General features: G+C 36.3%; 21 protein-coding genes and 1 long non-coding RNA gene across 32 annotated transcripts; 10 read left to right on the top strand and 12 right to left on the bottom strand.

The window, feature by feature from the left end:
• Positions 1-8,929: 8,929 nt before the first annotated feature.
• Positions 8,930-9,445, top strand: LOC6650085. The gene is made up of 2 exons (XM_002073170.2): positions 8,930-9,207; positions 9,282-9,445. Exons 1-2 carry the CDS (start codon positions 8,930-8,932, stop codon positions 9,364-9,366), a joined length of 363 nt encoding a protein of 120 aa, XP_002073206.1. The 3' UTR covers positions 9,367-9,445.
• A 982-nt stretch (positions 9,446-10,427) lies between these two features.
• LOC26528816 (nocturnin) lies at positions 10,428-22,748 on the top strand. 6 transcript variants are annotated; one of them, XM_047010612.1, is made up of 7 exons: positions 10,550-10,629; positions 20,640-20,744; positions 20,952-21,193; positions 21,255-21,326; positions 21,470-21,591; positions 21,678-22,310; positions 22,382-22,748. In XM_047010612.1, the coding sequence occupies exons 1-7, from the start codon at positions 10,565-10,567 to the stop codon at positions 22,547-22,549; spliced, it is 1,407 nt and encodes a 468-aa protein (XP_046866568.1). In that variant the 5' UTR covers positions 10,550-10,564; the 3' UTR covers positions 22,550-22,748. The 6 variants fall into 6 exon arrangements, with proteins under 6 accessions (XP_015032433.1, XP_046866568.1, XP_015032434.1 ...); XM_015176948.2 differs by lacking the exon at positions 10,550-10,629 and adding an exon at positions 18,869-18,963; XM_015176947.3 differs by lacking the exon at positions 20,640-20,744 and having other exon boundaries at positions 10,428-10,629.
• Positions 22,749-23,081: 333 nt separating this feature from the next.
• On the bottom strand, positions 23,082-23,848 carry LOC6650086 (succinate dehydrogenase cytochrome b560 subunit, mitochondrial). Its single transcript, XM_002073171.4, has 2 exons — positions 23,768-23,848; positions 23,082-23,699 (listed from the first exon to the last, which is right to left on the bottom strand). Coding segments are annotated over exons 1-2 (513 nt in total). The 5' UTR covers positions 23,770-23,848; the 3' UTR covers positions 23,082-23,188.
• A 493-nt stretch (positions 23,849-24,341) lies between these two features.
• LOC6650087 (translationally-controlled tumor protein homolog) lies at positions 24,342-25,538 on the top strand. The gene has a single exon (XM_002073172.4). The coding sequence runs from the start codon at positions 24,492-24,494 to the stop codon at positions 25,008-25,010; it is 519 nt and encodes a 172-aa protein (XP_002073208.1). The 5' UTR covers positions 24,342-24,491; the 3' UTR covers positions 25,011-25,538.
• Positions 25,539-27,482: 1,944 nt separating this feature from the next.
• On the bottom strand, positions 27,483-30,554 carry LOC6650088 (zinc transporter 7). The gene is made up of 4 exons (XM_002073173.4): positions 30,124-30,554; positions 29,789-30,045; positions 29,022-29,453; positions 27,483-28,861 (listed from the first exon to the last, which is right to left on the bottom strand). The coding sequence occupies exons 2-4, from the start codon at positions 29,967-29,969 to the stop codon at positions 28,365-28,367; spliced, it is 1,110 nt and encodes a 369-aa protein (XP_002073209.1). The 5' UTR covers positions 29,970-30,045; positions 30,124-30,554; the 3' UTR covers positions 27,483-28,364.
• A 652-nt stretch (positions 30,555-31,206) lies between these two features.
• On the bottom strand, positions 31,207-32,128 carry LOC6650089 (40S ribosomal protein S25). Its single transcript, XM_002073174.4, has 3 exons — positions 32,058-32,128; positions 31,497-31,773; positions 31,207-31,402 (listed from the first exon to the last, which is right to left on the bottom strand). Exons 1-3 carry the CDS (start codon positions 32,058-32,060, stop codon positions 31,329-31,331), a joined length of 354 nt encoding a protein of 117 aa, XP_002073210.1. The 5' UTR covers positions 32,061-32,128; the 3' UTR covers positions 31,207-31,328.
• Positions 32,129-32,295: 167 nt separating this feature from the next.
• Positions 32,296-34,064, top strand: LOC6650090 (transcription factor Ouib). Its single transcript, XM_023180343.2, has 4 exons — positions 32,296-32,429; positions 32,496-33,316; positions 33,378-33,449; positions 33,863-34,064. Exons 1-4 carry the CDS (start codon positions 32,307-32,309, stop codon positions 33,984-33,986), a joined length of 1,140 nt encoding a protein of 379 aa, XP_023036111.1. The 5' UTR covers positions 32,296-32,306; the 3' UTR covers positions 33,987-34,064.
• On the bottom strand, positions 33,972-34,895 carry LOC111519424. The gene is made up of 3 exons (XR_002724362.2): positions 34,489-34,895; positions 34,162-34,423; positions 33,972-34,102 (listed from the first exon to the last, which is right to left on the bottom strand). It is a non-coding gene; the product is annotated as an uncharacterized LOC111519424 (long non-coding RNA).
• Positions 34,896-35,107: 212 nt separating this feature from the next.
• Positions 35,108-37,453, top strand: LOC6650436 (zinc finger protein 271). Its single transcript, XM_002073176.3, has 5 exons — positions 35,108-35,416; positions 35,482-35,939; positions 36,005-36,747; positions 36,812-37,147; positions 37,207-37,453. Exons 1-5 carry the CDS (start codon positions 35,158-35,160, stop codon positions 37,436-37,438), a joined length of 2,028 nt encoding a protein of 675 aa, XP_002073212.3. The 5' UTR covers positions 35,108-35,157; the 3' UTR covers positions 37,439-37,453.
• A 165-nt stretch (positions 37,454-37,618) lies between these two features.
• LOC6650437 (zinc finger protein 32) lies at positions 37,619-39,095 on the bottom strand. Its single transcript, XM_023180678.2, has 4 exons — positions 38,891-39,095; positions 38,082-38,824; positions 37,889-38,011; positions 37,619-37,825 (listed from the first exon to the last, which is right to left on the bottom strand). The coding sequence occupies exons 1-4, from the start codon at positions 39,005-39,007 to the stop codon at positions 37,717-37,719; spliced, it is 1,092 nt and encodes a 363-aa protein (XP_023036446.2). The 5' UTR covers positions 39,008-39,095; the 3' UTR covers positions 37,619-37,716.
• A 79-nt stretch (positions 39,096-39,174) lies between these two features.
• On the top strand, positions 39,175-40,054 carry LOC6650438 (single-stranded DNA-binding protein, mitochondrial). The gene is made up of 4 exons (XM_002073178.4): positions 39,175-39,274; positions 39,335-39,425; positions 39,482-39,590; positions 39,650-40,054. Exons 1-4 carry the CDS (start codon positions 39,254-39,256, stop codon positions 39,870-39,872), a joined length of 444 nt encoding a protein of 147 aa, XP_002073214.2. The 5' UTR covers positions 39,175-39,253; the 3' UTR covers positions 39,873-40,054.
• LOC6650439 lies at positions 39,955-40,964 on the bottom strand. Its single transcript, XM_023180317.2, has 3 exons — positions 40,672-40,964; positions 40,309-40,611; positions 39,955-40,249 (listed from the first exon to the last, which is right to left on the bottom strand). The coding sequence occupies exons 1-3, from the start codon at positions 40,828-40,830 to the stop codon at positions 40,040-40,042; spliced, it is 672 nt and encodes a 223-aa protein (XP_023036085.1). The 5' UTR covers positions 40,831-40,964; the 3' UTR covers positions 39,955-40,039.
• Positions 40,965-41,431: 467 nt separating this feature from the next.
• Positions 41,432-46,992, top strand: LOC6650440 (organic cation transporter protein). The gene is made up of 3 exons (XM_002073180.4): positions 41,432-41,607; positions 45,280-45,908; positions 45,977-46,992. Exons 1-3 carry the CDS (start codon positions 41,565-41,567, stop codon positions 46,964-46,966), a joined length of 1,662 nt encoding a protein of 553 aa, XP_002073216.1. The 5' UTR covers positions 41,432-41,564; the 3' UTR covers positions 46,967-46,992.
• A 1,118-nt stretch (positions 46,993-48,110) lies between these two features.
• Positions 48,111-59,767, bottom strand: LOC6650441 (protein sarah). The gene is made up of 2 exons (XM_002073181.4): positions 59,695-59,767; positions 48,111-49,069 (listed from the first exon to the last, which is right to left on the bottom strand). Exon 2 carries the CDS (start codon positions 49,051-49,053, stop codon positions 48,208-48,210), a length of 846 nt encoding a protein of 281 aa, XP_002073217.1. The 5' UTR covers positions 49,054-49,069; positions 59,695-59,767; the 3' UTR covers positions 48,111-48,207.
• Positions 59,768-60,177: 410 nt separating this feature from the next.
• LOC6650442 (histone deacetylase complex subunit SAP18) lies at positions 60,178-60,922 on the top strand. Its single transcript, XM_002073182.4, has 2 exons — positions 60,178-60,374; positions 60,438-60,922. The coding sequence occupies exons 1-2, from the start codon at positions 60,309-60,311 to the stop codon at positions 60,822-60,824; spliced, it is 453 nt and encodes a 150-aa protein (XP_002073218.1). The 5' UTR covers positions 60,178-60,308; the 3' UTR covers positions 60,825-60,922.
• Positions 60,923-60,960: 38 nt separating this feature from the next.
• LOC6650443 (probable fibrosin-1) lies at positions 60,961-66,353 on the bottom strand. Its single transcript, XM_002073183.4, has 3 exons — positions 66,297-66,353; positions 61,250-62,112; positions 60,961-61,180 (listed from the first exon to the last, which is right to left on the bottom strand). Exons 1-3 carry the CDS (start codon positions 66,315-66,317, stop codon positions 60,961-60,963), a joined length of 1,104 nt encoding a protein of 367 aa, XP_002073219.3. The 5' UTR covers positions 66,318-66,353.
• A 998-nt stretch (positions 66,354-67,351) lies between these two features.
• On the bottom strand, positions 67,352-76,875 carry LOC6650444 (organic cation transporter protein). Its single transcript, XM_002073184.4, has 6 exons — positions 76,389-76,875; positions 69,917-70,316; positions 69,264-69,531; positions 67,894-68,447; positions 67,684-67,829; positions 67,352-67,621 (listed from the first exon to the last, which is right to left on the bottom strand). The coding sequence occupies exons 1-6, from the start codon at positions 76,743-76,745 to the stop codon at positions 67,526-67,528; spliced, it is 1,821 nt and encodes a 606-aa protein (XP_002073220.2). The 5' UTR covers positions 76,746-76,875; the 3' UTR covers positions 67,352-67,525.
• A 386-nt stretch (positions 76,876-77,261) lies between these two features.
• On the bottom strand, positions 77,262-96,984 carry LOC6651422 (organic cation transporter protein). Of its 3 annotated transcripts, XM_002073185.4 has the most exons (8): positions 92,311-92,455; positions 91,128-91,548; positions 82,378-82,808; positions 82,018-82,273; positions 81,190-81,457; positions 80,611-80,902; positions 79,263-79,589; positions 77,262-79,187 (listed from the first exon to the last, which is right to left on the bottom strand). In XM_002073185.4, the coding sequence occupies exons 3-8, from the start codon at positions 82,792-82,794 to the stop codon at positions 78,999-79,001; spliced, it is 1,749 nt and encodes a 582-aa protein (XP_002073221.1). In that variant the 5' UTR covers positions 82,795-82,808; positions 91,128-91,548; positions 92,311-92,455; the 3' UTR covers positions 77,262-78,998. The 3 variants fall into 3 exon arrangements, with proteins under 3 accessions (XP_002073221.1, XP_023035777.1, XP_023035778.1); XM_023180009.2 differs by lacking the exons at positions 91,128-91,548; positions 92,311-92,455 and adding an exon at positions 96,196-96,984; XM_023180010.2 differs by lacking the exons at positions 91,128-91,548; positions 92,311-92,455 and adding an exon at positions 85,705-85,903.
• A 5,109-nt stretch (positions 96,985-102,093) lies between these two features.
• On the top strand, positions 102,094-103,704 carry LOC6651423 (protein twist). Of its 2 annotated transcripts, none has more exons than XM_023180116.2 (5): positions 102,094-102,187; positions 102,513-102,691; positions 102,757-103,048; positions 103,161-103,372; positions 103,437-103,704. In XM_023180116.2, the coding sequence occupies exons 1-5, from the start codon at positions 102,141-102,143 to the stop codon at positions 103,562-103,564; spliced, it is 858 nt and encodes a 285-aa protein (XP_023035884.1). In that variant the 5' UTR covers positions 102,094-102,140; the 3' UTR covers positions 103,565-103,704. The 2 variants fall into 2 exon arrangements, with proteins under 2 accessions (XP_023035884.1, XP_023035886.1); XM_023180118.2 differs by having other exon boundaries at positions 102,757-103,033; positions 103,437-103,703.
• LOC6651424 (growth hormone-regulated TBC protein 1) lies at positions 103,503-106,870 on the bottom strand. Of its 2 annotated transcripts, XR_006954149.1 has the most exons (5): positions 106,477-106,870; positions 106,044-106,350; positions 105,109-105,743; positions 104,580-105,037; positions 103,503-103,560 (listed from the first exon to the last, which is right to left on the bottom strand). XR_006954149.1 is itself a non-coding variant. In XM_002073187.4 (4 exons), exons 2-4 carry the CDS (start codon positions 106,070-106,072, stop codon positions 104,700-104,702), a joined length of 1,002 nt encoding a protein of 333 aa, XP_002073223.1. In that variant the 5' UTR covers positions 106,073-106,350; positions 106,477-106,870; the 3' UTR covers positions 103,827-104,699. The 2 variants fall into 2 exon arrangements, 1 of the variants encoding a protein (XP_002073223.1); XM_002073187.4 differs by lacking the exon at positions 103,503-103,560 and having other exon boundaries at positions 103,827-105,037.
• A 114-nt stretch (positions 106,871-106,984) lies between these two features.
• Positions 106,985-108,158, top strand: LOC6651425 (MICOS complex subunit MIC27). 2 transcript variants are annotated; one of them, XR_002724356.2, is made up of 3 exons: positions 106,985-107,253; positions 107,314-107,934; positions 108,018-108,158. XR_002724356.2 is itself a non-coding variant. In XM_002073188.4 (2 exons), the coding sequence occupies exons 1-2, from the start codon at positions 107,105-107,107 to the stop codon at positions 107,849-107,851; spliced, it is 687 nt and encodes a 228-aa protein (XP_002073224.1). In that variant the 5' UTR covers positions 106,985-107,104; the 3' UTR covers positions 107,852-108,158. The 2 variants fall into 2 exon arrangements, 1 of the variants encoding a protein (XP_002073224.1); XM_002073188.4 differs by having other exon boundaries at positions 107,314-108,158.
• Positions 108,159-108,764: 606 nt separating this feature from the next.
• Positions 108,765-121,676, bottom strand: LOC6651426 (serine proteinase stubble). The gene is made up of 10 exons (XM_023180397.2): positions 121,573-121,676; positions 114,418-114,474; positions 112,936-113,649; positions 112,290-112,459; positions 111,881-112,203; positions 110,569-110,959; positions 110,098-110,287; positions 109,725-110,022; positions 109,499-109,648; positions 108,765-109,301 (listed from the first exon to the last, which is right to left on the bottom strand). Exons 2-10 carry the CDS (start codon positions 114,450-114,452, stop codon positions 109,167-109,169), a joined length of 2,406 nt encoding a protein of 801 aa, XP_023036165.1. The 5' UTR covers positions 114,453-114,474; positions 121,573-121,676; the 3' UTR covers positions 108,765-109,166.
• Between the last annotated feature and the right edge of the window lie 17,332 nt (positions 121,677-139,008).

Genomic DNA, 139,008 nt, shown 5'->3' on the forward strand with positions numbered 1-139,008 from the left:
CTTTTTTTGCAACTTGTAACTTGTTTGGTCTAGGCATTTTACAGACTTTGGCAAATTAATTTTTGAAACTCAAAGAAAAAACATGTGTAAAGTAAAAGAAAATCTTTATCATTTTTGAATAAGGTAGCTCTTTCAAATATAAAAACAAATTTTGCATATGTTATGTGTTAAAACCCAGAGAAATATGTTAAATTTCTCTCACTCTTGTTATTTTTCGAAATTCAGGCAAAAGAGTTGACATTTCAATCTCGACGAGGGTTGCCCAAACAGTTTATAAAATTATCTAAAAAACAGTTAAAAGATTTATTTGCCGAGCGGGTTATATATTATGTATACCCTCGTAATTGTTTTTATTCAGTATCTATCTATTTGCTACTTTAAGAATTACAGATATTTTTTAAAGAATTTTTAACGTATGTCAATAACATTTCAATTGGATTATTTTATGAAAACTTTTCGTTTAACCCTGGACCATCTCGTTTTCTCGGCACCGAATAACACAAATTGGTTATGTTGACACAAATTGGTTATGTTCTCCGTGTATGTGTGTGGTTCGGTGTGTTTTTGTTTCTTTTCCTAACGTACAAATTTTCAGGATACCTAGACAGGACACATGGCATGTCGGGTTTGTCATCGGTCGTTTCTTGTGTTGGGTTATTTTAGCTTTTTTTCGTGTGTGTGTGTGTGTGGTATGTGTGTGTATGTATGGGTTTTTTCTGTTTGTTGTTTTATTTGCTCAACTCTGAAAATTTTATGCTGCCTGAGCAGCATGTCTGTTTGAGAGTCTATGTATGTATATGTTTTTTGCTGAGGGAAAGGAGATAGGGGATTGTTGTATGGTAGACCAAACCAAATAAAAGACGAAAAAAAAGAAAAGAAAATCGTAAAAAATCATAAAGTATAATGCTAAAAAATTTATGCAAAAATTCCTCTAGCAAGCTGGCTAGATCTATCTAGCTAACTCCTGGCCAAGTTCCATAAAACGTAAAATATAAAATTACATATAATAAAAAATCAAGTCATAAAGTTGTTGTTGTTGTTGTTGTTGTTATTCCATTTGTGGTGATGCTGCTGCTGTTTGGGGTCAAATTGTATCCTGAGTTTTTTTGTTAGCAGGATTTGTATTTAAGGGTTTGCTCTTGCTGTTGTTGTTGCTCTTGGTCATGAGGGATTTTGTTGCAATTTCATGCGTCAGAAAGTAAGTAGAACAAATTGCATTTAATAAAGTTGATTATGAAGTTACCTTTGGGACAGATTTTGGTTTAGACTTGACATTCAATGCTGCTATGCAGGCAAGTTTTGTAAAACTTGCAAATGATAATAAATACTTTGCTTTAAGAACTGTGCTCGAATTATTTCATTTTAATTTGCAATGCTAAAAAAAATACAACTTGAATATAAAGTCAGCTGATTTTTTATTTATTGAATAAATAAAAATTTATTAAATGTTTATGCCAAGTCGCTTGCATTTATATTTCTAAATTTTTCTGTAACAGGTTCCGTCGATCTTGATTTTTTCGTTTGATAGATTAAAAAAAAGTTTAATACTCTAGTTTGAAATTTTTCAGTTTCCATTCAGAAGCTGAACTCGATCAAAAATTTGCACTAGTGAAACTAAGTTCATACATTTGAAATTATTATTGCCTTTGTTGGAGGCCGGCAGTGGCTTAACTTTATGCTGAAATAGCTAATAACCGCTGGCTATATGCACCCCACACTACCTTTCCGCAACCACTTTGCAAAGACCAGATCAGACGCACCTCTAACCGCACTTCCTGTTCACCCACACCATTCCCTTTTCCCCCGCTAGACTACATAGCTTTGAAAAACAATTTCAGCTGGAACAGCATCTGCCCTCCTACCCCAACGCATATAAACGACCATTTCACCCCCTCTGGCTATGGCTGGTGGCCAAGAAGCAAACCCACCAAACCAACCAACAAACAGTTCCACCTGCTGGCCACAAAATAACAATAACAACAGCAGCAGCAGCAACAACAAAGTGAACATATAAATAACATTGTTGCTACTACTAAGAGCAAATTGTTAGTGGAGAAATAAGGTGAGATGGGGTATGGTTAGGAAAGGTAAAGTAAGGTGAGGAGAGGACAGTAGCAACAGAAAATGAAAATTGTTTATGCTCAAAAGTAGCAACAGCAACAGCAGCGCAGCACAACAACAAGAAAAACAAACCACAAAAAAAGCATAAGAAGAAGAAGACATTAACTTATTAAATTATTGTTTCGACCATAATTTCAACGACACTAAAATTAAAAAACCATTACCGAAGCCAAAGAAAAAAAAAAACAACAACAGACAAAGAACCATTATTTGCTAAAAAGGCCAAATGGAGCGAGGCAAGGCTAGGCACCTCACCATAGAGAGGGGGCAGTTTTGTGGATGGAGTTCTGCGAGGTATCGGCCCCACGGCAATGGCAGGAAAATATATTTCCGCTTAATTTATTAACGATTTTTGTTAGCTATAAAGTTGCCATACATGTGCGTGTATGTGTGTGTGGGGGGGTAGAGGTTTATGGATGTGAGTGTGAGCAGAGATTCTAGGGCGTAGACTGAATACCATTTCAAGGGTTCTTTAGGTGAATTCTAGTTAAATGATATTCAGATATTACGTAATATATCATTGAGAAAATCGTAAAAAAACTCTAGGTTTAGCAATAATATAATATCCAACAGTCGCCCATATTGATACCTCTACACCTCTCTCTAACTACGCTCCTGGTTAAATGTGTGTGCACGGCCGCCCACTAAGTGATTTTTATCTAAGGCGCAGGAGGCGATGAACATTTTCGTTGTAAGTGTATTTTTTTACGATTTGCACATAATTATAATTGAAATTGCGACGCGCCGACTTTGTCTACTTCTTCTTCAACATTCTCTTCTTCTATTTGAAGTGCCAATAAATAATAGAATCAAGTCATAAACTGATAAATGATGTGCCAGCAAAAGGAGAAGGAGATGTAAGATGAGCAGAATGCGTTGGAGGATGAGGCAAAAGAGAAGAAAGGAAGGCGGCACAATTTTTTTCCTAGCTTTTTGTAATAAACAAAGTTAATCATTTAGGATAATTGAAATTTTTACGAGATACTCTAGAAGTTATGTTTGTCTCTGTTAAAAAGCAAGGTAGAACCAGTCCAAGGACCTCATTAGGCGGGCTAATTTTATGTATTTATTGATGCAAACAGATGATTGGATGGAATTATGTTTAACACAATAGAAGATGGGTAACAAAAAAAAAAAAAAAAGAATACAATAAGAAGATGACATAAACAAGAAAAAGGGGAGCAATGGCAACAGACGGTTGATAAATAAATTGTACACGTGGCACGTGTCACAAGACCCCTCCCACACACACACACACACATACACAAACGCACACCCATTTTGCCCCTCTCTCCAACTAAAATGCGTGACAAAGCAATTGAAATGGTACAATGTGTGTGTGTGTGTGTGTGTGTGTATGTGAAGATCAGGGGTTAAGATCCAAAACAATTTTGGTTATTCCTTTGTTGTTGACTGCAAGCTTAAAAGTGAATATCGATTTTCTTAAAAATTTACAAATGTATAAAAACCACCTGAGTAATTCCTAAGGCTTTCCATCAGGTTAATCAGCTATTGCATACTTCTCGGCGCAAAAAAAACTTGCTTCACAACTTTTCTTTTCTTTAGAATTATATTAAGTTCAAAGATGATGACCCACTTTTATCAAATGTATATGTATATTATGATTTTAAATTACAATTGATTATGGATACAATCAAAAGAATACAGTCCAAAATGTACATATGTAGAGCATTGAAAAGTTGATCAATGTTTTTTTAAATTTACTGACTTAAATACATTAAAATTAAATATTAAATTTAAGAGCATCATAAACGCAAAACAATGAACACATCCGCAAAGTGTCACAAACAGAAAAAAAAAGGAAAAACCTACCGGGAAACTCAACGAGACGTCAGTGATAAAATGAGGATAGGGAAAAATGTTTGGTACCTCTTAAAAACGCGATAAACAATTCCAATAAGGGGGATTTTAAACCAACTGACAATATGTTAAACAGAGGACGACCAAATAGAAAAAAAAATGCAGTTTACCATGTGCAAGTGTAAGTGATGAGTGGAGATGGGGGAGGTGATAGGTGTATGTACCTACTTTTGGTGCACATTGTCGTTGTCGTCGAGATGAAAGTCTCGTAATGCCAGCACTCGCACTTGTCAGCCTAAAAGATGACACTGATGGCAATGTGTTATTCTTGCCATGATATCCTTCTCAGTGGAATGGGTGACGTGGAGGCCAGGAGTTGAAGGAGAAGCCTTTGGATGTGGAGGTGGAGATTGGTTTAAACACATACATATGTATTGTATATACCTACTACATACATATTGATGTCGATCAAACCAATATATGTCTCTATATGTGCGTGTGTGTGTGAGTGTTGAACGCAATTGAGGTCATGTCCATGCGGCATTCATTGTCGACGCAGGCAATGGCATTAACTCGGCATTTGTTTCATGCTGCTACTGCTGCTGCTGTGAGGCAAGTTGGCGGCAGGCGTCGGCATTGGACAGATAGCGCATTTTCAACTGAGAGTTGCGACATATTGAAAATCATTGCACACACACAGACACACAAGCGAGAGGCAGACTCCCTTCTCCTTTTATCCACCCCAAACACAGAAAAAAAAGGAACCAAGAAAAATGTATTGAAAGACAAACGGCATTGGCATCAATTTTTATTTGCCCATGTGTATGTGCGTGTGTATGCTCGTGTGTGTGTATTGTATGTGTACATACATGTGTATGCATGTGTGTGTAGGCAGGCATGAAAAAAATTTTATTACATTGAAAATTTGCATAAAATATTTAAGCCAAATGGTCGGTCGATTGTATGGGTTGTTGTCAGGGATATGGAAATGTGCCCCACAATGCTTTTGTTGTGCAGTGTTGTATGTGTGCTTATGTGTGTGAGTGTGTGTGCCTGTAGAAGTTCAAATTCTTGACAGACCAAAACCTAAGGCTAAGTTACAAATGACAGTTTTTTTCTCCTCACGTGATATAAAAGCTTTAAAATACAATTGAAAAAGATTTCGAATTTCATTAAACGAAATATTTAAGCATTTATATGACATCAATAAAGAAAATATAATTTCAATAGGTTATAGAAGGCTTATAGCGTTTTCTTCTTCCACCTGCCAATGATTGCACTCTGCTAACTGTTTTATCTGGACTATAGAAAATGAATTTCATCAAATTTAAACTGCTTTGACGAATTATTAAGCAAATTGACCAAGTTCGGCAGAACATTTTAAAGCAAAATATCATTGCTCCGACTTTGAAATACTCTAAAAAATGTATAATAACAGTAACTGATAAAACCATAATTAACCTCAATTCATTTGCTTTTACCTTTGGTATCAATGAATCATAACTTTTTAATGAGTAAGCCAAAATAATGATTCATTCATATTATGCCCAAATCGTTCTTGTTATGGCAATTGAACAACTCTCTCATTTGCATTTTAATAAGCAATCATTTTGATGCCGATTAACAGTATATACATATGTATGTATGTAAGTACAAATGTATATTTCTTTTTCATATCACATTACATTTACAGGATATAAATATGCAAAGAATGCTTTTAGTTGGCTTTATCATTTCTCTATGGTAAAAATATTTAGCTTCTAGCAATTCAAATTTATTGATACAATACTGATGAAAAGGGTCAAAGGGTTAACCGGTCTAAATGTATATATGTGTGTGTGTGTATGTGTGTGTGTGTGTGTGTGTGTGTGCGTTGATAGTGACCAAAACAATTTTAAGAAATTTATATAAATCAAATAGAATTCATCTGTAAGCAGCTAAGAAATGCATTATAAATTCCATTCATATATAGGAAAATCTATGAAAAATAAAATTCAATAACAATTTTTTGTAAATACATACATACATACATACATATATACATTTGTGTTTTTGTACACTTTGATAGTCAATTAAAATTCTATAAAAGTAAATAGTAGGTATATTTATTCACATACTAATGGTTCACATCACACAGAGATTGACTTTCAATTTGAATCTGAATTTAATTAAATTCAGTGCAAATATTAATTTTTTTTTTGTTCTCTATTGGTTCTTGGTTTTTGCTAGACTTTTACATGAAACTTACCATTTTGTGTGCGTTTTATTTGCATACCATAATTTAATAATTTGAAAGGATTTTTTTCCATTTAAAGCCCGCTTTATTAGCCAATTATTTAATATATTATTTCCATTTGAATAGAACACAAAAAAAACAGACTTTAGATGAGTTACAATTTAAAACTATGTTTCTCAGAGCACTATCACACCTTGCATGACAAGAGATTTGGCAACAATAAAAAGCATTTTATGTGTATCATGGGTTGATGGTTTCACATGTGGTCATTTAATATCAATATACGAGTACAGTCTAAAACACTTTCTCTAAAATGCTAGTGCCCTTAAAAACTTCTCCTACTGCAGAAATACATGTATTTACAGCCAAAGCTTAAAAAAAATAAAAGAATTCAAGGATTCTTTGCACGTTCACATCTTTAACGCCATATGTTGACTTTTTGCAACATTTCTGTGCCTGGTGCGAAGCAGCAGCAACAAATATAGAGAAAGACGGGGAGAGAATGCGAGTTTTTGGCAAAGAAAAAAAAAAACTCTCTTATAGCCTTTATCTTATACTCTATGCTCTATTTTATGCCTGCCCGCCCCCTTGTCCTTGTTTGTTATTCCATGCCTCCCTTGCTAGTTTTCTTCTTACCCCCCATTCTTACTCCTCTTGCTATTACCAATAGATTGTACACCACACACTTTGCCATTTTATAACATAAACTTTCATTTATTTTCGCTCGTCTTTTTCATTCGTCCTATTTATACACTAATAATAGATACATTCACTTTTTGTTTGCTTTTGTGAAGAAAAATAAAACTCTACTTAGTTAACCACGAGCATCAAAATAAGTTATAAGTTATGAAGTTCTTCTCCTACTTTTTTCCATAAGGAAAGCTATAATCTTTAATTCTTCTGTACCAGTTCTACATCTCCAACGAGAATTCAACTTTTTTTGATGAAAAGTTCAGCCGATAAATGTGTAGAGCATAGATATTTCGTTGTTCAAAACTCATTTTTGACAATTTATTTTTTTTTGCTCCCATTGTTGTTAGTGCTTGTAATGCGCTCATGTGTATAGGGTTTTTGCAAGGGTGTGAGAGGGTGTGTGAGTGTGGACACATATGTTATAGCCTGATGTCTTGACATCTGTCTACCAAAAACGAGGACTCAGGCCTAACAGTTTCCAAAAACTTGAAAATCGTCCAAAAATGTAGATTTGCATGCACATCAGCATTGGGCATACATTTATCTCGCCGACTACTGACTCTGTAGATGGAAGGGGGGAAGGTTGGAGGTTTAGTTGATTTCATACCTTGCTGCACAAAGGGTACATGACTTTTGACCACATCATTGTTAAATTACTTCTTAAATTTCTAAACCATCGAATCCTTCTATAGTTTTCATCTAGCAAAGAAAACCACAGTGCGTATGCGTAATATATCAAAGACAGACCGAATAAGGGTATATATTTTTCGGTGCTACAGAGATTGCAGAGGCCCTTTTTTTCTTTTTTTTTGTGGTTGCCAACAGTTGTTGCCTTAATGTGGTTGCCACAGAGGCAGGCTTAAATAATGTGCAAGTTGGTATTTAGAGACTAAAAATATTTGGGAAATACTTTTTCTCAGATTCAGATGGAAAAAAAACAACATAATATTGATGGAAATCCCTTTAAGATCTAAAAACTGAAAATCTTTGCAATATTAAACACAAAGAAATCTAATTTAATTTAATTTCATGTTATTTGTAGTTGGTTTTCTGATTTATTTTAAAGTTTTTGTACATTTTCTTGGTGAAAGTTTTTGTAAAGCTGTTGGATTATATCTTTTGCCTTCACAGGCAATTCAGTGCTTATCTCTGACATGCACTTGTTGGGATAAAAAGATTTCCAGCCTGTTTCTATTTTGTCATGCAATTCTCAATTGGACAATGACAAGAGCTGCAGCTAATTGCAACCACCGGCAGCATCAGACCCACATACATGCATGGTACGAGTTTTATTTTTGTACGAAGACAAAATCAAAATCCATGACCAACAATATGGCAATAAACGAATTTTCGTTATAACAATGACCAGCTGCCTGCCTCTATCCCTTGGCCACATGGAAACTGCGTGCAACCACATGCAAAATTGTCTTCTTTTTTTTTGTTTTGGGGGGCACAGGAGAGGGTGATTTGGTAATGGTCAGTCGATTGTCCCTAGGTGGCTGTGTTGTTTTTATTGTTGCTGTTGGTTGGCGAGGAACAGTATTGGGCAAATGCTGGCTATTTGTATTTTTGTTACAGGACATGTTGTCATTGGGCATATCCTTTACTATACCATCCACCCCCCAAAACATTTTGGAGATTTTATTGAAAATATCCTATGGCAGAAATTCATAACTGCAGCACATTGTGTATTTCAGTTTTGCAGACCCCAGCACCGGCCGACACTAGGACCCTGAGTTTCTAGCCAGAGGCTAGATGGCCGACACAGGCGAGATTAGTTCGCTTTTCAGGAAAATTGAATTTCTTTGCCTATTTTTGTGTGTTTTTTGGTTCTTGGATTTCACAATGCAAGTCAATTGTAATATCATTGTACAGTTCATTTAGTAAATTGCCTTTTTAGTATTTTCAAGGGTATGAGAAGCGAATTCTCATTTCCGGCATTAGAAATGAGAAAAACGTAGAGTATTTGAACAGGTTTCAATTGCCACCTTAAAATCTTATCAATTTCTATTGGAGATAGCTAATAGTAAGCTCTTCTAAACGCCAGTCTTTATCAACATGTCGTCGTGGTTGGTGTCCACTACAGAGCTGCGAGACTGCTGCAATGATATACCAAGATCAAATGGAACATCAACATCGTTTCGCGATCGTCATAGTCGTAATAAGTTATTTTTTCTAGTTTGGCAAAGATTCGCAGAGAAATGTCATCAATTTGGCAATTTTATTAAACGAGAAACTAATAAACCTTTACCCAAAGAGCTGAGGCGATCATTGCGTATGAATAAATCGTCAAGACGGAAAGGCTATCGGCATTGTGAAACCGATATAGATAAACGGTAAGTGTTATTTAAAAGATAAGCCCAAGGTATTGTTATTATTATTATTATTGGCTATGATTTTTGCCTTACAGCATTATGGAAGAGCGTTTGAATCAACCTGTGAATATAGCCATTCGTGTGGGACCTGCCTTCGATTATACACCTTCAAATTATTAGTTTTCTTTGTTATATTTATCATATATATTTGTATACATTTAGTTAAGCTTTTTGCATTAAAAGTTCAGTTTATTTTGAATTGGTTTCGACCCAATGTGTGCTAAACTTTACAAAACTTTCACAAAACAGCTGACATTACAGCTTTTAAATAACAACAAAAAGTTTTAAACTGAAAGCTTTTGTTCTTAAACTCTCTTTATTAACTAGCAATGGAGAGCTTTTTATTCTCTTAAAACGCCCACACAATAAACAAATTGGAAAGGTTTATTGCCTTACGTTCACAACATATAGAAATGTCGTGGAATGCGGTACCAATGTTTTAGGGTACATCCAATTTGGAAATCATTCTGCTCTTATCACGTAAGCTTAAAGAAAAGTAAGGGTACTTGTGCCCCTTTTTAAAAGCAACATCCTTATTTTATTTTACAAGTCTTAACTTTTGATGGCTGAATATTAAAATTTAACAATATTCATTCTTATAATATTGAATTGGTTTACTAACCATTACTATGTTACCACATAATGTAAGAATTGTTCATATAATGAAGATAATAGACTAAATATGGAAAAATGTTAAATAGATAATAACTTTCACTTCAAACTTGGTGAAACATTCTACAAAAAAGGTATACATATAAAGTTCTTCAAGAATACTCTACTTTAACTTAAAAATTATTAAACTTTTCAAAGTTTGTGATACTTGTAAGGGGATTCCAAAATCTTCATAGCCGTAGCAAATTTAGCCCATTGACTGCATAGCTTTTCCTTTCTACACCGAACAACTCTCTCTCTCTCTTTCTCTTTTTTTTCTATCCTCCATGCCTCTCTCTATCCCCCAAATGCAATATTAGGCGCTCTCTTTCGATGCTCTTGAAATTTCTCTTTCAGTAAGTGGCGCCATATACACAGTGTTTGGACTTTTTTTCGTCGTTTTTAGTGTGAAAAACGTGTTCAATGCGGAAATGACATTGATAGTGAAATTTTGGTTGATTAAAGTGAAATAGTCGAAACAATAATTAATAAAAACAAAAATAAATAAATTTTCAGTGATTTTCCAATGTTTTTTCAATGATAATAATATAGATGAACTTTGCATTTAATGAACTATCACCTCAAGTGTTGTGTGTATTCTTTTGGGAAAACAAAAAGAAATTAATATAATTAAATTGTACAAAACACAAAAAATAAAATAAGAAGAATGAAATTAATTTCAACACTTGTGTATTTTGTGGTTGCATTTTACAAGTTCTTTAAGAAATTCTTGTAAGTTTCATTACCTAATATATGTAGAAAGACCTTTGTTTATTGTTTCTTTGTGTTTGGTTCTGTGTTGTTTTGGGTGTGTCCTTCACACTCCTTTGAGAATTTATTGACAAAACAACAAGAGCAACAAAAAAGCAACCTTTGCATGTCATAATTTACCTTCTATATTTGTATACATACATATGTATGTATATATATATTGTTTTTTTTTTTTGCTGCTCATTTCTCGTTATGCATTTATTCAGTTTCATTTCGTTATGTTTATTTGGTTTTCTTTATTCGTCTAGTTTATTCCACAAATACGAATTTACTTTTCTTTGCTCCAATCGGCCTTTTTCACTCTATCCCCCTCTATGGTTGCTCTCTCTTTAATTCTGGGTGTGTGTATGTGTGTTTATGTGTGTGTTGAGTATGTGTGCTTGCAGTCTTCTCAGTGTCATCGCACGTTTTTGTTTGGGTTTAAGGCGGCTTGGAAATTGGCTTGTAGGTCCCTACATGACATTCACTTCCCCTACACTCATGTAATTTACTCAAGTGGACAGACGTCCCTCTAATACCCTGTATTTACATATATTTTTATATTTAGGAGTATAGGTAAACGATAAAAAATCCTTCAGTAGAAATTATTGTTTCAGAGCAATAAGATTTTCATATTCTTGGTTTGACTCAAGTCACTTTAATAGGAAAGAGAAAATTGGAAATATCCTCTTACCTATGATATTTAAATATGTATAATATTCACATATTACTTTAGTTGTGGTTGTTGACTAATTTATTACTTACATCTTTTAAAATGTAAAACCATTCTTTAGAAATTAACTTTCTTATGTTAATTCTAAATAAAAGGTATCTGACAGTCGACAATCTGATGAACTGAAAACGAACCTTGACAACAGAAATGTCTTTTTAATTACTATAAGACTTCTTTGTGTAATGTTGTCGAGCACATTCCATGTACTACATATACATACATACAAACAAACAAACACACAGCTGTTAAGAGTGTTGTGTGCATAATTTGACACACACAAAAGATCTGTTGTGATAACAAAGGGGCTTATTATTGCCGGGGAATTGGGTAGTAACCCGGCATTTAATCATAATTAAATTAAGTTTCTTTTTACATACTAGGCCCATCACGTTGATTGAATGTATTACTATAAAGAACAGATGGACAAAAGTCTGCACGTTAGCTCTAATTTGTCAGAGTATGTATGAATTATACAGACTATTTGTATGTATATGTATGTATGTACATACATGCCTTTTATTTTAGTCAATAAAATGTTTCGTTATTTAAGATCCTGAAATAATCTCTTTCTATCCCTTTTTATATAAATTTTGGCTTACTTTTAAACAAACATCTAACATTCTACTATTTACTATTACCAGAAGCTGCTAGAGTAAATATCAAATATTTATACATATATACACACATATTGCTTCAGAAAAATCATCTCATGGGTGATACCCACTTCCTAACCTACCCCAAAATGTTGTTATTTAGACCCGTGCCCTATTTTAACCAGTCACAGCTAGAATTCCTAAATGAATTGGTTTTGGTATCACCTAATCATCATGTTTACTTAGGTGTTTACTAGAAAAAGCAATTACCATAGCATTTAGCATTCATTTGGCAAGGTACAAATATACCTACTATATATTGCTCAAGCACTGTCAGTGCAAATTCCAAATACGTATGTATATGTATATATAAACTTACTACTAACACCAAGTGAAGATTCTGATTTGCGGCACGCTTTTTGGCTGACTGATAAGCGACTAACGAAACCGATAAATATAAAGATTGAACTTTAGACACGATCATATAACAAGGTCATACAAAAAACAAAAAAATAATTATATACATATATGCATAAAGCTAATCTTATCTAAATTAACTAGACCACTGGCTGAGCAATTCAATAAAATGGAACTATTCCTAGTTATATACAAATTTAATCTAACTTAAATCCCCCTACAACCGTCACCCTTGAGACATGGAAGCGTGGACACATGGTTTTGACTAGAATTTACTGCGCAAATGCAACCAGCTCAAACTAATTTATACCAAATTGATCTAGGATCGGGGGAATGTACATATACGTCACCTTTTTAATTTTATATGATTTTTTTTGCATTCTCTCTTTCTTATCAGAGCATCATAAATAATAGGCTGCTTGCCATTTTTATGATCGTCTCGACAAACAACTTTCAGCCAAGGTGAATAAGTGGCTGTCAAACACCCCCAGCATTAGTAGCCACACTTTCTTGATAAGATATACACTCCATGAGTATTCACATGGCAGCAGACATTAGTCCAGACTCAGACCAAGTAATGTCAATGCCATTGTTATCGCATAAATTTACAAATTGTAGATGAAACGTTTAGTTATTGGTATGGTATAACAATTGGCGTGACCTACTCGTAAGAATGATTCATTGACCTTGTTTTGCAATATGAAAGCGTTTTTTGCAAGGAAACAATTCTTCAACTCTGGTCTAACTATCTTTTAGGTAGCATTTTAATGCTGTGAGTAAAAAACTTGCTATAACATGCTTTTATTCCTTTCTTTCTATAAACGATAATAATAAAGGGTTTTGTAGCCTGAAACACGTATAGTATTTCCATTAAATAGATTATAGAAGGTCTTTAAATTTATGTAAATTATTATTAGGTGTCCGCAAAGTATATCCATCTAATTAAGCGGCGAAGGTTCAATCACTACGACCTTCAAGACTATAAATTTCGCATATTAAAAAAGGGAAGTTACTAATCAGAAACTAATGAAGTTAGTTCAAAAACTGAAAATAATATCAGCATAACATAAGCATTACATTAGGGTCTTTACAGAAAAGAGCGAACAGAAGATGAGAGGCATTGAACTCATTACAAATAGAAACTATACCACGAGAATTTACAAAGAGGGAGAGAAAGACGGAGAGAGATTGTGTGAGAAAAAGAGCGGTAAACGATTGTACAATATTTCAGTATTGTCTAGAGAATTCATCACAGTATCCTTATCAGCAAAATGATTGCAAAAGACGTAGGGAGAGAGAGAGAGAGAGGAGAGACCTCTCTTTGATAATAAGCCCTCACCATTGTATAAATGCCGCAAAGCACCAATCATCGAGTTTAGTTCTTTGCGGTTTGGCGGATCATTTAAATCGCTGAAAGCTCAATAATTTTCTGGTTTTTTGTTCTCTATTTACGTTTCGATCCTTTGAGCCTTTTCAAGCTCCGCGAATAATGTGCTGTGGCATTTCGGTGCAGGCTTAGAAATGGTGAGTTTGTGTTATACAAAAACTCTATGACTCATTATGCAAATGCATCATCTATACCCTGCAATCCTGCTTAACCACTTGCAAAATGGCGAAATCTGCTTATATATGGCATAATAGATTCTTTTTGTCGTAAAGTAGGCAGATGAAATTGGCTTCGGCCAGACTAAATCCAGTTATTTCCAAGATTGCCCAAGCGGCGATTATGTGTGTGAACATACATATGTATTTGTGTGTGTCCCAATGGGTTGTATAACGAAATCAGAGTCTGGTAATCGTGTCGGGAAAACAAAAGCACTTAATATACACAAATATATAAAAATACATATACCCTGTATAAAAAATGTCAGATGAAAGCGCTGAAAATTTGTATGCTTAGATATTTCAGGGCCAATCTGATTGCCAATAAAAGAAATCAACACTTTTAAGAAATACAGTTTTTGAAATATTTTTAGTTTTAAAAATCGAACTAAACATTAAAAATCAGTGCAAATCTTTATATCATATCTAATGGAATGCAACTATAAAGTATTTTTCCTACCTCTCAACCGATCTTAAAGGATTAGTACACTAGTATTAGTTTTTCTGATTGAATTAAAAGACGTCTACACAAAAACCACCCGAAAAATTATCACGACAATTGTCTGAAAGATCCCACAATCCGCAAAGCACAATAGCAACATAATGTTCAATAAGAAGGCATTTTATTAAAAATTAAACTAATGCAGTTAAAATATTAACATGAAGTTGTTACAATTAATTTTTAAGCTTTTTAAAGCCTTGCTCTTCCTAGCTACTTCTGTCATAGGTCATCTGAAAGTCTATCAATTAGATTTGCAATTCTTGTCTTAAAATTTCTGATAACACTATCAGCTCGACAAAGACGCGTTGCCATCTAGCAATTGGTTCAATTTTTTTATTTATACATATATATTATTTCGTTACTATTAAATTAATCTAGAGTCAGCAGACAGGTGTCCAGATGGCAACTGAGTATACAAGTAAGGCGAACGCCCTCCCCCGGATCAAAACCAAATGAGTTGAGTTGTCATAAACATTGAGCGAGAACAGAAAAGTTTGCCAAGTTCATGAAACATTTTCAACATGTTGACAATATGCCATACCTACATATATACACACATATATTTATAATATATATGTATGCATAGGCCTTATAAATAAAACTCAATGACGGACACTGCTCTTGTTTATTTTGTCAGACTTTCCGCAGTGCATAGCCAAAAAAAAAGAGACAGAGCAAAAAAAAATTGTTCGATTTCTATTAGCACTAGCTGCTTAAACAACTAAAAAGGCAGCGTAATTAAAAGAAGAAGGAAATACAATTTTTGACAAAGAAAAAAAAACAATTAGTACCAGCTCGAGGTATGTAGAAGGTGTTGTTTTATTTTGTTGGTTGCCAAGTTCATAAAAATTTGTAAATTTAGCAAAGTTTTTGTTTTTCTATGCAATTTAAGTGCCTACTTTTCGGCTGTTGTGAAAAATTCGAAGGAACAAAAACAAATTTTACAGATTCCGGAAACTATAATGCAATTTATTTATTTTTTTGTTTTATCAAATGGAATAACATTTTTCTACAATTAATTTGTACTTGACTATATGCTAATCGTGATAGAGCAAAAAATTTCAATAATTTATTAGGTTTAAATTTGCTTTGGAGGTGAGAGAAACGCTAGTAAAAGCATATGATAAATGAAACTACGAATTGTCAGTTTAAGTGACGTCTGTCCAAATGAATGGGCCTCAATATACACACATAATATAATTAAAATTTGTGATTTGGCATAAAGTAGGGTATTTGTAGGTATATAGTCTATAGTAATTTATTGGAATTGATATTTAAATTGAATTTGACTAACCTTACCTCCTTTATTTTTTCTATTGGAATTTGTTCCATCTCTTTCCCTCAAGTTATTCAGTTGTGTTTGTCTCTCATTCACTTGTTTATCCTTTCCGACATTTACATACATAAGTCGACTGCGGCGACGGAGCCAAAGTGGATGGAATTATAATATAGTTTCAAAGAATCATTAGTGATTTAAATTAAAATCGTTAAAAAAATCATTAAACATTTTGTGTATTGATATATGTTATAAGTTAATACAAAAATTATAATGCTGGACATGTTTGGCTAGAAGTCGGCTCAGCTTAAGCCTATTTTGGATTAGCTTAAATCTGCTGTAACTAGAAAAACCTTAAAAAAAAAATTTCTTTCCAATTTGTATTGAAATTCTCAGTTTCTAAATATGAAGTTTATAGACATTATAAAATTAAAGTCGAAGAAATTAATCATCAGGTCATGCTAAAACATTTATGAGATCAATTAGTACAAGTTTTCACCTTGAAGTTTTATTATCTTTATTGACGAGAGAAAAAAAACAAACTAATAACAACAACAAAAGAAAGTCAAGAAATAAGATACAATAAATATTTTATAAACAAAATTAAATTTGACATTTTGGAAAGTAAAATAAAGTAACTGCAAAAAAAAAATATAAAAAATGAAAACAAAAACTTAACTTGTTTGCCTTAACTAGAGTAACGCACAGACAGACTGACTGACTGGCTGATAGACAGACTGGACAGACCTATGACTCGACAGTAGCAACAACAGCAGCAGCCGTAGCAACAACAATTATTAATGAGTGGGAGAGGGAGAGACAAAGATAGAGAGAGGCAGAGGTGTACTATATATACATACTTCACTCCACTTCCACTTGATTGCCTCGATCATGGCTAGAGCCAACAACAACAACAACAACAACTACAACAAACGAACAAAAAATGGATATAAATAAGGAAAAGCAACGCACGCGCGTATTAATTGTAATTGGAGGTTCTAAACGGACAGCGGGTCGATCGTCGTACGCAACAAAAAATAAAGTGAAAAATCAAAATTTAAAAAGAATAATCAATTCTTTTCGATGGATAAATTGGGGCATCGCCGCCAGCCTGCCTTGGGCAAGGCAATGCCAGTTACAGCTCTGCTATTGCATCACAATGCGGGCCGATCACAACCAGGACGTGATGAGGATGAGCCACCGCCGCAATATTTTCAAATCGATGAACAAACATCAGAGCCACCATCTCCACAAGAAGATCCTCTCGATCTAAATTTGATGGGCAATCGCTCTCGCGAAATAATACCCTGTTTAAATTGCCAGCAAATGGCTAGAGGAGATAGTCAATTAATCCACTCGAATGCCCTAATCAATGAGATGTGCACACTATTATGCACTGATAAATGTCATCAAAATATCTTGACTCTTGGTGGCATGCCACAAAAAGAGGATTTCCTTAAGCAATATGAAATTGCGGAAGCTTTAGCCAAAACCTCGGCAATGACCTCCACGGCACAGATGAAACAGCGTCTGGCCGCACGTAAACTGGAAATGCCCAAGGAAATGGTTGATGCTGATTGTGAACCGGCCCAAAGAGAGGAGAGTAGGATAGAGGAGGGTGTGACCACCAGAGACATGATGCCGCCGCTTCAACCACTTATCGATTATGAGCCGCCCCGAGATCTGCTGTTATATCTTGTAAGGTGAGCACTAAGACATCGCATCGTCACAGGGAAGGGTGGGTAGCGAAAGGGGAGAGGCAAGTGTGACAAAAACTTGTTGCTGTTGCTGCTGTTGTTGTTGTTGTTGCTGTCGTGACGCTTATAAATCAAGTTCATGGCTGGCAGCGTGTCAAGTGTTCTTTAGCCAACAATTTTCAAAAATAACTAACCTTGCACAATTTGCACAAAAAAAATTCAATAAAACAACAGAGACAGCAACAATTATCGTACAAATATCGACCTATCGAGTTATTGCTACGATTTTTGGGTTAAAACTCAAACTCAATAAGAATGATTTACTATAAAAATTCTCGTAATGGATTGTTTTTGTTAGGGATTGATGCAATGCGTTGGCTGATCAAAGGACCGAACAAACAACGGCAGAAATTGGGCTAAGGACTAAGATTTGTAAAGGACCTTAGAAATTAATAAATAAATTTCTCTGCTTATTCGAATTTTAGGATCAGTCAGGATCGTCTTACGTTAAGTAAGCGAAGGAAGTCTAATAATTTATTCTTGATAGAAATTTTAAAATAATAACTTAAAATGAAAGTCTAAGAAAATATGTTATTTAAAAATGAAGATAGATTTTAATTCTGCTCCAAGAAGCTATTTCTTAATTTAGAACATTCATATGTATTTGTATTATTAAATCTTTTAAAGATTTTCCTCCATCCTCTAAACATGTTTTAAATGGTTTTTGTTCTATTTAGAATGGTTCATTCAATTCGACAAATTCGAAATCAAAAACTTATTGAGAACTAATTTCAGACAGTCGAGGTTCAAAAATATTGGCTGCCATCCAATGCTGATTATTATATATTTGAATTTAAAACATTTCTTTAGTTCTTTAGTAAGAAAAATCAGCTAAGCGTAATCCTTTTAGGACTTTGATGGATTTTAAATTAAATAACGTCATTACATTTTTTTTTTGAAACGTAAAGTAATGAAATCAGTTGTGAAGTAAATTTGACATGATTGTAAAGAAACATTTCTTGTCAAATGAGTACTCTATCAGTTGAAAAAGTCACGTTCTACTGATAAGAAATGAAATCTGTAACATGTGTAAAAGATTTGCAAATTAATTCGCATTTTGCAAGTGGTTGCAACATTGATTTGCCCTGAAACATTCAAACCTCAAAACCCATCAAAAATGAAACTAATATAATTTTTGCTTCTATATTTTTGTAGGAAATACAGCTAGAACCACGTCTCTTTGAGATAGCCATATTGAGCCGAAATATGAAACATTTTAAGCTATCCTAGTGATAAGAAATTGTGAACAGTTTTTGAAAACTTAATACGTGATAGCTAAATCTAAAACTAAAAGAAATCACTAATAATATTTAAGTAAGATATATAGAAAGAAAAAAGAAACGAAATATAATAGAAATGGAGTTTCTTATGAAAACTTCGCGTCTGATAGTCACATCGAAGACTTTTGCAAGGCGTGTGGCTGTGCCCATACCCAGGTAAGATTATACGATTATATATATCTACCATATATAGCGATATCGGGTGTGTGTACGTGTGTGGGTACATATGTATGGGCAAAAGAAGTTCTGAGACTCATTACGCATGTAACTGCGTCGTTTGAGATACAATTGATTTTGTATCTTTTGCATAATTATGGGACGAATGGGATTTGCATTTTGTTGTTCTGTTTAGGCATACATCAGTCTGGGACATTAGGCAAAGATATACATGTACATACATACATGCATAGAGAGATGAGTGAGAGAGAAAGGATTTTGAGCAGAACGAAAGCGAAATTGGAATCGTAAACGAAACAAAAGCTATAGACAAAAACCACAACAATAACAACAACAATCACAAAAAAACGCATAAATATTTAACAATGCTGTCAGCAGTAGCAACGTTCTTTTGTTTGGTACACACGCACGTGAGTTTGAGTAAGAACGTACTTATTGATCTTGTTCTGTATCTTACAGATACATCTCTCAGTGCTTAAGCTGAAATACTCGTTTCTTCATATATATACACACACACACACACACACTGTCTCTCTCTCTCTCTCCCTCTCTTTATACATATATATCTATCTCACTGTTTCTCCCTGGCTGATGATCTCTCTAATAAAACGCCGCATTTCAGTTGGCATTCAGTTTCGCCAAAGTCGCTTGCAAGCGCACATTCACACCCACCACACAAAATTTTCGGCAGTCGTTAAGACAAATAAGAAACAAAATCCCCCAAAAATAATAATAATAATACTGAAAAGAACATTCAATCCTTTCCCTTTCAATCATGGAGCAAACTTTGCCTATGAAACGTGCCAATAAGGCTCCCTGTAAGAACGATCGTAAGGCCTACCTGCAAAAGGTGATGTTGACCAGGTGAGTTTGTGTTGTGATTGTGATTGTGACTGTGATTGATCGCGTACACCACAATCTCCCTACCCCTCTCCCTTTAACTGGTTTCTCGCACGACAAAAAAAAACCCGCCCAACAGCTGTGAAGCTATTGACCGTGCTGATTGAGATTTTGTTTCAATTTTTTTTGGCTTTAACTTTGTGGCGTAGGCGGCAGATGCTCTCGTTTGAGTTTTGAGATACGTGAAAGCCATAGATACAATTAGCCAAGTTCTCTGGGTCCTCTCTCGCTGTCTTTCTCTCTCATTTATCTCTGTTAATCTAAACTCTCCAATTTTTGCCTTAGTTCCTGCTTATCAATTTTGACTTTTTGTTAATTAAAATTGTGCATAAAACTTGCTAAATATAAACACCGCCAAAAATATATCTTTTGTTTAATTATGATTGTTATAAAAGTTTATCAGCAATTTGTTCTAAACACTTTTAAAAAAGTTCTACGTAAACTTAAAAAATCATAGAAAATATTTACAATTTACCTTTCTATGATATAGTTAGCCCATCTAAACAATTAGATGGGTTCGTTCCTGCTGAGAATAAATTTGATTGATTTATATTTGAAATACTTTACTTAGCATTTGATTTCAGTCTCAGTTAATCATTTATTTTACGTTTTTTTTTTACAATTTTCTGTATATATTTAATTTAAAAATTTTTTTTTTTTGCTTTTATTATGGAACATTCAACTTAAAATGTTAACAAAATCATAAAAAAATTAAAATCAAACCAAAAAAAACAAAATTGCTTTGTTCATTACAGCAAAGTGAGAATGGCCAAATTCAATGCAAGTCAACGTCATAGTCATAGTCTATTCATTTTTAGTATAATACTAAGAAAAATTCTATATAGAAAACCCGAGGCTTTGTGAGTATTTATAAATCAGATATACATATATGTATATAGTTTGTTTGCTGTTGTTGTTATTATGATTCTTATTCTGATTGTTGTTTAATGGAATGGAGGTTATCATTGCTTTTAGAAACATTTCTTGGCACGTTTTTGATATTGTTAAATCGCTTGTAGAATTTATTTCACTTACTAAATGTTTTAAATGCTCTCTATTATATTTAGAATGGGCTCATTCAATTCGGCACCCAAAATCAATAATGTTGACTCTCAGGATGATGGTTTGGAACTGCCCAAAGGATTAAGTACTCCAGCTTTGTTACAGCATGTCCAACAACTGCGAGGCGGTGGCCTGGAGCAGCCATCGCTATTGAATCGGTATTTTGTTAAGTCCACGGTTCCAGATGATGATGATGAAGATGTCACCGATGGATTGCGTTGCCTAAAATTGAATTCAGTTTCACGTGGTGGGTTAAATTGATTAAGCATTTTTCTATTATTTTCTAATTGCGTTTTTCCCCAATTCAGTTTGCAGTGCTCCAGTTGAAGGTGATGGTACTCAGACTATACGTCTATTACAATGGAATATCTTATCGCAAAGTAAGTACGATATTTTGATATCTAAACAGTGACTACTTTCAAATATTGATACCATTTTAATTAAACGAAATCACATACGTATCGGTATTAGTTTTTGAAAGATGTGTATTTCTATCTAATTTTATTTGGTTTTTCTTTTCTAGCTCTTGGCCAGCATAATGATGGCTTTGTACGTTGTCCCGAGGAAGCCTTAACCTGGCAACATCGTAAATATCTGATTGTTCAGGAGATATTGCAAAATCAGCCGGATGTTATTTGTCTGCAAGTATTTATTACGAACCAATCAATCTTATAATCATAAACTGCAGTCGCGCTTTAACATCAAATTTGTTATACATTTTTTTTTTTTAGGAAGTGGATCATTTCAAGTTTTTGCAAACTGTATTGGGCAGTCAAAATTATGCTGGCATTTTCTTTCCCAAACCGGATTCACCATGTTTGTATATAGAGCAAAATAATGGACCAGATGGATGCGCTATATTCTACAAACGCGATAAATTTCAATTGATGGGCTATGATACTCGCATTCTGGAGGTATGGCGAGTCCAAAGCAATCAAGTGGCTATTGCCACTAGACTTCGAATAAAATCATCGGGCCAAGAGTTCTGTGTGTGTACTACCCATTTGAAGGCTCGTCATGGTGCCCTTTTGGCCAAATTGCGCAACGAACAGGGACGAGATTTGATACGTTTCGTAAAGCAATTCGCTGGCGAGAGTCCTTTGCTTCTATGTGGTGATTTCAATGCTGAACCCATTGAACCCATTTATGCCACAATTCTCAATTGCGATCTAATGAAATTGGGCAGTGCCTATGCTGATATGAAAATGGATCGTGAGAAAATCCTAGAACCCTGTGATGATGCCAATGAATGGGTTTCGCAATCGATAAAACGTGAGCCTCCCTATACCACATGGAAAATACGGGAAGAGGGTGAAGTCTGTCATACTATTGACTACGTCTTCTATACACCAGAACAGCTAAAGGTTAGTATTAAAACAATACTTTGTATTATTTTAAATTTTTTATATTTTAAACTAAATGTTTTTCCCAACAGATCAAAAACTGTTTGGCCTTTCCCGATGGCGAAGAGATCGGTAAAAATCGTACGCCCAGCTATCAATATCCATCGGATCACTTCTCTTTGGTCTGTGATTTTGAACTGATCAATGATAATGTAGATGGTGCGGGTACAGAAGCTAAAACCCACGACATCATACAATAGAATCCAAAAAACAAAAAGAAAATCGCATAATAACAAATGAAAATCAAACGCATCCTTAATTTTACCATTCTACAGTTTCAGTTTACATTTTTATATATATACATATAAATTGTGATATTAGTTGTTAGATACATTTTAGCCTCATCGTAACAGAAATAATCCAAAATGCACAATAATAAAACAAAGGAAAATAAGAAAAGGGTGAAAAAGGGTTTTAATTTAAAAACTTGTACACTTTTGATCTACAACATTCTGTCAAATATATTGGAATCACTGTGCATTAAATACTTGCATACTTTCAGGCTATCGAATGGCTGTTAAATTTGAATTCTCTGTTAGCAGTCTGCTTAAGTACATTATATACAAATCGATCTATATACAAATTTGCTGGGTATCTATGTGCGTTATTCTAATTGTTCTGCCTAATATCATTATCTAGAGCCGCAAAATAAAGATATTTCAACACGCAAATTCGGCAAATTGCAGTGCTTTGACATCATCCCACTGTTTGTTTGTTACGTAACACAAGAACTAGCAATAATAAATATATTTTGCCTTTGTATTAAACATTTTTCACAAAAGGTTCACATTTCGCACTAGAATTTAATTAAATTTACTGACAGCCAGTAGTATGTAGGTTTAAAGCAGAGCCAAGATGCCACTGAGCACAAAAGAGGCAGCGAGCATTGCATAACCGGTTGAATAGACCTCCTTAATTTTGAGGAAACGGCCAGTATCCCAGAGCAAATGGCGAATGCCGTTGGCTGTGTGAAAGCCTGCCGGATAGGCAATGATGAACTTGATGGCCGTCAACTGGGCGTCACTCAATTGCAGTCCCTCCACAATGGTTACATAGTGGCTAATATCGTGGGAAGATATCAAAGCACCCAGGCCTAAGGCCCAAACACCAACGCCCAAAGCCATGCCTGTACCGCGATGGGTAATCGATAGAATTGATGTCAACTGTGGCTGATAGATGGTCAAATGGGGCGACACTTTGCGTCCCAGGCGTTCGTTTTTCTCGAAGTAGCTCTCATCCTTGACCGTGGACTCAACGGGAACAACTTTTAGAGATACTTGGCGATTGGCAGCGGCCAGAAGGCCCTGACGCAACGCCGCCGAGCGGGTAATTGTGTTGGTGAGTGCAAACCTTCGTCATAGAAACGTCGTATAATTAGTATATATGATTGTGGGTTAAAAAAAACAAAGTTTAGTTACATTTTTCCCGTTTTTCTCGATGGGCCCCTAAAACTTATATGCAACGCGGCAGAGCTGCTAACTCGCTATTATACATTATAAAAATACCGCAAATAGAAATTTAACTAAAACGTATTGGCAGTTCTTTCCACCTTTCATTCTAAGCCGCGGAAAAGAACAAACAATACTGCTTTATTGGCTAGCACTTAGTATACATATTTATTTATTCAAATTGCACATTTTTATTTCCGTTTAAAACTATTATTAATTAATCAAAACCATTTAAAATATCGCTACGTATGACTTGTCGTAAACGTTAAATGTTAAATGTTTTAGAATATTGAGGAAACATTAAAAAAGGAATCAAACAGTATAAAAAAATTGATATGCCAAAATGTATTCAGTTTTTCAAAATAGAATTGTATTATTTGTCTTTATTATGTTGATTTTTACAAAATAAAATTGTATTATTGTGCACAACAAAATTTATTAAATTTAGTGGCAACTCTATTACGGTAGCCGAAAATACAGGGACTCTGGATTTTTCGACAATTTCACCGCTGGTAACACTAATACAGGGAAGAGGAAAAAACGGCCATATTTTTTTCTTCTTTTTGCTGTTCGAGCGCGTGGCAGTTGTCCCCCGTTGTGTTCCCCCGGTTCGGTGTAGTTATAATTGCAATTTTTTTGCAAGTAATTTTGCAGCCCAGCATCTTAACGTTGAGGAAGTACATATATCAACACTATGAAGGTCTACAAGGATATTATTACTGGTGACGAGATGTTCTCCGACACCTACAAAATGAAGCTGGTCGATGAGGTTATCTACGAGGTGTACGGTAAATTGATTTCCCGCACCCAGGACGATATCCAGCTTGCTGGCTCAAATCCATCAGCCGAGGAGGCCTCAGAGGGCACCGACACCACTACTGAGAGCGGTGTTGATGTTGTCCTTAACAATCGTCTGCAAGAATGCTTTGCTTTTGGCGATAAGAAATCCTACACTCTCTACCTCAAGGATTACATGAAGAAGGTTCTGGCCAAATTGGAAGAGAATGCACCCGACCAGGTTGATGTATTCAAGACCAACATGAACAAAGCCATGAAGGACATTTTGGGCCGTTTTAAGGAGCTGCAATTCTTCACCGGCGAGTCGATGGACTGCGATGGTATGGTGGCTCTTGTGGAATACCGTGAGATCGATGGACAGAGTGTACCAGTTTTGATGTTCTTCAAGCATGGACTCGAGGAGGAGAAGCTTTAAACGATTCCCAACCAAGAGATGCCAGCAACAGGAGAGACATACTCACATCAAGCATACCTTCTCTATCTACATATATATAAAAAAAACACTACATTAAAAGAACAGACATTTAGTTACAATTGTTTATGCCACAGATGATTTATGTTTGACCAAAATTTCTTACGATTTTATTCTTTTCAAATATGATGTAAAATGTTAATTGTAAAAATGGGGAGAAAACACCGATAACAAGACGACAAATATGTAAGTGCAGGCAAAATTTTGTAATTGTAACCAGTCGGCGAACCGTGGGACAGACAGACAGACAAATACAGTAGATAAAATATAATTATAACTAAATTATCGTAACTATTGTAATTGTGAAACAGCAGCATATTAACATAATTCATATTTTGATAGCAAAAACTCAAAAAAAAACTGCAGATTTATTGTGTATATCTTTTCGTTTATGTTTCAATTTTTCCCTACATTTATCCCAACACAATGAGAGAAACGAATTAAAAAGTCTTGCAAAGAATTAAACGAAAATCAACATGCGATTTAACTGTAAAAAAAAACTATGTGCCTGCCTGTACTTTTTTTTCTCTTGATCCTTCTTTGTTACAGTCCCAAGGGAGAGGCTTTCCACAGTCTGAGCCTGAGTCATGGCGGCTTCTTTTTTCGGCAAGGGCAACTTAAATGCTATTGACCTTAGACGGTGGCTACTTCGGGCGGCATTCATGGTAGCAGCTGCTGAGTCATGCGCACCACGGCTGTGTCTGTTGCTTTGTTGTGCTATTTTTATGTGAAATGCTGCTGCAGTAGCCCCACCCACCCCGTCGTTTGATTTGTCCTACTTTTCCACGTTGCATTGCAACGTGAAACATAACCTCAATTTTTCTATCTGCGAAAAATGTTTTATTATTCACAAATATTCTACATCACATACATACACAACTGTAAATTTGTATACGACTGGGTGTGCGTGTGTATCTGTATGTGTGTGTTTGTACGCACGTTTCGTTGTCTGTGTTACCTGTTGACTATCGCGCGAGTGTGTTAGGTACAGTGCACATTGCCTATAGTGGGAAACACGAAACAAAATTGTTTTTTTTTTTCAAAAATAATGAAAAGATTTCAGCTTACCGAATATCAGACATTAGAAAGATAAAATTTTATATACATACATACATACATACATATAATTCATTTACAAAATGCAAATAGTATTTTAAAATTCAAAACAGTTGCAATGAATATGGATATAAAGAAACAAAGCCTTCTCAATATTAGTAAATGGAAAGAAAAGATTAATATTTAAAAACAAAACCAAGAGATTTTAGCAAAAAATATTAAAGAAGCTAACTTCGGCTGTGCCGAAGTTTATATACCCTTGCACTCCGTGGCCATAATATTTTTACATGTTGCAAACTCTTTTTCTGTATCATCAATGCACAGACAAAACCTTCCAAATATCATATCCATTTCTTTTTCTGCTTCTGCCCCATGCTGCATGCTGCGATTGGCACGCATACACATACAGTTTTGCGTCTGTGTGTGTAAGCGTGTGCTCAGCTGCTCAGTGGATTTCAAGCAATGACGTAGTAGAGCCGATTTATATTGACTGTAACTTGTGTTATATTTATCGGATCTGATTGAAATTTCGCGATCTGATGTTTTATATCCAAAACTATCATATTAGTTAATTTCATAGAGATACTCCAGTTTCTTCATCTATGTTTCTTCTAAAACTATATGATATAGTGGTCCGATCCTGACAATTTTCATACTTTATCTGCTCCGGGCTATAAGTAGCTCAAATATCTCGATAGCTCTTAAGATATCGACTCGGCTGCTGATGCTGATCAAGAATATACATATGTATATATCTTATAGGGTCGGAAACGTCTTCTTCTGTGCGTTACAAACATCTGACCAATTTTATAATTTCTGCGAGGGTATAAAAATGATTACTTTGCTTTATAACTGAAAACCAAATTAAATACTTTTAAGCAACCTAGTGAAACAAATGCAATCGAATTTAGTATGCATATATGTATGTATTTCTAACTTCATTCGGGCAGTCTGTGAATAAAAGAATATATGAAAAGGGTTTAAACGAAAACTTCGAATAAGAAGCATTAGTATTTCTGTGTGAAAATTTTTCCGAAAGTGATGCCAATTCCATTATATCAGTATTATTTCTTTATGATTGTTTTAGAAAACAATTGCTTAATTTTTGATTTATGAAAATAAACTTCTACATTTTAAAACAAGTTTGAAGAAAAGGAGTTGAGTTTAGTAGATTAATTAATATTCAAAAGCCTTTTAAATTCACAAAATGATTGGTAGAAATGGGTTTTATTCGGGTGACTAAGTTCTTCAAAGTATAGAGTTGTTGTTGTAGGCAATAAATTGAAGAGGCTTGTAAATTTTACCATTAACTTTTTGTACTTTTCTTATAAATAACAAGTAACGTAAAAGGCCACCAAGAAATGTTTCAGAATCAAGAAATGATAGGCATTTATTTGATTTATTCAAAATGTTCTATTGATTCTATTTCAGTACTTTCGGCTTGGCGTAAAAAAAACTATCTAAATTCTTCAAATGAGGAGATCTAAATACACAACCACAAATTGTATATACTGTGCTTAGTATTTGAAAATGATCCCCAATTAAATAAAAATTCGTCTTTAACGTACATGTATATAAAAAAATCGGTATTAACAAATTATATTTTCGTTCATAAGTTTTTGATGCTTGGTTTTGATGACTGTGATACACATAGACGGCAATATGTTTTATATATGTATGTTTGCTATATTATTTCGTGATTTTTTGTTTTTTTTCAATTTCAATTTTGTCAGTCAAGTATAAATAATTATTGTTTCTTTCTAGCTTTTTTTCTTTTTCTTCTTTTGTTCTGAATTTAAATAATGTATTATAATTTATATGTATATATATTTTTGCACAATTGTTTCGTTTTCTTCTTAGTAATACAATTAGACTAAAGCCCTATATATATATACTAGATCAAAGATCAGCAGCAACTGCTAATCCTTAACACATACACAACTTTTTTCATGGTTTGTTTGTTTTGTTTTGTTTTTGTTATTGGAATGAACTATACTTTACACTTTATAACAATAAGTAGAAAAAAATAAGTTAACAAAAAATTTGTTGCTTTCTATTTTGTTTTTGATTTACCAAATGAAAAAGTAAATTAACTCCACTAATTTTTTTGTTACCATTTACACATTTTTTCTCAACTAAAATTTAGGTAAAACAAAAACTTTTACTTATCATCAGTAGCAGCATTATCATCATCATCACCATGACGCTTAGATAATGGTTTTATGTATGTCTATTTTCTTATCAGACATAGTCGAGCTGTATATAGATCTGCTTGATTCCGATAGACTCGAATATCATGCGCGTATGCGTAACCACGTATTTGGGATCGACATTTTTAGACACCTCCAATTTGATGGCACCCACATAGGCATCGGAGCAGAGTGTCCAAAAGTGTGGCTCTTGCACGGCATAGACACCGGCAAGTCCGGTGACCTTTTGATAACACTGCGGTAAGGCTCGATCCAATGATGACGGCTGCCGTTGCATTAATATCAATATGGACTCCTTGATTAAACTCAAAACACTCAAGGCAATTAGCAATGCTATGAAAATGGAGCAAATCGGATCGGCTATCATCCAGCCAAACATTTGCATAAGCACTGCCGATATAATGACGCCCACAGATCCAAGAGTATCGGCAAGAATGTGCAGGAAGACGCCACGCATAATTTGTGAATTGCTGCCGGATATATCACCGCCATGGGAGTGACCATGCGAATCATGGGAATGTCCATGTCCTTAAAAAAGGAAAAGAGAACTCGATTAATAAGAGCAATTTGAACAAAATTCTGCCACATTTTTTTTCGTTTGTATCAATTAGTCACAATAAAAACCTTAAGTATAGTCCAATCGATAACTTAATATTGAACTCAAGTTTAAGTTCTTTTAAATTCTTACCATTATCTAGATTAATCGATTGATGATGATTGCTATTCAGTTCATTGTGATTATGGGAATGACCGTGTGCACTGCCACCACCATGTGAATGGCCGTGTCCTCCGCCACCGCCGCCATGTGAGTGTCCATGGCCACCGTGATTGAAGGCATAAATGCCCACTAGATTGACCAAAAGACCCAATACCGAAACGACAAACAATCTCTCATGCTTCACTTCTGGTGGTTCTATCAGACGCTCCACGCCCTCGGATAGAATGAAGAATGCTATAAATAGCAGGAATAAACTATTCACAAATCCGGCTAAAACTTCCGCACGGACATAGCCATAGGAGAATTTATCATTTGCTTTCCATTTTGTTATCACTGAAGCAGCCAAACCGGCTAGAAGACCAGTGCAATCAAAGAACATGTGAAATGAGTCCGAAATCAGACCTAATTGATAAAAGTAAAAAAAAAAGCACAAGAGGTTATTGTAAAAGTACGAAGATAAGATTAATTAGGGATTAATTAGTTACCGCTATGCAACAAGTTTTAAGATTCTTAGTGTGATTAGAGACAAAATAAAAGAAAATACGAAGACACAAGTTCTATATACATATTTAGGCAATAGATAGGATTAATGATATCTCCTTTATGCCTAAGTGTATCAGAAAAATGTACTTACAAAAAGTACAATTTTATTCTTTTAGATCTTTGAGAAAATTTCTTGGAATTAAACTCACTCGAAAAGCAAAAACTTGTTGCACGGTGTAAAGATATATTCTTACCCAAACTATTTGTCAAAATGCCATAGAAGAGCTCCACAAAGGCAAAACTTAAATTGAGCAAAAGAAAGAGAAACAAATTGCGCGAATTTCGATCAGAGAATATCAAACGTTTCCAGCTGTTGAATTTCTCTTGAATGCGATAGCTCAAATTGCTTCTATCCTTGTGTGTTAGAGGAATCATGATGAAGATGCTCGCCCGACTGATGGCGTTGTCTGCGGGTGCTGCTTCTGCCGGTACTACTGCTGATGATAATAATCTACACAAATTTTAAGCACGAGATTGGACATTAGTGGAATTTTGGTTCTTATCACAGAAGTGTATTTTGTTTGCATACGTGGTATTATCGTTGGAGTTAACTGTGTTGCTGCTGTCGCTGTTACTCCCCTCCTCCCACCTGATTAAGCGGCGTCGGCGGTAATTTCAGTTCTTCTTCTTGTTCCAAATTGGTGAACTACCTCAGAATGGAGAGCTCCAAAACACGCTTCCTGCTAGCAGGTGTTTGCACAGTTGGCCCGGTGTTTTGTTTTCGTCGTCGTCGTCTGATTTTACTCCAGTATACTAGACAATTTTAATTCAATTCATTTTTACAAAAATCCGCTTAACCCGAAACCCTTCTTCTCTTCACCTAAAACCAATCTGCTGTGTTGTCATCACAAATAGCATAACCAAGTAAACATTTTCAATGCATGATACAATCGTTGCCCAGAGAACATAAATTTTTATATGATTTCAAATTACTTTTAAATAAATTGTAGATACGTACAATTAACTGAAATTACAATGAATTTACAACAAAAAGATTTGAAATGCTTTATAGGGCCTATTATGTTGCGCGTAGTAATCCTTATTATTTACATTCAAAAATTCTTCGGACATTTAAGGCCGTTAATACAGTGACTTCAAAAAAAACATTACAGTTTTTATTAAATATTTACTTGGTGAAAAACAATTATTATTTTTGTTTCAAAAAGGTGTGTGTCTGCATACTGATTAATTTAAACTAAACTTGCTTGAATTAATTCCATTTAAAAAAAAAATACCCCAAATTGCTGTTTGAAAGCATTCCTTCGAAGCATCCTGTATGATATAGACGTATTCATATCATAGTTAATTATTTGATTAATAAAGTAACTACGGTATAGAGCTTTAAGCTTGAATTCAGCCAAAGTTGGTAATGTAGTAAACTGAAATTATTTTTTAATGGGTTTCTAGGACAGTTAGATAACGTGACCATTTATAAACAGAGTTTGGTAAAACAGCAAGAAACTGTCTGCTTACTTTGGACATATAAGCGGAAAGACATTTGAATAAAGGAATTAATAAACCGCAATATGTGCGAATTCTACTGTGTGCTATCAATTGTAAACGCATTTGACAACACAAACAACAATAATATAGTTATTAGAGGCACATGATCTCCCTTACATCAAATACGAAAGCAAGTTTTATTAACATTTTACACACATCAGGAGTCCATACAATCAATATTCAATTGTAAAATGAATGCGAGACACATTTTGCTGTTGAGTAAAACACTGTTTACGCTTCATCACCCTTTGTGGCACGTGTGTAGATGACCTGGGAATGATGTTGCACGACCTGCTTGATCAGACCTAGACGACGTCAACGATGAGGAGGAGAAAGAGAAAAAGCCAAGTTAGTCTTAGAGTTTCCAAAAATTGTTCAAGTACAATAACAAACAATTACCCTTCTCACGCAGCTCGATAAGAGCACGCTTGGCCAAAGATCCACGGATCTTCAAACGCTCAGAGACAACCGAGGGGGTGATCAGCTTGTAGGCAGGAACTTCCTTGTACAATTTCTCATAGGTGGCCTTATCGAACAAAACCTGATTGTTCAGCTTATCACGGACCTTTCCCTTGGACCACTTCTTCTTCTTGGCCTTGCCGCCGCCGGAGCCCTCCTTCTTCTTTTGTGTCTTTTGCGGCTGCTTAGCCGACGACTTTGCGTCCTTCTTAGGCGGCTATAGAAATGAAAGCGAAATAGGAATTCAATTAGAAACTGCTGTCATTAATTTATTATTGTTAATTTATTCGACTACAGCTGTCGGCTGTTGCCTGCTTTCGAGGTTAGGTCGAGTTCTGCTGTTTTGACAGCAAGTTTTCCAATTGTCCAAGTCTCATTTCGCGGGAATTTCATATCCTTGACATTGGCCAATTGTTCGTTTAACATTTCCACTCATTTTCAGTCAACTTTCATGGTAATTTTGAACTATTTTCACAAAAAATCACTAGCAATACAACTCACCATCGTGAAAAGTCAATGCAGAAAGATGGAGGACGGAAATTGCCAGAGTTACCAGACTTGGAACAGGGTTGCATTGACGAATAGTCGGGGAGTGTTTTTTGTACATGGCGCTGCTGTGCATTGACGAACATGTGGCAAACGGTTAACAGGGCTGTTAACCGCGAAATGTTACACTACTTCTCATCTCTAGTTCTTAATAAAAACAAGTTAAAGAAAGAACATAATTTAATTATTTAAACAATAAGTTACATGAAAATGGAGCAATATTGCCGCACATGCGGCACAACTCTTATAAGCGAAAAGTCTTTAAATATATTCTCTCCAAATAGTCGTCAGCTACTGCAGTTTGTAAGAACAATCACAAATTGTTGGGTAGGAACTGGAAATGTTTTGATTTATTTGTTTATAAAAAAAAACTTAATTCTAATTGATATTTAGGTGGAAAACGTTGCGTGTTTTCCTAGCCATATTTGCCTAAACTGCCAGGAATTGTTAAAAAAGCTGCAATCCTTTCGCCGACGCTGTGCAAAAATTGAAAAATATTTGTCAAAGCACAAGTTAAATTTAAAACATGATAAAACGAAAGCAGAAGCACCCACCTCCGATGATCCTTTGGGTATTGATGAGCTTAAACAGGAGTCTAGCATCAAGGAGGAACCTTCCGCCCATCTAAATGCAGTGCTGGAGAATCAACAACTCGCGGTTGACTTAGTTCTGAAGGAACCGGAGGATCTATTGAATGCTCCGGTTGATTTGGAAATCGATATAACAACTGAACAATATCTAGACGATGAATACATAGACTATGTCGACGATGAGGAATACCTAAGTCCCAATGATGAGAGCGTTAAAGAAATTATCGAAGAAATTGTTGAGCACGAACCGGCCACTTCCAGGCCAAAGAGTAAAGCGAAGACCACAAGCAATAAGCAAACCATGCGTCTGGGACGCAAACTCATCCATGTGAAAGTAATTGATGATAAGGAGCAACCCAAACGGATTATGGATCGGGATGGTCAAACGGCCAAACCCTGCATATGTGAGCATTGTGGACGACAGTTTCGGGATAGCAGTAATCTGAATGTCCATCTGCTGCGTCACTCGGGTACCAAACCATATGAGTGCGAGCAATGCCATGAGAAATGTTATACATTGCATTTGCTGCGAAGGCATCAATTGAAACACACCGAAGGTCCATATCCCTGCACATTTTGCGGCTTGGAATACAGCACAAATAGTTCTCGTGTGAGGCATGAACGGTTGGTAACCAGAGACAACGATATTTGCCTTAAAATTACTCTTCATTTTCTTTTTTCTTAGCGAGGCTTGTAAAAAAGGACGGGCTCCTCAATCCAAATGGAAAATAATTAAAAACGGCGAGAGAACTTTTCAGTAAGTTAAATGTAGGCCAGCAATGAAATTGTGAACATAACTTGGTAGTAATATTTTATTTGTGATAACTTCTATTTTCGATCTAATTAGGGAAAATATGCAATCTACACACATCCATCTCGGTTTCAAGCAATTTTCAAAACTTACATTAACCTTGTTGATCATGGTCTTAAATCATTCATTGTAAAAGTCTTTCTATAGCCCAGAACTTCTTTCTAAATGTCTAGCTCAAATTTAGTGTATTGTGATAGTGTGTTTAGGAAACATATAAGAAAGAAGAGCAAATATTTGAATACATTTAAGTTCTTGTGTATGATCTGTTTGTGAACAACTGGTAGATTCTTGTTGTTGTTTTTGAGATGCCAGCTAACGAATAATAATTAATATAAATTATTTTCCCTGTTTGTTTTTAGCTGCGAAGTCTGTGATTTGTGGTTTCTGCGAGCTGGCAATTATACGCAACACATTAATTCATCTAGTCATTTGGTAAATGAGCGGCGAAAGCAAAGAAAGTCATTTAAAAATAGTGATAAATAAATTGTTTAATCCTTTTTTTATATTAATCTTTGTTTGTCTTATTATGTATGTGAATTCGACTCTTTGTATGTGTATATAAATTATTTTTGTATCTGTAGCTTTGGCATAAATCGCACCTGAAAATAATGATAAATTGGTAAATGAAAATTTATTTAAATAGTTTTGTAGTATGTACTTGAACGGCCTATCGTCTGTGTTTATGAGTGGATGCTTCTTGATTTCGTTGAGCATAAAGAAACCTTTCAGACATACAGCTCATTCCAATGATGGTCTTTGGTGGTGTTTCCTTAGTTTGGCCTGATGATCAAATGTTTCCTGGCACAATTGGCATTTATAGGGTCGCTCACCGGTGTGTGTATTCAAGTGGAATCATAGTGAACTGCTGGTTGTATAACTTTCATCGGACAATGGAGCAGCTCCTCCTGGAGCAGATCGTCCTGTATATAGTAAGGAGAGATTTAAAAGATGATCAATGTCTATCTTAATATTTGATATAATTTACCTTTCATGACTTGACATTGATAAGGATCACAAATGAATTTGGAAGGAATCGCGTGTATTTTCTCCTCATAACGACTCCTTGTCTTTTGCTGGCTTGTCACGTTCATTTTTTAGGATTTTTAAGGTAGTCTGGTAATATCATCTGTAACTTGTTCATTAAGGAATCCAGTTAAAATATTCTCGTCCTGCTCAAGGATTTTAGTATCCAACTCGGCCTCTTCAATTATTAAAACTTCGTTTTTGCCTCTCATCTGGCTATTCAGTTGAACTTCCGTCATAGTATAATTCCCTCAAAATTGTTTTTATTCAAATAATAATAATTAATTATTACTCAGAAAAAGATTATAATCACGCAGCTGTTTTGTTTTTTGTTTTGCTCGCAATTCGCAAAATGTTTGGTTGCTAGTGTTGAAAAAGTTACAAATAGAGAATGTCATAGAATTTAAAAGAATAATTAAATTTAAAAATTTTCCAATTTTAATTAATTTAAAATAAACTTTTTTTAAGCGTGAAGTTGACAGCATAACAAGGCTAAGAGGACAATATTTGTGGAATATAGTATCTTCTATGCCCACTGTTAATTTTAGTTTAGACCTGCCAACCCTGCCAAAGACTATTTAAGCAAGTTGCCAGCCCACTTGCAATGTAGTTTGTTTATTGTTCACCCAAAATGAGGTGCTGCGTTTTTAATTGCAGCAACGTTTTACCCAGTAGAAATAAGTCCAAAAATGGTCAAACTCATTCCCCTGATGGCCAAGAGACGCCCAGTCGACCCTTGAGTTTCTTCAACTTTCCGAAGTGTCCAGATGCGGTGAAACAATGGGTGACATTTTGCCGCAACAAAAATGTACTAAAACTAAAGAATCCGATAGTTTGTAGTGAGCATTTCAGAGATGAGGATATACAAGGAAGCCTGCAGTTCGAAATGGGTAAGTACTAATAGGTTTGAATTGCCTCCATTTGCTGATTTCTATACGAAACATTTACTTTTTAGGTTTGTGTAAGAGGCGGACTTTAAAACCGGGAGCTGTGCCGTGTATCAACAAACACGATGAAAGCGAATCGGAAAAGGCACGCAAAGAGCGCTCCCAACGGCGAGAGAATAAGAAATTGGTAGATGAGCTTATTGCCGAGGCGGAGGCAATGGCCAAAGCGCCAGTGGACATTGTGCCAACACCGAGTTATGTCCGTAATACCACCGGCCTGGCCTCAGCTCCAGATTTTGTTAGTTCAAATAATAACGAGAAAGTAGTGACTGCACCACAGATAAAAATTGAATCTGATCCCCTGACTACCGATGATGTAAGGGATGATGTAGAGATTAAAGACAAACCATTGATACCCTGTAGAACCTGTGGAAAACAGTTTGTCGCCGATAATGAATTCAAGGATCTGAAAGTAAAGGATAATCAGGTTCTCTTATTTCACATAGAAGCTATCACAGGTGTTTGGGTTAGTTCTTTAATGCTTTTAATGATTTTAGTTTTTTTTACATCGTTATATTTATTATTTTCTAGATCAATTGCCCTGAGAGTCTACCCCATCATATGTGTGGAAAGTGTGTTGATAATTTACGTAGAGCTGTCGAGTTCCGTGAAAATTGTATACGAACAGAAGTGAAATTAAATCAAGTTGCCGAGGAAGTCGATGAAGCCTCTGGAATTGAATGTGCCTACGAAAATGTAGTGTATGCAGAAACTGATGATCATCTTGATGATTTGCCCTATGAAGAGGTTATTGTTGAGGAAACACAACCAACTTTAATGTCAAATGATGACCCTAAAAGCATAGCACTGGGTAATCAGATTTTTGAGAATCTCTTAAATGAATACTCTGGCGATCCGGAATTAGTTAAAGAAGTTGAAAGCACAAGACGTAAATCGCCCTTAACAAAATCGACAACGATCAAATCTAATGTGAAAACCAAATCGAAAGACAATAAGCAAACGAAACCCTTGGGACCCAAGCGTACTAAAGAAGAACGAAATCGTATACGTCGTGAGCAGATAAGGGCCAAGCCACCAAGTTTCGTTTGTGATCAATGTGGTTTAATTTTCAAATTGGCTTGTAATCTGCAAATGCATATGTTAAGACATAGTCGTACCATGAACTACAGTTGTCCGGAGTGTCCGAGGAAGTTCTACGATTCCTACACCCGAAACATACATGTGCGTGTTAGGCATAATGATGAGAAACCCTATTCCTGTAAATACTGCAGTGAATCTTTTAAAGCTTCCTATCAAAGACAGCATCATGAAAAGTAGGTATCCATAAAGATTAGTCTTTTAGTTCCCAATTGTTTATATTTGTATTCCCTTTTGAAGGCAAGTCCATAATGCTGCTCCGCGTATAATTATTCATCGCCTTAATGTGAAACCCAAAGCTCAGCCAGCCAAGGCAGAACGTCACTATTGTACACTCTGCGATAAAAGCTATACTCATAAATATGCCCTCGCCTGGCATATGAATATCCATACGGGAGCCAGACCCTATAAATGCAAGCACTGTGAGAAAGCATTTTCCGAACCAGCCAAGGCCAAACGACACGAAATGACCCACGACAAGAGACCACTGCAATGTGATGTTTGTCTCAAGGGTTTCTTTGTTCGTCAAAAACTCAAGGATCATCAACTGACACACACTGGCGAACGGCCTTACAAGTAAGCGCGATTGGTATCAGTTTTAGGTTTGGTTACATTAATAATTCTTTTATTTCTAGATGTGATTTATGCGATGTTCGCTTCAGATATAAGCATAATGCAAATACCCATAGAATAAGTAAAATGCACAAAGAGAATTTAAACAAATTAGAAAATGGTGACAAACCACAATTGGAAGAACAAGAGCAACAGGCAGAGGCGGTTCTTATTGATCCAAGTATCAATCTGGTCAGGGTCTGTGACATTTCGGAAGCCGAACAACTTATTTTTGTTGAATCAAATGAGAATTAAAAATTAAATTAAAAAAAAATCTTAAAAACTTTTAATTTTTGACACTCTTCCATAGTCTTGGGCTCCAAACTTTTTAGGTAAAGTTTTCACAGAATTTGAATCTCAAAACCGACAAACTATAAAATTATCTTTTATCTAGACACATCTTTTCTATTGATGTATGTGGAGCTAATACATTCGTTATGATGTTGTAATTTCTTTCCTTTATTACATACATTAATCGATAGCCCATAAAAATATAGAAAACATATATAAAACTTAAGATATATTTTATTGTTTTAACTTAATCTTTTTTTTTGCGCCTCATAGTTTTTTATATGTTGCTTACTACGATAATGATTTACCAATGTTCTTTTCTGATTAAAAGAAGTCTGACAAACCTCACATCTGCAAAAAAAGAAAATAAACAATTAGTAAATTGAATGAAATACTTAAAATTAAGAAACTTACTGATGTGGTTTTTCACCCGAATGTATAGAACCATGTTTAGCAAATGAGGTTTTATCTTTAAAACTTTTGTCGCATATTTGACATTTATATGGACGCGGAAATACATACTTAATATGAATAACCCTGAGTAGAGAGAAAGAAAGAGTAGTATAAGATATATTTTGTATTTGTAATTTCTTAAATTTGGTATTACCTTTCATGTTTAAGCCGCTTCAAACTATTATCAAATCGCTGGCCACAGAATTTGCATTCATAGGGCAATTCTCCTTTGTGTTTGATACGTATATGTAAATTCAGGAGATGGGCAGTAAATTCTTTTCGTCCACATTCTGGACACTCGTATTTCTTGGCATCATGTCGTTTCATATGGACAACAAGATTACCTTTTTCCCAAAAGGATTTACCACATTGGTCACAGAAAAACGGCTCTGTTGGTTTTTTGCGTTTTGGTGGAGGTTTTCGTTCACTTGATGGTATACGCCTTCGTGGGCGGAATCCGGGCACTTGTAAGGAATTGGAGGATATTGAAGTAGCAGGTGATGCCTGACTTCTCACCTCTTCTTCGTGCACTTCTTCGTCGTATATCAAGGCATAGTCTTCTGCAGTCATGTGTGGTTCATCGTCATCATCTTCTCCACTAACTTCGTGAATTGATTGGGCAGCGGGAGAACAGATTAGAAATTCATCCTCCTTCTCATCCACTTCATATATCAAGTCATTGTAATCTTCAATTTGCGTCTCTTTTGTATCTTGCTCATCCTCTATGCCTATTGAAGGTTCCCTTTCCAGTTTATTATGCTCCATGGCATCTTTTGTGTACTGCTCTAGCAAATGGTTGTGCATCTGGATGCAACGTTCCCGAAATTCAATAGCATTATTTACATCCAATAGGCAATTTACACAGATATTTTCTGGCATATCTGCTTGACTAGTTATCTAGAATCATATTGTTTATTAATTGCATTTAAGTAATTTAAAATGTTTATTATTTGTAGTCCTTACCAAAATGCCCGTTAGAATCTTAATATTTCGGATAATTTCCATGCCATCTTCATCAAACAAATGCTTGGAATTTAAAGCATGCACTTGTTGGCCACAGGTTCGGCAAAGCATTGCCATTTTTGCGAATTTGTACAATTTGTTTAAATCTTAAGCAAATTTGCCCTTTATTATTGTTTGTTTGGCGTCAGCTGCTGTAGCCAGGGCTGGGTTAACTTCAAATATTGCAGTTACAGAACTGCCAACTTTTATAAAAATTATCGATTCAAATTTCGATAACAGTAAGGACTTATTCTTCAGCAGCCCTGGCTTAGGTAACTTTATGTTCTTTAAGTTTTCTTCAATATTTTTGTAAAATTAACAACAATGCAACAACAAAAACGACTTGTGAGTAACATTTTAACCTTCCCTTTCAATAAAGATTGTAATAGCAATTCTATTTAACAGCTGCCACTTATGTTAAATGCGTTGCGCCAATTGCCGGCACGAGGAGCCGCCACAGCAACAACAACTGCAGCTCCCGCCAAAATTGAAAAAAGTTTGTAATTACGAAATAATATGGTGAAATTGTTTTAATATTTATCTGTTCAACAGCTGTGAATAATGTAACCATATTGGGTCGAGTGGGAGCAGATCCCCAATTGCGAGGATCCCAAGAGCATCCGGTGGTTACCTTCTCTGTGGCCACCCACACCAACTACAAGTAAGTATTCAATTGAAAGTATTAGTTGTTTGATGTCAATTAATATACACACATTGTAGATACGAAAACGGCGACTGGGCCCAGCGTACAGATTGGCATCGTGTGGTAGTTTTCAAGCCCAATTTGCGGGACACAGTTCTTGAGTATCTGAAGAAGGGACAACGCACAATGGTCCAAGGCAAAATTTCCTATGGCGAGATTACAGATCAGCAGGGAAATCAAAAGACCAGTACCAGCATTATAGCCGATGATGTGCTCTTCTTCCGTGATGCCAACAACTAGGATTAGGATACAAAGATTAATTACAGACAACCAAAACATAACCCTTAAATATTTTCATAAGTATAAAGTTACATCAAGCAAGTTACAAGTATGAAACATGCATTTACATTTGTTTGTATAATAATTTCTCATTACAATATTTTTGTTACATCGAAAAGTATACGAAATTATTTCTTAAATAATTGAAACTTATTTTTATCGGCCATGATCTCTTGGCCAGTTTGGCAAGTGAGCTTTGTGCTTAGACTGCTGATATCCATATCCTTAGAAATTTGATCAAAATTTAACTTTAAGACTTCCGTTTGAGATTCCAATTCACTAATCTGTCGCTCCAACAACTCCAAAGATTTGTTATGGTAATCAATTATATCGCCGATCTACAAGAAAATTTAACCAAATTAGACAAAAATAGTTTAACTAATTAATATTATCTTGCCATTTTTTCAGGTGCCACTTTTCCAATCAATTCTTGATTATAATCTTCAATCTCATCCTTAAGACAAGCGCATTGAGCGTATGATCGATCGGCCGATAAAAGTAATTTCAAGAGATGTTTATAAGTGCTACGTTGTAGGGGTATCCATTTACCATCTAGGGATTCGCAACCTGTTAGCGATCTTTCCAGACGTGCCACAGTTCTTTCTGCTTCAATTAATCCATTCTCATTGTCACTTAATTCGATTTCCATTTTAACTACGCACTTTCTGAGTAAATCCAAGAACTCATCAATGGAAATAAGCTAAAGAAAATATACATATATTCCATTTAGGTAATTACTCTAGATTTTAGTTCGTCTTACATTTTTAACATTTTCCAAAATGTTACTTTCCTGTTCCCTTAGGAATACCATTTTATCATTAAAGTCCTTTGTCGCCTCTTCAATGTCGCGTAACAAATGATTTGCCATTAGATCTAAATATAAAAAGGACATGGGATCCTTGGTTGCCGGTTCACACATTTTGCTCTTGTGCAACTTGGATTAATTTTGAAATTCAATTTTTTTTCGTCTTATTGCAATCGAAAATGAAATGAATTTTGTTTTGTAAAATTTCAAGTAATATTATAATTTGAAATACTTCAAATATGACATTAATATAGGGGCCTAGCATCTGATAACTCAAAGGTGTAGGCAATTTTGAATGACAAAAAACACAGGATTCGAAACTGAAAACTTGTAAAATAACCAAGGTTTTAAGCTCTCATTTAAAATGGTTTTCCCTTTCTCAGGAGGAAAATTTTAAAGGTTTAATCAAGGGACTGTATTACTAGTTTTTCCAATCATATGTGGATTTTATTGATAGGTATTGCAATTTATTGGCGTAGGTACCAAATGGCTAACTCTCGTTACGATCCACTCATGAAAAGCTCTCAGCACACACATATGTATTATCAGCTTGAAGCGATTGTAGCGTGACGTTATGCTATCTCTGGAGTGTGGAGCATATGGGCATGTGAGTGTGAGTATTTTGTTGGGGTTTCTGCCTCAGTCAGCACAAGCACAGCTCCACAGCTTCGACTGAATTCGAATCGCATTCGTTCAGTTTGTAGTTGGCATTTTGCGAGTTCAAATGTTGCTGGCGGTGATCGCATTGTGAACACGCCAATTTTTGGCTATCAACAAAAAAAGTAAAGAAGGAGTGTGAGACACTGAATTAAGAACTTTCATTCATAAGAATCAAGCAATCAAGCGATATGGCTGTGGATTATGTTCTAGAGGATCTTATGGGAAAGTTGGGTAAGATTTAAACTAAACTAAGGACAAAACAGTTGCCAAGTTGCAGCTGATAAGCTGCTGCTGCTGTTGTGTTGCGGTTATCAAATAATGTCTTATCTGTATAGGATGGATAAGGTTAACATTTAGTGTACATGGTATATATATTTGGCGGCTTATTCAAATAATTTATTTGAACTCTAAGCTATCTGACTAGCTGCTACTGCAGAGTTAAGACATGGAAATGTATGTATGTGTGTGTGTGTGTGTGTTTTTTTTTTTAAATTTTAACGTTTATATTTTTCATTTAATCAAGCAAGCTTCGAGTGAGTGTCTATCAAGTTTTGCCGACAATTTCGCATAAGAGCCAGTTTTAATTACAGCGTTTTTTTACGCTCCTCCCCAACCCCTTTCCGCATTTCCCATAGAAATTGTTCTAATTTAATAATCTCAAGGTTTTTCCCTAGGCCTTAGGTATATGGCTATATCTTTTCAATTTAACATGGGTACTCGTTGTACTTGTCTACTGACACGATTATCGTCAACAATCACATGGCTTGTCATAAAAATAAAAGGTGTTTGTAGAAGTCATTTACATGATGCCACAATTAAATAAGATCAACCTGTATGAGAGATTTGTATGTGAAATTTATGAGCATAATGGCAAACCACATTTGTTTGAGCTGTAAATAGATCTAGATTCTAGAATATATATGGGTATATAGCACAGCTAGAACTTTATTACAATTGTAAAAAACAAAAAAAATGAAACCCCTTAAGTTATCACTTATCACTAGGCCATTTGATAGCTGTTATAAATGACTATAAAAAAAGCATTTGATTTTCTCTTTGAATTGGATTTCTACCATTCAATTAATTTCATTAATAAACTTGTTTTTTGTTTTTTTTTGTGTGGATTCGCAAACCTGTATCGTATGCGAGTGTAATGAACGCATTAGTAAGTCTCTGTATTTAATATTATTTACATATATGTATGTATAATGTACATATGTGAGAATTGCAAACAAAAAATTAATACCTAAATGTATCTCAAAACTGGTTTTCACTTGGCTTTGGCGAAGGCTTTGATACTTTAATTACCCACTTTTTGGAGGCGTGAGTGTGTCTGCTCTTATTTATTTTTGTTATTTTTGCTTTGCTCAAGAAGGTCTTTTTTGTTTTTAAAGAACGACTTTGAAAGTTCTTCCACATGGCAATGCAAAGCTTTAAATGACCTTTAAAATGAATTCTATTTTGCCGATAAGCAGAAATCTCATTGTTTTGTTTGTTTCATTTGTTTAAAAGAAAAAAAAACCGACTTGTTTTTGCTCTCTGATAATCACAGTTCAATTTACTGACCTATCCCAACCTGAATCAATTGTAGATTTTTGTTAAATAATACAACTTTTTGTATAGAATTGTTTTTGTTTTCATACACAACCGGAAATTATATATTGATCAGATGATACTAAATATTTACTACTTGGGGAACTTCATCGTTACATTTTTTAAAACAATAAAATTATATTGAAATTTTCTTGTGAATTGTTTTTTAATTTCATGATTGTTAATTATCCGATTCCTTGCTTATATTTCCCATAAAATTTTTTGGATATGTTTTTTTTAAACTTCAGATTCAAACTCGACACCAAAAAAAAGGAATATACCAAACTTCATAAGATCGAATTATATTTAGAGTATATTGGGCTCACCTATAAAGGCTACGATTCGTTTAGATGTATCTAAAACCTTTAATAAAAATGTATGGCCCCTTTTGACCGTATGTAGTTTGCTTCTAAGCCTCTTTATTTAGCCATCCCTTTAAATTATTAATGCATGTTTAAGGAATTTGTTCAATTGGAAGTTATATAAATCGGTTTTGATTTAGACCTAATCCTTTTTAAAAAGATCTGGTATACAGAACAAGGTGGTAAGGGTGAGCATTTTGGCAATTTGACTAGTTAGTTAGGTAAAATGTCGCTATTAGGTGAGAAAATTGTCATAGTTTCCCCTCCCTAAGATCCGCCACTAATTTGACTTTGTATGCACAACACTTAAAGGCCATGGCACAGCTGGATAAATATCCATTGACCCCTTTGTCAATCAGTCGATGAATGAACTATAGCTTATCAGCATCAAGTTATCCTCGATTCCTTATGGATTACATAAATCTATATACCCGCGGAGTAAAGACTCTTATCAGCATAGGGTATAAAAAAGCACGTTTTTGTCAAAATAAAAAACAACAATATTTAGTTTAATTCAAGGGCCACACTTGGTAACAAACAATGTACATATATACAATGTTGTTATTTGTTTGTATAGTTTGAATAATAATTTATGTATGCGTCACTATCATGATATTGTTTTTTTTTTTTGTGTTATGATTATGATTTGCCCATTAGTTTATTATCAGACGATTGTTTAACGCCTTTTTTTAATCAAAATGATATGCTGCGAGGCGTTAGATTTTAATTGAATTTAATTAAAGATTGCAGACAAATTGGATTTAATTAAGACATCATCACCAAATGTGACATAATTTTGCACTATTTTTGAAAACAAATTCCCAGACCATCGTGTAATGTAATGTCTGATGATAATTTGTCTGTAAAATTGAATGGCTTCTAAGGTCGCCGTCTCGTTTATTTACCATCAATATTTCATACTTATATAGTAGATCCGCACAAATCAATTGGAATTGCCGATTGAACGTTGGACTTGGTTCGATTTGCTTTGGCTACGTTTTATTTTTTCGATCATGTGTCAAATATCTAGGCTATATGTCTATAGAAAATTTACACAGTCCCTGACCGGACTGACTGACTGATCATATCGTATCGTACCGTAATGGAAATGCTTTTGCTTTTTGCCTTTTTGTCATAATCAATTCACTGCAGTCTCTATCCTTCTCTATCTCTTTCTCTCTAAAAAATGTATGTACATATGTGTGTACAAATATTTTAGCGACACATTTATATATGCCATTCAATTGAAATCGAATTGAATAAATTCCACTTGATTTAATTGCATAGAATACGGCGACATCGAAATTGAGTGACGACAATGCCTGAAAACTGACCACAATGTGAAATGCCTTCTATATACATACAAACATACTTATATGTATATGTATATACATATGTGTGATAACCCAATAAAGTCGAAATGTATACCTATTGCGGTAGACTTAAAGGCTTATGGATTATGCCATCGATAGAAGGTTATTAGTTCTAGTTGTGGAAAGTGAAATACGAGCACCTAATCTCATCTATACAAATAGGTAGTGGGCGGCTTTTGTTAGAGATTGCATAATAAACCGCAAAGTTAACGAAACACTTTAACTTTTAGTAAAGTTTCTTCCAGATAGATAGATCAGTTATTCACTTACTCACATGTTCTTGCCCCTCACTTGTTCATCCATTCACTTGTTTACTCACTCGTTTGTTTATTGCTTTTTATACCCCCAATAAAAGGAAAATCTTTAACTATATCAAACAAAATGACCTTTTAGTACAGTTTAGTACCAATCTAACTCAATTTTCAAAGCTCCTGTCTACAAACTCTTTAGAACTTATTCTAGTCGGATATTGTTATCCCAAAGGATCAAATAAGATTAAGTCATTCAGTAATACAATGTACCTCAAATCAAATTATAATTTATTTAATCACAATTTGTTTCCTTGATCATTTTAGGGGAATTTGGTAAATACCAATTCCTTCAATTCTTCCTGCAAGTATTATCCGCCTTGACTGCTGGTCTGCATATGCTCTCACTGGTCACAGTTGCCGCTGTGCCCGAGCATCGTTGTTTCATTGAGGGCATCGATAATGGCACCTTCTCCCAGGTGCCATGGAATACCAGTGATATACTCGCCGCCATACCGTTAAAGGATAATGGCGAATTGGATTCCTGCCATATGTACGATCCCTTGGATAATCGAACAATAGTGACATGCACTCAATATGTCTATGATAATACATACTACAAGGATTCGAGGACAATCGATTGGAATTTTGTTTGTGATCGCCGTTGGCTGGGTGCCATAGTCCAGACTGTCTACATGTTGGGCGTATTCACCGGTGCAGTGACTCTGGGCGGTTTGGCTGATAAAGTTGGTCGCAAAACTGTATTCTGTTGGTCGGCATTGCTGCAGTTAATTATCGGTGTGGGCGTGGCCTTTATACCCGAATACTTTAGTTTCATGGCAGCTCGCTTTGTGCTGGGTATTGTGGGTTCAGCAGGAGCTTATATATGTGGATTTGTGTTAACCATGGAACTGGTAGGGCCCACCAAACGTACAGTCTGCGGCATAACATTCCAGGTGAGGAAGAAGAATGTCCAAACTTACGAATTTTACCTTTAACTCACCCATTTCTTTGTTCATTTCAGGCTGTTTTTGCTGGAGGCATTATGCTAGTGGCTGGTTGGGGAGCTCTTATCCATAATAGGCAATTGCTGCAGGTTGTCTATGGTCTACATGGATGCCTCTTCTTGGGCCACTGGTGGTGGCTGGATGAATCACCGCGTTGGCTCTGGATGCAAGGACGTGCTGCCGAGGCCGTGGACATTGTGGCCAAGGGTTTGCGTATCAATGGTTCGGGAATTCCAATCGATAAGGATTACTTTGTGCAGAAGGCCAAACAACAATCGGCAATGGAAGAGAAATCTAGTGCCGGTCTTAAGGATCTCTTCCGTACTCCCAATCTGAGAATGAAAACTCTGAATGTTTGCCTCTGTTGGTTCGCCAATTCCATTGTCTACTATGGACTCTCGCTGAGCGCTGGCAAGCTCTATGGCAATCCGTATCTTATACTCTTCATTATGGGCCTGGTGGAGTTCCCCAGTTATCTGACTATTGTCTTTATACTCGATCGCTTGGGACGACGTTCCATCACCTCCACTCTGATGCTGGGTGGTGGCCTGTGCTGCATTATTGCCGCTTTCATTGCCCAAGGTAGCACCACATCGACATCGGTGGTGATGTTAGGCAAACTATTGATAGCCGGTTCATTTGCTGTCATCTACAATTATTCCGCCGAACTCTTCCCCACTGTGGTACGCAACTCGGCCATGGGCTTGGGCTCCATGTGTGCCCGTTTATCGGGAGCTCTGACCCCATTGATTACTTTACTGGACTCGTTTGATCCCAAAATACCCGCTGTTCTTTTTGGAGTTGTGGCTATTGGTTCTGGCTTCTGGGTTATGTTTTTGCCGGAGACAATGAATCAACCGATGCCCGAATCAATTGAGGATGGTGAAAACTTTGGCAAAGGTGATACTTGGTTCAGTCAGTGTGCTGGTCGTAAACCACGACAGAATAGTATTTTCGATGATCCTGAGCAAACGGTGCCACTAAAAAAAATTGAAAGTGGCAAGTGAAAAGAGAAAGAGAGTGAAAGAGACAGAATATGCCAAAACTAAATTTGTGTTTTTGTTTTCCTTGTTGTTTTTTGATTATATGTTGTTCAACATTCTCATAAGCCAGACACTATATAGCCTTAATACCTGATTCATTTTAGTATCATAAGTTTTAATTTCTCACTTAAGATCAAGAAATAAAGCAACGAGGCTGCCGTTCTCGCTGTTGGAATAACAAAAAATAAAAAGAAATTTGAAAAAAAGAAAAGTTGCTCTATCTTGCTGCATTTAATTTTCATCTCAAATGTCCAAGTTGTGGGAAAACTGAAAAGTTTTTATTCCCTTCCCAGAGCCAATTAAATCAATTTAAGGGAGTTTCTCCGTTTGGTTTTTGGTTTTGGTACAGTTGAGAACATTCATTTCGAAATTGAATATATTTGGTTTTCCGGTTTTTTCATTCCATTTTCTTTTTTAACTACAATGTATGAATATATAGATGTATACATATATAATTATAAGTATGTCAATATCTTATACTGATATTTCACTTTGCTGACTTACAAATTACATTAACATTTACATATAGATATAGGATTTACATAGATTATGCTTTCGTTTTCATGTCGTTTTTTCGATATCGTGCATTTTTAACTTTTTATAGCCAAGGTACACTGAGAGAGATATTTTAGTTTAGTTTTCATTTTGTAATCCATTTGGTTTGTTTGTGTTTGTGTGTTTTTTGTTGTTGTATGCGATTGGTTGTTTTCTACTTTGTTGTAGCCTCGAGTATCTTTAATTGTAAGTAACATTTATACATCGAGAGAAAATATAACAATATTGGTTTCATTTGACGGTTTTTTCCTTTCATTTCAATTTCCTTTCTTTTGTTTCCGATCTGGTTTTTCGAATTCGAACGCAAATACATTTAGAGTTGATTAGCAAATATATGTATGTAGATTTGTATTTTGTATTTTAAGTGCTCGTTGGCTACAACAGAATTGAATTTGAGGGGGGCGGGGCGGAAAACGTTTTAAACATATTTAATACAAAACAATATGTATGTATTGTGTAAACTAATCACAATTGAATTTAAAATTATTTACAAAAAATACTCCAAAATCATACATACATATATGTATGAATATATACATATATGTATGTGTATATATGTATAATAATGTATGTATGTTGGTATATGCCTAGCTAGAGGCATATTATTAAAAACTTGCAATACAACAAAATAAAGAGTTTTGGTTGCTCGCTTATACGCGCTCCGGACATTTCGTCTGCACAATGGGCAATCCTGTGCCACCAGTGCCGCCTTCGGGCACCATTGCCGTGTGCACTATTATTGCCGGCTGATCCTCGCTCTGTGGATGTAATTCATGGGATTCACCTGGAGTTAGGCTGGCCAATGCGGCTAGCAGATCATGATTGACCAAGGGTTCAGCCTCCTCGCGTGGCTCCCATCCCGCTGGCGGCGAGGCGGGCGGCGAGATAAGGAACTGTTTAACAGGAGCCGGCGGCTGTAGATTCTTGTTGTTGACCGGAGTCACCGGCTGCGCGAAATAGCAAGTGATAACGGTCTTCTTATTAAACTCATACTGATGTAGTTTTATGCGTGCATTGGCTGCTGCAATGGCATTGTCATAATTGACCCGCAGTCGGCGAAAACTGCGCAACCATTGGAAGGTGGCCGAGTCGCTGAATGTGCGGAAAAGCTCTTCCATGTCATGCTTCAGTTCCGGATTGGTAAACACCTCCGAGTGTATATTAGTGACAATTATCGATGTGGGCAAATCGTCAAATGAGTCCGGATCTACTTCAGGCTCTGTATCGCTGTCGACAGCGCTTTCGGGTGGCAGAGTTGGATGCTGGCTGGGTAGGCCATCTGCAGCATTAATATAGATATCCTGATCCGGTGAGAGTTTGTCTATACTATTGCCGCCAGCGCTGCTGCCGCCGCCGCTGCTGTTTTGTGTGGATTTCATTTTGTTTTTGTTGTGACTGCTGCGTTGCGTCGATTCTTCAGATCCATTTGCTACTGCCTCATCTGCTGCTGCACTACTCTTGGCGGCATTATTATTGGACTTGGCCGCGTCGGACATGGTTAACAAAATGGATCTGTAAAACAAGAGATTTTAATTACTATTCGTTGTCAAAAACTTAATAGCTGTTAACAGTTATTGGTCTAGTTCGCGGTTAGGCTGTTCCTTCCCGACAAAGAAGGAGAACGAGAGGTGAGAGAAATTATTCACTTCTTAAAGATATAGATTTTCTATTTCCTTGTGTTCAAAGTGTATAATAGTAAAAACAGTTTCGATCGTGATTGTGTTGTAATCGGCTCTCGATTTCCTATATTGACATATAGTTCTGCTTAAGCTTTAATTTGTCGGCAAGAAAGAGAGAGGGAAAGCAAAGAATGCAATATTTTTTGTTTTTGTTTAATTTTAGTGAAAGTGTTTTTAAGAGAAAAGTAAAATGGCACAGAAACTGTACAACAGGATATACATACATACATAATTATCTATAATACAGAAAGGTAAGTAAGATGAAACTAAAAAAGTTTTAAGAACTTACTAGCCTAAGTAACAAAGCAACTTAAATTGTCAATACTGTTCAACAGCTTAGCTTAGCATTTTGGTGGGGGAAATTTGGCAATTTTGGAGAAAAATCATTATATTTTGGGAGAAATTTCACTCATTTTCCCTCTCCCGAGGATCCGCCATTGGTTTTATTATAACAATATTTCTTGCAACATATTTCATATTGACAACTCTAAGTTAAGGTTGAAAGCGATTTTAAGCTATTAATATATTTGACGAAATTAGGTTCACACATTTATTAAAATCAAAGCCCACATATTTTGAAATTTCCATAAAATGTGTAGCATACTTTTTTGGGTCTCATCAAGTGAATGAACCTTGGTTTTTGGCGGCAGCTCCTTATAATAAACATTTCATTTATTAATTTGTAAATTTTGTAGCGGCATCTTAAAATATATGGCGTGCCACAAATTTTCGTTTGGGCACAAAGTTCCCAAAGCTCTACCGCCCATTTAGGCCCCCCCTTTCTGGCCATTTACTTTGGTATTTACGTAACACACGTTTTGTAAAAAGAAAATGAAACATTTCAAGCGCCATGCTATGACAATAAAAAATTGCCTCCATTCAATACTTTTTAGCAATTACGAGACCAAAAACTACAGACGTGTCTGAGTATATAGTAAGGAGTAGCTAGAAGGACATGTAGATACGTAGTTGGGGGGTAAGGAAGTGTATTTAAGTATCGACACGTGAACCTAATCAATAGGACCTGTCGTGGCCGCCTGTCACCGCTGCCTAAGAACGTTGCCCACGTTGGCGGTGACGCGCACTGTTGATTCACAATAATTCCACCGATTTTTTATTCGGTTTTATTTTGTTTTGTTTTTATTGTTATGCTTATACAGAAATAGAGGGCGCAGGTTCAGGTGGGTTACTGAGGGGCCCTAGAGGGGGGACTTCTTGTTGATTAATAGCATTGGCAAAATTTTGTGAATGAAAGAAAAAGGCAATTCTGTTGGCGTCAGGACTATGACGTCCACGTTCTACGACAACTGTCGGTCCACCTGTGTGTGTGTGTGACCAATATACAAGAGAAAACTTTTTATTATGATTATTATCATTTGGGCATAGTTATTTTCCCTCACATTTGTAGGCTATAAAAATATTTACTATTTATAGATGATTCAGCTGAACTATTTTAGGCCAACACATTAGCATTATTATGCAAATATTTCAAAATATCAAATTGTATTAAATTGAAAGCTCAGTAAAGGATAAAAATTTAAAATTTTCGCAGACAATGCTTTAAAAAATAAAAACTATAATCAATTATAAATTTCTCTTAAACAAAATGTAGAAAAAAGTTAACTTTGGTAGACATTTAAACATAGTTTCTTTCAATTTAATTAAGCTAAAATGCCATTTGCATACAAGAAAATGATTCGAGTTTAAAGAACATTTTAGAGCCATCCACAACCATTAAGGGGTAAGTAAATAATATCGACTACTAACCCAACCAACCGAAAAAACCACTGTTGAAAGCTAGCCAAGCCATGATGTGGTGTGTGGTTTCAGTCTTAAAGTTTACCATTCGCCCATGGCCAGCTCACCCATCCAACACCAACAACTAACCATTTAACAAAAGGAAAAAAAAAGAAATAGAAAAATAAAACAATAGCTTAAAATCCAACAAACGCCCCAGACTACCGACGAGTTGATCTATTTCTGGATGATTGATTTCCTTGAAAATACACACAATTGTTACTCTACTCGTGCGGAAGTGTAGCAATGGGCGGCATGTTGTGTGTGTACTTTGTTTGCTGAATGGGTTGTGGATTCGTCGTAGTCGTTCCAGCACCGAGAGTACGCACAAAATGGAGGGAAATAACAGAAGGAGAAGGAGAGAGAGGAAAAAAAAACTGCAACTAAGCATAAACGACCTGCTGGCATGCAAATTGGCCTCCCCCCACACCCTACCCCCTTTGGCACCATGTGACGTCATTATTATTGGCACGCAAAGGCGACGACGACGACGACGACGGCAAGGACTAGAAAAAGAGGCCAAAAGGGAAGTCGTCTCAGTGCTTTTTTTTTTTAAATAAAGTGGTTGAATATTACACTCCGTCATGATGATGAATTGCGCTTTGCCTGTTGTTATGCAGCGACCTTCATTCATTCATAATTGCTGTCATCATTAGATCAAGTGGTCGTTACCACACCACCCGCCCAACCACCCAACCACCCAACAACCATCGTATTAGGTAAATCTCATTGTGAAAGAGAAATTCTTGAAGAAAATCTGAATTTATTTAAATTTTAATCAAAAATTCTCTCATCGTTCAATTAATTTTGCAATATCTTCTCTTTGCGCTGTTTTATTGTGGTGCACTTTGACCTTGTACTCCTCCCACTCACTCATACACTCACACACACATATATACAATGTAGCAAACGAACATGCATTGGCCATATTTTCCATTTCAATGCAAATGCGTGGAAAAGACTAATTTGATTTTCTGCTGAAATTCCAAACTGTTTGCAGTCGTTTCCCCATTGAGTTTATTTTGTTATATGGATCACGTGAGTTACATACACATACATATACATAAAAAAATACACTTTTAATACACTTTGAATTTTAATTAAAATTTACTGTTTACTATTTTACAACAAGGCACATAACTGCGCTTTTTCAGCTGCTACTCAGATTCTATATACATATATATTGAGGTTGCTGTTGCTGTTCTATGTATTGTTTTTGACAGTTGCATTTGAGCTTTAGAGCAGTTATTACACAGACACACATGCACACACACACACACACACACGTCCACACATACAAAGAGAAACAGAGATGTTCAACATGTTGCTGTAACCGGAATCTTGTGTGCGTGGGGTGGTATTTGTGGTGGCAGGCAGTAAACCTGCGCCTGCACCTGATTCTGGCAAAAGGTCATCGGAAAAGCCTTTCACATGAGGTTTGTGCGATATTGTTCATGCGCACATACCCTCAAAACCAAGATTAAAGGGCTGAGAAATAACAATAGCATCTTTAAAAAGTAAAAGAAACAATGCTGTGCAGAGACCAAGGTCATGAATATTGCGATGAAGTTGAAAAAGACACACAAGACTTCCTTGTGTATTACTTCAATTAAAAAATCGAGATTATTTCTTTCAGTTAGCCATATACTTATTTCATTTGAGACTTTTACTTCTACACATTAGCCTGTGACTAGTACTCCAAGATTCAAGAATCCTCTATCTTGAATTCTTTTAATTGAAGTTGGAGAACTTTTGTTGCGTTGCTCAGAAAAAGCCTTGTTAATGGCTTGAAAGCCATTTAATTTAAGACACAAGACTTTTACCTTAAGAGTTCCTGTCGGATCTTTAAATATGATAAATTTTTGCGAAAATAAAAGCATTAACCTTTTATTAATTTCAATAGTTTTGTCTATTCATAAAAAAGGACATCACTTGTATACAAAAACCCATTTATAATGGCACTTTTTATTATTATTATTATTTTAAATATTATTACATGAAGAAGGTTAAGAAATTTTATTATTTTGCCCTAGCTAGCTGCCAGGGCTTTAGGCTAAACTTTTTATTATTATTTTTTATATGCACTTTATTTGCTCATAAAGTTTGACTTGCCGTGTGAATATAATTTAATATACAAAACCATTTGAGGTATTTTTTCTTGTACGTAAAAGGATATGTTTGTTTACTATTAAAATCAAGTTAAATATATGCAAATACAATATACATATACATATATATTTTCTCGTCAAGCTATTTTAACTCAGTTTTTTGTTACGTTCAATTTCACTAGCACAAAATATTAAAAATATATAACGATTTCTAAATTGTTCTTTGTTGACTTTATATCCTTCTTCAGCAATTTGTAAGTTGACCTTCTAGAGTAATATCTTTATTAAAACAAATATGTTCGGTTCTTATGATATTTTTCTCACAGTGTGGATAAAGTGCAATTGAAGTGATTCACTTCACTGCATAATTACAACAAAACAATAATAGAGCTTTTGTTGTGGATGATTGTTGAGATTGATTTAACGAATTTTCTGGAAAATCTCTAAGTCACAAACGGTATGGGACATATGGGAAATAAGATTGCAAAGCGGAGACATATACACACACCCACACACATTTGGGCTTGGTACATCCCACGCATACAACGGTAGCTAAAATAACAACAACTCGTTTAAGGTTTTTCCCCTTTCTATGTAGGTGTTGTTTTTTCTCAATATTTTTGCCACAACCACCTAAAAGTATACTATGCTTTTTATAAGGTTCTATAATTGAGCATCAGACTGATGTTTTTCCATGCTCTCTCTCGCTCTTACCCACTGGGACTGGCTCTGTCGTCTGCTACTGCCGTTGCCTGTTGTGGTTGGGTAATTGTTGCAAAAACCAAAGGTGAAACAACCACATACGCGTTTGCCATAACCTTGGTGTGTGGGCGGTGCGGGCGAGGCACGCAACAAATGTCACTGATTGGCATGCCAGCCATTCAGTCACCCAGCCAGCCAGCCAGCCAGCCAGCTCGCCATCCGCCATGGGAATGATTAAACATTGAAATCAGTTTGTAGCTACTAAATATCTAATATGTTTCATGCTACAAAATTTGCCAACCTAAGCTTACATGTATTTCACTATGCGTTTTCTCTGGTCTCATTAAACGTAATCCCTCTAGTCGCTCCTTTAAGCAGTTTCCCGCATTGTTCATTATCGTTGGTGGCGGTGCAAATACCGCCGACCGCAGGGGTACATACACAACACCCCCAAAAAGTCAGCTCTACACCCACAGACACACACCCACAGCACTCTATACACACATGTATTTAGTTACGCATATTATTCATGTTTATAATATCCTTTAAAAAAAGGAGAATATAAATTTTTAGCAGCTTTCCATCTTTTTTATTTCTACTATTTAGAAAGCTAAAATTAATTTAATTTGGATCATTAAATAAGTCAGAAATAGGCCAAATTAAATGCATTTGGAACAGGTTTCGAAAATCTTTTTATGGTTTTAGTAATATTTGACGTTATCCTAAAAAAATGTATAATCAATTTGGTCCTGAATATATGCCATTGGTTTTATTTGAAGACTTTTTATACCATACACCCATAGGGTGAAATGGTATATTAAAGTCGCCAAAATGTATGTAACAGGCAGAAGGAAGCATCTCCGACCCCACAAAGTATATATATTCTTGATCAGGATCAACAACCAAGTCGATCTAGCCATGTCCGTCTGTCCGTCCGTCTGTCCGTCCGTCCGTCTGTCCGTATGAACACCTAGATCTCGGAAGAAGAAGTCGTCTCGCCGACTTAGGTATACCATACACCAGTAAACAAATATTTCAACTTTGTTAAACAAATGCATTTTCATATGCTTCTCACAAGCATATCTTAGTATCTCGCTCACTCAATCATATCAGCACCCTAGCGCCCCCACCAGCCAACGGCCAACTCCGGCCTTATGGATAAACGTTTATATGCATAACTCGACTGTTTTTTGTCCGATTTTGATCAAATTTGGTATTTTGCTAGATATTAGTATTAAATTTAAGTTTGCCAAATTTGATTGCATAAGGTAAAAACATACGGGAGATAATCAAGTTTTTCAAATTACGGGGGCGGAAAAGGGCGTGGCAAAATTTGTATACATACAAAATGTGTGCATTTACTAAGCGAATATACATACCAAATATGGTGTCTCTAGCTGGAATAGTTTTTGAGATAAACGCTTTTTTTAAATTGCGGGGGCGGAAAGGGGCGTGGCAAAAATTTGAAATAAACTTGATCACTCTACATACTACACGAGTCTACATACCAAATTTGGTGGCTCTAGCTCTTACAGTCTTCATTGTTACTTTACTCAGTCAGGAATAAAAAAAAACCGTTTGGCAAGGGTATACACTCTTCGAACCTTTTGTTTTTGTTTTTAATTATTTGACCTTTTGCGCATTAGTTAGTTTTAGCTTTGCACAGCATCCGCTGGACGAAAATCAACTCTCTATGCTATGTGTGTGCGTATGTAGATGTGTGTGTTTGTGCTTTGTGTGTGCGATTATAATGACAGCTTTAGTAATTACCCGACACTTTCAGGCATGAACTACTAATTAAATCATCATCACGGTGATAAGCAGCAGCAGCAGCAGAAACGGATATACATATGTACATATTTATGTATATCCAATATTTTATTATTTATTCACTAAATAATTATTATGAGAAATTAGAAAATTTTTGCGCTAATTGCGGTAAAGAATATTTGTATATATAATTTATGGTTATTTATTCTTCTAAAGCAGACCCGAAAATTCTCTTTTATACTCTCTCTCTTTCTCTCGATTGTATGTCCTCCCACTACTTTTCCAAATTTGATTGTTATCATATGGAACGACCTTCCCGCAGACAAGCCCCTTTGTTGTACAACTGTCAACCGCAAAATGTGTGTGTGTTGGTGTATGACGCAAAAATAGTTTTTTTTTTGCCACTTTCTTCCTCTATGGAAAGCGTTTTATAAGTATAAACATCGTAAAGACATGTGTTACACCCAAAAATCAAACATAATTCCAAGTCATCGGCTATAATATACCCAGTATATTATAGATTAAAAAACGGAATAATGGACTAAGATTGTTTGCTTAACTTTCCTTTGTTTAGGGTCTTTCAAGTGTCTATATAGCAAAATATTTCAGAATCTAAAGAACGAATACATGTACATATATTAAGTTGTCTAGCGCTTTCAACCAATCTTACAATTAAGAATCAATATACGGAGGATACTTATACTTATATACTTATATAGTGGTTACATACATAAAACTAAAAATAACAATTAATAACAAATAAAAATGGCAAGGAAAAGGCAATCAACTTAAAGCCTATGACAGAACTCTTATAAAGAAAAAGAATATTAAATCGAAAGGAAGCAGTTACTTAGGAAATTATCTAAAAGCTTGCATCTTTAAAGATAACTAAATGTCAAATATTACGTAAAAGTAAGAAAATCTTAAGGGAAATTAAAATATTATGTATTCTAAATACTTTTTAGTCAAGAATGGATACAATTTCCTCTCTATATATTAAGAATTACTTTTATTTTAAACAAAAATTGAGTCCCTCTTGGGCGGACACTTCATGAATCGCTCGCTCAAGAGAATTTTGAGCTGAATAAACTAAGGGCCAGTTTTGGGCAATATGCCACTCTGATGAGTGATGTTAAATCTGATGTTAAATCTCCTTCTAATATACTCTGTCTTAAGCCATGATTTATAGGGTATAATGAGCGTTTATGAATGGGTATAATGAGAACTGGACTAAGTTGAACTAGTTAAAACTTGCTTACTATCGTAAATCATTATAAACGAAGAGCGAACAACGAACGGTTTGGCTTATCACTGACAGCTCGTACTGACGCACCAATAGATAGATATAGAGCATATATACATTCGTACATACTTTTACAATTGTTATTATCGTTAATTGGGGGACGTTTATTGTTGCTGTGCTGTATTCTGTGTTCTGTGGTTGCTGCCTATGCTAAGTGTTAAATGAGTTAGGGGCATTTTGCAGTGACGTCAGTAAGCATTGCAACTATCTTTCAAGTCTAACCAATTGACGAAGGAAGTGGCGTGGCAGCAGAACTGAATCTTTGTACTCAATTCGTCAATTGGCGCAGAAAAAAAAATGAAACAAAAAAACGTAAGCAAAGTAAATAAAAATAGCATAAATGGACACACAAGAACAACAAATATCGCAGAAAGATGAGTTGCTTTTATTTTCAAAATCGTTTTGCCTTCTTTTTGTTGTATGTATTTTGCGTCAGCGACGCGTCGTAAAGTCAGCAAACGTTGCGTATACATAATTTTTTGATTCTACATATGCATATAATATATATATATATATTTCCATTTGATGATATCTTGTGGCTGTGTTGCTGGAAATCAACAATGATGTGAAGAAATTATCAGGGTTTTTTCCCCTAAATCGATCAAAAACCAGAAAGGAAAGATTTGTAATAGAGATTTTTATGATGATGTGGAAACGTAGATGTAGATTCGTCTCGCTTATTATTATTTACAAATATTTATAATATTTCAACTAACTATTAAAGTTCTAAAACATTCACACAATGGCCAGACAGAGGTCGCCATGCAACCAAGGTCCCAAGGTCGAGATTTACAGTCAGGTCATTGTGTTCTCGCCGTTCGCCTACGCTTTTTGTTCTACTGTTAGCTAGTTGAGAGAGAGAGGTCCACAAAAGAAGCAAAACAGAAGAAAAATGAAAAAACGAGCGACAAGACGAATAAAGAGACCCAAAGAAACCTTTTTTTTTACAAAGGGCACCATTTTTATTTGCATTTTGAAAAATTTATTGACGGAGCTATTTTCTATTCCAACCATCTTGTTGTCAAGCTTTGGCTGGTCTATATTCTTTATCTTTGGGGAATTTGTTTTGGATGGCAAAATAGCCTCAAATATTGGGACATTGGCATTGAGAAGGGCTTTAAGCAATTAAAATTAAGCAACAACAAACAAAATAACAATCTCATAACAATTGTATACACACTTTGCAATATATTTTCCTTGTCTGTGTCCCTGTGTGTATGTGTGTGTTTGTTTTCAAGGATATGTGGCGCGTTTTAAATTCAGCAAGTACAAACAAATGCATATAACAACAATAACAATAAAAGAAACTGCCATGAATCTATATGTAAGTATGTTTGTACGTACACAACTGATGTATCTGAACATGTGTGTCTGTGTCTGTGTGTGTGTGGTAGGTGTTGGGGTTACAGCCTGTCAGTCACGGTCATGGCTGAGGACTTCCTTGCACTTCGTTGAGCAGCAGCAAACAATGGATGCGGGTGGTGACCAGGCTGGGCCAGCAGATGGCCAAGCCAAAAGCAAAGGCAAAAAATTCAATAATAACAAAAACACCACCAACAACAACAACAACGACAACAAATATTCGCACCCACGCAGAACACACACACGCAGGCACTCCCATACAATAACAGAAATTATTAAAAAAAAAAAAGTGCCCTCCAAAAAGGAACTGTAAAAGTAACGAAGCCTTAATATTCTTTAAATTCAATCAATTATTACAGACACTTTGCAACTTTGCATTTGTATGTATTTACATAGAAATTTACATTTCTCTACAAATTCGAAGCAGGGACAAATAAATTTATGCTTTAAAAATTAATAAAAATTTGAGCCTCTGAGGCTCTCAAAGTTATTTGAGTTGTTCTTTTTCCATATGAACAACTCATGCAGTGGGGAATTCTTGGAAAATGAATTAGCATTATCAAAAACCAGATTTTACCTTTACAATTGTTAAACAAAAGAAGAAAGATAGATAAAAAAACTAAAACAATCAGTTTAAACATTTTGAATTGTCCTTGCCAAAAAAGCCGATTCTTGCGATTTTTGGCATGTTTTGTATTTGATATTGAGGTTTTTGACTAAAAAAGTTTTGTTTTCCTTCTGGTTAAGGTATGTCTGTTTATCCTAGCAAGGCTCATTGTAATTGCAAAAGGAATTCGATAGAATTTCAACTTCATACTGTACCCAACAGTTTTACATTACATCTGTTTCACTTTTCCTGGTACTACACAAAAACCTCCTGATGACAATGGCTCACTTGCTCCTGTTCGTCTAGGAACTGTCAAGGATATATACATATGTATATGTATGTATGTATCTATATGAGCACATATCGGTGGGAACAATAATAAAACTGTGGACAATAGCGGCGTCGGTAAAGGCATTCGTGAGTGGGAGGGGAAAAAGGGGAAATATAGCGGCGCGCGTGTGTGTGTGTTTGCAAAATCGGAAGCTGTGAAAGAGCATATGTGTGTGTGTGTGTGTGTGTGTGTGCGTGCGAGCGGGCGTAAGGAGAGAAAATAACAAGTAACCTTGCAGAACATTTCTCTCTCTCCCTTCCTCCCACGCTTTTGGTCGTTCTGTCGGCAGTTCAAAGTTTATAAACAAAACGTAATTAAAATGCAACAATTTGCTCATAAACAAGAGCCACAAAAGTTGAAATTAAAGAGCTCATCTGGTGCAGCAAAAATTACATAAGGCCAGGTCAACATTTATTTGTTATTATTGTCTACCATTTGGCAAAAGTATTTGAGAGTGCCAATAAACCAATTTACTTACCGTTTTAGAGGCTATTTAAAAGTTAATTCAATTTGTTTGCTTATGGGAAAAATGTCTGCTTCTTCTTCTGCTTTGTTTTTGTGTTGTGCCGCAATCGTTGTTGTTGTTATTGTTGCTAATTAGTAATTTGTTGTCATTGTTAATTTTTCACATCATCACACTGTTTACAATCGTTACTTTGGAAAATATTAACTTTTTTCATTCGAATCAAAATTACTGACAAATCCGAGCGCAGCTAGAACCATCTAGTTGAAAAACAAAAACAATACTCGAAAAAAAACTGCTTATTTCGATAAACGTACAAAAACAACAACTATGGGAGGCTATAAATAAATCGCAGCTAACTCGAAATGAGCCTCGTAACTCAAACTGAGTCTGTTAACTCGAAATAAGCCTCGTAACACAAACTGAATCTGTTAGCTCAAAATGAGTAGGTTAACTCAAATCGCACCTGTAAACTCCATATGAGCGTTGTAACTCATGTTTGGTTTGCCATCACTAATTTTGAGGAGAAAAAAAAAAACAAACATTAAAAGCCGCATAAATCTTAAATTGGAATAAAAGTGTATTATAAGTATAGAAATAATTTAATTGAAAGTAATTCCGACAACAACATGGCCAATGTAGAGTCAATGATTGTAGAGGACAAGACGCAGCTGAAGCAAATCGACCGTGAAAAGGTTTATACCAACTGCATCCCCTCACAATTGCTTTTTAGTTAATTTAAATGTTTTCCTTTTTAGACATGTCCCCTGTTGTTACGTGTATTTTGTTCTACGGGACGCCATCATTCCGTCTCGGAGTATATGTACGGTAATGTTCCAACCAATGAACTACAGATCTATACCTGGCAGGATGCCACATTACATGAGCTAACATCGCTAGTCCGGGATGTAAATCCGGATACACGAAAGAAGGGAACCTATTTCGATTTTGCCGTTGTCTATCCCAACTATAGGAATAATCACTTTCAAATGCGTGAAATCGGTGTAACCTGCACTGGCCAGAAAGGCATCGACGATAATAAGACTCTGGCCCAAGCTAAGTTTACCATTGGAGATTTTCTGGACATCTCCATAACGCCACCGAATCGTCTACCTCCTCCTGCCCGCCGACAACGTCCGTACTAGTACATTGACAAAAAGTTTTTTAATTTCTCCACTCAGATACAAATACAAAATAATAAAGTACGGATTATAGATAGACTTAAGAGTTACTACTACTGGAATGGTAGTCTGTGTTGATGTATGATGATCTAGATGTAGTTTAGTTTTTGTAGATTGGTCGCTTGGACTTCTTTTTTCCCAACTGCGTCATATCAATCTCCAGACCATTGGGCAAAACGGCACGATTCTCTTCATAGTTGATAAAGCCATTCTCCTGCAACTCCTCATCTGTATCACGGGCATTTGGATCACATTTGATGCCCGTCTCATAATTATATTCACGTTTATTGCCATCTGGATCAACGTAACCGTATGTGCCCCTAAAGAAAAAAAAGTAGAACATGCATAAGGATCTCGTTGTTATTTTCCTTAGAACGTGTGAGACTTACTTGGTTATGCAATCGGTGCCAATAAGTTCCTCCTTGAAAGATCCATCATCATTCTCATAGCCCCAGGTGATGCTGCCATCTTCGTTTTCTTCGCGCCACTTGCGCAGCGTCTGGGCCACAGGTCGTTGGCGTCGCTGCTGCTGATCTGTGCGCTCCTCCTGCAATTGGTTTTGATCGATAATTGGGCGCGGCTGAACTGGCTTGGGGCGTGGTCGAGCCACTGGCAATGGGGCTGGTGCTTCGGGGCGGATAGCGGCTGACGGACGTGTCCGAATGACGGAAATCCGATGTGGTTGCACTGGTGCAGATGGCGGCGGTGGTGGTGGAGGAGCTGTTGGTGTTGGACGCTCTAGACCAAATCGTTGTGTGTTCTCGAAGCGACCAATGCCAAAATCATTGAAACCATTTGGACGCTGAACGGCAGGACGATCATTAAAACGAGGAGGAGCTGGCAAAATGGCCGTTGGCTGACTATCCTCATGTTGCTGCAGCAACTGATGGACTGGTGTGGCTTGCTCAAGACTAGGCGATTGTCCACCCAAGAAGGCAGCGGCCGCCTGCTGGAATTGTGTTTGCTGCGCCTGGGCCAGTTGCTGTTCCCGCAAAAGATTCGGCAAATACGGCTCCGGCTGCTCATCCTCCTCTGCCTCGGTCACAGGTCGTGGCTCTTCGATGGCAATGCGTGGTGTAACAGCGGGTATCACTGTGTTTAGATGCTGCTGTTGCCGCAGCGCTGGTCCTGGCCGACGCACTCGCAATACTTGCTGGCGATGTGGCACTGGAGAGGACAAAGCTCCAGGTATATTCAAACGCTGTGGATAGTTTTGGGCTTGGGTCAAAGCCAGCAAAGCGCTGCATATCAGCTGCAAGCGTAATTAATGGCAAACATTTATTTAAAGCCACTGCTTCCACCTAACCAATCGAGGACCATAAATGGCCATACACGTGCTCAATTTGCCACAGTTTCGCAATAAATTAATTAGTGAATCGATTTTTATGGAAAATACCTCTATTTTAGGCTAACGACTTCTTAGAATTCCATTGATGGAGAAATATTGTGTAAGTCAACAAGAAGGTAAACCCAATTCGTCACTCAAATCATTTTTCAATTTAGTTGAAAAGGACAAAATATAAAAAGAAGGTTTAAGAACCTGTTTGAAAAACACTTAACAAATGAGACTTTATACTACAAACGAACCAAAACGCCATTCTTTAGGAATAATATCAAACTTTCTAGAATTGTTCACTTAAATTTATTTTAATAAAGGCTTTTAAAATAAATGAATATTGTAAAATGACCTCCAAATTAGTTATCGTCATTCTTTTAGTTCAAAAAGAATCAATAAAAATGTTTATACGATTAATAATCAAAACACTTTCCTTCATTGATTCTAAAGCAATTTCTTCTACTTTCACTTCTAAGTAAATTTGTTTGCTTAATTCATTTTTAAATCGTTAGTCAATGAATTCTCTTAGACACATTGACGACTTTTAAATTAAACAGATTTATATCTTAAATCTTGCCGTTTTATTCAATTTTAAATTGATCAACTTAATTAGTGAACTAGACCAATCTTTTGTTGATTGTTTCTGAATTAGGAGAATAGTTTACATTTTGGAATTAAACATGTTATTAAATTGGCCTCAAGAAATATGTATTTATATATCTCATAGCTAAATCTGAGCAGATTCCAATCATTTTAGATTCACACCAGATCGATTAGATCCATTATAAGATTGATCATTCAAATTTGAAATCAATTGAGACTTTAGTGCAAAAGTAAACATTCATATTGATGTAATTTAAATGAGTATCATATTGCACTTCTTAAGCTTTTCTCGGGTATTAAATAAAACTGGTTTCAATTTATTTGCCGCTTATGTATTACAACAACAATTTGTAATTGTAACGGTGCGGTGGCGGCAGCAACTGCAGCAACAACAACAACAACAATTGCAATAGCAATAAATGTGGCACATAACACAGCAGAAAAAGCAAAACCAAACGCAAAAGAAAATGAAAAAGCAAAAGCAGAAATCGCAGAAATTGTTCACCCGCCTTTTGCTTTTGGCCGCGATCGATCATAATAGCAAAAATCCAAAACCGAAAAAGCCAAGCCAAGTCAACCCAATAGCAACAAAACAAGAGAAATACTTGACTCTTGCGTAATTTGCATGGCTCAGCGACGGTAGAAAAGCGGCCCAAAACAAAAAAAAAAAAAAGCGTTATACCCCAGTCGTTGCGGCATATGGGTAAGACTCATTTTTCTTTGGCATGTGGGGGAAAAAAAATATGTGTTAAGTTTCCGGTTCAATAAAAGAAGTCAGTGTCTAGGACAAGTGACCACCGAACACCAAAAGTTGATAGAGTTATGCCTTACTTAGATTTGCAATTACATTCAATTAGTACTTCATTTATCTATCAAATCAACTATAAAACAGTTGTAATTAAAGCATAGCGATTCTATGGTTTCTATTTCGAAAAATTTTTGAAGTAGTAGTTAAAGTTTTTCAATTAGATAAATTTCTTTAGTAGTAATGGCCTTTTGTCGATTCGATTCTATTGATTTCAACCATAATTATTTGGGATTCGTAACTAAAGGAAGAAGCTACTTTAGATAGAGAGATATGCATATATGCACGAAAAAAATCCTTTAAATAGAAGACAAATGTTTGAAACTTCGCCACAACAAAAATAAGTTTTTGATAAAACTTTAGTTTTACACTTTAAAATATTATTATATACTTCTAACTAAACGATAAATTGTATGATTTAAATAACAAAATATAGTCTTCAAAGAATTTTAATCTAAATATCAACAAACAAACAAAATGGGGAAAAATTCTGTTCAAGTAATCATGAAATATAAAATTAGGTATGAGTTTTCTATATCAAGTTAAAGTTACTGTTTATTCAAATTCAAAATCTGAATAAATTACTTCCAAATGAATTACCAATCCCTTCAATAAATTTAAACTTCAATTACGACAAATTAGCTTATTAAAGTTAGAGGATCTAAAACTTTCAGCTGTATAAACTAGAAACTAACATTACTTAGTTAATTTGTTAATAATTTGTTTCACTAAGCTTCCTTTCGTGGTTGAGATGCAGAAAACGGATGCTTTTAAGGTGATTAACTTGGCCATTGTTTCCTTCCCTACACGTTTATTAGTAATTTAGTATTTTGAAAATTTTTTTTTTAATCAATTAATCATTTATCTCATCCCTCCCATTTTTAATCAATGCCCTAGAGGCGCATGCAAATGTTTGTTATGCATTCAACAAATTTGTGAAAAATATTTCTTTATACATGTATATATATTTTTTTCATTACTTTCCCAGTTTACACCCTGACTTTGTTTGCCTAGTTTTGTTTGGATTTTGTGGCCAGTGAAGCCAAACATTCCACTGGCCAACCGGCTTGGACTTGGCTGGGTGCCCAAATACTACCTACTACTTACTACCTGGTCAAGTGAACTACTTGGCTATCAAAAATCGAGGCTGCACTCCGTTGGCACCCAGCAGGTAAGTAAAAATTTTGCTATTGCCATGAAACTTGATTTGATTTAATTGCTTTTTACATGGCTCCACCTAGTCATAGACATGGTTCAAGGAAACTGTAACCAAAAAATATATATATGTAATTTGTTGGTATTTCTTTTTCATAAGCCAAGCCCTGGGATACAACGTGGGTGAAAACGTCGCGCGGCTCATCCCCAAGAAAGGTGTGTGTTGGCAAAGCTGATCATAAATGCTATATAATAATTATCGTTTCAGTTTTATATGTCGTCTCTTCTTGGGATTTCTTTTTGGGGATCTACTGGCCTTGGCATGGCCATTGAAAGTACATATGCTTCAGTCAAGACGCCAGTTCGTTATCCTCAGTTGGCTGTAAGTTTTGCACTCCTGTGGTAAAAACTGAAATAGTTGTCAGTGCAGTTTTTTTTCTTCTCTCTTTTAAGCCGGCTCAGCTCAAAATATGTAACACTTTATTTATGTTTATGTACATATGTTGTGGGTCTTACGTAATGCTCCAATGCATATAATATATATACATACATATATGTGCTCCGCCCAATCGCTTTTTTATCTGTTTTATTTTTGTGTGCTGCATTATGTTGTGCGTGGCCAGAATTTGCATCATATGCAGCTGCCTAGTTGGCCGACTGCCTTGATTGTGCGTCTCATGAATCTCAAAACTCACACACACACACAAGTAACTAGTTATCAAAACGACCTTGATACACATCAGCCAAATATATAATATACAAAACTTGACGTGACGAATTTTTTTGAAGTAGTTAATATGCTTATATGCCGGCAAAATATACTTAGATGTCCAATTAGCTTTGATTTTTGTTTCTTTTTCTTTTTTGCAAACTCATTAGACCCAAATCAATCACTTATATTCATTAAATTTAAATTAGTTTTAAGTATTTAGAGCAATTATCTAGCCTATTTTTCTGTTTGTGTTATTTTCAATTTTGGTTCAAAACTTGTCTTGGACTTGTTTTCGGTAGCAAATTCCTTTTAGTTGATAATCTATCATGATCTATCCATTGTCTTTAGATACCAACAATATTTTTTCCATTATTGTGAGGCTTATGATTATGGGGCGTAGGCCAAAGCCAACGAAATCTGACCCGAGGGCTTGGTTAACCAATTTTTTTTCTGTTGTTGGTTTTGATATTGTTTCTAGAAAAATTCTTTTGGCATTAAGTGATTGGCATCACATCGATTTATGAGTCTCTAATTGTGTCTGAGACATTTATGTTTTATATGAAATGTCAATAGATTTCGATTTAATTGCTAATTGCATTGCATTGAAAGAGAGATCTGTCGAGGAGTGACTTTCTAGAAAATGCAAATAAACCAAACACTTTGAAAATGTTTCAATCTTAAGCTGGCAAACTGAACGACCTTGAAGGTGGCACTCATTCACTCACTCACACGCATGAACATAATATAGTACGATTATAATGAAATCACAAACAATTAATCTGATCTTCTACATAAACATATACATATGTATAGGTATATACTTACCGCAATTAGTTGCAGTTGCATGTTGATGACTGGGACTAACTTAAACTGTATTGCTTCCTCAACTTGATGCACTCACTTAAAAGCACTTTAGTGAAAAATTATCCAATATAATGTTTTCGTCCGTATTTTTTATTTTCTTTTTTTTGAGCTGGTTGGGCGTTGTTGGTTGAAATGCTGGGCGCAAACACTGTGCAGGCGGTTTTATAGCCAATCTCTGGCCAAGTTGACTTCAGTTTGGAAGCTTTGCACTCGAAACTGAAAATTTATGTGAGCCATTTATACACACACGAGTTGTAGGTATGTGTTTTGCATGCGAGTAGTTTTCAAAATCAACCGAAAAGATGCCTGGGTAATGGTAGCAGAGGGCAAACGATGTTAACGCATCTCGAAATGAAAGTGAACGCAATGGCGTTTTTTGCACAATTTGTATATATTTTGCCTGAGAATTGCTTTGGTTTGGTTTTTGGTCCGGGAACGTGATGTATTTTTAAATTGCTTTTACCGCCGATTAAACAATCCAAGAAAATATAAATAGATGGCAACTCTCGTTTCAGAGCTTTCCATTGAGCTTCAGTGGCAAAACTTTAAGCTTATCGTCATGTTTGTCTTCAGCATACAGGGCGTATAAGCAATGAGTATGATAAATGGTTTGTGTCTTCGCTAAATAGTCCTTTTGGCAAACTGTTTAATGCCTTTTTAGAGCGATTAAAACATTCAGCTTAAAAGATTTGTTAAATATGTCTATATTCTTTTCAATATTTTAGTGCATAGCATTGAAACTGTATATGTGAATCCTAAAGGATCCACAATTGGTTCTTGTTGTATTTTAGCTGAACCAATCTGCAAATACCTAAAGCTCTATAATATTAAAATCGAAGGTAAATGAATATTCTAATTTTAATACCTTCTAATACCTAAAAATCGTAATTTTTAACTGAAAACGTAATTTTTTTTTTAAACGATTTACACATTCCATTCCATTTCATTTATAAAATTAGTAATAAATGCAAAGCGTTCTTTTTTATAAAAAAACAATGTTTAATAGACACAAAATATACAAGTGTAATGTAAGCACATAAATAAAAACCAACTAAGTTAACAGGCTGAGAAACATATAAGTATATAGTAATTATGATACAATGAGCTCTTAAGCTCAATATTTTTGCAAGTATATATCACAGTTAGATATGAAAAATTGATGAAAATAATAAGAAATAAATGACATCGACTTATGATTCTACGTCCTTCATCAAAGAAATGGCAATGGCTCCAATTAATCCACTAACGCCCATTATATTCAAAGGTAACAAGGCATCAATGTGTTCCTACAATCAAACATCAATGGTATTAAGTTAAAGACATTTTAAAATAAAAACAAATAATTTACCAACTGCCAAAGGAAGGGCACCAAGATAAGCGCAATGCCAGAGGCTAAATTTCCCATGCCGACACCAAAATTTCGTACAATTGTGGGATACTGCATGGCCGTGTAGGTGGGTATGATTGCATTGTTGGCCCCAATAAGACACTTGGCTAAAATAACATCAGAGTAATTCGGTATTGCTGCTTAGATTTAGATTTTTTATACGATAATTACCTATAATGGCCAAGGCTATTACACCCGATTGATTATCATCACCATGAGGCACCAGATTTGTGGCCAGACAACATATGCCCGGCAATAACATGTAGCCAATCAAACTTTTACGTATGCCCGCTTTTAGAACAACAAAAATACTAAAGCATATGGAAATTGCTTCAATTGTGCCAGCTACAGCGCTGTTCACATAGATATTGCCACCCAAATTGCTTAGATGCAAAGTCAAGCCAAAGTATATAATAATAAGGGTCAACCAAATGATCAGTGTCAGGACAGTAGTGCGCCAATATTTAGCACCGAAGACTACAAAAATGGGATTGACATGGCCATCTAAACCATTGAATTCTTCACTTCGAGCGATTTGACCAATTTCTGGAGAGGATTGCTGCTGCTGCTGTTGCGACTGCTTGGGCACAGCTGCCTCCAAAGTCTTTCTATAGTTATTCGGCAAAGTTGTGCCATTCATTTTAGCAGCGCGTTCAATTAGCTTGCACAACTCATCCAGACGACCCTGGGCTAACAACCAACGTGGCGATTCCGGCAACCAGAACCTATTGAAAAACAAAAAAATATGTTAAAAACAAGAATGAGAAGAAACAGTTAAATGGTTAAAATCACTGTCCATCGACTACGCGTTTTGTTATTTCGTTTCTTTTTCCTTTCTTTTCTTCTGTTAAGTATTTATTGGCACTTTGGAATTTTTCATTTGATTTTTCTCTCAAAAGCAAAAGACAGCAGCATCAAGAGCAGCCAATTGTGGCCAGTATAAATGCTGTGAAGGGAGTAAACATCGAGGAATGTCTGGATAATGTTGCTTTTCTTTTTCTTTCTTCATTGTTCGAATTTACGAAACGAAATCTAATTGATTTTAGAATTCACATACGCACAACCACACCCTCATCCACACGCATAGAAGTATGTGTGTGTGTGTGTGTGTGTGTGTGCCTGTTGTCAATCGTGTTCAATGGTTGGCAAGAATTCCCTTACTTTGAAGTTAAATGCAAAAGTTGCGAATAAACACGTAAACAACAATACGATTTCTTTTTTGAAAATTAGTTGCACATTACTAGTAAATAGGTTTATAGCAAGGGAATAACAACACGGACTAACAAAAATGCCAAATATATGTTCTTAGTTTTACTTACAATTAAAGTAATTATTAATTGTTAGGCTCTTAGTTAGCTACACAGTCAAAGGAACTTAGTAAATTCATTACATCAGTTCAATAAATCAGTTTTCAATACTCAATATTCAATTATTTATATTCTACCTAATACATTTCAGTTTTTTACCTATTATCTTCAAATTTACATAACTTATAACATATAAAAAAATCTTTGTGACATAAGTATTAGTTAGTGACTTACCAAATGATCAACATAATTAACCATGGCCATGAAATGACTAATTGAAGGGTTCGCCAATCCCGAATGAGATACGCAATACCTGATGACAGGACATATGAGATGGCAACGGGTAAAATATTTAATATACCGATTATAGTTCGCCATTTGCCAGAGACCAATTCAACAACTAACACGAAGCTAACAACAGTCACGGTCATTGAGGCGAATCCAATTATAACACGTAGCGACATATACATGGCCACCGATGTTGAGAAGGCCAAAATTCCACCTGCAACATGTGAAGAGTAAGCCACAATGTGAGTGAGGGAAGCGACACAGAGAGACAGAAAAAGAAAAAAAAAAATAATGTCAGGTGCAAGGTCAGACAGGTAAATACGAGTGTAAAGTCAATTAAAATCCCAGCACAGGACCAATGCAAAATGCCCAACCAACCATACCAAGAACGTATACGACTAGGTGTACACATTTACACACACACACACACACACATGCAAGCAGAGAAATTGCATATAAATGACAATTAGAAAATAAACATAGCTCAAATTGCCAAATTGTTGTTTTGCATGTGAATGAAATCCAAAACCCATGCCAAGAGGAATATTTGTGTAATTTGCGGCCTGATTGCCTCCTGCTGCTGCTGCGGCTGAACTTACCAAAAACAGTTTGTATGCTGACAAATGCCATCAATGTGTGACGGCGACCAAATCGATCCGATATCCAACCACTGAGTACAGCACCCACAGCTGCACCCACCAGAAAACAAGTTTCCACAATACTTAAAATGTTACGACCACATACTAGTCCAAATTCCTGTACCAAAGTCTTGCCATCTCCATCGATATTGGAGAATTCAAATTGTTTACATTGCCTATAGCCCAAGTCGCTGGTATTGTTTGGCCAATTGTTTAGCTCGCCATTCTCATAGCTCAATTGTGTGTAGTCCATGTCGAGTATATAGCAACCGTCTGCTGTTTGACTCAGATTACGCCAATCCGCAATGTCCAACTCATAGAGATTGGCGGGCCTGGCGCACCAAAAGTCCTTTGAAGCAGTCTAAGGGGGTAGAAAAAGATAGCAATTGGAATAATTTGAAAATAATTAGTGTTACAATAATTCACACACTTAAAACACATTCAATAGCAAGAAAGGTGACTTGAGTGAGAATAGTTTATTAACGTAATAGAGACATGACCCCAAAAGAGTAGCAAAATAACTTTTCCATTTATTAAGTAACTCTTAAGAATTAAATGCACATTATTTGATTTGATTTGACTTTGTAAATTAGATTTGACATCTGAATTCAATTAAAGTTCCAAATAATATCTCTAATTAAAGTTATAGGCCTATACAATAGAGACTTAATAGCCAATTGAAAGCCTTTCTTGTTTCTAATACGATTCACGTACACTTTTCAACGTGAGCTACATACAATGAATCAAATGCGTGCCTAGAGGCTAATAGACACCTTAATTACCTTCTTCATTCAATGTATGGCTTATTTATGAGTATGCCGACACTTTAATGTCATTTAAATTTTGATGTTTTATTGCCCACATGAAGTACCGAAAACTTTTAACAATGTACGCAACGTATGCAAAATGTTTGATTGCGACTGATTACAGCGGACAATACGGGAAATGAAACAAGAAAGTTGTAAAGCCGAGACTGATTGATGGTCCCATCATTGTAAGCTCATGCACCACACACACAGACTCACTCACTCACACTCTTACGCTGAAGCAATCATGTATGTAGATGTGTAACTAAACCGCAGTAGTCATCAATAACAAAACGGAAAAGGTTATTCACTCGAAGCAATGTCGGCCCACGGGGCGTATGCATTATGCGATGCCAGTGGCAACAGCAGCAGCAGCAGCAGCAGCTATATACATATGTAAAATCGAAAATCAAAACCTCAACAACAGGTTGATTGTTCGCTCTCGCTCTGTCGGCGGCAACGTCTGACTTTGTTTTACATTTCGTTGTTGTTACTTTTGCTTTTTATTTTACGTGCCTCAATTAAGCATTTAGTTGGTTTGGTTAAGGAAATTTCATTTTCATTTCAAGTTCAATTTCAATTTGTTGTTCAAGTTGAAGTTCACATGGAAAGTGAAATATGTAATTGCATTTGTCGAATAATTAATTTAAATTGTAACATGCAAGTTTAAGGAGAATGTTAGGAGTTGAATTATTTAAGGTTCTTTAATGATTTTAAACGTCCAAACAACCAAGCAGGTTGTACTTTTTTTTTATGGTGCGGTTTTGGTTGTTCTCGTGCCGTGTTCTGATGTCATAAAAAAAGTGTCCATTTGACCAGTTGTCGGTTACTTGTCACGTTTCAGGCATTTGCATAAAAGAGCTTAACAACAATGGAATTTTATGTTCTATTCTGGGTTCTGCGGCGTGGGCATGATCTCTCTATCTAACAAATAATCCTGGTAATACAAAATGGACTATGGGGCTACCCTGTATGCCAGGGCCTCTACATTTAATTCGCCCTAAGCCGACGTCTCGGCAATTATTTCTTATTTCAGTTTTCTAAAGATCAGAGTTCTCTTCGAACAATTCAGTCACTAATCCTGATGATGCTTGTAAATAATTGTAAGTCGTATAAATACTTCTTCTTAACATACCCATTTATCACATTATGTAAAGGGTATGCTTAAAAATAACAAAAAAAAAAAGAAATTGACTCTTAGTTTTGTTGATAAATTGGTTTGCAGATTTTCAAGCACGAATGTTGCACCTGATTGCATTTTTATTCTAATGAGTGTGTGTGTGTTTAAGTCGGATTGGTACATTGGTTTTAAGGAACTGTTTAAAGCACTAGTCTAGACTTTAGACATTAATTAACTCTAATAATATTAACTATTTTCCCCATTGTCATTTAACGGTAGAAACAATTATTCAACTTATTTGCCATCATTTAAATTCGATTGACACTGGAAAACGTGATGAAATCTCTAGATGAAAACAAAAACAAAAAAATCTATTTAAAAATTTTACGATAATTGTTTTTTTTTTTTTTTGTTATTATTGTTGTACTAAAACTATAGAAAACTTCCCCTTCCTTAATTAATGCCGATCTATTAAATAAAGCATCAAATTCCAAAATCCAATTATCACCTAATTTAATTATCTTCTAAAGCCAATACTTAAATCTATATTTATATATTTGGAAACAAATTCTTTATTTATTTCAAACCAGTGTGCACCAGTCTGCATTGTTTTTTTTTTGTATTATTTTCTATTTATTTGTTTTATTTTTTATTATTATTGCTTAATTAATATATTTAGACAACTTAGCGGTCAATATTGGCCCCAGGCCGGATTGCAAACCCACAAATATACATTATACAGATATGTAGAGAGACACTGATATAACCTTAGCAACCCAACCTTGATGGTTGTAGTCTCTGTCGACTCTGACTCTGACCGAACACCTGATATGGATCAAAGTGGGAGTGGAAATTAATTGAAAACATTTGTTATTAGTTAACTTTAACATGGAATTTCAAGTCTTTGTGAAAATCTTCGCAAAAATAAAAAGAATGACTAAATACATTTACTCATGGGGTCTGACAAAAAAAAAGCACATATGTATGTATACTAAATTTCTTGTAGACGTCATAGACTGTCTTCAGGTGATTTAAATTATTTACACGTGTAAAAAAAGTTACACACGATTCCCAAATATATTGGCAAAAAACACTAATTTAAAAACCCAGACTCATTTATTTTGGATCTAGACAATAACAAAGGCTCCATATATGCCTATGATATGTGACCTACAAAGATAAATGTACTAAACTTTGGATTATACATACATATATTTATATATATGAATGAATATGAGTAACGAGAAATCGGGATCAACCTGCTCTTATTGAATATTAATATGTATCAAACGAGTTTTCATTTCTGTTTGGTTTTTTTGGGGCGTGTGTTTTTAATGTTATTATTATTGAATAAGTATGTAATTTCAAAAATATTAAACAAATTAAGTTATTATTGATCTCTGTATACGCTTACCAAAGTCTGTCATAAAATTGCTACTGACTTTTCAAATAAAATTTTATAAATTTTTACCAAATTGTATAAAATGATTACACTCATTCTTTAGCAGGTTTATTTGGCATTTAACTGAACTCCTAGCTAAGTAAACTATGCACAGGCGAATTTAGTGGTTGTTCAAAATAATTGTAGGTTACCTAATAATTAGACGAAAATTGTTTGCCAAACATCATATAGAGTAAATAAATTGACTTTTGTATTAAAATTCAATCACAATTTCAATACAGTCATTGAACTTATCTTAAGAAATAAAAGTGGAAACCTAATCAAGCGAAAACAACAAATGGAAAAAGATGCTACATTATCTACATTGAAATGGTAAGTACTTATGTTCATTTTATCACCTGGCTAACTAACTGATAAGCAAAAAAGTAACCGGCATTGACAGAACCTTGTCGCATTATATACATATGTATATACATATAAGAGGTATATTATATACTTATAATATTATGTTTGTAGTTGTCGTTAAATGTCTTTGTCTGCAATGCCCACAGCCAAATGGGCACAGAAAATGTGTTGGCAATCGTTGAAGCGAAGCAAACCATGTCTTGGACTGACTGCATTTCTAAGGTCGTTTACTATTTCATGCAACTTACCTGAAACACATAGATGAATATATGGAATGTACAAATGCCCTGAAACATTGATAAAAGGGCACACCACATTGCCTGCCAGGGGGCCAGTGAACCAATTAAATTCTCAAGCAATTTTGTTTGAAATGTATCTAGTTTTTCCACATTCAACATGGGTGAAATCTCACCCGAATTTAGTTCGTTTTGGGGCATTGTAAGAAGCAAAATGAAAAAAATGCAACCGTATGCGACTTGTGTTGCAAATGAACTGAATTTTTAGAATGTTTCACAAATTATAATCGTATGCGAGCTCTCAAAAAAATTTTGAAACTGCGTGTGAGTCTGTGCTTGTGTCTGTGTTAGCCTCTGCTCTCAAGTTGAGAGCTTATTACAGCTGTTGATTAACAAATATCAAAATCTTAGTTGCACATGCGCGCCAACAAACGAGCGCAAAAGGGGCTTAACGATCATGTCAAATGATATGGTTTTAATATCATATACCAACCTAATAGCTAGAAGTAAAAGTTTTATGGTTAAGTGACCTCCCGGTCAAAAAAGAAATAGGAAAACAATTGGAGGTTAAAGGTTTCTATGTAAATTTAGTTGGTAGCTCTCTATTAGATTACTGTGTGTGATTAAATAATGATTATTTGTTACATCATAACAGTTCTTTCTGCTTGATTATCGAAACTGCCAATCATTGACATGAAAAATAATAATAGTCATTGACAAAAAAAAGAGACTTCTTAGTTAGTTGTTAAGCCCAAACTCATGCTTGAACTCAAATTATGTTATGTCAAGGTAGCTTGTGGCTTTTTTTGTTTGTTTGATTATTATCGAACAATCGAAGCGATTTGTATAGGTATTCATATACATATATATGCTTATGATTGCTCACGCAATTGCATCTGTCTGATATTTTGCATTTTGACAAATGATACTCAATCCATAGATGCGTATGGAGTAGCCTCATGAAGGTTACTTTCCAGTGATTTTTAAGTTCCACACGCGATCCTCAAAGGCCCCCGCCTCCCTGACTCTCTCTCTTTGTCTCTCACTCTATTAGCAAAATTACATACATCCGTATATAAGTGGTATTTATTGTTGTTACTGATTTACAGTCGCCCTCCCTCCCATTGACACATATCGATTTACCTTTAACTGACCAGTTTGGCAAATTGTTAGCAAAACCGTTGAACACACACAATCACAATCAAGTGCTGCTCATACGTTTCATTGTGATCAAGTCAACACTTTCTGATATCGAGGCAATTGTTGAAATTATCAGTTTGTTTTCTTTTTCCCTCCGTAAAGATTGTTTTTGTTGTGGGTTATATAGATTACATAAAGGAATCTTATAGCATATCAAAGATAATTATAGCACACTTATTCATCTAATACTCTTTTTGAGTTTAGGGAATCCTCATTACAGAAAAATTCAGAGATAATACCAAAACTAATGACTATTACACCTTTAGTTTGGAATATATGTATATCTGTTATCTTTATAGGCTAAATGTTTAATATGTTTTTGTTTAGTTTACTGCAAACCTTTTCTTGATTTAGTATTTCTTTTGGTAAGAGTATAAGGCCAGCGAAAGGTCTTTTATTTGATTACAGTCTAGTCTCAAATTTCAAGGTAAGCAAATTTATAATTGTGGTATTTTGTTGGTACTAAAAATTTACTCAAGGGTGTAAAAATAAAATTAAAAGCGATTCAATCAGCAAGAAGCTTCTGAAACAATAAACGTAATAAATTTGTGACTTAAGCAATGTTTTGGACTATTTAGATTTAAATTGTCATTATTGTTAACAACTAATTGAGGATTCTACCTACCAAAACGAAATAGATTAAAAACTTTTCCATAACAAACGGGCTAATTTGAAACAATTTTATTAATAATTTTAGAAAATTGTTTTACATTAATAGATGTGATTGTGTAGCCGTATTTTAAATCAAATAAAATTTTGCTAATTATTTGTGGTGGTTTCCAAGTGCCCCCACATGTCAATCGATAAGTTGTATTCAAGTGTTTTGGTTTTTCTGATATCTGCTTGATTTTACTTTGATGTCTGCCAGAATATGAATTTCTTTGGAAATTTCGCCAAAAACCCCCAAAACACAGACCACAAGGTCACATAAACATAAATACATTTTCTCCTTACTATATATACACATACATATATAAGAAATTACTTTTCGGAAAATGGCTGCATGTGTCCAAAAGTGCAAAAGTCCGCCTGTCTCACTCATTTTCAATCAGTCATCTATTTCATTTTGCTCTTTGCCTGTCTATGAATCAAAAACAGACCTCAATCTGCCTTTATTATTCACATTTATGGTTTTGTGTGTTGCTTTTGGTTTGTTTTGGCTATCGAGTCTATTAGGTGGTGACGACGATGCCGCCGCCGACGCCGCCAATCAACTGTGTAAATATTTGGCAATCCATATAATGTGAACTGAAACTGAACTTACCTGAAACACAAACATAAACAAATGAAATGTGGTCGGCAATTGGAATATGCACAACAGGAAGGTCCACAGGAAACTCCATTTGCTATAGTGACCCAAGAAATTTGATAGAACATCACTATCAACATCCTGACTCAGATCCTTGGTGGTCACTTCTGCTACCCCATTTAATTTTGGTTCCTTTTTCAAGTCATTCGAGTGACGACGAAAGTCTAAGGCAATAACACTTATTTCCGGTGTACCTGGCATAGGTTTTGCCTCACGATAACCGCCATAAAGGTTGGCATCAAGGCTCCCCCGACGCGAATTGCCACCGCCGCAATCGAAATTTAAAGAACCGCGACGCAGAACGCCACTCATTTTGAAGGAAATCGGAAACGGAATTTATAATTAACTAGTATAATACAACGACTTTGTTCGATTTTGCCGAATATGTTTTGATTTTTTTTTATTATCTGGATAGGGGGAACTCGCGTCGTTCGTATGTGACTTTTGCTGTCGATCTAAATCCGTTAAAAGTTCGGCATGCCCGTTAAATAAATGCCGCAAAAAGCTAAATCCCACAAAAAGCTCTCTGCTGGTTTTGCAAAAGATCGACAGCACTGCCAGGCATTACAAAAATATTGAAAACCAAAGTTTGTGGTAGGTCAGTTAACAGCTTTTAGATCAAATTTAATTTTCTCAACGGTTTTTCATTTTTAAAAGCCTTTCAAAGTCTAAAAGGTCTAAATAATAGCATTTTCATTTTGACGAAGTTTATCTTACCTTTTGTTTTGTGGTACATCCACACCGAAAATGTCCCCTCTTCCATGCTTTCTTAAGTGATTAATCTCTTGATCGAGTGAAATAAACCTTTAAAAATATATCAAATTTTTGTTAATTTTTATCCACATATTTATTGATTTATTGTATTATATTTAAGTATATTCTCATTTTGACACTATAATTGCATTTTATTTTCTGATTTCGCTTTGGTAACTATTTTGGATTTAGTACAACAATTAATCATTTTTTATTATCCCTCACTTTGAATTTTATTTTTCTTCTGTTTTTTCTTTTACGATTTAACATGATTATATTGCTATATATGTTTATGATTCTTTTTTTGTCTTTGCAAAAATTAACTTAAATTATTCTAAAAGGACAAAAACATAAACGAAAACTGTTTTGGCTTAACATTTGCATATACTTTTGTAAGTACAGTTAACAACAAAAATAATAAGATATTATTAGGTTTTTTTTTTTTTGTTTATAAACAAAAGTAGTAAGTACAACAAGCAAGAATTTTTAACATTGGCTTTTCTTTTTTTCATTTGTTTTCAATTGTGATTGTTTTCTACAACATACATACATACATACAAATACATATACATACATAAGTAGAGTTATACATACAAATTGTTATTGTTAAATGCATTATATTGGAAAATTTGATTTCTATAGATGATTAATTTTTCTTTCGAGAATTAAAAGTATGTGCATAATTGACCCATAATTTAGTTTTACATATATTTTGTCCGTGTATATATATGTATATATATATCTAGTATATATACCACCTACTAATGATTAATTGACTACAATTACTAGAGATTACGATTTGTTTTGTTGTTTCCGCTGAATTTGAATTTGTTACATTTTGTCTAAAATCATTTGTGTATATATATTTTAGGTATTATTATATATGGAGGCAATATTTAATAGACGACGACGATAAAACGACGAGATTATGTGTACGGTCATGTTGAGATATTGACAAGACATTATTGACAAGAATATTGGGGATTTTTTTTTTGTAATTAAAGTAGATTAACAATACTTATACATGCATTGATTCAACAACAATCAAATTTTTGGCAGTTTTCTTCATATTTACACAAAGAAGTTAATAATTTTGACATCTTTCAAAGTTGGAAAATCGTTTATATAATAAAATATAAAGACACAGCTTTTTTCAAAAGCTTAAATAGATTTTCATCATTGTAAAGATATATTAAACATTTTTATTTTAGAGCTTAATTATGGGTTACGGAAATTTTGTATTTTCTTTCATATATGTATGTATTTATTCTCATTTTGTGTAAAACTGATAAGTTTCGGTATAACCGAAAATATTGCCATTATCAACTCATCTTATTTTGATTTTAAATTCTTATTCTATATAAGCTAAAAGCCATTGTTACTTGTCGTTTTTGTTGTTGTTGTTGCGGTTTTATTTTTAAGATACAGATACTCACTACATGGCTAAGCAAAACAAGGTCCTGCCTGACTGATGCCTTGCAAATGGCATTATGATGGACATTCGATTTCGATACAACTCATTCTATATATCTATATATATGTTTATACACATATATATATATATTATTTCCTTTTGTGGTTTTTGGGGTTTTCGTTTTATTTAAGTTTTAGGAAGGTGGCTGAGGCGGTGGATATGTCAAATATAGTAGAGTAATTCATTTTTGGGGCGGTGTATTTGAATAGTTGTAAAGTTGGTAAAGTAATCAGTTGATGATTATTCATATTTTTCTTTTTGTTGTTTCTGTTGATTATGTACATACTTTGGACCAGCCAAAATATTTACTAGGGAGGGCGAGAGAGATAGGGGATTTATTACACCTGTTTGGCCGCATTGGCACTGGCATTAACATTGGCATTGGCATTTTGTTGACTGCTTCCGCCTGATGCAGTTGCAGTGGTTTTATTTCTTACAGCCGTCTCTGGCAGGAAAAGCACCACAAAGCCACCAAAAAAGCTCCAAGCGGTAAGTATCGTCATTAGCAAATGACCTTCGATTTTATTCTGAAAACGAAAGAGAAATAAACGTAGTTTATGGGTAACGAATTGATATTGATATTTTTGTAGTTTATAACTTACAAGCAGGGACAAATAGGGCGTCAGGATTAAAGCCAGTCCAGCAGCCAAATTACAAGCACCGACTCCCACATTTCTAATTGGCGTTGGATATAGTTCCGCTGTATACACTGGCATTATGGTATTTCCTGCACTAATAGTGAATTTTCCCATCATCAGGAATGTGATTTTTAGCCAAAGCATATCTTCGCGTCCCTCAGTCATGGCAGCACAAAAACAGGCCACGCCGGAACAGATCAAAGTGGCACAGAAAAGCCACTTTTTGCCCACCTTGGTGATAATGTACATGGCCACCGCAATGGCTGGCACTTCCACTAGGCCAGCTAGCGCCTTTATGGGAGGTGAAGATAGAGGGAGTAGGACAAAAGATTAGCAAAGATGTCACTTTTGATGGTGCGACACGTCGCGGCGCTCTAAATCATCATGGCATCAAAGGTGCGCCATGCGATGTCAAAATAAATTATGCAATAAATTAGCTAAATAGCAAAAAAAAGCAAGTGCTTTGGCATCCCCATTGTCTGGTTGATCAGAGATGAGCAATAAAATATTTTTTGGTCTTAAAATATCAGATATGGAAATAGCCAACGGCGATATACATTTTTGAAAATCTTTTTTGTTTGCCTTTCTTGAGAAAAATTTGTTTATTTTAACAAGAGTATCAAAAATCATAAATACTTTTTTCCGAATTAATTTCGATTTCCTGGATTATTTAAATTTTTAAATATTGTTGAGTTATTTTTAATAGATAGTGTAAGGAGAATCTATTAAACCATTAATGAAATGTAATAGGAACGTGTAAAATCAACATTATAATTTTTAAACATTTTTTTAGCTGCTCTACACCTTGAAATGGCTTGCTTTTAGCGTTTAAGCCATATAGATGGCCAACACTATTAAAACATTTAGCTGGCCAAGGGCCAATATTTAACAGATGTATAAAGAAAGTGATGGAATGAATGTCGAGGAAGAAGGCAGAAGGGGCGAGCCCATCGAGTGAGTGAAATTCCACGAGATTAAGATGGCTGACAGCTTTAGAGGATTGCCACTGAGCACTTGTAAAGCAACATCAACATCATAATTTGATTTCAAACACATTTCGCTCCATATATATGTATGTCTGTCCATCTATTCGGGCTATTCTGTCTGGCTATGATGGAATGCCTGCAATGGCTGACAAATCCAATTAGGCGATGGACATCATCACCATCGTTATCTTCACCATCAGTCGAGAGTCTGGGGTGGCGGGCACTTAACACATGTTAAATTTGAAATGCTTATTGCGTATACGCAATGTGGAACTTTGCTTAATGTACTAAAATCAATGCTGTGATAAGTGAATTTCATAACTTACCGAATTCAAATAGACATTGCCGCCAAACGAACTCATATTTAGAATAATGCCATAGTAAACTAAATTCATGGTAAACCAAATACATAGAAAACAAATGGAGATGCGTCTCAGATAACCGGATCGAAATAGATAGGTGAAATCCTGTGAGCTGCTCTCTTGTGTAGGCGGTGTTAGCTGATAATCAGCGGGCAATTGTCGTCCATTGAATTTGGCTGCCGATTCGATGATGCGGCGCACCTCATCGATGCGGCCCTTGACTAAAAGCCAACGGGGTGATTCGGGCACTACGAACCTGTCGACAGATCGCGATTAACAACATCATTATCAACAGCGCCATCATCATCATCATCATTAGTAGTGGCAGCATCAGCATGAAATCAAATCAGGAAAATTAAATAAATTAGGGGAAACATGTGCCGCATCTTATGTTTATAATTGGGACACCCACGCGATAGACTTTATTTATTACCCAGCCGTTTGGCTATGTCTGTGATCTATGCATTAAATTTTTTTTTTTTTTTTTTTAACATTTACACTTTTTTCTTGTTTTCCTCTTGTTGTGTTTACGCTATAACTTACCATAGAAAGCATAGAAAAATGCCCGGCAATCCAATGCATAATTGTAGATTTTGATAATCTTGAGTTAGATATGCGAGGCCGGAGATGATCATGTAGCAAATTGGCAGTGGAAATAGATTATACATGCCAGCAATGGTACGCCATTTGCCATCCACATACTCAATGGCTAATATTAGGCCCGAATAGGTTACTGATACGGATACCAAACCGAGAAGGGCACGCAAAACAAGATAGAGATTAAATGAGCTGCAAATGTACAGCCAGAGACCTGTAATGAGAAATGATATTATGAAATATCTATCGACTCTTTCTGTCTTTCTGTTTTGCATACAAAATATATGATGAATGGTAAATTGTTTCAGCTTTCCACTTAGTTTTGTGCGTTTTAAGCGCATTTGTACCTTTAAACCATGTCCTTTGTTTTAAATCAATTCGAACGTTCTTTACAATTCAAAAAGGCATCCTTCTACCTACGTTATATGTGGACAGTTTGTGCACACGCTTGCTGAAATCCCTCATTAGTAATGTCCTTTTCAATGCAAATTTCAATTACATTGCATGAGATTTAATCAACAAGGACAACAAGGTTGCCAGCTGCATTGACTGGCCCTCTAGCCACTCTGCCTCCCTATCTTTTCTGCCGTACGGTCTCTTGTGTTGACCCCCAGACATGGCCAAGTTCACGATAACTATGGCGACGGTGGCATTGCCAATGTCACATTGACTTTTGTCGTTCTGTGTGTGTAGAGCTGGCCATGGCCTTTACTTGATGACGATGTCTACTAGTTACTACCTGCTAACCACTCATTCCCCACTCTCCGCACTCACCGAATATGGTCTGCAGCACAGCCGATATGAAGAGCATTGTTTTGCGACCAAACTTGTCGGATAGATAGCCGGAAATGATGCCACCTGTTGCCACACCAAGCAGAAAGAACATCTCGGCAACATTTTTCAAGTGTTCCCTATCGCACACCAGATCCCATTCCGATGTCCAGGTGTTGCCCACATTATCGTTTGTCTCATATTCCCAGCTCTGGCATGCCACCAGCTCGCCATCGTTGCCAGCACCATTTGAAAGTTGCTGCAAATGGCGATAAAAGTGTTAGTTATCCATGACTGACTGACTAACAAATAGGATTTCATGCATGAGCAGTCCGTATCCTTGCTGCAACTGCTGCCACTTACCTGCAACTGTGTCAGCGTCGTCTCGTTGCCCAATTGGCTCCAATTGATGTCATCCCGTTGGTGGCAATTGTCACTGGAATTGCTTATATTGCGCCAGACATCGACGGGCAAGTGTTGCAAATTCTCTGGCCTCTGGCACCAGAAATCCTTATTGGCTGCTTGATAAACCGATGATGAGATATGAAATGTATTGGGTATTTGGAACAATGATAACAGAACTGTCATCACCAGTTGCCATTTGCCATAGTGACCGATTAGATCACCAATAACATCGGTCTCATCCTCATCATCGGCAGAAGCTCCGCCAGGTGCTTTTCCAGCTATGGCCACCGGCGATTGTGGCGTTGCCTGTGTAGGGGGAGTGTTGGTTTTGGTATTGGTGTTGGTGTTGGGGGACGGTTTGCCGGTGTCGTGCATGATACACAAAGGAACTGCAATGAGTTTGAAAGGAGAAATGACGATGTTAAGAATGGGAAAATTAGATAGAGTACCCAGCAAAATGGTTAAAGCTTGAAAAAATTACAACAATTAAATTTAATAGTTTTATTGCCATTTAAAATCATCTTAATTCTAATCTTAGGTTACATTTTTAATGTAGAAAAACTAAAAGTTATATAAACCTATTTTATGATATTTTACATTTTAAAATATTTTGTCTCTAAAACTTCTTGAGCAAGTGGACTAGTTAATGTTGCAGTAATTAATTTGTATTAACTTGCACTTTTTTAAGCTGCATTCAAATTTAAATAAGTATAAACAAATGTTACTAAAGGGTATTTGGTAGATGTAAAGAAATTTATATTGTGCGTGTCATGAGCACACAAAAGAGCTCAATTAGTTAAGTGGTCAGTGACTGTGACTGGGCCATAAACCATCAAGCCAAGTCAGAATCAGAATCAGAATCAGTAGCAGAATCACAACCAGAAACAGCCTTAAGTCAAGTGAAGCGACTGAAGGCGACTCTATTTCATTTATTAGTCCATTGGCCATTGCTTAACCTGCGTTCGATGGAATTCAATCACGTTGGATGGCGATTAACTGCACTACACACACTCATACACACACACACACACTCGCACAGTAAGTTAGTAAACCCAACAGAATCCAAAAGACCAGCAAAAGTTTGCCTTGTGTTTTGTATACAAAAGTAAAAGAATAATAGCTAAGATTTAATGTAATTGCGTGGGGGGTGGAAAGGAAGACGAGGAATGATGGCGGCCAGACTCTCAATGTTATACATGTTCGTGTCCTTTGCTCAGTTTGCTGGTTCAACTTTTTTTTCTTCTTTTTTTCCTTTTATTTTCTCCTTCATTCTTTCGTTGCCTTTCTTTGTGGTTAGCGGGGCTTTTGTAGAGCATTGGCTTTGTTTGGGATTTGCCAGCATTGAAACGACGATAGGGGGAGGTGGAGGGTGGAGGGAGGGTGGAGGAGAGAGAACTAGCCTTTATAGTTTCTATGGAACTTCTATACACACATATAGGTATCAATGCCAAAAAGTAGGCAACAAAACTTTTGCCTAAATCACTCTCTCAATCCCCTGCCTACCCTTGCTTAGCCGCATTAAATGGTTAATGTTAATCCTTTTGCTATCGCTTGCTGTCTTACATATAATTAAGCAATTTTTCTGCAAGTCAAATGGAATTGATTTCAATAAATTTAATTTATATATTAGTGCACACTTTAACAGAGACAGAGAGAGAGATAGAAGAATAAATTCATTAGATTAAATAATTTTCAAATCTGTCATAATAATAAACCACAATTTGTGTGAAAATCTCACATGGTTTTTGCCCACAGCTGCCACACAGCTAAGCTTAAATATTGCATTTGCATACTATCTCTTTCCCCCCCTCTCGCACTTTCACTCTTTCCCTTTCTATCGTCCTGTTACTGTCAGTGAAGGATTTGCATATGTGGCCAGTGGGCACTTGGCTGTCGCAGTGAAATTCCAACCAATTCCAACCGCACGTGATAAGCAGTTAAGCGCAAATTTTCACGCACTTGTAAACACAGTAAACGAAGCGTGTCCGGGTAATGCCGCAAGCGGTTGGCTCTAAAGGGTATTATGGAGAGGAGTGAAAGTAGGTGGACAAGGAGGGTGGACAGCAGCAGCAGCTGCTTCGTCAGGATAATGAATTATCAATTTTATCAACACACATACACATTTCATTCCTGTGGCATCGTCTTTTCCGATCAGTAAACTTTACTGCAGTCGTAAAATGTTCTTTAATAGGTTTTGGCAAGGGGACAACACGACACTGACTGCCTGTTGAAGGTCGTCGCACGCACAGAATGGCGGGCTTTGTCGTCCAATCTCAATGCTATAAACTACGTCGTCGTTGTCGCCCATTGCCCAGTGCAGAGTGCCATGTTACCTTCAACTCGTGGGCCACACGTACACATGGGGCGTATGTGCAATCTCACGCTGGCAAGCTGAAAATAACGCTAATTGCATTTTGCAGCTGTCGCAGCAGCAGCAGCAGCAGCCGCACCAAACAGCATCAGAGCACCAGCAATGGACAGCTGCCTGTTGTAATCCCTTCGCCTACAACCTCACTTCACCCTCTCTTTCATTCTCTACCACTGTTGGCCATGTTACTATATTGCCATGCATGGCAATTTACTGCCAGCCCATTAATAATTGTTTGGCATGATTCCGATCAAATCGACAAGTTGCTTGCCCACATATATGTACATACGTATATTAAATTTAAATATGAATAAATTAAATAAATCTTACATACTATTTTGCATTAAAATGGTGAAATACTCTCCACATCAGTTGAAATTAAGGATGAGTAAAATTAATTAATGCAGTTCAATTAAAAATTCGTAATATACTTTGAATTAAAAGTAATACGAAATAAAAATTCTTATCTTATATGCAAGTAACACATAGTTGACCATAGTGACAACTGATTAAGTCTAAAATTATAGATGAAAACCTTATGAATTATTTGTTCTACTCAATTGTAAGACCGAGTGACTGTTTCTATTTCCTTATTGAAAGTTATAACACTATAACTTAAACTTTATTCCCATAATAAATAACACTTTTTAATTGGTCTTGTTTGTAAGACTTCATAAGTTAATTAATTATTGACTATCAGAAAAAAAAAATGTGCTGTTCAAGTCGATCCAGTTTTCTATTTGTATGCATATTAGTGTTTTATAGGTGTTCCCTCCGTCTATAAATACACACACTCTCGAAATGCAAATTGCAAATTAAGCCGCAACAGTCCATATCAAATTGTTAATTATTATTACATAGTGAAATTGTCTATCGATCATAAAAATGCATGTTTTTGTTTTTTTTTTTGTTCTTACTCAGTAGTAGTCCCGGTTTTTAGATCCATTCAATTTCAAATTCAAGTTCACACCCGATACGGATGCGTTGAATGGTGGGTGGGTGGGTGCGATCTTTTGACACGCTTCAACAGCCCAGACCCAGACTCAGACCAAAAGCTAGATCGCTGGCCTGTTGGATCGGCGAGAGCTCAATTGAAAAAGATATATGTACTATGTATGTGTATATGATGCTCAAATAATGATTTGTTTCAATTGAAAAGTCAATGCCAGAGTTGAGAGCTCTCGATACCCCGTCAGGCCCCCTTATCACTTATTGCAACCAAATACTTGCCAGTCAGTCGTCGGTGTTGTCATTAACAAATGACCATTAATAATTCGTTTAGATTGGTTTTTTGTTTGTGTTACTTGTGTATATGAAACGAAAATGATTTATTAAAATTAGCATATGCAAAAGAGAGAATTCTAAGCTATGGAAAACCTTTGCGGTTTACTTATATACATTTAAAGTGAAAATTTCCTACAAAACTATTCACATACGTCATTAGACAACTCTAGTTGTGATTAGTTTTACTTGTGGTTGTATAAATACGATATACAATAAAGTTTTCATACATTTTTCAATTTTCTCAGCATTTAATGACAAATCACAGGGATTTCCCCAAACAATTAGCTATCACTTATTTCACTCTATTCACAGAGGCTAACAATTGCCAAGATGTATAAATTATAACTGCAGAGATTTAAATGATGTACCGAATACTCATTAAATATATGTGTATTCATTTTTAGTATACACTTGCCAGTGCGAAGAGCTAAAAAATTTTAAAACTTGCCATAAAATAGTTTGAGGTAAGTTAAGCTTAACAAACATTTAATTTTAAATAATAATAATATGTTATAAAAGCTCATCGACCTTTATCTTGAGAGTTCCTGTAAGCATTTATCTAGCCAAGAATCTTGAGCTAGTTAACAGACTTTCTAAGGGTATAAAACTTTCGTCATAGTTTAGCTAGTTCTCTCTTTTTTTTTATGTTTAACTCAAGGGACTACAGCAAGAGGAAAATTAACGGGTTGCTGTTGGTGCTGGTGGATAGGTGTGGGAAGGGGAGGTGGTAGATGGGGATAGACAAATTGTCGCTGTAATTAGCGGCCATGCATATAAAAGTGCATTCACTTTCATGATACGACTATGCTGCAGCAGCATCTGAATGAGATTGTGCCATGGTGAGGTGGTGTGGGGTGAAGCAGGTGGTAATGGTTATGCTGGTGACAATGATAAAGATGACACTTATCTGCCATCTCTTTCGCACTTTCTCTCACTCAATGACGTTTGGCAAGCTAATTTTTTGCACAGTTTTTTTTTTGCACATTTTATAGGATTTGTTTATTATGCATCGTTTTTGGCCGAGACTACTTGTCATACACTTTTGCCAAGTGGATAATATGTAGTAATCTTTTCGATACTTGCGCCGGCAATAGCCACGCGAGTACCGCCGCCAAATGAGCGATGAGTGATGAGTGACGAGCCAGACAAGCGACAACATCCCGTTGGATGACATCCCATCATCATGTGGACAACATCGTGATGGCACAACAAGGGGGAAGGGGGAACTAGCCCCTTCACACTCATCACTTGTCACACTAATTGCAGCTGCTGCTATTGCTCTCATCTCTCTTGCTCTCTATAGATTTCCATCGCCGCAACATAAGATAAGTAAACAAAAACGACATATGCGGCGTATACTTAATATTCTTTTAGAAAATAACGAAAATTAAAATTGAATTTCTTGTTCGATTTTCACACTTGAGTTTTTGCGCAAAAACGCATTAATTTTGTAAAACATTATAAACAATTTGAATTTGAATTTGAATTTTCCACTTGTACGTGCTCACTTGATATACAATGTAAATAATTCCACTTTTCCCAGCCATGCAATTAACACAATTGATTATTTTTGGCATTTTGTGCGCGTAAATAAGCGTTCATACATAAATATACGAACGATTCTGGTAACTGAAATCTAAACAACGTAAAACAAAAACCATGGCCCATAAATTATTTGGAAATATGTAGGGAAAAACTATTGTGACTAAATTGTTTGATAAATCAAGGCAATAAATGCTTTAAGGTGGCAACTTTTTATGGTCTAAACAAATTGCTGCCAAACAAAATACGCTTTTCCTGTTATCGAACTGGAAATTTACTGAAATTAACTTGACTACAACTGAGAACCGATGCAAATGGAAAAACAGTTCCGAAAAACAATTTTCTATACATTTATTAAAGCTGTTCTATTTATTTTATTAAAATCTTTCATCTGAATCATCGATCAATCAAAATTATTCTAATTATTTTGATGTGTCTTCTTTATAACTAGAAAGATCAATTAACATTTTCGTGCCAATTATTGATAATTGTTTTTTATTTTCAAATTTTTCATGAGTATATATTCCCTAATTGGTAATAAAACATTCCTAATAAATCTGTCACAACACAAAAATATATGATTCTGAAGAATTTTAGTTTTTGGGGTCTAAAAATTATATTAAATTCATTGCCTGCGAATAGTTCATAAAAAAATGTTATAAATTCCAAATATCCCTTTATAGATCATAAACCCAATGAAATGATGATGTCTTCTTTCTCTGTCGCTCCTTAAGCCTAATTGTACTACAATAATAACAATGACATAAAATCCCAAATCTAAAAACCATGTGTCAGCGATTTTTGACACAGACACACACACAATTCCTGCCCTGCGGTGCCCTTTCGTTTGCCATTCAAATGGGTCTCAAATCAGATTGCCAAATGCATACTTGAGGCACACATTGACAACAATTGCCACATAAATTGTTGGTGATCATCATCATCATCAGGATTCATAAAATGACACAAAAATTTTGTACAAAATCTCCAAATGCCAAAATCATTATCCAATGATTGTTGAGAACCCCCACACACATACAGGAATCAAATCAAATCGAATCAATTGAAAAGGCACAAACCACAAAGAGTTTTTTTTTTACGTTTTTATTGTAAAAGTGGGCGTGTGCCACATATCCACTCGGTCTCCGTCTCATTCCACGTGCCACTAAACTGTACAATGTGTTGATATATGTACATTATGTAAATTTTTAGGTAAGAAGAAAAAAAATTTAATTTTCCACAGCAAAAGAAATTGCAATATGGCAATTCCGCTTGCTCGTTCGTTCGTTCATTCGTTCCTCCTCCATTGAAGGGTCTTTTAGAAAACTTCCTTCCTCTGCTCCCATTCCTCATAACACCCTCCCTCATTTCCCTCCTTTGCTCCTCATTTCCTTCTATTCCCATTGCCAGTCTGAGTTGTGTGTCCACTTTCGCTTCATGATTTTCACATTTCAACAACAAACAAACAAACAAACAGATGGAGATACAGCCGGACTGTCGACTGGACTTGGATTCGGACCGTGTTTGTAGTTTTACTAAAGGGAAGGGAAGGGGAGAAAGAACAAACCGTCGTACCTATCTAGCTATATGTATGTATGTATGTACGTACATATATAGGTCATCAGCGCCATCGGCAATACTGGAATACTGGCCCAAAGGTCATATACATTTTCTTATTGAGTTGGCAAAATAAACTCACTTCATATCTTTTCACTTTGGTCTTGTGTAAGTCGTTTCTTTACCCAAACTAATGTTGCTAATACCAAGCTAATATGTTACCTTATCTAATTTCAAAAGAGTATCCCAAATTCGTTGAGCACTCAGCATATTATTCTTCTATTTAGTTGTAAACCTTAATGTAAACGCTGTTCCATATTCTGGTCCATTGTTGTCAACATGAATTTGCAAAAATCTATTTCCATTTCGATTTGTCTGTATTTGTGCAATATTATTACTACAGTTGTTGTTAATGGTTTTCCATGTTAATCCAAACACCGCTTACCCTCATCGCCCAAAAGCAACAACCCAAAACGAAGCTATAGCCCATTGTTAATCGAATAGCAAATCGTTTGGCAATTTCAAATTTAGCCAGCTAAGCAGCTACAATACCAAAAGGATTCCGCAAACACACACACACACACACATACACGCACACACATCCTGGCATTTTTTTTTCTTTTTTTGATTAGAATTTCAATTTCAAAGTGCTGCTACTTTTGCTACTTTTATGCTCTTCCAATCAGCATTGCTTCCGCCATTAGCATAACCTTAGAGAGTGAAGAATGAGTATAAGCTTGCCAAAGAGATTGATATAACGATGACAATAAGTGAGCTAAGGATGATGAAGGAGAAGGAGGAGGTAAAGTTGGTTTAGCTTGATGATGATAAAGGGGGCGTAAACCGGCGTCAGGTGATTGCCAAAGCCAAATGACAATGTTTGATTTTCTGTTTGAATGCATTGTCAAGTTTCCAAGAAACGAAACACAAGTGAGATACTATTCAAATATTCATCTGAGTTGGAATTCTCATATGACATGGGATTGACTTCGTTCGGGTTAAGCGAAATTGCCGCTTGTCTCTTTATTATGCATACTTCATTTCAATTACAATTAAACTGTGTGCCGTAATTTGACTAATTAGAATTTCTTGTGCTGTAATTGAAGATGAAGATAATGTTAACTAAGTGTTAAGTTTGCGTTGACTTGTTTACTTGATGTGCGCTTCAGTGAGTTGACAAAAAATAACCAAATAAAAATAATGCACATATTATCAAACCAAACCAAGCTTATACTTATTAAATAGAACGATTCTTTTTTCTCTCCATCGTAAACACTTAAATAAAATTGGCAAAAATTTCGGATATACAAATTCAACTCGTTGGAGATTTCATGCAATTTTTTTCAATGGCAATGTAAGTTTCTTTTCAATTAACATATTACTTTTGAAATGAATTCCTGCAAACGATATTTTCAATAATTAATGCTAATAATAATAATGTGATTTGAAATATTAAATTCATTAAGTTCACACTGAAAATACTGATGTGTATACATAGTAGACGACGAGTTTCCATTATAAGTATATTTTATGAATGCGAACAATCTGTCAGGATAAAGTCATTGTCGTTGCCATTGTTATCCTTATTGTTGTTATTGCTCTAAAGCTTACACACACACAAACAGACTCACATACAGACAAATAAACAAATAGACTGAGAAAATGCTCAACAACAACAACGACAACAACACAAAAAAAAATAAAAGAAAGGAAAAAAAAAAGACACACAAATAAACAAACAAAGCAAAAGCAAAAGCAAAGCAAACATAGCCTGGCGGCACGTCCAGAGGCCATGAGCAAAGAGGAGATGCTGATGCCAATGCTGATGGGTATAAGATGGGCGTAAGGTAGGTGTGCCTCCTCACACACACACACACACACACACACACACACAGACACACACACTCAGTTTTCGCGTTGTCAACGTCACCAAGTTCTATGCCCGTAATGAGCTTACCTTATGGATATACAAAACAATTTGCTATTGTTGCTGCTGCTGCTGCTGCTGCCGCTGCTGTTCCTAGTGTTGGTCTTGTTGCTGCCGTTGTTACTGTCCCTCGGTGTTTCTGTGAGTGTAAGAGGGTGTAGGTGGGTGCGTGTGGGCCAATCCTGCACCGCACGTTTTACTGCACAATTGGCAAGGCTGCCTATGCTGGTGTTGCTGCTGGTGCTGGTGCGACTGTTGGTTGCTGCAGTTGCTGATTTCCTTTACTCGTTTCCTGTTGCTGTTGCGTGTGTTGAGTTGGAGTTTTGATGGTTTTCTTTATTGTTTTTTTTCTTTTTTCTTGGTATTGTTTTGGCGCGGAAATCCGTCGCCTGGCGCGTGTTGCTGACTACTTTATGCGCTTTACGTTCGTTGCACTAGTCCAAAACGGATACTGAGAGACACATATACATATATAAAACGTTACACGGCAATTTTTCTCTTCTAATGTTTGTATTTAAATTTGTAATTTTTTGCTGAAATTTATTAAACACTTTCAATTTGTTGTTTTTTTTCAAATTTTTTTCATTACTCATACGCAGCGTGGTATCGCGCGCTCTTTACGCTTAACTGACAGCAATTTGAACAACAGGAGCAGCAACAATAACTACATAAAACAGCAATCATAAACAGTTAAAATAATAGAAATAATAATATCAATGACGTTTGCCTAGATAAAACAACAACAAACACAAAAAAGGCAAGTAAAAAGTCCAAGACCAGAGCAGAATGAGGCAAAAGAAAATGATGAAATATATTTTCTATTCTGTGTGGGTTGCGCCCTGTGTGTTATTTATGATTGTCTGAGAAAATCATAAGTATAAACTTTTTTCTATATATTGGCACATATTTTCGTATATATATTATTGTTGTTGTTGTTGCTTTTTTTTGCTGGTGATGTTGCTGTTGCTGGTGTCACTGTTGTTGCCACTCGCATTTGTTGTTATTTCTCATTTATTTAATTTTATACTATGCGCACTCACGCACCCGCAAAAATCTTAGTGGTTCTTCTTGTTTGGCCGTTTTTTTTTTCTTTTTCTTGCTTTCTTTCCCTTTTTTTTTGTTTTTTTGTTTCTTTCACACAAAATAAGCAAAAATTTAAATAAAAAAGAACTCTTCCTGCTCTGCTTGGCTGTTGTTACTTAGATGATGCTACTATTAATGATGTTGCCGATGTGTCGAGATTCCGTCAGAGACAGAGAATTGTTGTTTGTTGTTTTGGGTTGCGTTGCGTTGCGTTATGTTGCTGTCGCTACTTCTGCTGCTGCTGCTGTAGCTGTTGCTGTGGAGCCAAGTTCGCACAACGAATGACCAAGAGCAACTGAGCGTTCGTCTAAATTGCGAAGAACTTTTATAACTTTGCCTCTTTATGCCACCTCTTCCCGATGGCAATCGTTGTTGTCGTTGTCTGCCTGCAACAGCGACGTCAAAGTCAACGACGACGGCAACGTCGATGCTGCCAGAGCTTGAGCGCCAATGTTTGTGGGATGCCTAGAATGCTGTTAGTTTGAGATTTTTGGACCATTCTTTGCCAGCCGTTTTACTACGTAGTCGTAGTCGTTGTCGTCTCTGCCGCTGCCTCCTTCACAGTCGTTTTTGTTATCGTTTTTTTGTTGATGCTGCTGCTGCTGCTGCACCTGCTGATGCGCGTTCTCTTAAATCAAACGAAGAGAGCTTTATTGAGTCTCTTATTTGTTTGGCGCGCAAAACTGTTGCTGTTGTTATTTAATCGCCGGCAATTGCTTTACTCACTATTATTTATATACTCTTTCTCCACCTTAGGGTATTTGAAATTGAGAAAGGTTTTTCCAGCTTTATTTAATTCGATAAACTGACAAAATTTGTCTAATTATATGTTACTTTAAGTTAAAGTAGCAGTAATTTTAAATCCAGTAATTTGTTAGAAATATAAAAAATAAAAATATAATTTTTGTTAATTATTTTAACAACATGTCTATTACAATTAAGAAGAAGTCTAAAGACAATAAATATAATCTTCTGTGTGAGATTTTAACTCAAAAGTAATACAACATTTCGCTAACGCTAGATAACTTTAAGTTTATATTTAAAATTGAAAACTAACTTTTCGAACATCATGAAGATTTTAAGTTATCAAAATCAATTAATTAATTAATTGTATTTATCTTTCCGTCATTCCTAAAAGTATGCTACATTTATATACTAAACACTAATCAATAAAATGCTTTTAATATGGAACAATGACCTATTATGAAATTTGAATGCAATGAAGAGTAATTACAATTCGATAGACAGCATTTGTATATTTTTTTCTATATTTATTTCGTTGTACGCATTTATGCTGAATATGCATAAAAATGTATATAAAACGAAACGAATTAGAATACTAACTGCACATTACGGTTTAACTAGTTGATCTGGCCATTTGGTTTGAGATACATCAATGGTCAGTCTATAGCCGGAACGTGCCGTGCCATAATTATGCCATAGCGATTGCTTGTCGGATCGCCAAGCATGTCTGTCAGTAGCCAATTTGCCTGATAGATCACATCAACAACCAAAAATACTACAAATAAACAACAAGAGCGAACAAACTGGGGAGAAAAAACACACACAAAAATTTACGACAATTTGTTGACACTTTTTTTTTGGGGTGTATGAATAACGATGGCGATTCTTGCTGTTGATGATTGTTTAATGACAATTTACTATTGCTGTTATTATATATTATTATAATACCCTTGCTAATGGTGTGTTTGAATTTTGGACACATGATAGCGTTTTTTTCGGTAATACAAAGAGGGACTTTCCCTGTTTGTTTACTTAAAGTCAATTCGGGATAGTATAAAAAGTTTAGTTTATTTAAATTAATTATATCTATTGTATACATGGAATTCATGAAGGGCAAAGCAATGTGTGTTCGAATGGTATTTTGGCTTTCATTGCCCTCACTCATTTAATAGATAATTCATTAATTGACTGACCAAATTTTATCCATAGTTTTTTATTGGTTTATCTTGTTACGACAAGACCAGACAAAAAACAAAAACACTTTGATATGGGGTAATTCTTTAGAATTTACTTAGACTAAAACGTGGCTTACATTGTTGCAGAAAAGACACCGCTTGTATTATTATTTTTATCTATTATGACGATTAATGCCTATGTCAACTAAATGAACAACAAATAGTAAGTACTCTTTGTTCAGTTGCTAAATGCCTTAGCTAACGTTAATTAAATAAGACATCAAACGAACTGTGATGAGGCAATCAATTGTGAGTTTGGGTATTAATCAAACATTAATTTCCAACCGAGACAAGTTTAAAGAATGTTTAGTAATCGCAAATTGTTGATAATATTGGAAGAACAAACAATTTTATTCATACGTTTTCAATTTTGTGTTATCTTTGAACTTTTATGAAATATTACTCATACATCCTGTTGTCCCATGTGAGCTTAATTTAACGGAAATTCTTTATGATTAAATGTATTGAAAATCTAATAAACACATCAACGATATACTTCGTGTGTGATTAATGAGAAATTCTTTTGAGAAAACATTCTAAATTTATCATTGTTGACAACAAACAACGATCTGTTTATGTACCTCTAACTGTGTATACATATTTATGTATTTGTTTTTACAAGATCAAATAAATTTCACTATTTCATAGGATTTTATGAAAGCAAAACATTAATCTGTCATTTCTGTGAGAGTAATTTATTTCAATACTCTGCTCCCATAGGCTAGTATATTTTATTCGCCACCTTCCCAACTTTCGCATTGGTTGCAGGGTATATCGAAACTTTCTTACTTCCTTTTCACAATTTTTTTATGAGCACGAATAATTCTAAACAGGAAATACATATCCGAGTAACATAACCATTGTTTTTTCAATGTAGTTTTATGATTTTATCAATATTTCATTCAAAATATGAAGTTCTCTATGTTATAGTAGTAATATTTGTGACGTTATATAAGGCCAAAATCAATTTGGCGGTCTTTAGCACCCAACCGTACTATTAAATTGTCTACAGCTGGGAAAACAAAGTCAAGTTTATTGAAAGAAGTAGGTATGTAACAAGGCAATTCACGCTTATCAGAATTTCATTCATAACGTAACAAACAAATTGCTTAAGCTAATTTTTTGCTACATGTGATAAAACCCGCTTGGTTAACTGCAATTCTCGTTATTATATTTATTTGCATTTAAAAGTCATTAAATAAATTTTTGTATTATTGCTTTTGCATGCAAATAGAAATGTGTTTATTTTTAATTCACGAGCTCCGCAGAAATAAATAAATAGTTAAGAAAAATAAAAAACAACATGAGCTTTTATCAATGGAACAAACAAACAATCAAACAGAACATATAAGTGGACTATGAACCAGCTCAATCCCAAGCAAGGGGCACGGCAGTTTGGTGAATTGTCTATGGCAGTTCTATATCAACATATTCTAATTAGTTTAAATGGCGCTACACGATTTCCATAAATTAAATGGCAAACAAATATTTTAGTTCAACCCGAATACCAAACCTACATACTTAACTCTCCTTCAGCCCAAGCTCTATTGCAATAAGATATGCAAGTGTCACTGATTTATGGCCAAGACATTGCCGTGTCTCAGGTGCGCTATGAGACTGACAAGGGTTTTAATTCTAATAAACTAAAGGTGTAGCTCCATAACTTGTCCACCAGTTAAAAGATATAAAAAAGATATAGGTGATCTTTTTAAGGCCCAACAAATTAGTTTTACACCCAAGACTTCGGAGTTACTCACAGTTTTGATGTTTGCTTCTTCGACTTTTGGACTCTTTTACTTTTTCTATTAATAATCTTGGAAATCTAATCTATAAAAGTGCTATAGTTGATATCACTTTTGCGGATTTATTTATATCAATTGGACTAGCAATCTAAACTAACAAAGATTTAATCTTTTGATTGCATTTTGTTTTGGGGGCCCCCCTCAAATTCCAACCCTGTTGGGTTTTGGCATGTGTGTTTAGTGTGCGGTTTAGTTTCGTTTTGGCCAACTTAACTGGTTTATTGGTTTACTTACTTTTGGGGTGCTCCTGCGACGAAAGCAATGGCAATTCCACATCCAAATCCAATTCGGAATTCCCATCATGATTTTGACGTTTTGGCATTGTGGTTTTTTGTTTTTATTACTTGATTTAATCAATATGGCACAATGAACAATTCGAAATGACAGCTAATTAATATAATTGTAATTATGCGCCGAATTGGCTATTTAGTTCGCTGTGTGTGTGTCTTCTATCGCGTTTTTTAGCTACTTAATTTACGACTTGGCGCCCCACGACTCTTGAAATTCTTATCGGGGCCAAGCCCAGCAGTGTGGGCAGCTCTCTTATCACCGGCATTGGTTTGCCTCTGCCCACTTGACCATGTGCCTTGCTGTTATTTTTATTAATTTCGTTTTGTTTTATTTCACTTTGTAGAATATCAAATCAGAAAGAAATATATAGTAAATCTCCATGTCTGTATATGTAGAACATTCGGGGCATTCGTATAGAAATACGTATTCAGTTATGACTGCTCACTGGGGGTTATTTGCTTATATTTTTTGGGGGGCCACATAAATCACGTTCACGTTTCATTTAGGACCGCCCAAGTGAATATTCTAAATGGATTAAACGTGCAGGTATTTACGGTACGAAAATTAGGTTGAAGTATGCGTAGGACAAGCTCGAGTTTAGTTTTCGATTTCAGTTCCGATTCAGGTTACTGTTGTTACAGTTATTGCAGGCGTTCGATTTTATTGAATTTTGCGCGCCATTTGTGATTGGAGATTTCCGCCGAACGTGTGTGTTCACTGTGCAACCGACTGTGGCCAACTGAGTCAACTAAAAATGGTGGTCAGCCTTAAAGTCAAAGTTGTTGTCGCCCGATGACTACTTACTACGCGTACTACATGCTACATACTCAAAGTGCTACGGACTACTGCGATTGCGAATGCCACCGAAAAAAATAAAAAACAAAAAATCAAAAATTCAGTAGGCCGCAAGTTATTTACTATGCTTTTGATATTCAATACTCTTGCCAAACGGGAAGGTATTTTAAAATGTTGGCAGGTCCCAACCACCAAAACGATGAGAAATACCGATAAGACGGTTTAGCACACTTAAACCATTTGCTAAATTAGCTTTTCAATACCATGAATTTAACTATTTGCAATAAAAAACTTTACACAAAAAGCAATTATTAAAAAATTTGAAAATAATTGCTACTCTTTTGGGTTTAGAAAGTAGAAATAACTAATATTAACTATATTGTTTAGAAAACACTAGAATATAGCTTTAAGTACCAAGTACTTTTCCATTTTATACATAAATGTTTTTTTTATGTATTCAGTATCTGTAAACATGAAATTACAAATTTGTTAATATATTTTCTCATGACAAGCTCTTTCTACCTCAAATAAATTCCCTTTTCAAAGATCTCTTGACTAGTCTTACAGTTGGGCTGGTGAGATCTAGAAAGAGTATTGAATCTTCTGTTCCATTGATGTTAACCTGCATCTCTGGCTTATAATTGCGAATAAGCCGTGAAAAGAACATGAAATGGGAATGGGTGTGGGGTAGTTGGGTGGGATGTCGTTTTTGGTAATTTTTTATGTTTTTGGGAGGGGTTTGAGGACTGATTTTGCGGACCATTAAAATGTATTTACACGTTCATTGAATAAAATTAAAAGCTCTTTTATTTATAACAAAAAACACTGCAAATTTATATGAATGTGTGAGCGGTGTATGAGTATAATTGACAGCTGAATGACAACATTGTTCAAACAGAATGAACTGACATAACCCCGGATTTGGTTTTAGTTTAGTTATACGATAATCATGATGACGATGATGAAGATGCTAAGTGCGTGTTAAGTATTTATCAACAGAATAAAAAAGCGAGAAATTGTTAATACATTAAGCATTAAATTATCGGATTTCTTTTCCTACGACTACACCATATACGAGGTCATGGTTGACTTATTCACTTATGCGACCATCGCAAGGCCACCAAATTAACAAAAATAAATCGAAATTGTTAAAGTTCATGTGTACAAATAATATATGTATTTATTATATATACACAAACTATTTATGTATAGGACATTAGAATTGCAAAAACTGTTTATTGTTTAATTGATTATTTGGTAAATTTAATACAATTATGAAATTGTTCTAACATGTTTTGAATTATTTTTACGGAATGATAATTATTTGACATCTTGTTGATTTTTTAAAAAAGTCTTTCAGTTGCCTTAAATAAACTTTTAACAAATTCCAATATCAGTATAATTATAATGGTGGTTAAACATCAACAATACATAAAAACTATTTAATTTGCAAATATTAAAATAATTTGATTACATTATAATTGGTTTTCAATTCAAACTTTACATATTTTAATTTGAGGTAAAAAGCGATTTTTCTCATTTGTTAAATAAATTAAGTGAAAATCTCATAAGTCATATTCTAAAAGGGATATTCCACATTTAGGACTCTCCTGTAAAGCTTGTATAAGTTCAACACCATTGAAAGCATTCCTGAGAATAAGCTCCCCTTGTTTTATGTCCCCACTTACTGAAGCTTTCAGAGAGAGTTTTTCCATTTGGCGCCAATTCACCTCGCTTGAAAGACTCGTTTTGTGGCTATTTACTTTTCCCAGGATATTTCAACACGGATATAAAATCATGGCAAGGACTTAGCACGCATTAAACAACATCAAAATAAACAAACAATTTCGCAGACAATTGCTTCAAGCAGTTAAAGCGGCCGCAACGAATTGTGGTCGTTGTTTGTGGTAAAGGGGATGGCGTGGGATTATCCTGCAGAGAAGTGCGTCAACGAGTGGAACGAGTCCTTGCTCTTTATTTGGTCGTGTGCCGTACTTGGAATACACAGAACTGATTTCACAGATGAATTTGCTTTGGGTGCTCTGGTTTGGATGCAAAACGCTAATCGATATGTTCCAGATACGAAAAACTCAACGCTTGGGGTTGATAGTGCCATATCCTGGGAGTGGGACTGTCACTGTGCTTGATGTGTTCCCGCCGTTCCTTGACACTATCAATCTGTTTTTTTTTTCCCCTTGTACGTGAACCCTTCCATTCAATTATTTGGACATGACTTGTTAAAGTTTATTTAGATTTGAGATAATTGTTCATGACTCAGTTATCTACAGAATGCATTTAGTATATTTTTTTACAGGTAGCGTTATATTTATATAGATTTGAGTTGATTTATCCTTGTTTTTTGTTTTATGCAATTTTATGAAAATGAATTTGCTGTTCAGTATTTTGCTACTGCCACTAAAACTAAATGACCTTAAGCATTTTTGAATTATTAAACAGTATTTTATGATCTTTCAGAAATATAATTTCTGTTATATTTATACCATGTTTTAAATATTATATGGAACATAAAATAAGTAACCACTTCAAAATTCATAAATGGGTTTGAATATTGATTCTCAATTCAAAATAATGGCTTGAAAATTAATATACCCTATATAATATATAGATTATAAAAGAAAAGACCAGTTTAAAATTTATTAATAGTTTTTATACCCTTGCAAAAAGACTATATTCCGTCCGTCCGTCCGTCCGTCCGTCCGTCTGTATCAGCGTAAGAGCTAAAAGAGCTGAAATTTCGCATGTACGCTTGTATATACTGCACAGTTTGTATATCTCGGATTCAGCCAGATCAGATCACTATATCAAATAGCTCCCATACAAACGGCAAAGTCACGAACAGTGACTTTTCTCAATAACTTCGTTATTTTCTTAGCTATTGTCGTGAAATTAAATATTTACAAATTTATTACACATATAAACGACTGTGCCAAATTTGATCAAGATCGGGTGACTTCAGTATATAGCTCCCATAGGACCGACCTATCGAAAACAGTGACTTTTGTCAATAACTTCGTTACTTTTGAAGCAATTGTCATAAAAATGTATATTTCTCAGTTTAGCATAACTATTAATGAGTGTGTCAAATTTTATAAAGATCGGGCGACTATATCATATAGCTCCAATAGGAACAATAGGTGGTGAACAGTGACTTTGATCAGTATCTTCGTTATTTCCTAAGCCGTTCTTTCGCAAACATTAGACCTTTTACACAAAATCCTTGCAAGGGTATACAAACTTTGAAGCGGTCAAATTTAGCCCCGAACCTCTGGTTTTTAATTAATATCTCCTCTCAAAATTATGGATTGGAATTTGTACGTAGAATTGGCCAGATCTTGGTCGGGAATGGAAATATTCTACACTCCCATACCTTAATTGAGTTTTCATGCTTGCACAAACTTTTTTTTTAAGCCGCTTAAAAATCCCTTTTTATGTTATAGCCGAACTATATATCTACCCAATTAATTTGTTTGACTGCCTTTAAAATGTTCATTTCGAACAATTTATGCAAATCAAATACGAGTTGAATATTTATTTTTATTTTTCCCACACTCGATGGACTCGGCGAGTTTGTCGGGATCTTTTATTTGAAATGCGATAATTTAATTGTGGCCCAATGACATATCCACCGCAACCAGAACCAGTCTTCTGAGTCCAGTCAAGTTGAGTTGAGCAGGAGCGGAGCACGGGGGGTTGGTCCTATTGTTCCTGCAACGATTGCTAAAAGTTAAATTAACAATCGTGTTTACATTGGTTTGTAACAAGATTTCACTTAAGGATGTCAGCTTTGGGCCAGCGCCGTGTTGCACGCACAAGAATAGGCACTTATCCTGCATCAAAACTGATTACTGTCATCAGTTCGAGGCGGGGATGGAATGAGGGGTGGCAGGATCGTTGTAGTGTGTGTGTGTGCGGAGTGTGCGCCGACGCGTGCACCAGCAAATTTGTCTGGTAATGAAAAGGTTTGCGCGCATCCGTTCGTCCTTAACATATTGTTGTTCGGTTGCGCATTGGTTTTTCGCGCCTCGGGGTTACTACACGCGACCGGGTCGCCCGCAGGGGCGGTTCTTGGTCCTTGGTGACACAGCTAATTTGCGAGTAAACCATAACATCAAATAAACATAATTCAATTTCAACAATTGCCTGGTCCGTGAAATGGTTGTTGACAATGAATGTGAATGGTCTGTGGTTACAAGTCCCTAGCGTGATTTTGTTAAATGATCTGTAAAATGTAGCGGCATGCTAGCTCAATGTGATCTATAGAGTTAGATTGCAGTCCCGTGGGAATCCTCTTCAACAGGTTGGAGGTTGATGCCGCTATATACGACTCCAATTACTGACAGATATGCCAAAGTTTTGCTTTGCATATGGCGGTAAAGTTATAGTCTGTGCAAGGGTTAGAGATGATATGATGTTCCCCTTTTTTTTCCTCCACTTTCGTTTGCCTGTCTCGTTTACTCCTGTTCTGTATCGGCTTGGCCGTACCCCTCATTCGGTTTATAAAGCTGTCATGGAAAAAAACATGGCGGTCGCATGCTGTGCGAAATATAATGGCAAAATGTCAAAAACAGGTGAAAGCACAAAGCACAAACGGATAACTGAAAATGAGAGAAGATATTGTTGGCTAACATGTTCAAACAATGCCCTACACCAAAGAGAATGCTTAGCTAGTAGTTTACTTAAAAGAAATAATCAAATCTGTTCTAAAACTCAATATCTTAAACAGAAGTCTTCGACAGCTTATCATGAAATTTATAATAACGATAATTAACTTTAAGTTGGAAGGCAACATGGACAAGCAAATATGCCTTAGTTGTTTCACACAACATCCTCCTTGGCAAGGGAAAGTCACCCTGTACTTGACAGGCTCCGCCCATTGAGTTTGTGTGTACAGCGAATAGAAATGATTTCAAAGGATGCTTCAGGGGTGGGTTGCATCTCTGTGTAGCCTGGTAGTTGTGGCATTTCCAATTGGAACTATAAAAGCCACCAAAATCCCAGGAGATGTGCTCATTAGACATTGAAACTTATTGGACAACGGAAGTGCTAAAAGTGGATAACAAATTGCAAAGAAAATGTCCCGCAATCAATTACCAGATTCATCCTCCTCTCCACCTATTAGGTAAGATAAATATTATTATGTACAATAAAGTGATAAATAGGCTGAAGAAACATGTACATAGATGAAAAACGTAATCAAAATCTTAAAGAAGCCAGTGCCTTAAAGTAGGCAACGTGTAAAATATTAATTCCAACCCACAAAAAAGTAGCCAAAAATTCGAAAATAAAAAGGAATTATCATTATAAAATTGTGAAAAAGAAGTCATAAAATAAACTGTGAAATTTTTAACCTAGCATTAAATCTTATAAAGTTCCCGCCGGCAACTGAAACGGATTTGTGTAAATCAGCCGCTATATCAATTTCAATCCTTCATCCTTTCACATAGCCACTTGCCGTTCCACAATTTTGACGACGATCTCATAAATGATTTACCCTCTTGCATCTATGCGGGTCAACATCAGAACTCTGGGGTAACTGCTGGAAATGGCAATGGCAATAATGGATTGCGCCTCAACTCGAATAATTTGCGACACATTCAACAGCACTATTTGCAACATGGTGGAGGTAATTCTAGAAAACATAAAGGATGTCCAAAATTGGAGAACTAAAAATATAACTTAAATATGTAGAAAATCTACTCGACTCTTCAACCAATTCGTTGGCAATGCACAATTCGAATAATGCCACGCCCATGATGTGCAATAGTCCCAGTGCCAGCAGCAGCGGAGGAGGCAATCCCGGTGGAGCAGGCGGAGGAGGGGCAGGTGGCGTAGTTAGTGGCGGAGTATCTGGTACAGCAGCAAGCACATCCGGAGCAGCTGCAAATGCTGGTTATGGCACAGCTGCATCCAGCTATAAGATTCAACGACAACAGGCCAGTGTCAGGGAAAGGAAACGCATCCAGAGGTCCGCACCAACTGGGTACACTAAATGGTCTTTTCCATTTTACACATTTGTGATATTAATTCCTCGCGTTTGAAAAGATTCCTAATAAGCATTTTTCTTCCATGTGTGTGCCTGTTGCGCTCTGCAGTAGCATAAATTCCGCCTTCGATGAGTTACGTGTCCATGTACCAACATTTCCATACGAGAAACGTCTAAGCAAAATTGATACTCTACGATTGGCCATTGCCTATATATCCTTGCTGAGAGAGGTCTTACAAACAGATTACGATCCGCTCACATATGTGGAAAAGTGTTTGCGTGGTGAAATCAAAGCAGATCGAGCCAATTGGAATACAAGTGGTACGATCAGTCAAATCAGTTTGAAAGTTTCGTAATTGATATGTATATCTCTTCTATGGTTCAGATTTAACAGCTCGTCTATCATGGATAAATTGGGAGAATCTGGGTGTTCATCCGGGACGGCGAACATTGCTTACTTCATTGGCTTTGTCATCGGAACCCATGTGCGGAGCACACTGCGGCATGCCCTAAGATATATAATTGGGTAGAAAAACACGTATTAACTCGTATCTAGTCATTCCTGTTAACTACATAATCTTCCCCCTTAAAAAACACAGTCTTCCTGTCTTAGTTTTAAGTCTTCGTTTAACTTAGTGCATTTTCAATAAATTTAATATAATATTACATATGCATAAAATAAAAAATTTAAAAGTATAACAAAAAAAATTATAAACGTCGAAAGCTGTTTAGATCGAATAACCCTTTTGAATATAGTTTCATCATATATACACAGTTTCATGTTTTATTCTATGCAACTTAAGTTTCGCATTTGCATTTATTTCAGAAGCACATTTGTTTGTTTTAGTTTAGTTTTTGTTTTTAACACTTACTACATAGTCGATAGTTTTTATTTGTTTGGTATTACAACTCAGTGAATCAATTCCTCAAATAATATTACAGGATATATATATCAGTTTGTAAATAGTATTGAGAGTGAGTATTAATACGCACGAGTATGCAACTACACACATATAATAAATATAATATAACAATTTAAAAGCAATTTGTCGTCCGTTTCAAGTACATATTGTTTATCTACTACACACAAAAATGTACATACATAATATACATTAAATACCTTTTAATAGGTATTATCAGTATATAGCGTCTTATAATTTACATTACTAAAAATATACATAAATACTTCTTTGATCAACAATGAAATTAATTAAGAACACAAATAGTTGTGGTTGCTTGTTGCTTTGTGTTTTTCCTATTTTGTCCCCTGTTTGTCTGTTGCAATTTATACATATTTATAATTGAATGTGGAAGATGCGATACTTAACAAAATTTTGGCTACTGCTACACACAGACATACGAATTTGGTACAAATTTTGGTTTGGTTTGTTTGGGGTCATAACTTTTTGCGTTATTTTTCACTAATACTCGAAATGCATTTTGCTACAATGAGGCAACAATCTCGATATATGTATATAGATGTATCTGTTTATGCGTACACATAAAATATAAAGACATAAATACTCACACATTTAAACTACGTTACTAATAATTGAATTTTTCGATTGCTTTTCCAATTTGGTTGGTTTTTTCTTCTTTTTTTTTTTTTTTGATTTGTTTGATCATTGTTCCTCGTATTTGTTCTTATTTAGGTGGTGGTTTTGTTTAGTGCGGCAAGTTTACGTAAACTTTCGAGCTCGCTGCGTTTCAAACGCAATGCGAACATGGCATTAATAAAGCCATGACAATCGGTAACGATGCTATCCTGGATCATGACATCACGAAAAAGGTTGGCCAATGCGGCAATATCAGTGCACTCCAGAATGGCATTCTTGTGAGTTACAAACATGGCCAGAGCGGCACGAAATACAATTTTATAACCCTCGGCGAAAACGCAATCCCATATCCTTAGCACCGTCTCAACGGGCAGAACTTCGGCGAAAATGCAAATAAACCATTTAGTTGCAATTACCGCATATGGTAGACCTAGACAAGTGTTGGATTATAAACACAGTTTAAAGTCAAATGTTTCAAAGTTATTTTATTGTTAATCTTACCCATATTCTCCACAACCCGATTGACAGCGGGAACTCGCCTTATGACCAGCTCCTTAAAGACCGCCAAATCTCTCAACAGATTGGCCATATTATGTGAATGATATTGGGGCACAATGTTCTCAACAATATGCTTGAGCAGCCAAAACGATTTCTCCTCATCGTTAGTGACAATTAATAGTAAACCGGCTATATAATTGAGACCCTGACAGTAGCCCACGTCACGATTATGATGCGCATAGGCAATTAGTATATTATATAGACTGTCCTTTTTCGTATCGAAATAGATATTGTCGGGAAAAGTACGAGGTAGATCGATTGATATGGAATCGCTTATTTCCTTATTAAATTGCTCCAACTCTAATAAACTTTTATATAAATTTGGATTTAGCTGCTGTGCAGCAGCAGCTCCGGATATTTTCATCCATACATCGGGACGGTAGGGTCCAGGTATACCCTTGCGTATATAACGCTTTAACTTAGCATCAATATTACTGAGATCAAAATCCTTTTGTTGTAATATAGCCTCCCATTTCATGCGACGACGCGTCAATGTCTTCAAGTAACCATCCATAAATTTCGAATAAGCCTTATAATCGAAATTATCTCCCCGCTTGAAGCCATACTCGTCGACATCACTACAAAAAACGAGATTAGAAAACATTAATTAAAGCTATTAATTAATTAAACATTGTGTGACTAAAATAGCATTCACAACTAGTAACAGATTTGTGTAGTCTGTGATTCAGTTTTAAAACATTAGAATAGAAATGGTTTCAATTGACTGCCTTCATAATATATGAATTGGTGTAAAATCTCATTATACATGTGTATATGTCAGTGTGCTAGGGTCAATGGCCTGGGAAAGGCCATACTTTTATTTTAACCACATTTGTTCCATTTTTCGTTGTTGCTATTATTTTTATAGTTTGACTCACCTAAACTTTGAACTTGCGGTCGCATCCATATGAATTTCTATGACTAGAGTTTATTATTGCTCACTTAATTATTTGTGGTTTTGGACCGGGGAAGGTTTTGAGACTTGGTTCTTTCTTGGCTTAAACGACGACGACAACGAAGACGGAGACGATGACGATGAATATGTTGTCAGTTGCTTGTAATTTTTGGATTTCCTGTTGCTATTGTTATGGTTGTTGTTGTCGAAATCATGGCCCAAAAATGATTAATATTGTGCGCACGTTTTGTCGTCGTTGCAACTTGCGCCCAACTGCAATTGGGCCTTAACTGAAAATTAAATTAAACGTCAATAAAGAATGCTTGGGCTGCCTACCACTTGCCTGGTCTGGTCTGGCCTGACTTGGCCTCTTCATTTATTTATAAATCACATTTGCCTTGTTAGTGCCACTTTACCTGCTTACTTTGCCTGCCTGCTGCTCACACTGTTCTTCGTCCTTGACAAGTGGCCCTGTTATGTGTGGCCCACCCACTCGTCCACTCGTTGTTGCTGCTCCTCAATGGTTCTTGTTGTTATTGTTGTTGTGGGCGTTTTAGCGCGCCTCCTCAGCACGAGCACTGATAACATTTACACGGATAGATATAGATATACTTAGGTATACAAATGTGGGTGGCTATGGCCTCAGGTGTGCGCTTTGCAGAATCTCATCTAATCTCTTCTGTGACACATGTGATGCGCTTATTCACGGCAGACGTGAACTTTTCTTTTTACGAATAAAATATACTATGGTCAATAGCCTCCGGATTAATACAAACAAATTATGAAATTTAAAACTTAAAATGGGTTTTTTTCTCTCTTTCTGGGTTTTTTCTTTTGGTATTTTCTGGTATTTTTACTCCTCTGGTATTTTGCTTGTGTATTTTGTAACTAGTTCATTCATAACAGCATCATTTGCGAGCACTGTCACAACATAATATATTTAACATTTGTGTGTGGGAGCAACTTATGCAATTAAATTAATTTAGAAAACAAAATTCCGGGTGTACACAGACACACACTCACACAAGAAATAATACACTCGAAATGCTGCGTACAACGTCTTTGGGATTGGTGGCAGCCGTTGGCGTGGCTGTGAAATCCCAGGAGAAACCAGCTCCACAAGTACAAACACAAAATCCACTCCTCTGCCGGCCCAGTGATTTGCCCATCTATGGATCCTTGCGTGAATCTAGGTGAGATGCAAATTAGGCTACCGCTTCAATCTCAGCAGCTAATATCTGTATTTTCCTCAGTCCCAAGTCAGAGCGACGCACCCTCAGGGATTCAGCCCTGCATCAGAATCTTGAGGGCGGAGTGCGATATGTACGACAGGAATTGCAAACTGGTTACAAAGCTGTTGCCGATCAGGCCAGTGTCGTTGGTGATTATGTGGATACTGCCAAGGCACACACACAGCGAACGATTGACATTCTAAACGAGCCACAGAATTCGCTGCATCGAAGTGGAGCTATTGTTGTGGGCGGTTTGGCGGGTTTCATCTTTGCTGCTCGTGGTGGATTCATTAAGAAGGTAGTCTACACAGGCATTGGCGCTGGAGCCGTTGCCTCGCTCTGCTATCCTCGGCAGGCGGAGGAGAATGCCCGTGTTGTTCTTTACGAGGGTCGCAAGATATTCGCTGTCGCCTACAATTTCATTAAGGGCGTCAAGCCCGGCGAGGAAGTGCCCATGGAGACCATCAATAAATTTCCTACCTCAGTGGAAGATTTAAAATATTTGGCCCTGGACCTGGTCGATGAGGCCAAAGCTGTGCTATTCCCTAAAAAGAATTAGTCAAACGATACAATACGTCGACGGAGCAATAAGAGAACCGAACCGGCCGTGATATGTGCTAACAATTTAAGTGAAATCCTTTGGTTTGTGTCTTCGATCATTTTATTTTGATTTCTTGTGATCATTATTTACAACTTTCTATGCAATAACTTCTACATATATTTAGATCTTTTGAAATCTGTACCATATATTCGCAAAGGCTTTAAATATCTCTAGCGGTTCCAATTTTTCTCCAATTTTTTTGTCTTTCCTGATGCGAGAAATAAACGTGGTGCGTGGCGTCGCGTACTAAAAAGTAAAATTCCAATTTATCTTCATGTCTTCATTGTGATGTGATGTGGTGTGGGACGCGAGAATCTGCGAATATGCCATTATCTTGGATGGTATCCGAGTGGATCTTGAGTGATTAATTGTTCAACTACCTGGGCGAGTGTCAAATGTCATTGACGCTCGTTGAAAAGTGAAATTTTTCGCTTGGGAACGCTGGAAAGTGGCAAAAACAAAAAACACAAAACTGAAGACGACTGACAACCCACGTGCAAATCGATTGTGATTGTGCCCAATCATTCAAACGGGTAGCCTCCTCGAGGGCAAAACATGGGCAAGAGTTGAAAACTTTTTAATGAATAGATTTTTGTATACATGCTTGCCAGTTAAAGTTTGGATAGATCAATCAAAAATGCATTGTCATCAACGTTTTACTATACAGAATAATTTCAATAAATTTATATTTTCATCGTCTAATTATATAAACTTGTTCTTTGGGCAAGATACAATACCTACATCATCTTTATCTTGATCATCATTATGATGTTTGCATGCAAATTGTTGTTGTTTTTTTGTTTTGTTTTTTTTTTATAAATATATAGGTTTTTGTTTAGTTAATGAATTTAAATTAAATATTACTAGACTAACATACCAACAACATTTATGGAAAATGATAATGACTTTTTCTGTTTATGATTCGGCTATGTACAAATATTTTCAATGTCATTAATATATATGTATGTATATATCAAAATATCAAGGGTCTAACTTTACTAAGGGAAACATTTTCGCTAGACTAAACTTAATGGGATTTTGACTGTGAGTGTGTGTATATATGTAAGTGTATGTGGGTGTGTCTGTGTATGTAGGTGTGGGTGTGTGGCAATGTCAATTATTAAAATTGAAGCTAACTAAGCTTAACATTCATTTAAAATAAATCACACAAACTTAAAGATACAACTTGATAAATTAAAACAATAACAAAAATTTCAGGAGTTTTGCTCTATCTCTCTCTTGCTTTCTGTCTATCTTTTTCTCACGCCAATTATCATCTGACATGCTCCAATATCCAGGGTACAAATTTGGATATACGTGTACAAACACCTGGAAGATTAGCCTCGGCACAGCCAATGCCCCAAGAAATGATGCCAGCAAGAAAGAAGCGACCATCCTGGGATTTGGCCTAAAAAGAAAGCATGGGAATAGAACATTTTACATTGGGAAGGTTTAAGGGAATCCTGCAGATCTAATAGAAAGAATATATCCAAAGAATATCTAAATTAATAGATATTATTATCAATTTTCAAGGATGTAAACGTTAGACAAAGTTTGGACTCGGTAAAGAGTCCAAAGAGAAGAGAATAAAATGATAGTGCTTACTTGTAGTGGTCCACCTGAATCGCCTTGACAAGAATCCTGGCCGCCTGTCTCATAGCCTGCACATAGAAAGATATCTGGTATAAATTCCTGGCGACCTGCGCGCAGGAACATCGATTTACAATTGTCATTGCTTACAATGGGCACTGACACCTAGTTAAAAAAAAATAAAGGAAAATAAAGAGTTAGATGCATTTTGATTTTCTTGAAAGTCTGTTCATTTACTTACCTCCTGCAAAACTGAAGGCAATGTCCCCCCCTCACTTAGACGACCCCAACCCGTAACAGTGGCATTCATTCCAATCAAGAGGCTTTCGGTCTCTGGCAAACAAATGGGACTGACATGCGGAGCAAATTCCAATGGTTGCTCCAATTTAACCAATGCCAAATCATATTCATATGTAAAGAAATTGTATTTCGGATGCACCACCTTTTTGGCCACGCCACGTTCAATATAAGGCAACTGCTCCTGTACATGGCTAAAATCATATTCGCCCACACGGATGCGTATCTGTGTGATGAGCAGACTGCAAAAACGGGAAGAAGACCAAAATTGTTGAAGAAAAAGAATCACTACTACTACTACTTCCAACCACACTCACTCGTCCACACAGTGCCCAGCTGTGGCTATCCAATTCTCGTTGATCAAAGCGCCACCGCAACGATGGGTGCTGGAGAAGCCAAAGAACGAGGTGCGACGCACCGACACCTGCCATGGCCAGCGACCGAAGGCAGCACTTTTGCCGCCCACAATGCGGGTCTCTGGACGCGCCAGCATTGGCACACCGCATTCTAAACCAAAAAAATAAAAATAGGAAGAAAAAACAATAACAAATTGGAGTATCAAGTGGATGGGGAAAGGTAAAAGACATGGGTGTAGCCGCCAAAAGGGTAAAAACAAAGTTTAAAAGTTCAGTTGTTAAGAAAAAAAGTGAAATTATACTAGAATTAAAAATCACTTTGTGGTCATTAAATTAGTGTCTGTTATTTATCTCTGTCCCTGGATTCTGGAATCCAAGCTACGACTTAAAAGGTGGGCGTGGCTCAATCTATCTCTCTCACTCCTAACTTACCGCTACGTGCCGCCGAAATGGTCTTTACATTGCCCATTGCTGAATCGACGTCATCGTGGTCGTGTGTAGATGAGTCCGTTATCTCATTGGTTTCTATGTGGCCCGATGTGGCCAGGATGGGACGACGCGTAGGTTGGCTAGGTTTCTGGCTGCTGCTGCTGCTGTTGATGATACTGCTGCTGGGATGACTTGGCCTGGACGTGGTGGGTGTCTTGCTTGATGTTGTTGTTGTTGTTGAGCTTGTGGTGGGCCTCTGATAGGGCTTTGTTGGTTTACCCGTTGTTGTTGTGGTCGCTTTTGTCGTTGTTGTTGTTGTTGTTGTCGCTTTCGTTGTGGTCGAAACCATCGTAGACGGAGACGAGGATGTTGCTAATGATGTGCCCGGCGACAGCTGCAAAAGGTAGCCAGAAGTGAGCAAACATTATGCTAATATCACCCAAAGAAGCCTCGAAAAAAATATATACCCATACACATACATATTTAGCATGCAAAGAATCAATTTTTCATTCTGCCGCTAAATCGTCTTTACCTCTCGTTTGCCTTTGCATCGTCGCGAAGTTTGGATGGAGGCTCCAAAAAAAGGGAAAAGCTAAATTACTATAACGAATACGATATATCCTTTCTAGTCATTATTGAATCTGATATCATGGGTTTATCTGAATCCTTATACCCTTATATTTAATAAAAACATTACACCCATGAGTTTCTTAATTAGAAATCAGGACTTAAAGCTATCAATTAATCTTTATCTTAAAGAAACATTCTGTCATAAGTTTGCATACTTTGAGATCACTTTTAAAAAAGGTTTATTAATTTCTTTAGTTTCATTTTATAAAACTTCTGTTTAGATTTTCTCTATCCCGTGATTATGACGAATAATCAACTGAATATTGATAATTTTCTGACATTTTATAAAAAACTTAATAAATAATTTCAGAACAATTTTTGGTTAATTTATTTATTCCTTGCACTTTTTTTATTTATCTTCTGACCTGCTTCATATACACTTCCCTACACACACACACATACACACCATAGAGGACAATGTAATGTGGCCAGCCCAGCGCCAAGGCGAAATCTTACATCAGCTTGGGCTTTGGCTTTTCTGCAAACAATAAAATGTCCCCCAAGGCTGTGGCCCGGCCATTATATCCATGTTCATGGAGTAAATGACCTCGTAGCTCGTTTGTTTCGCTTTCGACATCAATGCATCACCCAAAGAGATATATTTTGGAGAACGGGGTGCAGAGGTGGGGGAAGGAGAGAATAGGGAAAAAGGACAGAGGCGAAGATGGCTCGCGTATTTACATACCTGCGGCCTGGTGGGGTTTGTCTGCCCTGAAAGAGTCATCGATGTGGTTGTTCTCCTTGTTGTTGTTGTTGGTGGTGGTGTTGTTGTTGTTGTGGATATTGTTGGTTTTGCTGTAGTTGGCGGTGGACGCTCATAGACAATCGGCTTCTTTGTGGGCTTTGCCGGCTTGGAGGGACGACCCGGCATTGGCAAATTGACGATACCAGGCTTGGTCCAGGCGGTGGGTCGAGGTTTTGTAATAAAGCTCGGCTCGGTGGTCATGTGCCAGTGATTTTGATGTTGTTGTTGCTGCTGCTGTTGCGTTGATGTATGCCAAATACTATCTGTTTTTTTTTTATGTATTGTAAGTCATCATAACAATGCCCAATCTAAGTATATATGTACATATAATCTTTTTAGGAATACTCACTGGATATAGATGAACCACCCTGGCTGGCCGCTGTCTGCAGATCCGGGGCCGATGTTGGCTTGGTATGCGGTGGCGGATGCGGCCTGGACAATGTGCCCTGATGATGCGGACCCGAAGGACGAATTACCAAAGTTCCAGCACCATGAGGTCGCTCGATTGTGGTCATGCCGCTAAAAAATACAAGTCCAAAGGTAAGTGGTTTGTTCTTTGTTAACTTTTCATATTGTTCTTATATATATTTAATGTTTATAAATTGCTAAACATTCAAAACTCTTTAAAATTCTTTAATTTAGGACTTCGTTTTGATAGGCTATTGAAATGAGAATGAAATAATAGTAAACAAACTAGTAATACCCTTAGAATACTTCGGGCTTAGATTATTAAACTGCATATTGCAAATTGCAGAAAAATTATTTTCAATCTTTCAATTACTATTGTTTTAAATAAAAAGTCTGAATTCACAAAGAATCCATCGATACTTGAAATTGTTCCAAATGGTATAAATTAAATTCCTATACTTGATCTAATTCTAACTATTGTAAGTTCAAATACTTACAATATACTTCCTAATTGAATTAAGTAAACTTTCACGTTCACTTTAGTTGTCTTACCCTTTTCTCTTTCTCTTTATCGTTTGTATGCTTACCTAATCATTGGCTTGTGCGGTTGATGCGGTGGCCTCGGCCTTAAGGTCAGCGGCTTTGTGGGCCTTGTATAGGAGAAGGCTGTCTGGGGTAACACAATGTTGTCCGTGTAATTGTGAGCACAGCACGAACCGAACATAAAGGAATCCACACACATGCCAATATGTTGGCCCTCTGACTTGATGCACTCCCACACGAACATGCAGGTGCCTTCGACACGGCCGAAGGAGCATGGCTTCGGATGGAATTTAAAATTCTGACTCCGCTGGAGTAGCTGTTGTCGTTGTAGATCAGCCAAATTGGCGGCATTGGACACAGGTGTATAGTAGCCATCTAATCGATGTGGACTTCGATAGAAGTTAACCAGCGATTGATCATCCTGATAATGCTCCTGCTGCTGCTGCTGCTGATCTGTATATATTGACTCGTATATGCTACTATCCTCTGTTTCAGATGGGGGCGTAATCAGCGCCAATGTCATCGGGGCCAGGCAATTGACTAAGATTAAGGCTACTAATACTTCTACTATTTGGTATGGACAGCAAAATCTCCTTGCTGTGGTTGTTCTTCTTGCTCTCGTTGTTGTAGTTGTTGCTGTTGTTGTTAATGTTGCTGTTGTGTTTGTTGTTATTGCTTTTTTATTGACTAGCCAATGCCGTTGGAGCCACATTTTCGCTAGAACTGGAACTGGATGTGCTGCAGTTCTTCTGGAAAATCTGTAGACAATTTTGTGTGCATTAGACATTGTTAACCTGCCGGAACCCATCAGGCATTGCCATGTTGTATCCCAACTACCCCTCCACATTACTACACCTCTTCACCCCACCTCACCTCACCCCACCACACATATTGAACGCCCTTTTCCCCTTTTGGTTACCCTACTAATTAAGTGCACTTGTCGCAAGGTAAGAGACACAGCAACTACAAAAAAAACTGCAATAAAATAAAAAATAAAAAAAAAACGGGCACGTCTCAGCGATTTCTACTCGTTATGATTGCCGAGTGTTGTTGCATTTTTTTTTTTCTTATTATTATTTTTTAATTTTTTTTTCTTTTTTTCTGCCACTGCACCAAGAGCAACAGCAGCAGCAGCAGCAGCCAGTGACTGGTTTAATTACAACTTTTCACTTTTGCTTCATAATCAGTTTTTTTTTTGTTTGTTTCTTTCTGAAACCAAAAATGAAAAAAAAAATTTATTGTGATCGCACGAATATGTTTTATAGACGACACACGACATATGCTACAATTAATTATCTCTCTTGCCCCAGGTAAGAGTTGCAAGGTGCACCACACCAAACCAAGCTCATCAAAGCGGAATCATTTTCTCAAAATGAAAACAAAAAATTTAATTAAACTTTACTCAATTCCCGCACGCCAAATTAGATGTTTAGACCAAATGAAAACCTGAACCATGATTGTAACTTAAACTGGGTAAACCTGCGATAGGTCTCCGTTTGCCGTTTGCCCACCTGTTGACAACTTACCTGGGTCTGTGTCTGATTAAAGTTGCTTGCTTCATCGGTAACGTGCCGGGCGCATGTCTGCAAAAGAAATAAAAATCATAATACTTAGTTAATAAGTATTAACAGAAGAAGTAGAAGAAGACGACGATGAAGAAGCAACAACAGCGAATAGGTTGTTAGGTTTCTTCTTCACTTTTTTTTCCTTTGCTCGAGAATGTTGAGTGGAATGTGCTTGACTATAATTAGTGGATAACTATAGGTACATCATACAAGTGAGTGGTCATGCATGTGCCCATGGTGCTGTTGAGGTTGGTGCTGGAATGGGCCCACCCACCAAATAGCCCAACAACAGTGAGCCACACAATTCCAGACTTACTCAATTGCCTGTCTTAGTCCAATAAAGATTGCGGTATTAGTTTAAGCCACGATGAGATCGTCATCATCATCATCATCATCATCATCATCATCATTATAAGCTCAGACGATAAGGAAAAGAGCTTATTTAACTTCCTACATACACACCTATTCATATGGATAGCATGTGGCGACAGTTAATCAATTGGATTCTTGGAAATAATTTCAGTGGATAAGTTAGGCAATACTAGACAGTTAACATTAGTTTACTTGAGGGTATTTCCCCCCATATAAATTAACGCATAAATATTTTTCCTACAGCTAACCATTAAAAAATGAACCCAAACTTGTTAATACCGACGAGTCTTAGCTTTCTGTCGGGTCATAAGAGATGCTTCTGAGTTACTCTTGAAATTACAAAAAAAAAATACTCAACTGCTATAACTAAACACTAACTTTGACCTACAAATTGCCAATAATATTAACTTTAAAATAACAATAGATAGAGACATATAAAGAACAAATTGACGACGAACCGAAAATACTCTCACAAATTAAACTACAATCAGTGCTTGCTCTCTCATACGACATTTAAGATCTATGATTGATTTCAGAAATTTTGCATTTCGAACATTTGGAACCTTTTAGAAGCCTTTCCCTATCCCAAAAGATGTCTCTCTCATCTTTCAACAGAATTATTACTGATAGCTTGCTGTTTCGCCTTAATATCACATAAATGATTAATAAGATTAAGGTTTGAGTAAATTTTTTTTTGAATTAGAATCTGTAGAGGAAATATGCAACTAAAACTTTGGCCCTGTTCAGGCTTAATATGGTCTATTGATTTTTATTTTATATGAACGTGAATAAGGTGGAGAAATTTATTTGTAAACGTTAACGGGGGGAGTTGTTGATTTCGAAAAGGTGCAAACTTTTTTAAAATTCTAAATAAACTTTAATATTCAAGAGTTTGTAGCTTGGAAAATTTGGGTAAGACTATACATATATTCGTATATGCTTTAATTCTAAAGAGATTATAATTATTATGACGATGAAAAGATTAATAGAAGACAGAGTTAACATTTTGTTTATGGACTTTTACATAAAAATCTCCAACAACTGCCCAAAAATTGATTTTATTTTCCAAAAAACCATTAAAGTTTTGGTAATTCTATTTTTGTTTTAACACATTTGTTCTCTTTATTTTTCTGTACATACATAGTTAAAGCTTGGGGCACATCAGTAACAAGTAACAAGGAAAAATGATGTTCATCATGTTAATTGAAATTGAATATCAGCCATAAGACCTCATTTTGAGTTTTTCATTTAGCCATCATCGTTTTCATTATTATCAACATCATCGTCGTCGTTTTCTATAGGCCTCGCGAATCGATTTATCAGTTGGGATACTTGGAGCTTCCGATTCCATTGAGAGGCAAAAGCAAACGTAACTCTTAATAACTTTATTGAAAATTTGGGTCTGAAGTGGCATGCTGGCGTGAAGATGGACAACCAGGGAGGGAGGGAGGGTGGAGGGCGATCAAGTGGAGAAGCGGCGGTGGGGATGGTCAGACACACGCCATTGAGCGCCTGAACCGTTGGAAATCGATTTCGTTACGTTTTCATTTCCTCAATGAAGCAGCATAAAAGCTTTTGTTTCTTCTTCGATTTGGAATTTTTTTTTGCAAGAGTTGGACAAAAAAAACATGGCCAAAAGGTAATTACCACGTTTAAACGACCCAAAACAGAAGCAGCTGAGGAATAGAAAAACAAAAACGAAACAAAATGTAGAAACAGAGCCACAGCAGCAATCTTTTGTGCTAATGACTATGTTTAGAGGTTGAAAACGTAACAAAGACGAGTAGCAATCGACTGACAAACACAGTCAGTCAGTCAGTTAGCCAGCCAGCCAGACAGACAGATAGCCAGCCAGACATAGCCCAAAGCAAAAGGCCAAATAATTTTCTAGTAACTATTAGAAAAATTCACCCCAAACAACTTTGTGGCATGCTACGTGCCCGAGTCTAAGTCTCAGTCTCAGTCTCAGTTTCAATCCGAGGTAGCAACAGCAGCAGCAAACATAGCCGCAGTCAGAGCCGCATCTTGGCTAGTTGAAGAGAGTAATTGTAATAACAATTGCGCAATTTGCGTCAGTCACTTGACTCCCCCCTGGCATTGGTTGTTCTCTCGCCCATTTTGCCCCATCACTCCCCGCCCTTGTGGCATCATGCTGAGAGATTGGCGTGTGGTAAAGTGCGGAAAAGTCGCAGACCGTTTATGTAGTTAACCCGATAGGCGTTTTGTCAATCGGCAGTCGATCGACAGGCGATGCGGCACAGATGACAGGCCGCCCAGGCTAATGAAAAAGATAAACAACTGGAACAAGAACATCAGACGCAGCAGCATTGCTGGTTATGGACATGGTATCTCTCTCTCTACTACCCAGTTGTCGGCTTCTTTTGAGACCCACATACTATCCTCATGCCACCTATCACCCCACTCTCCTCTCTCTATCTCTCTCACTCTGACTCCCCCCATCCTCGTTATAATCACTGCGCGTAACGCAAACACAATTTTTGAGTGGCCTGTCCATGTGAAACACATTGCCCGAGGCGGCATTTTAGCTTGGCGATGACTATAACTACCAACATATGTACGTAAGTATGTATATACATAGGTACTACACTCAACCGATATACATACATATATCTTGGTTGGGTTAACAGTAAGTGGGAAAAGTCATTGCACCATCTTCATCAAACCATCAAACCGAAGTTATCAATGTGAAAATCTCGAGAAAAAAGAAAGAAAAATTAAATGAAAGAATGATACTGAGAAGCGGAAGTAATGTAATAGAAAGAAACACTTAAGATCGTTAAAATTTGATAAGAGTTTAGAATGCTTAATGATATTATATAAATTACTCAATTACAATGTAGAAGTATTGTCTAATTAAGCAATACTAATTAAAAGGCCACATTAAACAAATGAAGAAACTTTTAAAACAACGTCAGAAAATATACAATTTATTTAAAAATAAGTTCTATAATTTATTATTTTAAATTCTTTTGCATTCAGAGCATTAAAATAGTATCGAAAACACTCATAATATTTTCGTGTTAGAAAGAAAAATTCCCTATATATTCAATTTCGTTGGATTCTCTGCACCTGTTGCATAACTTTTAGCCAACACTATTGGTAAGCGTATCACGCCTGGTGGCGCCTGATTTTATATGATTGAAAACTGTTTTGAACGCAATACATTAATAAATTATGCGCCAACATAAACAGCCATTACGCATACGCAATGTCGTACCATAGACAGCCCATAGGCTATATAATATGAAAATCTAAAATGTAAAAGAAAAACAACATGTTTTTCCAGCTGTTAAGTGTTAAACCAGTGCCTGGTCCACAAAAATAATACATAAATCACTTTTGTCGCTCCTCTTGTGGCCTCTGGTTTATTAACCTTGCTCAGTAAGAGAGGTGGCCATTGGGGCCACAACTGGCACAGGTTGTCCGACTTTTGCTTTGGTTTCAATCTCCACTCTACTCCTCTTATACACTCATTGATTTTGTGCACTGCACTGCACCGCACTTGCCCCTTCGACTGACCATAGCTTGAAAAGGGCCCCCAGTTGTTAAGTTGTTGTATTTATTATTGTTTTGGGGTTTTTCAATAGACAACCGCAGCCTAAGCAAACCAAACCAAACCAAACCAAAGCAAACCAAACCCAACGCAGGGCAACGCAGCGGAACGTAACCCAACCCAACCCAAAATCGAACCAAACCTATTGCCTTGTTTTCCCATTGTCCAAATATTTACTTTTGTCTAGATGTCTATGCCTCAGCATGACGTTGCAGCTTTTATGGTCGTGTTCTTATAATTTATTTTTTTTTTCTTTTAAAAATGCATTATAATTAATATGGATTTCCAAGTTTGTTGGTTTTTCTCTATGTCCAACTTTACCTTTACCTCCTCTTCTAGTCTCTCACTTCTATCTCCGATTCATTTATTGGCTTAGCAGGTTGGTTATTGATGGGCATCCATTCTAAATAGCTTCATTTTCATTCGTTACGATAACGGTTCAGATCTCTGATTGTGTCTGATAGTCAATTAATTCAATTCAAGTCAATTCAATAGAGTGAAAATTAAAGTTCATGAGTCGATCATGCGGAAGTTGCCAACACGTGTGAGTGCACGAAACAAAAAACCAAATAAATAGAAAAAAAAACAATCACAATTTACCATAAAAAAGCCATCGACTTTTGGTAACTGTAACAGTTAGCCAGATCTTACGTGCCGTCCCAAATCGTGAAGCAATCACTTTTCATTATTGACCAAAAAAAAATGAAGAAAAAAGAGTTTATTTTAAAGACCTTTAAGTTGACCGACTTTGAAGTACCCTAAGGGATGTGCTAAACGGATTTCGAGCCAATAATTCAAACTTTAGCAAAAACAAATCATTTTATTATACTCCATTTCGAAAAATAAAATATTTCACTTAACAAACATTTCGCTGACTCTCATTTAGATGGTCAGGTAAATTTGAAAAACTAAATATACCTCTTTGCGCAATAGATAAAGGGTAGATATAAAAAACCGCTTGAAGCAACAAACCAGCACAACAATGAGGCCCAAGCAATGAGTGTGACAATTTGACAGATTGAAAGTGAAAATCTTCATGCGGACAAACAACAGAAAAAAAAAATGAATGTGTTCGAAGGGACAGGCCTCTTATCGTTGTTAATTTGCATGAAATGCACGTCCAGTTGAAGCGTTCATGCCACCGGCAATATCTGCTGCTGCCGTTGCTGCTGCTGCTGCTGCTGCTGGTGATGTCTACACAGTGGGTCAATCAGCATTCACTTGTCTCTCACATTTTCGAAACAGAGCGGCAGTCGTCAATTGTGGCCTAGAGCTAGAAGATGAGCAGCAAAACCGATAGTTACCATCTCACCGGGCGATCTCTTTCTTTATATATATAGTTTCATAAAATGGGTCTTTAGTTTATGTCACAAGTGTTAATAGTCATAATCGCCGTAATAGTTAGAGTCACCGACTAAATCAGACACTAACTTAATTAATGCAAAATAATTACATGTCTCGCGACTCTTTGCTAAATGCTTTTCTCTTCCCCTTCATCTCTTTCAACAATCGCAAAGATGCTGAGAAGTGGAGAGTAGTCTCCCATTCATTCAGTCATTAGATTCATTCAAGACATCTCATTCAAAGTAGAGATAGCTGTCATAATAATTATAGTTTTAATTACTATAAATGTGACAATGGTTGAAAATTGCAAAAATAAAAAGAAGCAACTTGTTAAATTAATCAAGAGAAATATCTATTTTTAAGGGCAATTTAAGATTTTCACGATTTCATTATATAAGTTTAATATTAAACAAGTTTCATCACTTCATTAAAGAAAAAAAATTTAAAATATATGCAATCTTATGTATGGTCCTGGTACAATCCTTTTTTACTTGGAATGCCTATTTACGGCTCATTAAATAGTCTGTAAATCATTCGTCATTTAAAATGTTCTATGCCTGGTAATTTTAGCATGTTAAATTTTTTCTAATTGGCAATCAATTAGCTTCTAAAGGCTATTGCACTTTGATTGTATAACTACACATAGACAAGGTCTCTGTAAACGTCTTTTTTTTTGGATGGTTATGTTATGAAAATTTCCCAATTTCCTTGAGGCATTTAAATAATTTTGCGCCTTCAGTTACTTATGGCAAACTAATTTTGTACAAATGGAATAATTGGAAGTGATGTGGACTCGCAGAAGGAGGGGAAGCTTTGAAATTATATAACCAACTGAATACAGTTGTTATTGTGTGTGTGTGTGTGTGCGTTGGTCACAGTTTGGTGACTATTTGTCAAGATTTTTGTAAAACGGCAACCAAAAGTAAGAGGACAAATTTCATTTCACGCGCAAGTGAATTGTAGTTTATGAAGGCACTAGAAGCAGCCACAATTTGATGGCAAAGGAATTGCCGAGGGAGTGGAATGGGCTACGGGAGCCAGTAGATTGCAACAATTATTCTGCTCGATGACTTTCGCTAATAAAAAACACGACACATAGCCGCAACAAGTGACAGGGGAGAAGACAACCGGCAATCGGAAGATGGGGAGTCTCTCGTCTTGTCTCGTCTCAAGCCTCAAGTTTTATAATACTCATAGATAATCGCATGCAATTTGCCAGGTTAAATTTATGGTTATATGTAGATGCGTCTATATATATGAGTATGTGTCGTGTGTGTGTGTGCGTTTGTGTGTGAAATGGTTTATAAACAAGAAAATGTTGATTGCAAAAGCATTTTGCAATTTTCAAAACCATTAAATAATAAAATTGAACATTCTTTATGATCAAATAAATTACGTTTAGAAGGTGTCAACTTTTTTATCATTGTTGTTATTGTTGATCAAATTAGTTGCCTAATATGCCAGCTATCAATTAGTTAGTTAGATCTGTCTGTATTAACGTTAGATCAACTAACGGATGCTGGATACCTAATAATTAAGAGACGAACGAAAAGATAAAACAAAATAAATGAAGATAATGAAGAGATTTACTTATGTAAAATACCGTATTAAGTATATTATAGAATATTATGGTGGCAATCACATCAAGAGATTCTATCATAGGAATGAGAGAGATCACCGATTACATATGGAAAAGTTCCATATACAATATGTAAGTATGTATGTACATATGTATGTAGTTGTAGAAATGATGAAGAAGCAATAGAGGCTGGGGGGTGATGGAGGAGACAAAGTGAAAGCGTTTCAAATTCTAAGTATCAACTTACTAGACTTTCAGTTCTTGATTCTGATATTGAAGCATTCGGCGGTTCGTTGAACAGGTAAAGTCTCTCTTTCTCTTCTTTCTCTCGGTTTTCCTTTTTTGTTTCTTGTTTGTTTGTTTGTTTGTTAGTTGTTTTTCACTGTTTCAGAACCGTTGGATGGCTCGATCAAATATGATTTTGGTATTCGCTTAATGCCATTTTGGGCATTTGGAGTGAACTGGTTAATTATCTTCACGTTGATGCACTTTTCTTCAATTCATTTTTAATGGTCAGTAAAACGCATTTATACTGACATACTCTCTTTAACACACTCCCAGACATATATATATATATATATATATATACACACACACACCAGGTATAAAAATATAATGGCAATTTTCTTTTCTTCTGAAATATTTAACTTTAATTGATTTTAATGAGTTTCTTTTTATGAATTTTTGTTTTGTTTATTTTTTTTTTTTTTGAAGCAATAAGATGCACGCCAGCAAACAGAAATTTTAAAACTTTTCTCTTTACCTCTCGATTTTTTTTTCTTCTCTTTAGCTCTTAATTAATTAATTCATTGCCACTTGCAGCTCTTGTTTATGGTATTTATTGAACTTTTTCTTTTAACTTCTCTATTTTTGTTTTTGCTTTTATTGCACAATTTTTTTCTTTAAGTGTTAATTTTTGATTTAACGATTTTTCTGCGTTTTGTTTTTTATTTTATTGTTTTTCACTTTTCACTGGCCTTTCACTAAGGCGGCATTATATCGGTGGGTGTTGAGGATCTAAAAAAAAACAACAAAAACATCAACAAAGATAGAAGACAAGCATTACAGTATAAATAAATTTCAGGAAATCAGGGCAACAAAATAGAAATCACTTTAGAAACGCCATAAAAAGAAAAAAAAACAACATTTAACATAAGGGTGCAGTCCCCGCTTACCTTACCCTGCGCTTACCACAATCTCCCTTCACTACTGTCAATGCGGCTGAGCTTTGAGAAACGAGAAACCGAATTCGATTCGAACCATAATAAGCTCTGAGCCATATAATTTAATGAAACACGCTTGTTGACCCTATTTGGCATACATTTGCATTTCTATATGCTGGTAGCCAAACGGAATGGCCAAAACTTGTCATGTATATCAAAACTTGACTGGGATGCTGAGTCAAACTTTTGAATAATTGGCTCTTTTAGCCACGAATTATGTCGGGTTATACAAAATGAAAATTGCATTTAACCTTCTCCAAACAGATCTGAAAGCTGAAAAGCACAAACCAAAACGAACTGCCGATAATTGAGATGAAAGTGACAACTGCTCTGCACGTGCAACGAGTGAAAAAGACAAATCTAAAAATACTCGTAATAATAAAAAATCAAAATAAATTTATGCAAATCATATTTAAAATTTCAGCATTTTCATATTCGAAGCAAATTCTTAAAATTTGTTGTAGATAATGCCGAGAAAGCGTTTAACAATTTGGCAACCGAATTTAATTTGTTTTGAAATGTGAATGCTGTTTTGCCTTTTCGTTTTTTGGTTTTTATATAATTTTGTTATGGGCACCTTTTATGGATAGAACGACATTTTCGGTTATGTAACAACTTAATGAGCCCTTAAATGATTTTTATAGATTTTCATCTTACCCAATTTTTCAAAAACGGTGAGAAAGGAAAAAACTATCCAATATTAATTTGATTGGATTTTAGTCAAGGATAAATAAAAATTTATAAAGTTGCTAAAACTTTCAACAATTGGCAACTCTTGATTTCGTTTGACATAATTTTTCAATTTGACATAATTGTAAATATAAGTTGTTTTTTTGTCACGTAGTCATAAAAATGGTGGAAATCTTAATCATCTTAATGCTTCAGATCAAATCTTCGTAACTTGCGAAGAATGAAGAAAACACTTTGCTCTATCGTTTCATTTCCTTTTGCTTCTATGTCAGTGTGTGTGTGTGTGTGTGACTTTTCCAACCGCAAATAAGTAGTGATGGTCACAGCTTCCTTCCACCCATTCCCCATCGTTTTTATTCTACATTCCCCACCGAGCTCATTAAATAAGTATTTGCACTTCTTCTGAAGTACAAGTTAACTACCCCACCCAATGGTGCATTTACACGACGAGTGGTTGGTACTTGTCAACAATTAACAATTAACTGGAGTGCAGCTGCCGCTGCAGCTTCTGTTGCTGCTGTGGTACGATGCAAGTTTGTTGCCTAAGTCTTTTGTTTGCTCCCCTTTATTTTTTAACCCGCTGTTGCATTAATTGTGCCAAAGTGCTGCCAATTTTTATTGCCAACTTATCGCTTTATCCAGTCGCAAACAGAGGAAGAGGATTCATTGTCGAGTGTTGAGTGTCGAGTGTCGAACGTTGAATGTGTCGAGTGTGTGCTGAGTGTGTCGTGTGTGGTGGCGGTTTGTTGCCTCTGCCATTTGCCATTTACATTTCCCTGGCTTACTTAATGAGTACCGTTAGATTTAGTTAGCGATGCCAAGTTGATTCTTTCGTTGTTGGTGTTTTTTTTTTTGCAACGCATTGAAAGAACAAACATCAAGCTGCATAGAGAGCAGCCCGCCATCAAAACTAATTTATATGCAAATGCAGTTCAAGTAGCCAGAACTGCAGTAGCAGTAGCAGTTGCAGTAGCAGGCAACAACAAAAGAACCAAGTTTGAAGTTGCAAATTCACAGCGGCAGCGTCAGTCAGTGGACGAACTCTTCAATAGACCGAGAAGGTCTGAGGTCTTCTAAGCTGTGCATCTAGTGAGTTTGCTCTGTCAGCTTCATTTTATTCCTCTTGTTCTTCATGATCTAAGTGGTATTCTCATTCTCTCTGCCTCTTTCTTATTCTCTAAATCTCTGTAAATGTGTCTCTCTCTCCCACTGTCTGTCTCTGTGCGAAAATTCTCTCAATAACAACAACAAAACGTGGCATGATTTACCGTAGAAAAACAACAAAGAAATTAATTAACTGCACTTGTGTGTTTCTCCATATACATATATACATATCTACAAATATATGCAACAGTATGCTCATGTATGCATGTGTGTGTTTGTGTGTGTGTATATGTAAGTGCATTAACTTGGGGAGTAACTCGGCACAGCCCGAGTTTTGCATTTGACAGTCAGGAGCAAGCAGGAAAAACTTGCTTGCCACAGCATTAACTCACTTTTGCCACTGGGAGACGAGGTTTTTCTTTGATTTTTTTTTTCGGTTTTTTTTTTCTTTTTATTTTGTTTTTACGACGTCAACAAGTGCCAAGTGGAGTGCAAATGCAATTGGCAATGCAACAGGCTCCCCGAGACGACCCCTTCTTAGTTGCTCATTGTCCCCGCTCCTATTTGCTAAATATCTTTCTATCTCTTTCACCACTCTCTCTCTCTCTCTCTCTCTCTGTCTCGATGTCGGTCTCGGTCTCTCTATGCTTCTCTTAGCAAATGTTGACTAATTAGTGTGCATGTTGACTGCCAAAGTTATCGGCAAACTCAGGTCATTCGCCTGATTTTTCTTCTATATAACAGGCATATCGCATATATATGTATAAATGTATATATTTGTTTTCTTTTTTTCTTGCTATTTTGTTATCCTGCTGTCAACTAGTTTTGATTTTGATTTCTTAATTAGTTTGCTCTACTCTGTTTTTACTGTCTGGGGTGTTAATTTCAAAATTTCAACGCATGTCTGGCTCAAAGACAGAGCCTATTGCGGCTGCTGCTGCTGCTGGTGCTGGTGCAATGCGTTGACAGCGAATGCAATTTGAACTTGATGGCCGGCAACGTGACACGCATATTAAGTAGGCAAACAGCAGATACCAAGTGTTTTACTTGACTATGGCCAGGGATGAAAAGAAGGCAGGGAGCCGGATGGAAGGGAGGAATCGAGAGCTGGAAGTTTTAGCCTCGGGTTTTGTAATAAAGGCGGCGCTTTAAATACGCATAAAGCGGCCGCGCATGCGCAATTAGTCGTGATTGAGTCGCAAGAAAGGAAAAATATATACATATATGTATATATGTACTACACATAAAAAAAATCAACAACAACACATTCAAAATAAATTTTAAAAGCATGGAAAACTCTCACTTTTTTACAGGTCTATCTATCTATCTAACTATGATCAATTTTTTTTATCTTTTTTTTGGTGTTTTTTTTTCTTCTTTTTTTTTGTGCACAATTTCGAGCGTCTATTTTGATTGATGAAACATGTATATGTATATACAATATCTCGATATAGCCAACGGCTGTGATAAGTGTTACAAAAGATTAGGCACCTTTTATTTAGAAATCAATAATGGACACTATCCAACGCGTTTCAGACACCACACATTTTCGATATCCGAAATCGATCTTTTATTTGTTTTTTTTTTTTTTGTTTTATAAGTTAGTAGACTTTTTTTTAGTTTTTTAAAATTCTTTTTTTGTTTTTTGTTTGATCCGTTCACGTTCGCTGTATAAACCAAACTGCGACCGGCAAAGCAGCAGCCAGCGCATAAAACTGCGCCAAGTGCCCCCAAAGAGAAGCAACTAACCAGCTAAGATAAAGAGTAAGAGAATGGACTGAGACCGAGAGACCCACACAAACCGAGAGAGAGAGAGTGTTGAAGAGCAGCGAGCCGAAGAGAGATTTATGACAGACAAGTTTGTGCCTTAAGTCTTTCGTTTTGTACGCTAGGTGAAACAGCTGATTGCCTACAAATATTGATAAAGTGCATAAATATTTACGGTTTGGCGACCTCGACCCCCCAGGCTGGGCACGTATCTCCTCTCCTATGCATATACATAAATTTCAACAACTTTTCTTTATATTTCCATCGCCTTTGAGAGCGAATCATTGTCATTGCTGCTTTTGCCATTGCTATGGCTGTTGCTGTTGCTGGTCAAGTATTTTGCAAGCCGCCCAGTCTGAGACTTAGTCTGAGACTGGGTCTGAGTCTGCTGGTCGTGTGGGTGATTCATGGGGGTCTGACGATTATTTAATCTCGGTATTAACGCAAAACAACAACAGCGTAGATCTGTGTGCGGTTTCTTTATTGACTCACTGAAAGCTTTGAAAGTAGGTCAGTGTTAAAGATTTTTCTGTACTTTATTTTTTTTTTTTTTTTGGGTTTTTTATTATGAGTTATCAGCTATAACGGTTATGCAATATTTATGGCGAGTGTTGAGGACGATTTTACAATCTGTTATTGCGAAAAGTCTGAATCACTCACACGAAATGGATGACAACTATTCAAAATTTAATTATCAATCATCTTGGTTCAATGAACGTTAATGTCTATGATCACTGATATGATAATGTATTCATTCATGCTGGGATCTGATAAATGATTGTATCGTCTTGCCAAGTAGCCTTTCATTGACAGAATACACTCAACACCGCTCAGTGATCAATGACTATTGATCAGTGCAGATTGCCTCTTGCTGATTACTTCTGAATTACACCGACATCAATTAGGCAAAGATCATTTAACACTGTCACCGTAAAATACGCAAAAAAAATAAAAGAAAAATAATATTCAATAAATGAAGTAATAAATCAACTGAAAATAATATTGCAATCATTGATGATGAAGTGATCAAATAAAAGAAGTATTTTCAATTTGATCCGTAATTAAATTGTCCAATGTTTATGTGAACGAAATTCTAGATTTATGGAAATATGTCTAGAATTAAATCTCACAATATTTATTGACCTTTTGAAATATAAAACGTAATAGATGTTAATATTAAGCCAATTTTAAATTCTTTTTTAGATAAAGTTTAAAGCAAAAATAAATATTTTACTTACTATAGAAAATCGAAAATACATAAAAAAGAAATGGAATTATTTTTGCATTGTTTTTAAAAATTTGATCAATAGTGGGAATTATTTATAATCAGTTTGTATCGATTTGGTCAATTTGTCATAATATGTATAGGTATGCCGCCGCATTTAGCACGCCGCATGACATCTCTTTGTATATTCGCACCACTTAATTTGGCTTAAGCTTTCAAACTAAAAATGCCCGAAAAATAATAATAAATTCCACCTTACTGACCCATATAAACTACGAGACAACCACAAATGGCCCCAGGGCAAACAAAAAAGAGAAGCCAACGCAGCAGGCGAACTGCTGGTAAGCAGACAGACAGGTCCAACTCCATATCGGAGGTGGAGCTGGTACTGAAGCTGATGCTGGAGCTGAAGCTGAAGCTGGGGCTAAAGTCGATGTTGGAGTTGGATGCGAGTTGGTCGCTGCTTGAAAACTTGATTAATCGTTTACACGTGAATCAAATCTCCAAATCGTTAATTTTAAATGGCCAACAATACATATTGGCAATTATGCCAAAGCTGGTTGGAGACTGTAACTAAAGACTACAGAGAATGTTGGACTGTGGGACTGTGGGAGAGATTGAGATTAGCATTAAGCCAAATGGCATGGCATCCTGTCAACGCGCGTGGCTGATTGACATTTGCATAATAAGTAAGTATGTACTTAGTGAAGAGTAATGCTTGTGGGTCTGGGCAAAGTGAAAGTCAATTCCATGTCAAGATTAATAGGTCGCAATTTGTCATGGTCTTTGGAGTTGGTCTGGGTGCTAATGTCTGTCTGTTGGCGTCTTTGCCATCTTACTATTGCTGTGCTGGCTCTCAGCTCAACTCAGTATTGCTCTCTCTGTAGCATGCACATCATGTCATTTTCATTTTGCCGATCGTTTGTGCTGTCAACAATGCCACAAAAGCTCTGCAAATGACATGTACGAACTCAATCGATTACCATTTGGAATAGGAAATGTGATGTTGAACTGATGCGATGGGTGGTAAGGAAAGCGTAGCAAGTTTGTGTCTTAAGTCTTTCGTTTTAGTTCCGCAAACGGAAATCTGACAGCTAGTACACACACACATACATACACACACACACGCATAGCCATAAGCCAAAGGAATGTGGTAATTAATTAAGCAGCAGCCACAGTAGAAAAGTGCAACAACAGCTGTCGAAGAATTTTTTCATTTGTTCCATGTTAACTTGAAGGTTACCGCACACAGTAGCGCAAAGACCGATGCGGCAACTGTGGCGGGGTGGGCGGTCGATTCACTGGAATTCAAACATTGCATGCATGAAATGAGCGTAATTATTAAGTACGAGGCAAAAGATGCTAAAGCCTGGGCCACAGGCCAGCACCAGCACCAGCACCAGCAGCAGCCACTAGGAACAACAGCAGCCCATGTCTTTATTTAATAGTTCTTGTAAGTATTTTTCACAGCAATATTGAATTTTCCACACACATGTGACATGGGTCAGTAACCTAGAAATGAAAATAACACCTTGCTGCCACTGCCAACTGCCAACTGTGTTGCTTCTGCTGCCATAAATGCGAACGAAGACGAGCCTAAGTCAAAGCCAAAGCCAACCAAGCAACCAATCTAACCAACCAACCGACCCCCTATATATACGTGTATGTATGTGTGTGTGTGTGCCATTGTGGTGTGTGTGCCAGTGTGGTGTGTGTATGTTTGCTAACGTTTCAAGTCCATATCTATATCTAAGCATGTGTATGGGGCAAGTCAGGGAATGAAGAACCTGTACCTGGAACTGCGACTGCGACAAGTCCACCGAACCGAGCCTCGACGTCGTGGTCGTCTTTGCCACAGATCACTAGAAAATTTGTTAAACCGCAAAAAGAAAAATGTTGAAAACATGAACTCAAACCGCAAACAACAAACAGCAACACCAACAAAAAAAAAGGCACACAAAATGAAAATGGCAACAACAGCAGCAGGCAGCAAACTCCTCAGGCCTCACAGCCAAATTAAATTAAAATAACACTCCAAAATGTAACCTTAAACATTGCTTAATGGGCAAGGCCCCATCCAAAATAACAAAGGGGGCGAATGAAAAGAAGGAGGGGGTTGGGCTTAGGAAGTGAAGCAACAATAAGAATAATGTATCAAGGGGGGCATCGACATTAACAAAACAAAAACCTAGCACAATTCAGCTCACCTTTTGGTCACAGTCAGTTAACAGGTTGGCATTATGATATAATAAACATAAAGACAAAGACCCAGGTCAACCCTTGACAATACGCATACGTACACACACAAACACACACCTACAGAGATCCAGATCCCAGTTGCCATTTGCCAGTTCCCAGATCCCAGATTTATAAAAAATGATTTCAAACACCCGACACAGTTTTAAGCTCAAAGATTAATTTCTAGTGACAAATTACATATGGAAAACTAACGGCAAGTCCAATATATTTATGTATAGCCCAGACACATCATGCGTGGCTCAGTTCAGCCTGAATCTCAATCTCAACCCGAAACGTCGCCCCCCCCCCCCCCCTCCCCCTTACCCCACCCTGCCCGACCACACTCGCTTTCTCGCTGTATTTCTCTTGGTTGACAGCTAAAATTGAGATTAATTGTGCTAAATTAAGTGAGTGAGAAATTACGAAATTATTGCAGCATTGCAGCAGTTAGAAACTGCAATCAGTTGTGGCATCAAACTGAAACTGCTGATGCAGAGGCACCAAGTGCGCGGCTAGGTGCTAGGTTCCTCTACCTACCTACCTAACTATCAACCTACCTATCTATGGCTACATTTTGAAGGTTGGCAAGCGAAAATTACAGGTGTATGTGCTTGGTGGTTTTTGTGCTTGAAGGCTGCTAGAAAGGTGTGAAGTGGAATTCGAAATAGAGATTGATTAGAGAGCGGGAGAGGGCACGGAGCATGATTGATGCAGAGTGTAAGTGAGTGAGTGAGATAGTTGGATTATTATATGTATGTATGTATGTGGGCTGTGTGTGAATTTGCTTAGATGCCCTGCTGACTAATGATACTGTTGATTGAAAATAGGTAACAATTTGAAAGTTGCCAAGCATCAAGGCGCATGCCATATGATTGAAAAGAACCGAATTGTAACCACAGCTGAAATATTGGTCAGCAATATTGACGATTATCAAAGCAAACTAAGTGAAATCTACGAAAATTTACACAAAATTGTGAAAACTATTCCATGCAAATCGAAATTTGATAAATTAAGTTGCAAAATATTGAGCGTTAAACTAAAAGTGGCTAAAAACTTGTACCTTATAGTGCAAATTCCAGAAATACTGTAGCTAATGAAATCAAAAGAGTAGTTGAAAGTAAATATGTACATTTTGCAAACGAAATCTTTAAAATCCTTTAGTACTTCAGTCAATATTTATTGCGGGTTTCTTTGTCTAAACACTTTGCTTCATTTGAGCTCGACTTTTACCTATTTCAATTGAGTTGATGACTTATCGTGAAAAACGGACCAATCATAAAAAAAAAACCTGGCAACAATCAAGCTTCTTGAAGTACACTCTACTTTGGATTAAAGACCAATCTCCTTTACAATTCCACCCACCTAATAGCCAAAGGTGACACATCATAATAAAATGGACCAAGAGATCAGGCCAAACACTACAATATCACTAAGAGAGAGAGATACCCTTCAAAAGTGCATCAAAAATCATCATATTGGATGGCAATAAGACGTTGTCCAACAGTCAGTTGCAGTTGCAGTTGCAGGTTTGCAGTTTTGCAGATTTTCAAGCCTTGGGCAGGGGCCAGAGAGTGAAGCTGAACCACAGCTGGAACCACGTCAAAAGCTGTTACAAATTGTGCAATTGGTTTGGGCTAATACCGCGGAATGGCACAAAACTTTTCTCTATTTAATTTCCACATACTATACTCCTTCGGCCCATGTAAACATTTGGGTGTGTGTTTGCATTTGTATTTGTGTGTGTGTGTGTCTGTGTGTGTATGGCTAAGAGGAGTGCAAACGTGCAAAAGAGGAAGCCCAAGAAACTAAAATGGTATACGACCACTGCAACCTGTTTAAGCTACAGCAGCAACTTGGCCATGGCCATGGCCTAAGCCTCCTCAGCATCAGCATCAGCATCAGTCTGAGCCTCAGCCGCACTTTACAGTTTGATTTCTCACGAGGCAGACGCGGCATATGCAGCAACAGCAGCCGCCGCAGGACCGTTACTTACTTACATCTGGTTCCGCACTTCAAGTTCAACACACACAGACATGTGGCATGCTGCAGCGTCAGTGGCAGTGGGTTGGGAAGAGGAGGGAAGCGGCGGTTCAAACAAGTGCCCAGCCCCTTGATGTGGAAAATTTTCTGCTGAAAATTTGAATAGGGATTTTGTTTTCACTTCTTCTCTAAGCTGTCTGGGTCAACCAGCGGCACAAGTGGCACAAGGTCGACCATGTCAGGGATTTTACCATTTGAATTAAGTTGGAGAATAGTTGGGAAAGGGATTATGGGGAAAGGGAAAGATGCCGAATTGTAATCTATTTTATGCAATGATGTGAGCTTAAGACTTCTATATCGACTATCGATATTCGACTATCTTACTAAATAATGATACCCTTGCCTTTTGGATTGTAATTAAATTCGCTTTCAATGAGAGATGGATACCTAAATCCGCTCCTGTTTAAAACTAACTCAATTAACGGTTTAGGTTTGCCTTCTGGTTCTGGTTATTAGCTCTTAACCAGATTCTTCGTAATGAGTTCAACTCGCAGTTGAGATATTGTTGCCTGCTCATGTAATTGTTGCTATGGCATTTGTCAAACGTTTTGCTATCCTGAATAGCTGCCGCAGATGCAGACGCAGTGCAGCAATTAAAAACAAAAAAAAGAGACCGAACAGAGAGTTAAGGCCTTAGCTAAATGCGTGGCCCAGGGGGTACTTGACTGGGGACTGGGAACTTGAGACTGGAAATTGAGAACTGAAAAGCCGTGATTGAACTGCACTTGGAAGCGACACGGACACCGGCCAACCCGACCAACGGACCAATAGACCGACAGACCTATCGTCCACCAATCCATTGAAACCTGTTTGCTTGTCTATATTAGATATGAGCCAACGATAAGTGGAGCGTTCTGTAGCTAAAGTTGAAGCTAGAGTGGAGTTAAAGCTGAAGCTGGAGATGGAGTTGAAGCTGTCGCTCCAGAGAGCAGCTAACAGAGCGGCATCGGCTGAGATCGTCAATACAAACATGGCAAGATATCAGCGACAAGCTGACATTCTCTAATAATTGGCAAGTGACATTCCTTCGCGCTTTGAATTTACAGAATTTATGGTCAAAGGCACTCGAGAGTAGTGCCTCCGCCTCGTAAGCCCGCCCGTCCGTCCTAAAAAACCCACACAGACTCCTCGTTGCCCGTTGCCCTGTATCCAATTCTAATTCCTATTCCCATTGCCATTCATTTCCCAGATGAACAGCGATCGTTTGATCCGCATCCGCAAAAAAACTCAAGTCTATTACTCCAAATTATGTGGCCACTGTATGCAAGTTTACAGCTTCGTTGGCCATTAGCTTGCTCATCTTCCATCACCAGCACCGAACTAACCAACTATGCCAAGTCTCCTTGATTGGCCAATAAAATCGGTGTGTACGTTTTATGTGGCGCCGCCGGCAAATGAACATCTATATATATATTATATACATATACCCCAACTATAGAATATATAAGTACATATGTGTATACAAAAAATAAATGCAATGCCATGTACGTACACTCATCATCATCATTATCACCGGCGGCAATTAGCCGAGTGAAATTCAACACTAGCATGTGGGTCTTCATTGTTGAAATGGCAAATACTTTTTGGTCAATGAACGAATAGCTAGAGAAAAAGTAGTCTCCTCTTCTTTGGGGGTATTTAAGATTTCCTGTTGCTTAGTCAACTAAGTGATATCCTGTTAAAGATAGGATGGGATAGTTTTCAAGCACCTGCCGCTTACTTTTCTTAGAACTTAAAGCTATCTTCTTTTGGAAGAACTTGTGTAAATTATTTTAACTGCTTTACGATTAATTAATTAAGTCATTAAATTAAATTTACGGTATTCTTAAAATTCAAGAATTATATAGACTACATTTTTAATTAAGTCAAAACAGAACATCTTTTAAATACTATTCTCCACCACATGCGAAAATTGTCAGTTAGTTTACTGTTTCTTTTAGAAACGTTTTTGATTGCCTATGCTAATCAAATATAAGTATTATGGCAATTGGCAAGTAACCATAACCGATTCACTTCAGACTTCCTGAGAGATCTATATTTTCAGCCAACGCGGGGTTAGGCAGCTCGTTTTAGTAGCCATAACGCCTGCTGCTGCTGCTGCTGCTGCTGCTGCTGCAGCACGCTCCTTGGAGAGATAATCTAACCCCACTGATTATCTGTAAGAGAGCGTGGCCAGCAGCATGCCGCCGTTTCGGTTTATGTTGGGTTCGATACGGTTTTGGCCTACGCCACTGAAAATGTTTGTCTATGTACGTACACTCATCATCATCATTATCACCGGCGGCAATTAGCCGAGTGAAATTCAACACTAGCATGTGGGTCTTCATTGTTGAAATGGCAAATACTTTTTGGTCAATGAACGAATAGCTAGAGAAAAAGTAGTCTCCTCTTCTTTGGGGGTATTTAAGATTTCCTGTTGCTTAGTCAACTAAGTGATATCCTGTTAAAGATAGGATGGGATAGTTTTCAAGCACCTGCCGCTTACTTTTCTTAGAACTTAAAGCTATCTTCTTTTGGAAGAACTTGTGTAAATTATTTTAACTGCTTTACGATTAATTAATTAAGTCATTAAATTAAATTTACGGTATTCTTAAAATTCAAGAATTATATAGACTACATTTTTAATTAAGTCAAAACAGAACATCTTTTAAATACTATTCTCCACCACATGCGAAAATTGTCAGTTAGTTTACTGTTTCTTTTAGAAACGTTTTTGATTGCCTATGCTAATCAAATATAAGTATTATGGCAATTGGCAAGTAACCATAACCGATTCACTTCAGACTTCCTGAGAGATCTATATTTTCAGCCAACGCGGGGTTAGGCAGCTCGTTTTAGTAGCCATAACGCCTGCTGCTGCTGCTGCTGCTGCTGCTGCTGCAGCACGCTCCTTGGAGAGATAATCTAACCCCACTGATTATCTGTAAGAGAGCGTGGCCAGCAGCATGCCGCCGTTTCGGTTTATGTTGGGTTCGATACGGTTTTGGCCTACGCCACTGAAAATGTTTGTCTATGCGCAAATGCCAAATGATTTGCAGAACGAATTGCGCTAAAAGGAAATTGCGTGCAATAAAAGATAGATATGTTTGTTGGCCAGCTATCAACCCGTTGATCATTAGAGACAGAAGGCGCGGTAAGGTGAGGTGAGGTGAGGTGAGTTGAATTGAGTTGAGGTGCTCACTTGAATGCTACTACATACATACCTCTAAATATTGGCATATGTACGTTTGAAGATTGAATTTATTATGTCTTCTATTTATTTTCCACAAGCTTATCTTGGCCAATTTATTGCCACTTCTTGTTTTATTTTTGATTTCCTCCAAATGACTCAATAGCCTGCAAGAGTTGCAAGTAGCTCTGCACGCACTCGTCACGAAATTAATGTAATTCTCAATTACGAAACAAGTTATGCCACAAATGAAACTTATGTATGCAAAAAGTCGACAGGTAGAGAGAAGGAAAGAAAAACAAAACTAAAAGAGAAGGTAGATAAGTTGATAGTGCAATGCTAACAAGCTTACTTGAAAGTGAACCACATCCCGTTGTGGGTTGGGTTGTAACCGAAACCGATCACTCGACCAAAAAAGGGCGTTAACATTGGGCGCCACCCCAAATTAGGTGCCCCTAAGAAGGAGGAGGAGGTGGATGCGGTGGATGAGAAGAAGGACGGCTGGGGGCGATGGTCAACAAAGGTGTTTCGTTGTTATTAATTAACAACAATTCGATTTGCGGCCACACTTGGCAGGTGGCGGGCAGGTGGAGATCTTGCTCTGGGCCAATGTATTTGTGTATGTGTTTGAGTGTGTGTGCGTGTGTGTGTTGTGTTTGTGCCTGGGTAATCACATTCGCAATCGTTTGAAGCATAAGTAGAACCGCACAACCAACCAGTCACCAAAGCAAGTAAAAATTGTTGTTTCATTTTCGGAGGCAAATACCAAACACGTTTCGCGGAACAAGTTCAGGCGACTTGCAGCAGTCTTTCAGTTTGGTCTTGGTCTTGCAGCTTGGCTCTTGCTCTTGGTCTTGGACATAGGCAAGCAGTTAGCGTTAGCTTGGCCAGCACATTTCGCTGGACCGCTGCCATGGAGTAACATGTCTCTCTCAAGACTTGTTCCACCCTTTTTTTTCGTTTCAATTCCCTCTCTCCTATCATCTAAGCGGCCGCCCCCTACCCTGTGGTAGCCAAAACCATCCGTTAAACTGCTCTGGGCCATTGTACAACTTAGTCGCTTAGCATTGGGTCAAGTCGAGTTGTTCTTGTTGTTGTCGTTTGTCGTGAAATGGGACCACGCATGGCGCATTACAACAACAACAACAAAAACAGCCAAGAAAGATACTAAATCTGTGACTTACTTAAATTTAAAAAAATTGTGTTATTTAATAGCTTATTATAATGCATTGTAAGAAACCGTCGACTAAAAATTCCAGTTAATTATTTTTTTTCACTTTAGTTAAAATCATTTCTTGTGATTGTTCAGAACGGGGTAATAGAAAACTCGTTAATCATCTTGAATGAAAAGATTTCGCAAGGAAATTCTTTTGTAATAAGACAAAAAATATATATTGAAATACGGCAATCAGCTGGCAATCTATCAGTATGCAACACAATCTATAAATGCTAAGTGAAAATCGTGAAAACTTCCTGTAAAATGGCTTCATCTAACCTATACAAAAAACCACATACAGTGGGCCGCAACCATCTTTAGGTACCTACTTCGATATGGGCCGCCAATTGATTTCATTGCTAATGATTGCTAACGGTTTCTCAGACACTTACAGCATCAAATGAGGCAAAAGCCAGAAAAGAGGAGAGAGAGCGAGAGCGAGAACAACGGAAACCAGCGGTTTGCTGCTGACCAGATATCCACCATGGTAATAGCCAGGTGCGCACACCTTCAAGATATTTTGACGCACTCGACCTGTCTCGATTGGCAAGCAAGCAGCCACGTTTCTGTGTGGTTTTCCTGCCGGCCATGGGCTTGTCTGATTGATTGTGCATTCGTATTTATTGTCAGTGGCTGAAGCTTATCGCATCAATGCAATTTGTTTTGGCTCATCGTCATAGTCAACATCGGTATTGGTATCTCGGCAACAGCATCAGACATTCATCGACAGCCGTTAGCCGAAATGTAAACTTGGCTAACTGGCCAAATAGTCAACAGTCATCAAATGCAAAATTCACGGCCATCGGCCACGCACTTAAATCGACATCTTAATGACCTAGAGGCGAGCCTTAATTAAGGCTTAAACTGAAGCACTTTGATTGATTTACACACACGTCACATGGTTCGGAATGGTATGGAATGGTGTGAAGCTGTGTGAGCTGTGTGAGCTGCTGAAGTGCATACATAATGATTACCCCATAAGACTCAATTAACTGTAAATTAAAGAAAATGCTCGCTTACATTATGGCTGCACTTAATGTCGCGTGTGATAATGCGCTCCAGCTTGGTCCCCAAGTCCTGATACAGACGCAGATGCAACACCATGCAGCATGAAGACTCGCCTCTACATATGAGACAAGATCAACGCCCAGCATTAAAAAGAGCCAAGTTGAATTGGAGCGGGAAAATGTACGAAAAATAAATGAAAAGATATCAAGAGACAGAGAGAAAAGAAAAGGCGAAGAATTAAGTAACAAGGCACTTAACGTTTACACTTAACAAGGCGGCAATGTCGTTTTCGTCGACATTCTGGCCATAAAACTAAAAGCCATTAAGTGTCATTGCTCATTCCTGCTAAAGATTGATATCAAAAACTTTAAATATGCGTACCAAAAAGGCTGAAAAGCATAAGATGGGAAAGGAAACATCAGCAGAGAAGACCCCAAAACAACAAAAAAAAAAAGCAACAAAAAAATCCAACCATGTAAAATACATACCAAACGCAAAATAACAAACAAAACACACAGAAAAAAAAAATAAAACCGAAACACTGATCATCAGTTGAAAGACGAACAACCACATTAACAGTCACAGGCTCTGGCTCGGTCTCTGGTTCGGATAAAAGTGACTCCTCAAGATATCACATTAACACACTTTTCGATGCACGTACTTATATAAATAATAGAACCGTTATACGTATCCTGTTCGGCTCGATTCGGTTCGATCCGTTCGATTCAATATATAATTCTATTATGTTTGAATTTTTTGGTCCTTCTTCTTGGCCAGCTGTGTGTGCACTTGGCCTAGACGAGATCTTAACAAAACTAACTCGATCAGCACATCGATCGGACGCATTTCAACTGAAAGTCAAGTGTGCGAATGCCGACGCCAACGTTAGCAGCAGCAGCGGCAGCTCCAACATCTCCCAAGCTGCCCCCAGCTTTTCCCCTTCCCACCACGCACACTTTCAACTCACAATACTGCAGAAACAAAAATTTATGGCTTGGGCCGTGGCCGTCTAGTGGAATGCTCTACTAGGTGGGACGTAGTTAATAGTTCTTCTAATAAAAAGAAAGCCTCACCTGGCTGGCGGTTATTTCTATGTCTGTGTATGATAGCGCGACAAATGTTAAGTGGTTTTGTCTCTCTCTCGATTTAGGTCCAAGATCAATCTGGAATTCCTTAAAGAAAGCCAACTAAATTTGTATTCTCCTCTACTGCATCGTTGGTTTTTTTTCCATGTCGACAACTTTAAATCTTTATTTTTTTTTACAATAGCGTATTTAATCGAAGGATTAATTTCTAGGCAACAATTTTTGATGTTCATAAAAGTATGTTTTGAAAATTTTGACTCTTTATTAGATGACACACATTAAGAGTTTTCCTGTCACTTGCTTTCATAAACTAATCTAAATAAGAATTAAATTTTAGCTTCTAGTTAAGACACTTTTCCTTGTGATAGTTATCAACTCCTTTTGACTTTCAAAGGAACCAAAAGACCTCGAATTTTGCTTATGTAGCGCATAACACAAATGTGAAAAATCTCTTTGCTGCAAAAGTCAATGTCGGCGTCTTGGCTTGTTGTTATTGCTGCTGCTGCTGCTGATGTTGCCTGTTGTTTGTTGCCTATTCTATAGTATGTACCTCTTCTCGATACCTCTACTCATTTTGTGCATGGCTGGTGGAGCAACAGTACAATCGAGTTTCCACCAATGTGAATTAAATAGTTAGTTATCCAAAAGAGAGGCGACACACCAGCAACATCAGCAGCAACAGCAGCAGAGTAGAAGAAGTTGTAGAACGAAAACGCAAACCAAATGAAATCCCAGACGTCGACCACAAAGTAATGGAAAATATTGAGAAATTCTATCCAAAGAGAAGCATGCGGCCGGCAGTTACTCAAAACGACCATTAGAAGCCTACATTAGCAGACGGCGACGGCGACGACGATGACGACGACGACGAAAAAAAAACTAACGAACCTTGACAATTAAGTTTGCGCCACACTGCCA

Source organism: Drosophila willistoni, chromosome 3R, assembly GCF_018902025.1.
Source record: "Drosophila willistoni isolate 14030-0811.24 chromosome 3R, UCI_dwil_1.1, whole genome shotgun sequence".
NCBI classification, from domain to species: domain Eukaryota; kingdom Metazoa; phylum Arthropoda; class Insecta; order Diptera; family Drosophilidae; genus Drosophila; species Drosophila willistoni.

Coding starts and splice junctions, on each gene's coding strand:
- LOC6650085 (XM_002073170.2), top strand. CDS start 8,930: ATGTCGTCGTGGTTGGTGTCCACTACAGAGCTGCGAGACTGCTGCAAT. Junction 9,208..9,281: donor GAAACCGATATAGATAAACG/GTAAGTGTTATT, acceptor TTTGCCTTACAG/CATTATGGAAGAGCGTTTGA.
- LOC26528816 (XM_015176948.2), top strand. CDS start 18,884: ATGGAGTTTCTTATGAAAACTTCGCGTCTGATAGTCACATCGAAGACT. Junction 20,745..20,951: donor TATAGAAAACCCGAGGCTTT/GTGAGTATTTAT, acceptor TATTATATTTAG/AATGGGCTCATTCAATTCGG. Junction 22,311..22,381: donor ATACACCAGAACAGCTAAAG/GTTAGTATTAAA, acceptor TTTTCCCAACAG/ATCAAAAACTGTTTGGCCTT.
- LOC6650087 (XM_002073172.4), top strand. CDS start 24,492: ATGAAGGTCTACAAGGATATTATTACTGGTGACGAGATGTTCTCCGAC.
- LOC6650088 (XM_002073173.4), bottom strand. CDS start 29,969: ATGATTCCTCTAACACACAAGGATAGAAGCAATTTGAGCTATCGCATT. Junction 29,454..29,788: donor CATTTTGACAAATAGTTTGG/GTAAGAATATAT, acceptor TTTATCAATTAG/GTCTGATTTCGGACTCATTT. Junction 28,862..29,021: donor ATCGATTAATCTAGATAATG/GTAAGAATTTAA, acceptor TCCTTTTTTAAG/GACATGGACATTCCCATGAT.
- LOC6650089 (XM_002073174.4), bottom strand. Junction 31,403..31,496: donor TATCGAGCTGCGTGAGAAGG/GTAATTGTTTGT, acceptor GACGTCGTCTAG/GTCTGATCAAGCAGGTCGTG.
- LOC6650090 (XM_023180343.2), top strand. CDS start 32,307: ATGAAAATGGAGCAATATTGCCGCACATGCGGCACAACTCTTATAAGC. Junction 32,430..32,495: donor GAACAATCACAAATTGTTGG/GTAGGAACTGGA, acceptor ATTGATATTTAG/GTGGAAAACGTTGCGTGTTT. Junction 33,317..33,377: donor TCTCGTGTGAGGCATGAACG/GTTGGTAACCAG, acceptor CTTTTTTCTTAG/CGAGGCTTGTAAAAAAGGAC.
- LOC6650436 (XM_002073176.3), top strand. CDS start 35,158: ATGAGGTGCTGCGTTTTTAATTGCAGCAACGTTTTACCCAGTAGAAAT. Junction 35,940..36,004: donor AAGCTATCACAGGTGTTTGG/GTTAGTTCTTTA, acceptor ATTATTTTCTAG/ATCAATTGCCCTGAGAGTCT. Junction 37,148..37,206: donor ACTGGCGAACGGCCTTACAA/GTAAGCGCGATT, acceptor TTTTATTTCTAG/ATGTGATTTATGCGATGTTC.
- LOC6650437 (XM_023180678.2), bottom strand. CDS start 39,007: ATGGCAATGCTTTGCCGAACCTGTGGCCAACAAGTGCATGCTTTAAAT. Junction 38,825..38,890: donor AGATTCTAACGGGCATTTTG/GTAAGGACTACA, acceptor ATATGATTCTAG/ATAACTAGTCAAGCAGATAT. Junction 38,012..38,081: donor AAGCGGCTTAAACATGAAAG/GTAATACCAAAT, acceptor CTCTCTACTCAG/GGTTATTCATATTAAGTATG.
- LOC6650438 (XM_002073178.4), top strand. CDS start 39,254: ATGCAACAACAAAAACGACTT. Junction 39,275..39,334: donor TGCAACAACAAAAACGACTT/GTGAGTAACATT, acceptor TCTATTTAACAG/CTGCCACTTATGTTAAATGC. Junction 39,591..39,649: donor GCCACCCACACCAACTACAA/GTAAGTATTCAA, acceptor CACACATTGTAG/ATACGAAAACGGCGACTGGG.
- LOC6650439 (XM_023180317.2), bottom strand. CDS start 40,830: ATGTGTGAACCGGCAACCAAGGATCCCATGTCCTTTTTATATTTAGAT. Junction 40,612..40,671: donor TTTTGGAAAATGTTAAAAAT/GTAAGACGAACT, acceptor TATTTTCTTTAG/CTTATTTCCATTGATGAGTT. Junction 40,250..40,308: donor AAGTGGCACCTGAAAAAATG/GCAAGATAATAT, acceptor ATTTTCTTGTAG/ATCGGCGATATAATTGATTA.
- LOC6650440 (XM_002073180.4), top strand. CDS start 41,565: ATGGCTGTGGATTATGTTCTAGAGGATCTTATGGGAAAGTTGG. Junction 41,608..45,279: donor GGATCTTATGGGAAAGTTGG/GTAAGATTTAAA, acceptor TGATCATTTTAG/GGGAATTTGGTAAATACCAA. Junction 45,909..45,976: donor TCTGCGGCATAACATTCCAG/GTGAGGAAGAAG, acceptor TGTTCATTTCAG/GCTGTTTTTGCTGGAGGCAT.
- LOC6650441 (XM_002073181.4), bottom strand. CDS start 49,053: ATGTCCGACGCGGCCAAGTCCAATAATAATGCCGCCAAGAGTAGTGCA.
- LOC6650442 (XM_002073182.4), top strand. CDS start 60,309: ATGGCCAATGTAGAGTCAATGATTGTAGAGGACAAGACGCAGCTGAAG. Junction 60,375..60,437: donor AGCAAATCGACCGTGAAAAG/GTTTATACCAAC, acceptor TTTCCTTTTTAG/ACATGTCCCCTGTTGTTACG.
- LOC6650443 (XM_002073183.4), bottom strand. CDS start 66,317: ATGCAACTGCAACTAATTGCG. Junction 62,113..66,296: donor TGCAACTGCAACTAATTGCG/GTAAGTATATAC, acceptor TTACGCTTGCAG/CTGATATGCAGCGCTTTGCT. Junction 61,181..61,249: donor GGCACCGATTGCATAACCAA/GTAAGTCTCACA, acceptor TTTTTTCTTTAG/GGGCACATACGGTTACGTTG.
- LOC6650444 (XM_002073184.4), bottom strand. CDS start 76,745: ATGAGTGGCGTTCTGCGTCGCGGTTCTTTAAATTTCGATTGCGGCGGT. Junction 70,317..76,388: donor TGTTTATGTTTGTGTTTCAG/GTAAGTTCAGTT, acceptor CTACCCCCTTAG/ACTGCTTCAAAGGACTTTTG. Junction 67,830..67,893: donor AATAGCCTTGGCCATTATAG/GTAATTATCGTA, acceptor ATGTTATTTTAG/CCAAGTGTCTTATTGGGGCC.
- LOC6651422 (XM_023180009.2), bottom strand. CDS start 96,283: ATGCCAAAACGTCAAAATCATGATGGGAATTCCGAATTGGATTTGGAT. Junction 80,903..81,189: donor ATTTTTCTATGCTTTCTATG/GTAAGTTATAGC, acceptor ATCTGTCGACAG/GTTCGTAGTGCCCGAATCAC. Junction 79,188..79,262: donor CGCCCTATTTGTCCCTGCTT/GTAAGTTATAAA, acceptor TTTCGTTTTCAG/AATAAAATCGAAGGTCATTT.
- LOC6651423 (XM_023180116.2), top strand. CDS start 102,141: ATGTCCCGCAATCAATTACCAGATTCATCCTCCTCTCCACCTATTAG. Junction 103,049..103,160: donor CAGAGGTCCGCACCAACTGG/GTACACTAAATG, acceptor TGCGCTCTGCAG/TAGCATAAATTCCGCCTTCG. Junction 103,373..103,436: donor AGCCAATTGGAATACAAGTG/GTACGATCAGTC, acceptor TCTATGGTTCAG/ATTTAACAGCTCGTCTATCA.
- LOC6651424 (XM_002073187.4), bottom strand. CDS start 106,072: ATGGATGCGACCGCAAGTTCAAAGTTTAG. Junction 105,744..106,043: donor ACCGCAAGTTCAAAGTTTAG/GTGAGTCAAACT, acceptor CGTTTTTTGTAG/TGATGTCGACGAGTATGGCT. Junction 105,038..105,108: donor TCGGGTTGTGGAGAATATGG/GTAAGATTAACA, acceptor ACACTTGTCTAG/GTCTACCATATGCGGTAATT.
- LOC6651425 (XM_002073188.4), top strand. CDS start 107,105: ATGCTGCGTACAACGTCTTTGGGATTGGTGGCAGCCGTTGGCGTGGCT. Junction 107,254..107,313: donor GGATCCTTGCGTGAATCTAG/GTGAGATGCAAA, acceptor TATTTTCCTCAG/TCCCAAGTCAGAGCGACGCA.
- LOC6651426 (XM_023180397.2), bottom strand. CDS start 114,452: ATGAAGCAAGCAACTTTAATCAGACACAGACCCAG. Junction 112,460..112,935: donor CCGCACAAGCCAATGATTAG/GTAAGCATACAA, acceptor TGTATTTTTTAG/CGGCATGACCACAATCGAGC. Junction 110,960..111,880: donor CAAACCCCACCAGGCCGCAG/GTATGTAAATAC, acceptor TACCTTTTGCAG/CTGTCGCCGGGCACATCATT.